A 116587-nucleotide genomic window follows, 5' to 3' on the forward strand; every position below is an offset into this window, starting at 1 on the left:
ACCACAACATTCATGTTACATTTTCCAGTAATTCTTAACATGATTTTTTTTTAAATCACAGATTTTATGTAAATAACTTTTGCTCAAATATTCTTAAGTGTGAGGTTTGTATATTGATTTAAAAACAAGTTATATAGAACACCCAAGGTTTGATCTGTTTCAGGTAGTTCAGAGTTTTAAACAATTTACGAACCATTCAATAATAGACTTGTGTGTCTGTAGTTAAAATATCTATTTGACAACTAGTCCTATATCTCTATGAAACTCTGCAGTAAACAGACAATTAATGAGAACTGCTTGAGTTGTCCCAAGCCCGTTATTATTAGATATAAACACTTGCATTAATTATATCACTGTAAAGTATGAGAAAATGAAACAATAATTAGCCATAAAGAAAATGAATAATATACAACTGTGAAATCAGAAAATAACAGTGGCAGCGAGTGGTACCATGGAGTGACGTCACAGCACTGAGTGGTCCGGACCACAGGCCACAGAATGCTACAACCCCTTCTCTCATATCAGCTGCTGGAAATACTAAGTATAGGCAAAAATCCACCACAGCAACAGCAGTGGAGGCAAGAGGGGGTGTATGAAAGGACACCGATTCTGAAAAGGTATGGCAACAAGAAATACAACATATTTAATTATGTTAAACATAAACCATTAAGTCTTACATTTTTTGTGAATAGCAGGAGTAATAATTTGTTTATTTAACAGACGCCTTTATCCAAGGCAACTTACAGAGACTAGGGTGTGTGAACTATGCATCAGCTGCAGAGTTACAACTACGTCTCACCCTAAAGACGGAGCACAAGGAGGTTAAGTGACTTGCTCAGGGTCACACAATGAGTCAGTGGATGAGGTGGGATTTGAACTGGGGACCTCCTGGTTACAAGCCCATTTTTTTAACCACTGGACCACACAACCTTCTGAATGTAAAACAAACAAAAAAAAACTTCTGGAACTGCCTATCTTTAAACATTTAAATTGTTGATTTGTGGTATATAACCACTTCCTGGGCTGTATAAAGGATAACTGTAACAGGAAACTGTAACAGAAAATTACATAGCCCAAAAACATCGAAAGAACAACAGAAGTATGGGGGAAGTGATAATGATGATTATGCCATGTAACTCTCATTATCTCTCCTTTTACTGGGAAAATAATTGCAGCAAGACATTGGAAGTATAATGTGTCAGCAAAATCGTGTGTTAGGGCTATGGTATTCAATGCCCATCACTGCTAGAGGCTTAGTTAATTAACAGACATTTCTTATTTACAAATTCAGTTCCCTTTCAAGTAGGGAATTATCAAATGGGTATTTACCTCTTAAAGACGTAAAACCTGAATAAGATATATCAAAGCTGCTCAACAAGCCTATGACGCAATCATGGTCTGCCTCCGAGGACATATAAACACCGTGGTCACAGACTTCAACAGCATTTTTCCTTTCAAGAACTGACCTGCATTACAGCGTGTTGTTTGTTACGTCCCACTGTGGCTTGTGCCCCGCATTGAAGCCGGCGCCTTGAGTCACCTCTTCCCAGGGATAAAGCAGCGTAAGTTGGCTGACTTTGTGTTCTCTCCCCAGACTGCACTAGCTCCGGCTGGAGTTATTTTATTCTCGTTTTGGCTTCGGCCAAAATTACGAGACAGTTTGTATAATTAAAGTAATTGTTATTACTGTATTTTGTATACGTGTAGTGAGAGCAGCTGCTGGGTTCAGCAGCGCTGCACAGGACCAAGAGGCTGCTTCAGTTGTGGTTGCTTGCAATCCCTCCCACAGCACCTTGATGCCATTTTGGTGACAGCTCTGCATCACCATTATGAGGAGTGTGAGTACTGACTGAGTGGCTTTGCCAGTAGCCAGTAGCTTGCACAGGTGGGCATCCCTGTAAAGTACTACCTGTGGTAACTGTGAACTGGTGGACCCGTACTGTGCCGGTTCCGAGGTCACTGATCCACTCCGTTCCCAACCCGGTACCTTACCATACCGAACCGGGACCGAGGTTATTGAACCAGTACTGACCCGGTACCGTTCTGGTACCGTCTCCATTCCAACAAGGCTGTTAGTTCAGTCTAACAAGCAGGCTTCCCTCAGTCTCGTGTGAGTATTATTATTATTATTATTTATTATTATTTATTTCTTAGCAGACGCCCTTATCCAGGGCGACTTACAATCGTAGGCAAAAACATTTCAAGCGTTACAATACAAGTAATACAATAAGAGCAAGAAATACAATAACTTTTGTTCAAGTAAAGTACAAGTTTGACAAACCACAATTCAATAATACAGCAGGTAATAGTGATAGTTACATCAGGATATGATTAAATAGTGATAGTTACATCAGGATGTGATTAAACACAAAGTACTACAGGTTAAAAACTTGGCAGATTACAGTATTCTGAAGTACAGGATTAAATGCAGTAAAATAGGGGCTGATAAGAGCAAAATAAAGCACATTTACATGAAGGGTGATAGTGTCCCAGGATACAAACAGAGGAGTTCTACAGGTGCTCTTTGAAGAGGTGAGTCTTAAGGAGGCGCCGGAATGTGGTCAGGGACTGGGCAGTCCTGACATCTGTAGGAAGGTCATTCCACCACTGCGGAGCAAGGGTGGAGAAGGAGCGGGCTTTGGAGGCAGGGGAGCGTAGCGGTGGTAGAGCTAGTCTTCTAGTGCAGGCGGAGCGGAGAGGTCGAGTGGGGGTGTAGGGAGAGATGAGGGTCTGGAGGTAGCTGGGTGCAGACTGGTGAGTACTGAGTGACTTTGTGAGTAGCTCGCACAGGTAGGCATCCCTGTACAGTGTTGTCCGTGGTAACTGCAAACTGGTGGATCCGTTCTGGTACCAAGGTCACTGAACCGCTCCGTTGCTGTCTTTAAGGAGCTGAGGCAGCACCTGTACAGTGTTAATGTACACTGCATTGCTACTTGCATAATGCCTGGGTTTTATCCCTGCGAGACATATAAGGCCAGTCTGCCTGTTGAGGACAAGCAGATGCTCGTCCTGCCTGGTGCCAGAGCATGCAAAGGAGGCACCGCAGTGAACCGCAGTTTCTGCAAATTTTGTGCACATTTCTCCAAGCGCATACTGGAGAAACATCTCTCCCGCAGCTCTACAGAGCGCTCTGCGTACCTCACTCCTGCACACCGCTCTTCCCCATTACCCTCTGTTAGAGAGGTGGCTGTATCCTCCCCCCAGGGCTCTGTGCCAAGGGAGCGCGGACGACACACCTGGGAAAGTAACCCATGCAGGAAGCGGTCCTCACAGTCTTCCTCATCCTCCTCTGCCTCTTCTTCTCCGAGGAAGAGGAAGAAGTCGCCATTCCAAGTGATCAGCGGACTCGGAGCAGATGAAGCTCTGGGCAGCAGTTTCCCACCAAGGTATGGTGTTCGCAGAACGTTCAGCGCTGCCTGCCCCACCTGTCCGCTTGGGGTCCCGGGGGCCTATGAGCAGAGATTGGCAGCAGGATGACATGCTGTCCATTGCCGCCTCTAAGGAGGTGGGTGAACGGGAGCTGGCGTTCCTGTCTGAGGACGTGAAGTCAGACAGTACATACCCTGCGGTTAAGCTCTCCCTGTTGGCAGAGCTTCTACCACTGATCAAAAGAGCCACTGCAGTCTTCCAAGTGCCCTGGCCTACAGAAGGTGAGACAAGACAGTCCATCTTTGATGACGAGCCTACCACCTCTCCCATGTCCCCTCCAGTGCACCCAGACTTTCTTTTTGAGATCCAGTCATCTTGGGGTCACCAGGATACAGCTCTTGCTGTTTCCCTGTCTATGGACACCCTGTATAGGGTTGTGACAGGTTGGCTCGAGTAGTGATGTCCCAAACCAGGAAGTTGACACAGATGCAGATACTTGCAGGGTTGAAAATGCTGGTGCATGGTGTTTATTACAACAGAAATAAATCAAAAGGTTTAATAAAAACACTGATCATAGAGCAAAATAAGAGTAAACAAAAACAAATCTCGAACACAAAACTGACACCCAAATAAATACCGTGCTGGTCTGCCCAGCACGAGTAACAATTGCTTTCTTTACTTTCAATTTCACACACATTCCTCCTCTTTGAACACCCCCCCCCCCAAACACAAAACACACATGTTTATACATGTGGCCATCTCTGAATTAACAACAAATAAATCAATTCGGAGACGGACACATTCTGCATGAGTTTGCAGAGATGGGGCTTTAACCCCATCCACGCCGCCAAACAATAACACAACAAACCACCAGCTTCAAATCACTGAATCCATCTTTACAAACCATTCATTAAATACATCCATTTTAAAACCAAAACAATACAGTATTTACAATACATTCACCAATGCTAAATAAACACAACACAATACATTATTCACAAGCAGGGCTTTGCTTGCCTTGCCCCCTAATTATGTGCAGGGCTCTGTTCTACCCTGCTACAAGGGTGCACGATGCAGAGAAGCTGGGCCTGGCTCATTTTCCATTGGTAGAGGCTTCAATTACCGCTGTGGTACAGGCCTAATTTAATGCTCCTGTCCCAGGACGCTATCTGCCCCAATTCAGCCAGTGCGTTTGCTGCACGGCTGGGCAACTTTAATAGTATTCTGGTAGCCTACCTGTCCTATTTGCTCCCCAAGCAACCACCCCCAGTGCACAAACCAGTGGCAAACTGGTGCCCTAGGCCCCAGCAGCCTCCAAGACCGGCACAGCCAGCTGCGTCTGCTGCCAGAGGTGGTGTTCAGAACCGGCCTGTGACTGCTTGCCGTGGAGGCTACAATAGGTTCTAGCACCTGGTGCAGAGGCAGAAGCCTCAGGCCAAGCCACAAGCCAGGCAGCAGCACTAGGGGCTTGCTGCCACTGGCCCAGGGCCCCTTTTCAGGGAGCCATCTGGAGTATTGGTGTCAATGCACCACAGACATCTGGGTGCTTACTACCATTCAGACCAGCTTCTCACTGCAGTTCAAGCACGGTCCACGTCCCTTTCGGCACATGACTGTAACTTCAGTCACAGACACACAGGATGCCATAGTGGTGTCTTAGGAGGTAGCAGCTCTGCTGTAAAAATTGGCTATTTGCATGATAGACCCCCTCCAGTTGGAGGAAGGGTTCTGCTCCAGGTACTTCCTCGTGCCCAAGTGGGATGATGGCCACAGACCGATCCTTGACCTCAGTCAGGTCAACCTGTATCTGAGCTGAAGGAGGTTAAAAATGTTGACAATGCAACAGCTGCTGCAGTCAATCAAGCCAGGTGAATGGTTCACCATGGTGAACCTCAAAGATGCCTATTCCACATACCCATAAAACCAGCGCACAGGAAGTACCTGCGGTTCCCCTTTCAGGGAACAGTGTACAATTTCTGAGTCTTTCCATTTGGTATCTCTCTAGCTCCTTGTGCCTTTTGAAGTGCATGGAAGCTATCATGGCCCCATTGAGTCTCAAGGCTTCAGAGTACTCAATTATTTAGACGACTGGCTCATTTGTGTCCAGTTTCCAGCACAGGCAGAGGCCCACACGGAACTTGTCATCGGCCACCTTCAACGTTTGGGCCTTACTGTGAATCATGTGAAGAGCCAGCTCACGTCTTCTCAGTCAGCCTCCTATCTGGGAGTGTGCTTGGACTCCGGGTCCATGCTGTGCACTCTGTCGGATGGCAGAATGTAGAGAACAGAGTTATTTAGCTCAACAGAGTGCTCATGGTAGTGATGTTCCAGGAACTTCTGGGCTTGATGGCAGCAGCTTCTCAGACCCTACCTTTGGGTCTCCTGTGCATGCGTCCTCTGTAGGCCTTGTTCAACAGCAGGGTTTTTCAGCCTGCGTTGAACCGCAACCGTCTATTGACAGTGTCTCACCACAGTCTAAAGGCATGCTCTTGGTGGAAACAGCCTGCCCATCTACACCTTGACGTAGCGCTGGGCAGTGTCACCAGAAGGGAGGTTGTCACCACAGATGGGTCCAGCCTGGGCAGGGTCTCCACATAAATGTTTTGGAGCTGCAGGCAGTTTACCTAACTTTGCAGCATTTCTTTCAGAAGGTTTGAGGGAGGCATATCTTGTTTGTACAGACAACACAACAGTGGTGGCTTACATCAACCACCAGGGCGGCTTCAGGTCGCCCAGTCTCCATCGCATGGCCTGTAAGCTTTTACTCTGGGCACATGAGAACCTCCTCTTACTGCGGGCAGTACATCTGCCAGGGGTGATAAACTGGGCGGTGGACCTCCTCTCAAGGAGGGTCCCAGCGCCTCAGAGTGGAGGGTAACCCCAAGGTGGTGAGCCTCATTTGAGAGAAGTTCTGGAGAACAGAGATAGATATCTTGCCTCCCAGTAATTAACCCACTGTCCCCTCTGGTTCTCCATAATAGGAGGTGGGGACGTGTTGGCAGTAGATGCCTTGGCACACCAGTGGCCGAGGCAAGTGTTATATGCCTTCCCACAGCTCGCCTTACTCCTGCTGTGTCTGGAGAAAATCAGGCAGGACCGGGCCAAGGTGCTCCTAGTAGCCTCTTAGTGGCCCAGGAGACTGGTTTTAAACCCTGATGCAGCTCCTGAGTGGCCAGCCGTGGGGACTGCCCAAACGCCATGACCTGCTCAGTCAGGCACGGGGAACCTTATGGCATACCGACCTATCGAGCTTGTAGCTTTGGGTCTGGCCACTGAATGGCTGCATTTGAGTTGTCTGGGTCTGTCCAGTGGGGTTATTAACATCTTACAAAATGCCAGAACAGTGTCCACACATTCCCAGTACAGGTACATGTGGAGATCTTTTAGACGTGGTGTCTGCCTCGTGGGTTCGACCCCACAACTTGTCCCATGGCAGTAACACTGCAATTTTTGCAGGACCTGTTTGATGAGGGGAATCCCCCTACATTAATGGTCTATCTGGCAGCCATTCAGCTTGCCATGTCAAAATTGAGCTCAGCTTCATGGCGGGTCAATTTTTGAAAGGGGTTCTGCGGCTCAGGCCGCCTATGAAGGACATTGTTCCTCGCTGGAGGTTAAATGTGGTGCTCAGTGCACTCTTGAAGCCTCAGTTTGATCCCATGCATTCAGCTGAGCTGAAATATTTATCACTCAAGTGATTGTTTGCTTGCTGTCCCCTCTGCAAAGTGGGTGAGCGAGATGCAGGCATTCTCCATAGCAAAAGTCTGTTTAACTTTTACAGAGGCCAGGACAAAAGTTACGCTCTGTACCAATCCTGCCTTTTGCTGAAGACAATCTCGGCAGCTTGGCAGGGTGAAAGCCCTGCCGGTGCACAGGTGTGAGGAATATTAGGTGGCAGGGAAGGGGTTAAATTCCTCCCTGCAAAAGCAGGTGTATAAAAAGGGTGATCATGGGTGTTAGTTTAGAATAGCGATGGTGATGGTACAGTGCTTTATTTGTGACAATGCTGACAGTGGAAATGCAGGCAGCAGTGTAGGGCCCTCCAGCATCAGCAATGCTGACAGTGCCAATGCTAGCAGCGGAAATGCTCGCAGAGGAAATGCTGGCAGCCACAATGCTGGCAGCAATGCTGGCCCCTCCTAACGTGCAGCTGACAGGGGTGCGGGGTACTCTACCAGTGGTGGTGGCACTGAGTATTCTGGAAGTGACAACACTGGGGGGGGCAGTGCTGACAGCAGCACAGGGCCTGTGGCGCTGGGCACTCCTCTTCTTGGATGTTAACATATTGAATTACATACCGCTTTGTGGTTTTACATACACTTAACAAAAAACTGACAAAAACTGAAAAATGTGACATTTTGAAATCTAACATGAAATACTGTACTACTATTATGATGTTAAATAAAACATCAAATTATGTTCATATAGTTGTTTTTTTTTAAATTATATCTCAATCCTAAAATTCTAGGTATAGCTATAGCTGTATACTATACTTTAATAGATACAATTAACCAGTAAAGCTAATTTTAATGTGATGTCATTGCCATCTGATTCAAGCCATCTGATACAGAATATCCTGTACAAAGAACTTTCGGATGGGTGTATCACATCAATATATGTATGTATCTTATATCAAATCTGTAAGCGTTGGTTGTGGGTCATTAGAAAAGCTGGGTTTTTTGGTTATCTTTGACATCTTTTTACTTTATCCTGTATGCATGTGCTGTCTACAGTTAGTTGTCTGGAGGTGATGTGCACATGGTGGGTACAGTCCATCATATTCGCCTGACAGCTCCTTGTACTGTAATTGGGTGTAACTCATTAAACTGGAGGGATGAACTTTTAAATTAAAATACAAAGGGTCAGTGGTAGCTTGAGTTGAACCTAAGATCCACATACAGAAAAGGGGGGCAGACTGTCACATGAAACTGGCATGAGAAGTATTTATAAATATTACGATTTCAGCAGTTTCACAGACAATTTTTATTTTAGCTTGTGCCTGAGATTTCAACAATTTCCTCAATGATCTTTTGAAAAAAAGCTTTTATTTTTACAAAAACAGTGGTAAAGAAAGTGCAATATTAAACAGTACAGAAAAAACAAAACAAAATAAATCATTGACACTGATTAATGAAATAAGTAATTGTTACATACATCAAAGCAATTTGTGTAAATATGGAACCAATATTGATGTTTCCTTACAGGCCTTTTTTAAAATCAACAACAAATTAATCAACATGTCTATCAAAGGAAAACAAAATGAACCAGATTGTTTAAAGTATTTTGCAGCAAAGTAAAATTTGAATATTTTTTTCTGAAAATGACAAATGCTAATGTTACAAAACTAGTAATCATTAAAAACTATAAAACATTCCATGGTAAACTATGTAGTAATACTAAAGGCACACACATAGCTAAGGTTGCATTCTTATACCACAGGTTTTGCTGTTGTATTTACCCCCAGGTGGGAAGATGTAAAACAAATCTATTAATCCATTGGTCCCATTTTCTCTACTCTATGTAGTTTACATGGCGAGGCAGCAGAAAGACTTTTCCGAACAATTTAGAAATAACTTATTTAGTTATTTTTTTTGTTTTTCTACTAAACTAGATAGATGTCCGGAGCTGAAGGCAAGGTCAGTTATCAACAGGAAATAACAGTTGTGGAGAATATTAATGCTATTATAAACCATTTTGGTCATGACCTTTATTACCTGTGTTTTTAGGTTGTTTTTTGGACTGGATCACTTAAGCTGTGTGGAATTGATGAGGCTGTCGAGATTGTGAAGTCCTGTGAGATTTTACAGGATGATAAACGATTTGCTCAGAACTTGAATGGATGAGATGATCTGAGAGGTTTATAATTACCCGGAACATTCATTTGACGTGAACTTATTCTGTTGCGGCAGGGAAAACACTTATTGTACATGGGCCCTGATGAGAGATGTTAATGAGAGGTATAATTTGGTTATCACACTTTTTAAGACAATGGCATAAAAAGACATCACTTTCAACAGGACTTTTGACATGTTGATTTCATTATTATTATTATTATTATTATTATTATTATTATTATTATTATTATTATTATTATTATTTATTTATTTATTTATTAGCAGATGCCCTTATCCAGGGTGACTTACAATTGTTACAAAATATCACAGTACAGAGTATCACATTATAAAATATCACAAAACATCACAGAATATCATAATACAGATAAAAGCACTTATGAAAGTACAATAAGATCAAAATCAAGTAAGAGCAACATAAGGAATACAATAAATTATAACAGCGAGTGTGACTAGGAGCAGTTAAAACTTATAGTAAATATTTGCTTCTATGAGTAAAGTCCAGTAAGAACACCTAGTAAGTATGAGAATGATTTCAAATAAGAGTAATTACAAAAACCTGAGTATGGTTACCTATAAGTGTAAAATCAAATACAAGGTACAGTAAATAGTTATAGTTAGGAGCAGTAGTAGAGTGTGGCAGGGTATGGAGCAGTTCAGTGCAAGTGCAAGCTGATGCAAGTACTGGTACAATTGGGTGCCATGTAGTCCAGTATGATCGAGAGTTGTGAGGTTTACAGATGCTGTCTGAACAGGTGTGTCTTGAGGAGGCACTTGAAGGTGGTCAGGGACTGAGCAGTCCTGATATCTGTGGGTAGGTCGTTACACCACTGAGAGGCAAGGGTGGAGAAGTAGCGGGCTCTGGAGGCAGGGGAGTGGAGGGGGGGGGGGGCATACAGCTAGCCTGCTGGAGGACCGGAGGGGCGAGAAGTGGTGTAGGGAGAAATGAGGGAGCAGAAAGGTCGAGACAGCGATAAACAAGTACAAGGGTTGTGAATTGGATGTGAGCAGCGATAGGGATCCAGTGCAGAGAGCGGATCAGCGGTGTAGCGTGGGAGAAATGAGGAAGGGAAAAGACAAGGCGAGCAGCAGAGTTTTGGATGAGCTGGAGCGGACGGGTAGCAGAATATTTCATAGAACATATTTAAAAATATAGCACCCCTTGACCCATCTCTATGAATTGGGCCCTTCTGTTCAGGACAATGGCTACGGGTCTGTAAAAAAGGAAGTGATGTCAATACTTTGGAATCGTATTAAGTGATTTAATTTAGTACAGGTATGGGCAACTCTGGCCCTAAAATCTGGTGTAGACTGGCCCAATAAAAAGGAGTTGCCCTTCTCTGATTCATGCTTTTGTTAAATCACACCTTCACAAAAAATTTGATCCATCAACAAAGTTCAGAACTGTAGGATTTTCAAAATCACATTCTCCGGACCTGGTTGATTTCTTATGATTTTCACCACAGGTTTCAACATACTTGTGTAACTTGCTATAGTAATGATCTTTAGTACTAAATTTGTACAGGGCTGAGATTTTATCCCATGCTTTGTTGTCAGGTGTCTTCATTGCAGGAGCTTCTGTTGATTCAAAAAAGCTCTTGATGTTTCGTTGGGCAAGGTTCTTCGCATGTTCTGTGGCAAGGCTTTCGAACAGCTCGTTCTCCTGATGCATGTAAGCCATCCAGAATTTGAGCTGAAGAAAACTGACGGGGGAGCGGCACCGGGTGACACAGGTAAAGGCCAGGGCAATGACTGTGATGGTCGCTATCAGCACCCATCCCAGCACCTATATCAATTAAAACACATTTAGCTGAAGGATAACATTATTCCAGGGTATATCACCTAATACATATTACTGTCACTTCGTACGTCTCACATTTTTGTATTTGAAAGACGCACACAATATGGTAAATGTGTCTTTCATGGTACCATTATGAACCAACAACTGCCATACGCTCTTGTAGATTTTTCTGATAAAGTTTGCATGATGAATACAGACACACTGAAAAAATATGTCACAGGAAAAGCAGCAATTGGTTACTGAGAGAAAGCATGGCTTTTGAAGTCCTTATGCCTTGGCTTTCCTTCTCACTCAGTAACCAATCGCTGCAAGATTCTTATGACTTGTTTTCAATTCATCATGTGACTTTTATTGGAAAAATTACAAGAGTTCAGCATATTGCTAACTTAAAAATACAACTCAAAAAATTTAATACATCTTTACCATAATGTGTATTTCTTGTATAAGAAAACGTGCTAATTCCTATTAGGTTTTATTGTAGTTATTTTGTTAGCTCTATATATTTTAAGTATGTTATGATAAAACTGCTGCTATCACTTTTTTAAACACTCTATAATGTGTAATAGTTAGTTTCAACCTTTAATACTTCAATATATCAACAATACAATCCCAGCCTCTTTGACAAATGGTCAAAGCAAAAAAAAAAGCAAAAACTAAAATCTTAAAAATAGTAATGAGCAATTAAGGCACACTTGAGTCTAATTTATTTATTTATTTATTTATTTATTTATTTATTTACAGACTTAATTTCTTGAATCTTTTAACTTTACAATAAAAGAAACCTATATGACTTAACACAGTGAGAATCTTAGTAACCAATCAGAAATGCTGTTGTGAGAAGCCTTGATGTGTAACTTTTAATTATGAATTACAACAACATGTATTTGTATGGATTTCTTATTTTAAATTAGAGCAATAAATATTGAATAAAAAAATGTAGAACTTCTATGTTTAACCAAAATTGTTAGATACAGTGCCTAAAGTAAGTATTCACCCCCCTTGGACGTTTTCAGTTTGTTGTGTTACAACCTGAAATCTTGATGCATTTAAATGGGATTTTTTTTTTCCTTTGATTTACACAACCTACTCAACACTTTGAAGAGGCAAGATCATTTTTATTGTGAAACAACAGTTAATGAAAAATAAAAAACTGAAATGTCTTGGTTAGATAAGTATTCACCCCCCTAAGTCAATACTTGATAGAACCACCTTTGGCAGCAATTACAGCTGTGAGTCTTTTGGGGTAAGTCTCTACCAGGTTTGCACATCTGGATCGTGCAATATTCGCCCATTCTTCTTGGCAAAATTGTTCAAGCTCTGTCAAGTTGGATGGGGATCATTGGTGGACAGCAATTTTCAAGTCTTGCCACAGATTCTCAGTCGGATTCAAGTCCAGGCTTTGACTGGGCCACTCTCCGTGAATCTCCATCCCACTTAGGTCTTTTGCAGACTGATGCAGGTTTTCCTCAAGAATTTGTCTGTATTTAGCTCCATCCATTTTGCCCTCTACCCTGACAAGCTTCCCAGTCCCTGCCGATGAAAAGCATCCCCATAGCATGATGCTGCCACCACCATGCTTCACAGTAGGGATGGTGTTACCTGGGTGATGTGCTGTGTTGGGTTTGCATCAGACATAACGCTTTGAATTTAGGCCAAATAGCTCAATTTTTGTTTCATTGGACCACAGAATCTTTTGCCACATCTTTTCAGAGTCTCCCACATGCCTTTTTGCAAATTCCAAGCGGGATTTTACATGGGCTTATATCAGAAATGGCTTCCTTCTTGCCACTCTTCCATACATTTGTTGACACATGGACAGTTTCTCCCATCTCAGCCATGTAACGCTGTAAGTCTTTCAGAGTTGTCATTGGCCTCTTGCTGGCTTCTCTGACCAATGCCCTTCTTACCTGGCTGCCTGCTCTAAGCAGATTCTGGGTGGTGCCGTATACAGTGCCTTGCGAAAGTATTCGGCCCCCTTGAACTTTGCGACCTTTTGCCACATTTCAGGCTTCAAACATAAAGATATGAAACTGTAATTTTTTGTGAAGAATCAACAACAAGTGGGACACAATCATGAAGTGGAACGAAATTTATTGGATATTTCAAACTTTTTTAACAAATAAAAAACTGAAAAATTGGGCGTGCAAAATTATTCAGCCCCCTTAAGTTAATACTTTGTAGCGCCACCTTTTGCTGCGATTACAGCTGTAAGTCGCTTGGGGTATGTCTCTATCAGTTTTGCACATCGAGAGACTGAAATTTTTGCCCATTCCTCCTTGCAAAACAGCTCGAGCTCAGTGAGGTTGGATGGAGAGCATTTGTGAACAGCAGTTTTCAGTTCTTTCCACAGATTCTCGATTGGATTCAGGTCTGGACTTTGTCTTGGCCATTCTAACACCTGGATATGTTTATTTGTGAACCATTCCATTGTAGATTTTGCTTTATGTTTTGGATCATTGTCTTGTTGGAAGACAAATCTCCGTCCCAGTCTCAGGTCTTTTGCAGACTCCATCAGGTTTTCTTCCAGAATGGTCCTGTATTTGGCTCCATCCATCTTCCCATCAATTTTAACCATCTTCCCTGTCCTTGCTGAAGAAAAGCAGGCCCAAACCATGATGCTGCCACCACAATGTTTGACAGTGGGGATGGTGTGTTCAGGGTGATGAGCTGTGTTGCTTTTACGCCAAACATAACGTTTTGCATTGTTGCCAAAAAGTTCGATTTTGGTTTCATCTGACCAGAGCACCTTCTTCCACATGTTTGGTGTGTCTCCCAGGTGGCTTGTGGCAAACTGTAAACGACACTTTTTATGGATATCTTTAAGAAATGGCTTTCTTCTTGCCACTCTTCCATAAAGGCCAGATTTGTGCAGTATACGACTGATTGTTGTCCTATGGACAGAGTCTCCCACCTCAGCTGTAGATCTCTGCAGTTCATCCAGAGTGATCATGGGCCTCTTGGCTGCATCTCTGATCAGTCTTCTCCTTGTATGAGCTGAAAGTTTAGAGGGACGGCCAGGTCTTGGTAGATTTGCAGTGGTCTGATACTCCTTCCATTTCAATATTATCGCTTGCACAGTGCTCCTTGGGATGTTTAAAGCTTGGGAAATCTTTTTGTATCCAAATCCGGCTTTAAACTTCTCCACAACAGTATCTCGGACCTGCCTGGTGTGTTCCTTGTTCTTCATGATGCTCTCTGCGCTTTAAACGGACCTCTGAGACTATCACAGTGCAGGTGCATTTATACGGAGACTTGATTACACACAGGTGGATTCTATTTATCATCATTAGTCATTTAGGTCAACATTGGATCATTCAGAGATCCTCACTGAACTTCTGGAGAGAGTTTGCTGCACTGAAAGTAAAGGGGCTGAATAATTTTGCACGCCCAATTTTTCAGTTTTTTATTTGTTAAAAAAGTTTGAAATATCCAATAAATTTCGTTCCACTTCATGATTGTGTCCCACTTGTTGTTGATTCTTCACAAAAAATTACAGTTTCATATCTTTATGTTTGAAGCCTGAAATGTGGCAAAAGGTCGCAAAGTTCAAGGGGGCCGAATACTTTCGCAAGGCACTGTACCTTCCACTTCTTAATGATCGACTTGACTGTGCTCCAAGGGATATTTAATGCCTTTGAAATCTTTTTATACCCTTCCCCTGATCTGTGCCTTTCCACAACTTTATTCCGGAGTAGTTTTGAAAGCTCCTTGATCTTCATGGTAGTATCATTTTGAATGCACTACCCAGCTGTGGGACCGTACAGAGACAGGTGTATTTAATCTGAAATCATGTGAACCACTTTTATTGCTCACAGATGGACTCCATTTAACTTACTGTGTGAATTCTGAAGGCAATTGGTTGCACCTGAGCTTATTTAGGAGTGTCATAGCAAAGGGGGTAAATACTTATCTAATGAAGACTTTTTAGTTTTTTATTTTTAATTGATTTCTTTTTTCACCCCCCCCCCCCCCCCACCACCCACCACCCCCCATTTTTTCACACATTGAAAGTGTTGTGTAGGTTGTGTAAATCAAAGGGGAAAAAAAATCCCATGTAAATGCATTACGATTTCAGTTTGTAAAACAACAAACTGTGAAAACGTCCAAGGGGGGTGAATACTTACCATAGGCACTGTACCTACTGTACACAGAGTCTATACACATTGAGTAACTTGCTACTAACATCTGTTCACAAAATAATGTAATTCTTTTATTTTTGCAACAATGGGAATAAATAAACAATATGTATGAATGGCAATTGACAAAAAACTACTTGAAAAGTCTACAAAAGCTGTGTCTTCAGTGTACACGTTTTCAGTGACTGAAATTTAACCTAAATAAATGCAACCTATAGGCCACAGGAAATTGAGTCATATTATGAAACAGGAGAACTTGAACCTCGCCTATTTACTGCTGGCTTTTTGAAATGTGAGATCTCTTGTATAGATCTTACTATTGTTTTTTTAAAAAAAAGGGACGGGTAAGAATACGTTTTTGTGTTGTTTTAAATGTTGTTCTGTATTTTATTTTCTCATTTTATTATATTTTCAGTCACCTTTAAATTGTAAAAAAAAACAACCAAAAAACAGTTAAGTATTCACGTACTATATTAAATAGTATTGTTGTTTTCAAGAGAACGGCGTCTACTAATAATTCAAGAATGACAATGCATTTTCAGTTCCTGTTACAGTGGTAAATTTGAATTTAATATCAAATTGAAAACACAATTACTTAATACATTTATTCAAATATTAAATACCTGAACACACCTTTTTTTTAAATATACTGTTGAAACGGTGTACAAAAATAAATGTAATGTGAAAGTATAATACAAATAATAACAACAACAAAAACAACAACAACAATAATAATAATAATAATAATAATAATAATAAAACGACAGACCTAGCAAAAACAAAACAAAACAAAACAAAACAAAACAAACAAACAAACAAACAAACAAACAAACAAACAAACAAACAAACATCCTGGTTATATTTTTAAAGTTTCTTACTTGTGACTGCGCTCGTATCTCCTGTAAAACATCTTCCCTGTCAGATGCCGACAATGAAGACTTACCGGCGCAAGGCAGTCTGTGAAAGTCTTGAAAACATGATTTGGACTTGCCGTCGCATACCTTCTCAATGTAGGCTGTATTGTTACAACCAGTCATGGCACATTCATAATAGCTGCCGTGCAGCAGTGCTACCGCAACCCAGGTAAGCGGCGCAACCGATGCATTTACAGTAACCTGTACGAGCACTTTGATAATGCCACAAATATTATTCATCTTGAAAATCTTTGATGTATTCATACAGCAGCCAGTTAAAAGCCTCCAGGTTTTACTGCTGAGTAGGTAACCCAGCAACAGCAGCACGAGAGAAGGTACCAAGAGAAAAACGCAGCCGTAGAGAAAGTTCCAGGAACTGCAAGGACATCTGAAGACAGCGGTTGAAAATATTTGTTCTCCCCCAGCTGTGAACAAAGCAACGAACCCGAAGCTTAAGCTCGTCTGCTGCTTCTGAGCCAAAGTGAGAACTGTTTTAAACTTTTCCATCTGTGCTTTGTTTATACACCGCCTGCTCTGAACAAGTTTCCGCTACTTACTGTACTGGTCCGGTCTGGTCTGGTCTGGGAGTTCCTTGATTTGATGCTGCAATATTAACGTGCTAGTAGTTAGCAGTAGCGTACTACTACGTGGTTTCACTTTCTAGAAGTAGAAAGCTCGTTATTATTCAAATGTAGCTTCCTTATAGTAACAGATTTACGTTTATTAGTCCAAATGCGTGTTTGTTTTCCTGTGAAAAGGAAAACTTAATTTGTAGGGGTTTTTTTTAAAAACAGTTAGAAAACATCAATCGGATACGTTTCATCGGTACTAGAATAAGAACAGGTGTAAAAAAATACGTCTGTAATTTGCGTAAGCAAACTTGACGCTAGTCGCGTCCTGTTTTTCTGATGGACTTTTTGCTTTAATTAATTGAATTCAACTCGATTTCAGGCTAAGGCATTTGTAGTTTTAATTTAGTGTTCAGACAGTATGAGTGACGTTCTAGTGTTGTCTTTGGGAAACTGTGATCTCAGGGGTCCCATTAACCCGGGAAGTGGAAGACTCTACATGTGACGCCATGATTTTGTGATAATAATATGTACATGTGTCACGGGTGACAAAAGTGTATGTGATTTATTGAATTATATTGTTGTGATTTTTAGAATGTTTTATTTATTTTTCCTTTTTTTTCACAATGTGTTGTTGGAATGATTTAATTTAAGCACGTTATTGATGTATTGATTTATTTTGTTTTTACGTTTTCGTACACACGCTGTGTTACCTGTTCCTATGGCAACGTCACCGGTGTCTACCGCTTGAAATCACTGTTTGGATCGCAGGTGTGGACAATAATTTAATCAGCTGTGCACTATAAAGAGGGAGGAAAAAAGAGGATATAGAGAGAGACGCAGTTCAGAAAATGAGGTCAGAAAACAAAGTGAGGAAACGAAGTTAGAACAAGGCGGAACGAAAAGAAAGAGGAAGAAACAAGATAGGGAGAAAGCAGAATGCGGGGATAGAGAAAAGAACAACACGAATATAAGACTAAAGAAAGCAAGGAGATCGGAGTGTTGCAGGTAGCGGCACGGGACCAGGATGTGAGGAATTTGGGGTGTTGTTGGCAGTAGTACGGGACACTTGGTGTACTGGGAACGAGACTAAAGAGAAATCGGGACGTGAGGAGTTGAAGACGACCAGCTGAGCGGCGTTGGTTGGAGAGAAGTGAAAAGCACGAGCACTTTGAGAGAGAGAGCTGCCCGAGACGCTGGATTGGGAGTTGTGCTGTGGGTCGTCATCCATCAGCTAAGTGTTTTGTTGTGGTGCATTATGCTTGAACTGCAGTAGTCACACACCTTCTCATTGAGCTATTGTTACTTTTTATTATAACTTATCAGCGGAGTCTTTTCCCTGTTCCCTGCCTTACATTACAGCCAGAATTAAACTGATGCAGGGCTGTATTTTAATGCTACAAATGCTGGTAGATTATACTTGGCTGCTACACTAGACAATGCTGCTAAATTGTATCTGTTGCTAAAATTATATAACGCTGTTAGACTATCTGTTGCTAAACTACATAAAGCTGCTAGGTTGGATATGCTGTTAGGTTATATCTGTTACTAGATTATACTGTCTGTTTATATATAGATCTAGCTATATGTGTATTGATATATGGTTAGATATGTGTTTGTGATTAATTTTAATTAGTAATTTGCTTAATAGTAATCTTTCTGGTTTTATTATATTTTAATTTGTTGTATAAAGTAGCAGATGAATTGAAATGTCTTGAAGTGCATTGATCCTTTGCTTTATTTTTATCAGGAAACCTGTGTCTTGTGCAATATCTTATTTTAGATCGAGACTGGAGGCCCTGCTCTGTTGCAGATTGAAACGTTCTTTCTCCACTCAATTGACTCTGGGGAAGGCTTGGTGTTATTAGTCTGTTGGCTTGGACTCAGTGGTGGAGTGGCGCCCCCTGTTGGGGAAGGGATAATTGAGCAGTTTTGAAATTTGGGGTGACAGGAGATTGGAACCACGTCCCCTACCGACAATCCAGCCAGGGCAAGTGCAATATTGAATAAGGACTGGTCATGCACATTATTTTGCTGTACCACTTTGACTTTTCTTGTTAGTGATGAGGTGTGCTATACTAATGCCAAGTTTTGAATATTATCTGTTTTTAATAAAGAATTGCATATTGCTTCTTGTCTGTTCTTTGATGTGGGCTAGTTGCTGTCCCCCGTTGTTGATAATTCGAACCTGTCAATGAAAGTAGAAGGTAATTATAATAGAACAGAATTCCTTATTTTCTTTAAACATAAGGTGGCGTAGTCTGGCTATATTTATTTCGGGGGCGCGACACATGAAAACACTATTTTAAAAAGCCATAGTCTATGTAATAAACATACATTTTGTCATCAAACACAATTATACAGTGGGCCTGCTGGTACTGTATACCTTGTGCAATAACAACACAGGCACCTTTTTAATTTGATTTAGCCAAGCAGAAAAGGATACCCAGACAGTTAGACGTCTTATTCATTATTCAGTTTTTATAATTGGTTTAACTGTGAAACTAGGCGTTTATTTCTTATAAATACGGTATAAGAATAGTTTAACAATAAAGATCACTAGGCAGAGCAGTGCTTTCTTAAGCAAAACATGGCTAGTACCAGAAAGAATGTATTGCTTCTGGCCCCAGCGGCGCCACTGAAATATTTGTTTTTGTAAAATAATGCTATTCCAATTCCTTTCTTAGGAAACGAGCCGCGGTGTCACTTAACCACTACTACCATATGAAAGTACACACTGTACATAACCCTTGCCCCGGGAAGAGGGTATTTCTTCATAAAATAATGATATTCTAATGCCTTAGGTAAACAAGCTGCTGTGTTCCTTAACCACTACTGCCGTAAAAAAGTACACACAGGAGGCTTCAGAAGAAACTTTGCAAGAATGAGTAGAATAGTTTGTATCAAAACTTTTAATACAATATGGTGAGTTTTCATGTTAAAATATTAGACACACAATTGGATTTTGTAACAAACTCTTTTTTTTGTGTTATTGTTTTCTGTCCCATGCTAAAGTTGTGTGTTTTTTTTAACCAATTGAAAACCTGTTTATCTGTGCTCTAAATTTAGTTACTAATCAGATGGACAAGCCATAGACAAATCAAGGTTAGGATGTGGGCCATAATTGGATAAGTGGGTAAAAAAATATGTTCTGTAAAGTTAATTAATGGCTTTTAGGAATTTTTTCTTTATTTATTTTATTAAAATATATATTTTTTGTATTAAACGTTTCAAACGTTTTCAGTGTGTAGACTGCCTCCAAGTGGTTGTAGTAAGAATGTGGAGTAGTGGTTAGGGCTCTGGACTCTTGACCAGAGTGTCGTGAGTTCAATCCCAGGTGGCGGACACTGCTGCTGTACCCTTGAGCGAGGTACTTTACCTAGATTGCTCCAGTAAAATCCAAACTGTATAAATGGGTAATTGTATGTAAAAATAATGTGATATCTTGTAGCAATTGTAAGTTGCCCTGGATAAGGGTGTCTGCTAAGAAATTAATAATAATAAATTAATATGTCAAAATCCTGTTGTAGATGAGCCATCCGATGACCAAGGAATTCTTAAGGAGCCATTAAAAAAAAAAAAAAAAAAGATTTTTTACCAGACTAGTGTGAGAATAAAACAATCGCACACTATTTCCAGTTGAATAATATTTTTTTTTAATATCATTTTGACAGCATCGTGTTTGTCAAAGGAATTCTCACAGAAGTCTAAAAAGGTCTTGCTTTATATAATGACAGTAGATAGCAACAAAAGAAAACTAACATTCAGGTGAGATCAGTTAACAACGAATCCACAAACATCACCTCTGACAGCAGTAGCACTGGAACAATTTTTAAAGTGGTGGTGCTGAAAGCCATTGAACAAAACTGTAACCCCTGTAGGATATATGATGGAAGCCATGCAAAGCCAGGGGTGCTACTGCACCCTCAGCACCCCTAGTTCCTGCGCCCCTGTCTGACAGAGTCGAATACTCATGATGATCAGATGGTGTCAAAATAACATTATTATTCTCAAAATAAATATATTACACACCAGAGATGAATAACTTAACATAAAACATAAATGCATTATTCTCCCAATTTTTTTCCCATTAAACCTTAAAGTAGAACTGGAATGTTATTGACGTGGAAACAAACGAAAACGTTTCCATCAACAAACAATTAAGTACTCAAAATAGTCAGATAACAAAGATAAGCAATATATTATACATTAAATAAGCAACACACTAGATCGCATTAAATATGCTACATGTTTAACACCTCAGTTTTTATTTTATTTATTTATTTATTTAGCATTTGGATTCTTCTAACAAAAACTACAGATTGTCCAGCCGTTACCTTTAAGAAGAGTCTTATTGTGGAGTTCAAGAACCTCCCGTTGGATAATACTTGGGCCATATTTACAAAGAATTTACCAGTACTAAGTTTGCACCCTTTTTAGTATAAAGGAAAATAACAAACTGGTAATGTTACATTGAAGAAAAAAAACTAAAATGTAAGTTTGAGTGCTTAAAGGAACCTCCTGAGTTACTTTTTAACCTTTACTTTTCTGTTTTGAAAACAAAATTGTTAAATGCGTTGTGAATGTATCATGATTTGTCATACTTATTCCTACCACTGGAGGTCTCTAATGTGTCCCAAACAGTGTTACAGTACAGTACTAGTACATTGAGTGTTTTTAACATAGTGTACTGTATAAAATGCATGTAGTTGTTCTTTCAACTTGGGTGTAGCTTAGTGAACAGACTGCAGACTGATAACTGAAATGCAGGTTAACTAAAGCAGGTTTAGTATATCTGACCAAAATAATTTACATGTACAAAAAGATTAAAATAAAGGTATTGGCTCATAAATGAGGGAAAGAAAAAAGGACCAAGTTACAAAAATATATCAGCTGTATAGTGATGTAACATCTACAGAAAGGGCCAAGTTATAAATAAGAATCAATTGTATGCAAATGTTGGTTTGTTTGCTGCATATTTTTATTGGAATACAGTTTTAATATGAATGAGTATAATCATTCATAATTTATTACTGTTTCTGTATTTACGGATATTTGGCATGTTTAATAAAGTCACCAGCATATTTTAACTCTGAGAAAGCCTAAGCAAGATGGGATTTGTGTAATGAGGCCAGTATAAACGCAGTCATGTTTTCAGCAGAGAAGGCACGACCAGTGCATACCCCTAGAAGCCATTTCTATACTCGCCTCATTACATACATTCTGCCTTGTACCGGTGACTTTACTAAACATGGCATATATCTATGGGTGTTGAAACAGTAATGAATTATGATGAAGAACACATATCATGGGGTAACAAACAGACAAAAAATGGAAACATTATGCAAATTCAGCAGGTATTAGGTAACAAGTAAGTTGAATTATTATTGTGGAAGAGTAAAGGACAGACACCACCCTAGTGTGTCTTCAGGTGTGTAAGCAACCATTGAATATTCAGGTGATGACAACACTATGAAGGCAAATTAATTCCCATTAGATTTTGATCCACGTTGATAATTGTCCCCTTCCATGGCTACAACAAATGCAACTATGACAACAGCCTGGCAATGTGAAGACATTAATACTGTACTAATCATTTCTGTCTAAATTACTCTGTGGATTTCAATGAATGTATTTGTTATTGCAGAGTTCAAGTGATTGGGGGCCCAATTAAAGCTGTGACAAAGGTTATTTTAAGCACATACACTGTCTGGCCACTTTATTAGGACATGTTTACCGGATTAGGTTTGGCATCGCTCTGGCGTGAGGCATTATCTCCTTGCGTACCCCGAGTGCCCGGATACCCTGGATTATATAGTTTACATAAGCATTGTTGTGGATCAATCCAACAATGCAGCACTTGTACCCTGATGGCAATGGCTACTTTAAAAGACAATATTGCACCCATCCACCATGCCATAATTGTGCGCTAATTAACGGTTTGAGGAGCATGATTTATATTTAGAAGTTTGCCAATGGTAAGGAGGCACCAGTCTCACTTGGTTATTACCTTGGTAAACATTTATATTTGATTTGCAACAGAAATTAAATATAGTTTGAAGGATAACACCCAGGGTCCTTTACTAGCTATTAAGTACCTCAGGGACTAGGGAATTTCTAAATACAATTTATGCAGTGCCTGTGAAAAGTTTGGTTGAATTTCATCACAGAATAGAGAAATAATGCAGAATGATGCAGGGAATTCCTACTCTGTTTTAACAGTATCTGGACTGCGTTTCACTGGGTTTGTCTTGTGTGGAAGGATGGTATTCTGGGGAGACGTAGAGTTTGCAGTGCAAGCAACTCAAGAGTCTCAGAGTATGTGAAAAAGGGAAAAGTTTAGAATGGATTTTCTTTTTGTTTGTCAGACGAGTTTTAGTAAAAGATCCCTTTCTTGTGCAGCATTCACAGATACAGTCCCGGGGGTGGGGGACTGTATCTGTTTTAGCATAGGCAAGCATTGTAAATCACAGAGAAGTATGGTAAAGCATAGATGGCCCATAGTAAATTCATAGTATAATGTGAAAAGCTGTTTATTACTGCACACATTTTAAAATGGCTTGGACAACCAGGGATTTCAGTTCTCTTTCAGTACTCACTTTAGTATTGAACAGAATCGACTCGACAACACAACCTCAGACACCATCATTTCCATCCAAATACCATTACATTAAACCATGATTATCAAAACTTTGGTAACCTTACATGCTGTGTGCAGTGCTCCTCTGCTTTGTTATCACAGTAAATGCTTTTAACTAGCCCTTAATCTCACACTTACAGTACAGTGTAATACTGTAGGATCCAGATAGGGGGTACAGAATTAGAACAGGCTCACCAAGAGAAAGACCTTGGTGTTGTAATAGACTCATCGCTGACAGAAACCAGAACGTGTGTGGAAGCAGTCAAAAAGGCAAACAGAATGCTTGGGTATATAGCCAAAGGTCTAGAGTACAAGTCCAGAGAGGTTATGATGAGATTGTATAATGCATTGGTGAAATTGCACTTAAGAGTACTGTGTCAAATTCTGATCACCACAGTACCAAAGAGACACTGTGGCCCTAGAGATATACCAACGAAAAGCAACCAGACTAATCCCAGGGCTTAAAGGAATGTGCTACAAAAGCTGAAAGAACTGAATCTATGCGGACTAGGGAGAGCCCTATCGCTGGTTCATGTGCAAATGTGTGATTGAGCAGTTAGGCTTGCTTGGTGATGAGCTGATCGGGAGGTCTGGATTTTCTGGGGGGCATGCCTGGGGATGCTGCGCAGAGCTCAAAAGGCATCTGCGCCACAGCTCGAGGCTACGGCATGACCATTGCGACCATTGAGGAGAACATCCACTCCACAGGATTAACCACTGCGGAACCCTTCAACTGCAAGATGGTGCTTGTGAAGGCATTGCCCAGCCAAGGCCGTTTGAAGAGGCAGGAGTTGCTGTGAGGATGCCAGGACCCTGGGAACCCAGAAGTAGGTTAGTAAGTTTTTAGCTTTGTTTTGTTTTCTTTATTAAATCTGACACTAGGGCTACCATTGCTGGTACCCTAGTGGCAGCACTTGTGTTGAAACAAATCTGTGTGCCTGTGCGGCATGTCAACACCCACTGCTCGCTCTGTGCATTAGTATTATTCAGTGACAACCCACAAGCATAACACTTCCCCTGTTACAGGGGACAAGATTGAAGTCTTTAAAATCTTAAAAGGGGTTGACATAATTAACCCTAACCAATACTTTAAGTGCAGTACTGAAACCAGGACACCATTGGAAATGAAGTGAAGATATGAGATGTTACTGCATTTTAAAGTTAAGGGGTTGTATGATAACTTTTTACATTTCTTGATAGGATAAGTCATATTTTCTTGCAGTTGTCAATTTAATTATCTGAATAAATAATTTTACAAACACTAAAATTATTTGGATAATAGAAGCTTCACTGTAAAATGATGCTAATTTCTGTAGGTTGTAATGCTTCTGCACCATCTTGTATTTCAGTTCCTCGAGTTTATAGCGTTTTTTATATAGGTATTTATTCATTTGTATATATAAATGAAACACTGCTATAAAATAAATAAAACTAGAATTGGCTCAAACTTTTTGCCAAAGGTAAGTAGCTGAAAGGCCATCAATGAAACCCTAGATTCCAGTTACTTATGCAGCTGGACATTGAGCACCAGGACCTGAATCAGTGGATAGGAAATGAGTCTACATTAACTGCTACAAATATTGATTGTTTATAATGAGGTCAGTTACCACAAAACTCTGTCCTCCAACCACAAACTGTATTCATAGCAGGGCATGAGCACACACATAGGATATGTGCAACCTTTAATAGGATGAATGATCTTTCCGTGTACACCATGCAAATGTCACAGGGGTGACTAGTGGCTGCGTGTCTGATTTATTATTATTATTATTATTATTATTATTATTAATAATAATAATAATAATAATAATAATAATAATAATAATAATAATAATAATAATAATAAAGTGATAGTGCCCGTCGATGATGGCTCCACTGTGAGGGAGTTATGCGTCCCGAGCTGAAGGCGAGGGCACTAACGCAAGTCAAGGTCAACTATCACACAGTAGAGCCAGAGGGCAATATCGCTATTAGAAAATTATTTTTACTGTTGAAAAAACAAACAAACAAAAATAACACCTCAAAACCTAGATTTACCTTGAACTTGTAGTGATTCATCGGGTACCTTTCAGCTGAGTAAAGAAAGACGTTCTAAGAAAATATTCCCGAACATTTTTTAAATAAAAAACAAGGATGACATACATATAAAGAGAAAAACAATTAGTTTTTAATTAGTAAATAGATTTTTTATTTGTTTTTACCTTGTTATGGTTTTAACCCCCTATTTATAATCTGAACATTGCCTTAGAAATGAACGGATCAATTACTGAACAGACTGTGTACGATGGAGTCTCAAAACTGCTTTACTGGAGCGTCATTTGAGCTGACAGGGAGTGGATTGGCTGGTGTGGGAGTGACAGGAACAGGATTCACTGCTTGATTTGGTTGGTTTTGAGTCTTGTTTGGAGGATCCAGCTGAACATTTGCTGTCCAATAGCTGCGAATTGATCTTTCATTACGGTGTCCTGTTACAGACATGATTTCTCTTGTCTCCAGACCAGCGTCAGTTTCAAATTCAGTATCAAAATACTTTTCAGCTTACTAATTCTTAACAACAGATACTGACCATTTGGTTTGTGCCTTGTTCTTAGTTAATTTCTTTGCAGTTCTAGGTTTTCAAGCTCATTCTCCGATACGTTTATATGCCTTGCTGTATTATTATTGTAGTACTAGGGTTTTTTTTGTTTTTTTTTTAAGCCTTTTTTCAACAGCAGTAGCTGGATCGGGTGTTAGGTGAGGATGGCAAATGTTCCTACTCCGGTATTGATACGTGCCCAGATAAATAAAAATGTACATAAATAGAGTTTAGGTAATTTGCCATGTTTAGCTGTAAGCAGGAATGTATTTTTTAAAACAGTCAGTATACACGCGGATTGATTTTTAAATTTGATTCACAGCTGATGCTGAGACGTTCCAGCGGGCATCTACCAATTAGAGCCTGCTAGAGCTGGAAGCTGATTGGCTGACGGTACATTTTTCTAATATGAGTTTGTTTATTTCACTTATTCTGTTTGACTGTTCACTTATTTTACTTTTTTCATGCACTTTATGATTGATTGCATGATTGTTTGATTTATGTTATCAGAGACAGTGTGCAAATCAAATCCTAAACCCCACGACAAGCTGAGAAAACCACAGCTGACGGGCAAAAGGAAGTGGAGTAACTATGACTATGGGCTTCAGCCAACAGTTAAGTGGCTTTGTTTGTCTGGTGTATATGCACGTATGCAGGCCAGGAGAGGTACTGTGGGTACAATTTTTTTATTTTTTATTTTTGAGAAGAAAGCAACCTGCAGAGGTGGTGGCGTGTGAAGAGAGAGGGGGCTTTGTAGTGCAAAGTTTGTAGAGTGTATGGGCACGTCAGGGACAGGTGCCTATACGAAGACCCTCTCTTCTTGGAGGCTCACGGTTGGGGTGAGGCTCGCATGGCAGAGGACTAGTTCCTCTGGGAAGAAATGCAACCCCAGCCACCTGCCCAAAAGAAGGAGAGGAGCAGTCGTCCCTGGAGCTGAGTCAAAAAGCCAGTGGGCACTTCTTTTTCAACTGCCCCCTCCCGGATGCGGAACAGCGGATGAAGTTCTTGAAGTCATTGTCAGACTGCCCTGCGCTGCTATCAGCATTTCCGCTGCCAGCGCCACTGCCACCGCCACGTCCGGAGTGCTCAGGCCCGCTGTCTCCAGCACACAAGAGGGGGGAGCCTGAGCGTCCAGCACCACTGGGAGAAGCCTTGCTGTCTCCAGTGTCAAAGGGAGAGCTGCATCAGTCTCCAGTGTCAAAGGGAGAGCCGCACCAGTCTCCAGTGTTAAAGGGAGAGCTGCACCAGTCTCCAGCATCAGAGGGAGAGCCGCACCAGTCTCCAGCATCAGAGGGAGAGCCGCACCAGTCTCCAGTGTTAGAGGGAGAGCCGCACCAGTCTCCAGTGTTAGAGGGAGAGCCGCACCAGTCTCCAGCGTCAGAGGGAGAGCCGCACCAGTCTCCAGCATCAGAGGGAGAGCCGCACCAGTCTCCAGCATCAGAGGGAGAGCCGCACCAGTCTCCAGCATCAGAGGGAGAGCCGCACCAGTCTCCAGCGTCAGAGGGAGAGCCGCACCAGTCTCCAGTGTTAGAGGGAGAGCCGCACCAGTCTCCAGCATCAGAGGGAGAGCCGCACCAGTCTCCAGTGTTAGAGGGAGAGCCGCACCAGTCTCCAGTGTTAGAGGGAGAGCCGCACCAGTCTCCAGTGTTAGAGGGAGAGCCGCACCAGTCTCCAGTGTTAGAGGGAGAGCCGCACCAGTCTCCAGTGTTAGAGGGAGAGCGGCACCAGTCTCTAGCATCAGAGGGAGAGCCGCACCAGTCTCCAGTGTTAAAGGGAGAGCTGCACCAGTCTCCAGCATCAGAGGGAGAGCCGCACCAGTCTCCAGCATCAGAGGGAGAGCCGCACCAGTCTCCAGCATCAGAGGGAGAGCCGCACCAGTCTCCAGCATCAGAGGGAGAGCTGCACCAGTCTCCAGCATCAGAGGGAGAGCCGCACCAGTCTCCAGCATCAGAGGGAGAGCTGCACCAGTCTCCAGTGTTAGAGGGAGTGCCGCACCAGTCTCCAGTGTTAGAGGGAGAGCCGCACCAGTCTCCAGTGTTAGAGGGAGAGCCGCACCAGTCTCCAGTGTTAGAGGGAGAGCCGCACCAGTCTCCAGTGTTAGAGGGAGAGCGGCACCAGTCTCTAGCATCAGAGGGAGAGCCGCACCAGTCTCCAGCATCAGAGGGAGAGCCGCACCAATCTCCAGTGTTAGAGGGAGACTACCCGCTGCTCCCGCCTCAAGTGCCAGAGGGAGACTACAAGCTTCTCCCGCCTCCACCACCAGAGGGAGACTACCTGCTGCTCCCGGCTCCCCCACCAGGGCAGCTTGAACTCCACCACTAGAGGGAGATGAGGAGCTCCTGCCGTCGCCTCCTGAGGGACCGCTCCTGCCCTATCCCACACCGCCGGGGATATCAGGCTCGCACAGCCTGGGGTTGCCTGTCCCGCACTGCCCAGGGTTGCCTGTCCAGCACTGCCCAGTGTTGCCTGTCCCACACTGCCCGGGGTTGCTTGTCCCGCACCGCTCGGGGATGCCTGTTCATCATCGCCCGGGGTTGCTTGTCCCGCACCGCTTGGGGATGCCTGTTCATCATCGCCTGGGGTTGCTTGTCCCGCACCGCTTGGGGATGCCTGTTCATCATCGCCTGGGGTTGCTTGTCCCGCACCGCTCGGGGATGCCTGTTCATCATCGCCCGGGGTTGCTTGTCCCGCACCGCTCGGGGATGCCTGTTCATCATCGCCCGGGGTTGCTTGTCCCGCACCGCTCGGGGATGCCTGTTCATTAGCCTGGGGATCTGTTCGTCATCTCCTGGGGGTCCTTTGCTGCTGACCGCCAGGGAATTTGTTATTGCTGCTGCTAGCGTGGCCACTGGAGGAGGGCCTTGCACCGCTGTCAGCCTTTCCGTTATTTTTGTATTATTATTGCTATTATTTAAATGTATTTTATGTTAAAACGCTGCTTTATTATTATTATTGTTAATGTGGGTTTTGGGTTGGCAGGGAAGCAGACAATTATCTTCCCTGCCAACAATAACACTTAATTGTTAATTGTTTGCCAGTTTGAGGATGGCCATATGTATAAAAAGTATGGCAGCTAAGTGCTGTGGGAGAGTGAAAGAGAGAGAGAGAGTACAAACCAAAAGAAACAAAGCAAAAACAACAGCTATCCGTCTTGCTGCAGAATCGTGGAGACTTGGGAGCTGTCGCCACTGAGCCAGCACACACACCTGGAGCACCACTAGCCCTGCGCACCACTCACCACTGGGAGCCTGTTGCCGTGCACTCCAGCTGATATATGTATTGTTTTGACATTTGTTTGTTTGGCCCTCATGTCGTTTTGTTTATTATTTAAAGTTTATATTGTTTAATAAAGAAACAAGCGCATTTGTGTCTCCCCGCAGTCCTTGTGTTTGCCTGTACTTCCTGGTCTGTGACGTCACCACCCAGCCATCCGTGACAGCATATTTGTATATCAGTTTACTGGTTTGCAATTTGGAGGGGAGCATTCTTTCCTATACCTATGGAGGGAGATCACTGTCAAAAATATTCATATGCGTAAAAAGAATTGGTACTTGTAATTACAGGTACAAATCAAAAATACATGTACAAATCAAAATTACGAGAACAACTCAAGAAAAACTATGGGTACAAATCACAAAGTTACAACTAGGACTCGCAAAATTACGAGTTGGATAGAGCATGAAATCACTGTCAAAAATATGTCACAGAGGTCACGGGACAGGCTGTTGATTAGGGCAGGGGTTCCCAAACTTTTTTACCTGAGGCCCACCTGTTCAGCTGCATTAGGCACTGCTGCCCACTATTAGCACTCCTTGGGGAAAATGTGAAATTAAAAACATTTTATATGTTTAAACCTGTAACATTATAAACAAACCTAATCTAAACTGTCATTTATTCATTTGAATAAATATTGTGAAAGATGGAAATCACATAGAATATGCACTGAGTGAATTTTTTTTTTAAAACACTTTACTTTTAGTGAATAAAATAAATTGCAAAAACTAAACAGGCGTTTTTATCAAACTTTTAAATTAGGTACCTTTTGTATGATTGAAAATTCTAGAAATGCTGTTATTTTTCTTGGTCATCAAACAAGAAAGTGCATGTCTCTTCTTATTCCCATTCATACCTGAACAGGAATCACTTTTGAGTAAAACCAGTACAAGGTGCACAAGAACATAACTCTTAAATCCTAATTTCTGAACACTGCACTAAAACAACCAGCCGTCACCTCAATACGATAACTGTCATGCACACAAATTCATCTGCGGCGAAATTTGAATCAGTCAAAAAACTATTATTATTATTATTATTATTATTATTATTATTATTATTATTATTATTATTTTCCAACAAAACATATTCTAGCGTTATTTTAAGACGACTGTGAACGAGCCAGTAATCAATAAAATAGCAGTATAGCCATCATTTTAATAAATCAATTACCGGTATGTAACAAGATTTATCAGTTTGATTCATAACTTGATTTAGTTGATAATGAAACATACATCAAAGTACTTTTATTTTAAATGGTATATTTTAAATGTTAATAGCTACTTTAGTGACAAAAACGTGTTATTAAAAATGTTAGTATGAAAACGTTTCTACAAAAGAAAAAAAAAACATTCTCGCACCTCAAATGCATTCAAACTCCTGTAGCTGCCTTTTTTTTTTGTTCTTTATACTTTGCAAAACCTATTCTTTGGTAGCGGATTCGATATTGTAATTTTAATAATACTGAACACACTTTTTACATCTCCCAGCAGAGCGATCACATGACCTTAACACTGTCCTATTGTCAGAGTTCTCGCTTTACATCCCGTTTACAGGTAGGCAATCTGTCAGCTCTGATTTGTGACTTTCTGCTTTGATTGACAGTCCGCCAATACTCCCTTGTTACACTTTATTTTTCTAGTTACAGCTGTCGCCGACGCCTGCTTCTTGCTATTAATAGAAAAAAATTCATAGAATGTCATTGCTCCCACGGCCACCCGGGACGGTGTCGGGGACCACCTTTGGGCCGCGGACCAGTTTGGGAGCCCCTGGATTAGGGGAACAATCGATGAGTATTTAACAGCGCATGCGTTAATCTCTGTCATCAGTCCTTGGTGTTTTAAAAACCCAGTGATTGATTTGTATTTATTAAAACTTAAAGAAATGGAGGAAAGAGGGGTTTTCTGTGAACTGGCGGGGAAATTGGTAAACCGTGTATGGGAAATTACTGTATGATTTTTACAGATGGGTCTAAAAATACAGATAATGGTAGGGATGGAGCAGTTTATTACATTCCAGAATTTGAGGTAGAAAAATGTGTACGTATTACAGATAACGTGTATCTGAGGGAATAGACAGGAGGAAGTTAACCTAATAAGGCTTTAGGACATTCAACTTTAAATGAACATTTGTATAGAATTGGAGCGCATGAGAATGGGTTATGTATGAGATGTGGGGTTATGGAAACTGTGGAACACCTGATGGTTGAATGTGCTAGATATAGGGAAGTGAGATTAGAGGTAGGGGAAGAGTGGGGGCTTTAAATATTCAGAGTAATTCTTTTAGGGACGGCATAGGGTCTGGTAATAGAATAGATAGGGGCATGGTCATGTATATAGGGAAATTCATTAGGAAAACAGGGAGATTTAACCAGTCTAAAAAAAAAGTAATCAGTGTTGGGCTCACAATAACTATAATCCAAACAAACAGTAGGTGGCGACAATAAGCCTCGGCAGAAGCTTGGTGGCCATTAACCAAAAAGAAGCACCTTGCATTGCTGATAGAAGGGAAGGAGTGGCTGATATGTTGGTGAAATTTGTAGGAGGAATTTTCAAAGTGGGAATATGGCACAGTCGCCCAACAGATGGACAGTCTCAGTCTCAGCAAAGACCTTCTTTATACACAAGATAGTATCATGGGAATCCAAAGAGTTCAGGTGGCAACTTTTCTCCTATCTCTATAATGTAGTCTGCTTCATTTCCTATTCAACGCTTTCTCTTTTGAAAACGATTGTATTTTTTAGCAAGATCCACCTGGGTTTGTTTAGAGACACCCCTCCTTAACACATACGTGTTATTATTTCTACGATCGATGTATTCACTTGGCCTGACAAGAGCGCTCTATCGTTGAAGTGCTGTACGAAATTGCCGGCTCTCGTGAATATTCATGAGTAGACAAGACAGGGCGTGGTTTGGCTGTCAAGGGGTTGGGAGCTATATCGAGATGCTATATATCCTTGATATCATTGCAGTAATGTTTGATGATTTGAATGGGAAGAAATATTATTTTTTTAAAAAAATGATTTAATTCTACATTGACATCCACAGATCAAATAAAAAGTTTAAGAGAATAATAAGTAAAAGTGACGTTGTGTGTGACTTTAACAAAGGGGATTTTCAGCAAGATCAAGGAGAGGTCAACATGATAGTCATATTTTTATTTTTACATGATATGTAATAGCAGAAATGTAATTATGAATAACGTATAGCAGCAGTGTGATTATGATAATATGTTAACTGTGTTTATTTAGTTTTATTCGTATATTTTATATATTGTATAAGAGAATCAGCAACTTAAAACCCATGCTTTATAATAGCGACTGTAGTTTTGTTGAAATACTTATTGAATTGAATCTAAACCGACCGTAACGTACATGGCCTTGGATCACCATCCATGGATGCAGTGAGATAATGCTTGTGTACCTTTTTGGATATGCAGTAAGGAGCTGGCGGTCCACCAGGCTCCGACTGTCCCGCCCCGGTTCATCACAATCCGTACAATACCTTAATAACTACTATTGCTCTATAATTAAGTGAAATATATATTTTTTTTCTGTGTACTTTTAGAGTATTTAAAAATGTTCAGTCATAATTAGCTACCGTGCAACTGAAAACTGAGCTAAATACAAGCTTAAGTTTTTTTTTAAGACGTAAATTTGTAACTTTTTAAAATGAAACAGTTGTTATTAATTTACATACATACCATTTTTTTTTTAAATAAGACACTATTTTAAATAATTAAGGCATAAACAATGGATCATACATAGAAACCTAATTAATAGTAGACCTAAGCCTAATAATTGTAGTGATTGAAATAATATTAATGATGATAATAATCAATAAGAAATATACGTAACTAACCTAGTAAACATACCTAATTAACCCGCTATCAAAAAAGTTGAAGAATTGAGTTTCCGCCAGTCTCGTTCACTCGATCGCTCTCTATCCGGGATAGTATCCTATCCCTAGCAACCAAGCCAAAGATCAAACCACGCCCCGTCCTGTCTGCTCATGAATATTCATGAGAACCGGCAATTTCGGACAGCACTTCAGCAATACATCGATCGTAGAAATAATAACACGTACAGATCCAGGTGAATCCTGCTAAAAATGCAATCGTTTTCAAAAGAGAAAGCGTTGAATAGGAAATGAAGCAGACTTTACATTATAGAGATAGGAGAAAAGTCGCCACCGGATTCTTTGGATTCCCATGATGCATCGCATCGGCGGGGACGGAAAAAAGGGAGTTGACTATCTATCTTGTGTATAAAAAATATATTTCCTGAGACTGTCCATCTGTTGGGCGACTTTGTTCCGTATTTGAAAATTACTCCTACAAATTTCACCAACATGCAGCCACTCCTTGCCTTCCATCAGCAATGCAACGTGCTGGGTGCACGCGCTGTTACACACGCAACGATTGTTCCCCTGTCCCGTGACCTCTGTGACGTATTTTTGACAGTGATTTCACGCGCTATCCAACTCGTAATTTTGTGAGCTGTACTGGTAACTTAGTCGTAACGTTGTGATTTGTACCCGCAGCTTTTCTTGAGTCGTACGCGTATTTTTATTTGTACTCGTAATTTTTTTTAGTTGTACTTGTATACCCGGTTCAATGTTTACAAATCACGCACAAAAACACATTCTCAGTCAGATTTCATTTTGAATTTATCGACTTTTGTTGATGAAAAGTAATCCACGTATGGGTGGTTACTAGACGTCTTCTGCTTCTGACAAACTGAGGACACCTGGATTTTAGACCCGTGCGAATCATGCTTTACAGTCTTGTTCATTTATACTTCATATCCAAGGCAAATTTAGCACTACCTCTATTGTCCACAAGAGGGCACTGTGACTACATATTTGAAATTGTATATCACCAATATCCTAGGTGGTGCATGTCTGTCTACCAGAACCACTTTCAACGGTCAGCATTGGAATTTGAATGGAAATCTGCTTGCTTTATCATGTTTGCATTGTTCTAGGTGTAAATAAAAAGACTTTAAGGGGAATAATTCATGAAAATGTGAATTGTCACTCAAAGTACTTTGCCATATACTTTAGTTATCTATTGTATAATAGAGATACCAGACGTTGTATAATAGGAATTATTCCCCAAGACAAAACATAACGGGACACTTCGTCCTATTAAAGTAAGGTGAAATATTTTAGGGGGACTTGCTTTAATATGGTAATAGCTAAATAATAATTTAGATAGTCTTCAGGCACATTTTAAAGAATCCATAATATGAAAGACAATATGAAGACATAATTGTTATTATTTTTATTCTCCGTCGTTCCCCACCGTTCCGGGTTTAGCACTAAGAAATATCCGGAACGATACATTCTGCACGAGTGCAGTATAGGGGTGAGCTGGCTTATTTTAATTATTGGATACAGGTGTGTAAATCGCATTGCCCCAAACCTTTAACGTTTTTTTCCTTAGAGATATTAGTCAGTATTCTATTATACAGTTGGCATTATGCTCGGGCAAGGTGCTCTTCATATGTAAATGACAGCCTTACTGAACCACTATATACAGCTGCAGGTAAAGTCATTTCACTGGTCAATACAAGTATGTGCCCCAAACTTTTGACTATTCTTTCTAATAGATTGTAGTTATCACTATTTGGAAAATATGAAATTATCTTGGGGCAATGCGTTGTTCACATAGAAACGACAGCTCTAATGGTTATAGCTGTGAGTGACGTCATTTCAATGATTAATAAAAGTATGTAAAATGTATTGGCCCAAACTTGGAACTAGTTCCCCTGATATATTAGTTCATACTATACGATGCACTTGGCAGTTGGGCCAAAGCGTTTTTCCTATAGAAAAAATACCCTTAATGGAGCACTACATAGAGCTATCAGTGTTAAACGCAGTGCCCCAAAACGTCAACTATTTTTTCTAATACAAATTGATCCACTCTATCTAGGAAATGTGAAATTATTGTTGGGCAATATGTTATAGATGTGAATGACACCATTAAAAAGCCGTGTCTGTGACTCAGTGAGAGGGTGCAGTGCTAGCTTACTAAGTACCACAAAGTACCACAAAGTTTCAGTGCAGTACTTCACAAGAAGAAAAGTGTTTGTTTTAACACGTTTATATAAACGAGGATAACTAAACGTAACTTCATTCATGGATTTTTTTAATACAACACAGGTAATGGAAATAAGCATTGATAACAGTGAAAACCCTACTGCTGATGATACAGAAATATCTGTCTCATTTATAGTAAACAGTGTTTGAGTCTTGTAGTACATTACCTGATGTTGTGAAGTTCTCTGTGTTTATAAAGTTACCTTTAGTTTTCCTCATTGATGTAAACATGTTTAAAAAACAAGTTTTGTTGTTGTACTTCACCGCATGACAAAGTATATCGCCTCAAATTCTCTCTCTCTCTCTCTCTCTCTCTCTCTCTCTCTCTCTCTCTCTCTCTCTCTCTCTCTCTCTCTCTCTATATATATATATATATATATATATATATATATATATAAATATGAAATAATGCTTCATTCCTCCTGAAAAGTGATGAAATTAAAAGCTATTTTATCATGTATACTTGCATGCCTTTGGTATGTCATAGAATAAAGCAAAGAAGCTGTGAAAAGAGATGAATTATTGCTTATTCTACAAAGATATTCTAAAATGGCCTGGACACATTTGTTGGTACCCCTTAGAAAAGATAATGAATAATTGGATAATAGTGATATTTCAAACGAATTAGTTTCTTTAATTAGTATCACACATGTACGTCAGTTTCTGATCGCATCATCCGTCGCTTTTTGAGCGAAAGTGGGCTCCATGGAAGAAGACCCAGGAGGACTCCACTTTTGACAGAAAAACATAAAAAAGCCAGACTGGAATTTGCTAAAATGCATATTGACAAGCCACAATCCTTCTGGGAGAATGTCCTTTGGACAGATGATGCAAAACTGGAGCTTTTTGGCAAGTCACATCAGCTCTATGTTCACAGACGAAAAAATGAAGCTTTCAAAGAAAAGAACACCATACCTACAGTGAAACATGGAGGAGGCTCGGTTATGTTTTGGGGCTGCTTTGCTGCGCCTGGCACAGGGTGCCTTGAATCTGTGCAGGGCACAATGAAATCTCAAGACTATCAAGGCATTCTGGAGCGAAACGTACTGCCCAGTGTCAGAAAGCTCTGTCTCAGTCGCAGGTCATGGGTCCTCCAACAGGATAATGACCCAAAACACATAGCTAAAAGCACCCAAGAATGGATAAGAACAAAACATTGGACTATTCTGAAGTGGCCTTCTATGTCCTGATCTGAATCCTATCGAACATCTATGGAAAGAGCTGAAACTTGCAGTCTGGAGAAGGCACCCATCAAACCTGAGACAGCTGGAGCAGTTTGCTCAGGAAGAGTGGGCCAAACTACCTGTTAACAGGTGCAGAAGTCTCATTGAGAGCTACAGAAAATGTTTGATTGCAGTGATTGCCTCTAAAGGTTGTGCAACAAAATATTAGGTTAGCGGTCCCATCATTTTTGTCCATGCCATTTTCATTTGATTTATTATTTACAATATTATGTTGAATAAAAAATCAAAAGCAAAGTCTGATTTCTATTAAATATGGAATAAACAATGGTGGATGCCAATTACTTTTGTCAGTTTCAAGTTATTTCAGAGAAAATTGTGCATTCTTCGTTTTTTGTGGAGTGGTACCAACAAATTTGAGCATGTCTGTATATATATATATATATATATATATATATATATATATATATGTGTGTGTGTGTGTGTGTGTGTGTTTTGTGTCTGTTATATTTATTTAGCATGCATGATTTTCTAAGAGTAAAATGCATTGTTTAGGTTATTTAAGGATTGTTTATGGTAACTGTGGGGTAACTGGGGTTCTTTGTGGTAACTGGGGTACTTTGTGGTAATTTGTGGTAATTAGGACTCCTCTGGGCTACTATTGTGGTTTACCACTGTCCATAAGAGTACTTAACATGTACTCTTATATTACACGTAGTTGAATGCGTGACCTATTTCGTGGTTTATTATGAAATGTTATTAGGAGTTTGCCTGGCTCTTTAGAAGTTGTTGCATGAAATTCTAATTTTGTAATTCCAGAAAACAATGGAATCGGATTCAATGAACTACCAACGATAGGTGGAGCTGTGTCTTCCCGTTTGATTTGTATGTGACCGAGACGAAGGAGAAGGCGGTGTTTGGGTATGACACTATCAATAAAATGTAGCGGCACACTGAATCAGAAACAATTGTTAGAGAAGTCACTGTCTTATTTATTTTCCTTTACCTTGAACTGAACAGTTCGGCATCTGGACAAATGCGGTAGAAGAAATATAAAGGCAACTTGAACACAGATTCGTGAGGTACGTACATCTTCCGTGGTGCACCTTGCACGAATAAGATGAAGACGAACAAGAGGTACCGGTAGTCCTGGTGCTCCTATATATATATATATGTATAGTAAGTCAACAGCAGTAGCTGTCCTCATTTGATCTAAAAAAAAAAAAAAAAAAAGTATTTAGCGTGAGTGTTTTAATTGTGACAGCTGCCCTGTTGCCAGGATACATTTATTCTCAGGTTCAAAAGTACGGTCATCATGCAGGTAATTAATCAGAGGCTGCGTGTGACTTCATGTAAGATTTGCTAGTAGCATTGTGTAAAATGAATTAAAGAAAATAAAAATGAAACGTTCAACCTTTCTGTGTTTAGCTGGTTAAGACAGGCTAGTTGGCGATTCATAATTCTGTCACCAGGTTATTGGTAAATACAGTACTAAACAGAGATGGTATATAGTGAATTATTTGCAGTAAAGTCAGTAATACAGTTAAGGAGTGATGGATATATTTTAAAATGATGTTTTCTTACTTCCTGTTAGTATTATCAGCACCATCACTGCTATCTAATTGTGTTCAGGTCATCAGACCTTTAGAGCATGATATAAACAGATAACATGTCGCAACAGTATAATTATAAATAATATGTTTAGATCTGTAAAGCTTTACAATGTGTGTCTTGAATTAAAGTCAAACAAAGCAAGCCAATAACCCAACAGGTTTTCATCCCCCAAAAAGGTTGCTAGTGCTATTATGACATTAAAGAAACGATTTTAAAAACGGTTGCTAGCGCTATTGTGACATGAAAGAAAACATTTTAAAAACGGTTGCTGGTGCTATTATGACATGAAAGAATATATTTTAAAAACAGTTGCTAGTGGTATTATGACATTTAAAGAAACGATTTTAAAAACGGTTGCTCGTGCTATTATGACATTAATGAAACGATTTTAAAAACGGTTGCTCGTGCTATTATGACATTTAAATAAATTATTTTAAAGCCTTGGTTAGTTCTGCTTTAAAGGAATGTAAACAAACAGGACAGTCAACACAGTTGCACAGAGATATACGTGACTAAGGGAATTGTTTCTTTTGAATATAAAATCAACACAATTGTGGGTCACTGCAGCTTCAGGCTCCTACTTTAAGTAATCATGTACAATATAGATTATTTTATGCACAGGGCTTCTGCTTATTTTTAGAAAAAAAAAGTTTGGTGTTTATCTGGGTTTATTTATTTATTTATTTATATATATTGTCATTTACTAAACCATATTTAACAGCATTTTTTTCAGACTCCTATTCACCTACCCATCCCCCTTAAGAACCTGTTTAACCTTAGCTGGCATTACAAAAATAATGAACTAAAACATAAGTATTCAATTAAGCATTACGGCGTACATTTCCTGTCCTGCTCTAATTCGTGTTATAAACTTTTTTTAAATTTATTTTTTTAACTTTCCTTAAATATCACATTGAGCTTTATATAAAATTGGTCACCTAATATGTGAAAATATATCATTTCTAATTGGCCAATTGGTTAAATATTTTAATGTATGGACAGATTGTTTTACTGTGTAGGGACAGATTGGGGCTCTTGAAAGTGACCCAGTTTCACCCCAGCTTTATTGAACACAGGTAACCAGTGCATGTACATACAGAGGGTTCTCATAACTGAAAGGTTAATGGTATTTTTTAATCGGATTACAACCAGATGTATATGAATTTGGATTGTTTGAAACATTTAACACTTTTCATTTCACAATAAAAAGGTGCAAATTGCATTTTGGTGTGGAGCCCTTCTTAAATAAGGACCATTGAACCCTATTTTCCACAGTGCAGTAATTTAGTCAGATACCAATATGGTGCTATAATCACTGTCTGAAATTACAATTGTTATTCTTTTACTCTTAAGAAACATTCATTTTCATATTGCATGCCCCTTAAACTGGTATGTGTGACTGAAGCGAAGAGATATGTACAACACAGCTTAATAAGGGGATGTGGAATATCCAGGCCATTATTCTTTATAATTGAGTTAAAAAGAAAAGTAACATTTAATGTAATGTATAATATGGTCTCATTCATTTCAACTGAGATAATTAACATGTTGACAGGTTTCCAACTTGATTGGGCCTCGTTTCTTGTGTGACTTTATAGAATTCTTGGCTTAACTTTGTTGCCAACTAATGATTTGGGATGACATCACAGCTACTGTGTGACCGTTCTTCTACAGGAGCATTCTCAAATTATGTAGAAGTACATTTTTTTCTACAGAGAATGTTCTAGAACAACCTTTTCATAGGCTGTCGAGGACAAATCTTGAGGAAATGATATCTACAGCTCTATAATCTAGTACAATGTCATCATAACAAATCCTTTTGTACTTAATTATAGAATAGTCTTGAATCTGTTATGTATATGAAATACAATTATTTTTTAACATAAATCCACTGACTATCAACAAAATGAAGACAAAGTTTAATAATGCATTACCACAAGCATTATTTCATAAATATGTGCAAGACTTAATAAATGGATGAAAAAATTCAATTGGCCTTTCCAGGGCTTGTAAAAGCATGCTCTGCTCTGTTCAATCTAGTTCGTCTTACACAGCTTTATTGAATCTAATCAAGATATGCTAATTGCTTTTTTTTTTTAACCACATGCCATATTCAGGGTTTGGACAAAACATTAGAAACGTGCAGAATGTAACACACATATTTATGTCTATATTGGCTGTCCCTGAAAAGACTGATTGATCTGAAAACTGTATATTTGAAAATGACCTCACTGACATGTATTCCGTAATATACAAAAGCTGCAAGTCTATTTCAGTCAGAATGAAAGTGACAGCAGATCACTCTCTTGGCAGGTGCTTCCATATCCATGTCGTAAAGCATTGACTCCATTGGACAGAGTCCCATCCCCAGTTTCGCTGGAGGAGAAAGGAGGCAGTAATTAGAGGTGCAATCAGAAAGCTATTTTCTAATCGAATATCCAACAGGTAATAATCAACAATAATCAATGCGTTGAGAACACTTGTTAAACAATATGACATCACAAAAGCCTTCTGACATAGCAGAATACATGCAGGTTCTTATATAGTATATGCATTGAGAATTATATTATTAAAAAGGAATAAGCAAAAAAAGAAGCAGTCTTTTCACAAAAGCCTTCCAATATAACTAAAAACATGCATGTGCCAGTAAGACATGTAAGGCTCCGCAAAAGCCACGCAGATCAATAACAGGTTCATTTTTGCGGACAATTAATTGTGCAATGGTCACGAATCCTTCCAGGACAATTCAAACGCCCTGCAGACTGTGCTGCCTGGCTGACCACTGCAACCCTTCACCCTATTGACAGTGTTATGGCAGATCAAATGTAGTGCTGTGGGAAGTCCCACCATCTTGGCAATATTGATTCCTTCTTATGACCCAATTCAGTTATCATTTGAGGGAAAAGTTTGACCTTTGGACAAAGATCACAATATTTCTTCAGGAGTTTTTAGAAATAAAAACTGCCTCGTTTTTTATGGCCTCAAGGATGAACCGAACAGAGAGATCAAGTGAAATGAAATACTTAAGAAATGCAGCTCCTCACAAGACTGAGACCCTAAGGCATTCAAACACAAGACGTCTTTCAGGCAATTGTTTCTTGCTTTTGGTGAACATGGGGAAACGTCGCCTAAAATGTGTTGCTTGAAGACGTGTTTCATTGCCTCAATAGCCACCATTGTCTGTGAGTTTTGATGAAAAAGATTATGTATTGCACTACAATAAGCTAACAGAAAGATGCTTGCACTACTTTGGATGTCTTTAATAGAAATAGTTTAAATCATTTTGCTTTGCTTCATGTTATTAATCGTTAAAACTTGAAGCATACACCATGTAGATAATCGACCTTGTCATTCGTCAAAGAGCTTGTAACTTCAAATGACATTATACCAGGTTTGTATTACTTTCTCTTACCTTTTTATGGAGTTTGCAGTTCTGAGTAATTCTGAGTGCTACAGTATGCAATTACTTTAAACTGTTTTGAAAAGCCAAGCTCCTTATTGAAGATGAGGAAACTTCACATTTTTCTTGGCGTTCCTAGTTTCCTTACATATTACATTGATCTGTAAGTGTAAAAGGCATTATTTCATTGTTAACATCTTGACAACTTTTTACACTTATAACTTTAAAGTTTGTTTCAAATCTCTTTTCAAAATGTCCACTCTAGTGCACTAGGTTTTGAGATCTGTCCTCTAAATCACTGCAGAAAGAGCGATTTAAGAAAAAAACATACCAACAAGTGCTCTGCTTTTTCTTTTCCATACCAAATCATGGATGATTATTGCTGTGTTACCTGTTTGACAATTCGGGCAATAATCCTTACACTATCAGTGCACTAGAGTGGACATTTTGAAAAGTGCTTTGAAACAGACTTTAACGTTACAAGTGTAAAAAGTTGTCAGGATGTTAACAATGAAAAGAAAAATGACAGGTACGTTATTTAAACAGTTGTAGCAACACGTGGGAATGTGCAACGCAATATTTTTCGGAACCCGCTACTGACTGTTTAAGGGCACACTAAGGATCAAGATTTCTTTAAATGCATGCTCAAGGGTAACAACGCCATTGTTTCTTTTGCCAGTTAACTAGCAGGCTTATGTTGAAAAGTCACCTAGATTCGTATCAGCCAGGCTAAAACAAGCAATATTATACAAAGATACTGAAGGATAGCCTGAAAGCCAGGTGGATATAACTTTTCCCACACTGGACACTTTAGCAGAATTTAGATTATGGTGGCCAGTTTGAAACCTCTACTGACACCCTGTGCTTTTTCCAATAATCTCTCTGATTGGGTACAGCTTGTGAGTGCATCCAATCACATTGTGAGGATTTTCCATGTGGATGCCTATGGCAGCATCGTTGATGTGTGCTCACTTACAATCCAGTCATATTGATGCTTACTTCACTTAAAACACAGCAGTCCGATACAATGATGACCTGGGATTTTAATCTGTGATCAGTTTGACCTGTTTTAAAATAAAAGACCCCAAACAAATTCAACTGGTAAAAAGAGACAATCTTGTTGTTACCCCTAAGCATGCATTTAAAAAAAATTAAATGATAAAACGAGAGCAAAACAGGGTTGCCCCTCATCTCCTCTCCTTCTCTGTGTTCCTTAGTGTGCCCTTAAGCAGTTCATTCATTTTGCATCAGTTTTGCTTGTTATTTTGTTTATCTTTTCTATCGATTCAAAAAGGAACATATTTGAGGGGAACAGTAGTACTTATTCTTAATTAAGCATCTCTCAATCCATATGCAATTTGGTAGGTGATCAGTAGCTCTTGAAAAGCAAACTGATAATATTTGGATGCATTCAAGTACTGTATAGTTTACTACTTTCTAGGACCCTTACGCGTTGATTTTGCTTCATTAAACTTTTATCATACGCTCCTAGCCTATCGACATTTCGGATTGCACTTGGCTATAATCTGCACTCACCAAACACTAGAAATGATGCTTTCATATTTTATTTACAAAATTGTATTTCATTAGAAAGTTCAAAACAAGAGCTGAATGTAAAAAAAGAGACAATTCCAGCTATTAGCCAGCAATAAATCTTAATGTCCTGGCAGTAAATGAAAGTCTTCTACAATATTAATATGCAATATACAGAATAAACAAAGAACAGTATAGGAATAATGAATCACTCCTTTTTGTGATGTGGTCCATTCTGACACTTTATTTACCGTAATCTTCTCTATCAAAGTGTTTTAGAAAAGATGGCAAGCGCACAGTTAGTTTAATGAAAAGTGTGCCAGCTCCAATGGGGGACTTGCTGGGATGCACAGGCTTGTCTCTGCACATTGCGGATGATATCCCTATTGTTGTCCTCATTAACCAACAGCCTAGAGACACTTGAGCGCTAGCCTGTTTATTCAGGGTAACTTTACCAGCTTTTATATGGCTGATTTTATTTATTTTATTAATATTCAGTGGTTGTTGTTTTTGTTGTTTTCTTTTAACAGTAATTACTGGAGCATATTTAAACCGACTCTTACAGCTAATTGCTTAAATATTGATTTCCGAATCAAAGCCTTCGTCATCACCCAGTGACGTTGGTAGCTTTGCCATGGTGATTTTGTCATTGCTGTTGAGTCAGATTAACATCACAGATGATGCAGGATCTTCATGGATTACTGTTTGAATGATTTAATCCCATCACTCTGTGGCATTGTACATATATCTAAGAACATCATTATAAACAGTTCTGTAAATAGTAGATTTGTTTATTAAGCATGAATAACATTTCTTATTAAAAATAATTAGGCAAGTGTGAACAGGCTGGCTGTAGGGGTGACGTCAGGCCAGAAAGAAACACAGACAGGCAGTACTGGCAGGTGAAACTTAGACCCTGTGCCACTCAGTGCATTTAATAACACACAGAAAATAAAATGTTGAACATAACAGAACACGGCACTTGAGGCCAAAATAAAATAGACAAACAAAAATTAACGGACACTAACAAACAGTGACGAACACTAAACACAAAACAAGTACGGTGCTGGTGCTTCCAGCACTCATAGCAGTTGTTACTTATTTTTATTATTATTGTTTTTACCTCCTCACTCTCTCCCGTTCTTTCGCCCTGAACACACCAAACCCCAAGTGAGTACTTCGTGCCTCTATATATACAGCTGTGCCGAGATTCAATTACTAATTAATCATTCACTTGAATCCCGGCACGTGAACTAATTTGTGCAATCCCGTGCTCACATACTGTTACATATATTATCTGCACGTGAAGTGATTGTGCAATCCATGTGCCTAAATACAACTATATATTTTAAATCGTGTCACACAGATTCATTTATATCCCGTGCACCAACATCTATACACCAACATTAACACACCACATGCAACACAGAACACATATCACACACATGGGCGGGGCACACTGCCACAGTAAGAAACAGTTATTGTATGTGCACACATTATAGTGTGTATTTTTGTGATTTTCCCTTTTATTTGAGAGCAGTTTAGAGCTCTTTTAGTTTGTTATATTTTAGTAAAGCACCCTGGTGTGGTATGATATGGTGTACCCTGGTCAGGGTAGCTGTTCCTTATTACTGATGTTGGCCCTCGGTACAGCACAGACAAGCATTTGGCTGTACTTCTCTGCTGCACAGGACACTCCTTCCTTTTCTTCATAGTTTACATGTAGCTCAAAGCCTACTCACTGTGCTCCCTGCTGCAAGTCCTTTTTATATGACCCTGCCCAATGCCACTCACCCTAAGGGTACCTTTAAAATGACCCAAGGACCACATAAAAGCAGTGATTTAGCTAAGCCGATTACCATATTTCTAAAGTAGCTAGCCTAGGAAATTATAGTATCAGACTTTTATTATTTGTTTTTTACTATGTAGTTTGCTTTCCACAAATAACACCATTGTTGTTTAAAGCTGGAACCATTTTCTGAATATCAATCTGGATTCATAAAACGTTCTTTGAATAACTGATGAGTTAAGGCTTTGTGAATATATATTTTCGTTTATTTATTTAAAGTCCAAAATAGCCCCTATGAGATTCAAGACCTTGTTTACAAGGGGTCTTAGAACAGTAGCCATAACACACTCACACACACATTACATCAACACATCATACAGACAACAACATAATCTACATAATCCATATCAATACATCCTCTAGTTACTGTATAACAGCAGAGTTCAACAGGTACATTGTGAAAATAGGTTGACTTTAACCACACTCTAAATCTTGTTATTGTTGTAGCTGTTTGTTAAAACAACAAATACTGTAGGTACTGAAACAGCGAATGACCATTTGGTACTCATAGGTTATTTCTGTCATATGGTCTGTGTGCACCATCTCAGATATTTATTAGGAGTGTTCAACAGGGTGGAAGGTGACCTTTCCTACCTTTATAAATGAATAGGGCCCTGTAGCAGGGCGGTAGAGAGCCCTGCTGTGTAACTGTATTTTGTTTATTTTTAGAACGGGGTTTCCCCCTCCGCCCCTGTGCAGTTTATTTTGTATTTGCGGTTTATTATTATGATTTAGTTATTGTATTTAAATGACGGCTTGCGCCGTGTTTGTTATTGTTATTTTTAAAACGTGTTCTAGCAGAGGCAAGATTGGTGCTCGTCCTCTGCCAGGAATAATTTAAAAACCTTGTGCAGAAGGTGGCCATCTCCTGAGTTAATTGAGTGATTGATTTGTTGCTAATCGGGAGATGGTCACCTCCATAAAAGCCTGCAGCTCACTGCACTCAAGGTGGGTGTATGAGGAGCGAGAGTGGAGAGAGCGAGGAGAGAAAAACCGAAACTAAAAAAAGATACAGGAACAGTGAAGGCTACAGCCCAGCCTGACCTGTATGGTTTATTTATACTTTGTGTTCGTGACATGTGTTTGTTTACCTGTTTTATTTTTGGCTCTGTGAACAAGTGTTTCATTTTGTTTAAACCTTTGATTTATTTTAGTTCTTTAAAAATAAAATGGCGCGCCACTTCATTTACTTTGATCTGCAGTACTGGTGTGTTTCCTTCCTGCTTCTGACCTGACGTCACCGCCCAGGCATCCTGTCACAGGCCCATAACTGCTAAATGATGACAGAATATGAGAGCTTCCAATTTTAAAAGACCCAAGTGTGAAGTTTCTGGGACAACGGGGCAGGCTGACATAGAGTAGTTCTGCCATTTAGTCCCTCTAGATAATGCAGAGCTATCACAAATGTTTCACCCTACTCTCCTGTGCAACTGTTTTTTGACCAGCCAATTTTTTTCATTCATTGCCATGTTTCACAAATAAAACCGAAAAAGCTGCAATCATTCATGCACTGTTAGCTTCCGGATCAGTCAAGGGCATTTGCTAAAGAAGGAGTTGAATTGATACCATCTGCCTTTTCCTCAGCTACCCTGTACCAGCTGCCGAAGACAACCATTTCTTATACAATGATGAAAACAAGTAAAGTTATACATCTATTAAAATCAGAACCCCTATTCAAGAACTACAGAATGGAAGGCAGAGAACATACTGTGACAAAGTATTGACCGGCAAAGGTGAACTTAAGCACAAATCGGTCAGAGAACAGAGACAACACACAGTGATATCACAGTTAATCAGGACAGTGCCTGTTTGTTTATTATCTCCCTGGTCCCAGGCAGATGGGTTGTTGGGTAGTAAAGTTCGGTACACAAATAAGGTTTTCATACAAACGGTCTTACAGCCGGCAGAGTAGTCCAAACAATCCAAGTCATGCACAGGTATTCATTAATTCTCAGTTCAGTCATTCTTCTCCTTCTCCTTCTCCTTCTCCTTCTCCTTCTCTCCCCACACTGATCCAGCAAAGCTGTCTCACCTCCAAACACACACACACCTTAATGAGGTTTTAGCTGTCCCTTAAATACAGGTGGCTGGGGGTTTGATTGCCCCATCAACAACCTATTAACAACCCATTAGCACCCCATCACATCCTCCCAAGGCACCTGTGTCCGGGCAGCTTCCCTGTCGGCCATTTTGTGCGAGGACACAACCCCGACAAAATTCCCGCCCGCACATTCCTCCAATTGATTACCTCACCCCTGGGTCTGCCACAATACATAATAGGGCATTAAACAGGTAAGAAGATACATATATATATATATTAGCACAGGTGTGGCTCATGCGTTAATTAAGCAAATAACATCCCAGCATGCTTAGGGTCATGTATAAAAATGCTGGACAGGCCTGGTTGCCTATAATTATGGCTAGCATGGCTGCAAAAGGAGACTTCAGTGACTTTGAAAGAGGGGTGATTGTTGGGGCACGTTTGGCAGGAGCTTCAGTGACCAAGACAGCTCAACTTGCTGATGTTTCACGAGCAATGATGTCTAAGGTGATGTTGGCATGGAACTCCGAGGAAGAGACATCATCAGCAAAGGGCAACAGTGGGTGGAAGCGCATACCCCAGGATTGTGATATCCGTGCATTAATTCGAAGTGCAAGGCAAAACAGGCGAGCAACTGCATATGGTTGATTTCCATTACACAAGAGTAGATGTTAAAACTAGCCCACAATACCTCAAGAGGACTCGACGGTGATTCTGGCGTCCCAGCATCACCCCCTTCCATCCCCCACTCAACTCAGCCCAGCTTACTTACCCGTACATCAGCGTTTCTTTCTTTCTATTGTTGCTGCTCCTCTCTGCTGCTTCAGATAAGTTCTCCACTGTGTGACGCAACTCTTGGCCACTGAATCTGACGTCTTTGAGAAACCAGGTTGTAGAGTGTGCCACAAATCCTCGACAACCCACCTCCACTGGAGAAACCCGGACTCTCCATCCTCGCTGTTGCGCATACTGCAGTTTCTTCCTCTCATATGCCTCATCTACAGCATCCTCCCATGGCACTGTTAACTCTACCAGGTGAACAAGGCGTGCTGATCCAGACCACAAGACAATATCTGGTCGAAGGTTAGTGGTGGCAGGTGGGGCCGCCTTGTGCCATGTAGGAGGAGACGAACTGAGACCAAGACCCCCTCTTCCATGCTGAACTTGCCCTATGATATCACCAATTCGAAGGGCAGCCTTTGCATCCTTACAAGAAATAGATGTCTGTAATTATTTATTTCAATATTATTTTTTTGCAAAACTCAAAAAATGCTAATTCAAAGGTTTTCATACTAGGGCTGTCAAGCGATTAAAAGAATGAATCGCGATTAATCTCATGATTAAAAAAATTAATCTTAGTTAATCTTGGTTTTAATCGCATATTAAATTGTTACAATTACTACATCCATCTAATTTTAATTTGTTTATTTACTGATGCTATTGTTTTTATTATCCTTAACTGTAAATAAAATTGTTTAAAATGTATTTATTTAACCAGGAAATTTACCCATTGAGACCACCACCAAAATGTACATGGGGCAATAATTTAGAAATTACAAATACAACCAACACAATAAAATGTGTGGTTCAAGCTTGATCAGCAGCATACAGAGATCAGAAAACATAGTACATAGGATATCTATTTTCAAATGTGATTGTGAACTGAAATAAATTAGTTTTTTTAAATAAAATTATAAATATGCAGCTATAGTAAGCACTTCGAGGAAATTAACTGTTAATTCTGAAGAGAACATAAAAAAATAAAATAAACCTGTCATCATATCCAAAAACTGCAAACTAACAACTGTTAGGCTTTACATACTACGCGCAAAAATAAATAAAAGTATTATCATACTTAGCTTGATATGGGCTTGCAGCGATCCTGCATTTCTGTCGAAACTGGTGGGTTTAATTTGTTGTTGTTATTGTTTGTAGCAGAAGAGCTGCTAGTGTATTTTGAGACATGAAGGCATGTTCAGCACGCAGGAGACTAGATGTACTCGTGTGTGATACTGGAACTCACTTTGACAGTGAGCCGTCAAAAAAAAAAAAAAAAATCCCATTGATTTTTAGTGCTTTGCTCCATTAGAAAGAACTAACTCTGGGGTTTATATGCCCCAGAGAAACAGGTATAGGCAGCTGGCAGAATCTGACCAATTTAGCCAATGGGCGTCTTCACGGAGATCATTCTTAGAAGATCATTGACTAAATTGGCACAGAATCTGCCTTTCTCACCCCATTTAAATTATATGAGAATATTAACTTTTAACCCTGCCAGCCATGGCTCTCCATCTCAGCTCAAAGCAAACTCCAAGCCAGTAAAGGGAGAAAAAGAATGATCCATGGTAACTCAGTTTCAAAACAAAAGAACACAGAACCACGTGATTTCAAACATTCTGGGATCAATAAGCTACTAACAACCAAACGAGCAAGATGGGTTGAATGGCCTCCTCTTGTTTGTAAACTTTCTTATGTTCTTATGTTCTAAACATTTTCTTTAATAATAATGATCTTAAGCTATTATCCAGCAACTACAGGCCTTTAGAACATCAATTACCGGGGCTTTTGTTCTCTTGTTTTATAAAACCTCTCTTTTCTTGCTGTGTGAATCTCACCGTGAAAAGGGGTCTTAAAAGATTAGCAAATGGGTTAATACTGATAATTCAATGCAGTATTAAAACCCCTTTGATTTGAGCAGGTCTTGTGTGCCTTGGAGTGTAGCCCTGAAAAGACATTGTAATGCTGATCCCTGAACTCATATTTCAAGCTATTATATTTCAAGTTATTTCTTTCCACTTAATTAATAAGAAAAATGCACCGGTGGGTGGCTTGGTTTAATCCATCCAGGTCACGGCCGTTGGATATTTGAAGGTAATTTTGTAATCAGATCAATGCTGCTCTGGGATGTGCACCAAACTGCAAGTCATGAAATTAAAACCCAACCTGTTTGAGGCTAAAGTGAACATTATTTTAGAATAGTAGCCATTTATCATCTGTACATCACAGACCAGGACACAACTTAAAATGGGCATTCTAAAGCTCTAGACGTGTTACAAACAAGGGTAACATGTATGTGTTTTCCTATGTGGCTGACTGTTACAATACACTGTGTTAGAGGCCTTTTTTGGCCAACGACTTGAAAAATGAAGAAAAAAACATAACAGGCTGAAACAATCATCTATGGAGGCCATCTTTCAAGTACAATGCAGCAGAATAGAGCTGCAGACATGCATACATGTGTTTTGTTTTGTTGACACAATTTATTTTATTATGTTTTTAAATTAGAGCATTCCAGAAATACAATTTTTCAAGCTAGTCATAAGCTAAGAGGAGGCCTTACTGAATAAACATTGAACAGGTAACTCCCTGTTAGATAACAAAAACACAAACTCAGTAAGATACAGTAGGGTGAGTGGTCCAGTGTGCAGATAGAAACATGGAGCAGAAAATCAACTTTAACCAATGACCTCATATGAGCCATACACACAAACAAGAACCATTTGTTTTTTAACATAGCCCATTTTATTTAGTTTCGGCTACTGTTCTGTGAATTAAGTGAAGTGAAGCCTAAAAATCTGTGTTCATTGTGGCTTAAAAAAAAGTCCAGAAAGGGAACCTAGATTTTTACTGTACTGTTCTGCACTTTTGATGCACTAAAATAACACTGAAGAGAATGATGGTGTGCAGTATAGAGAATGTTCCTATCACATTTCCTCTATGCACTCCAAGGTGTGTAGTTGTACACCCAATTTCTTGCTTGTATTTGTTTTCAGAGTTTATATGCTTACTAGTAACTACCTCAATACATTTAGGGCAGCAGTGTGGAGTAGTGGTTAGGGCTCTGGACTCTTGACCAGAGGGTCATGGGTTCAATCCCAGGTGGGGGACATTGCTGCTGTACCCTTGAGCAAGGTACTTTACCTAGATTGCTCCAGTAAAAACCCAACTGTATAAATGGGTAATTGTATGTAAAAATAATGTATAAAAAATAATGTAATTGTATGTAAAAATAATGTGATATCTTGTAACAATTGTAAGTTGCCCTGAATAAGGGCGTCTGCTAAGAAATAAATAATAATAATTTATCATTAGATTTTAAGATATCAGATGTCTGATTATATATCCATGGAGAAGAAAAAATATATATTTTCTTTTAATCCTAAATAGAGCCCTAAGCAGGATGATAGCGTGCCCTGCATAATTGTGCTGTGAGCACATTCATCTTCTGTGGCAGAGCTCTGCCTTGTCAGTGCTGTTATTTGTTTGTATGTTGATTTAGATACTTGGCTTTGATTTTTTCCCTCTTAATCCTATCTGTTCTAGTTGCAGTATTCTGAGAGGTGCATGCAGTATATTTAGGCAACATTTTAAATATTTAGGCAACATTTTAAATGTTTAATACTTGGCTTAACTCCAAACTATTAACAACCCTAACAGCAATTGTGTTTTTACAAATGTCTCTTACCTTTATTTTAAATAAAATTGGCACCTCCTGTGGATAAAAATTAATGACCAAAATTAAAGACCAGAATTTAAAATGTTTTTCCCTCTAAATTGTATTAGAACTTTTTTTTTCTGAAAGAATTACAACTATGCAAGCCTCTAAATTTTTATTTTTATTTTTTGGTAACTTTATGGAGTCATTTTCCTTCTTTTCAAACACAATTTGTTAAATGTATAGGTATAATTAATGCTGTTCTATAATTATTGTGTAATGCCGGTATATTGTAGACTACAACATTGATGTGATACAGCCATCTGAAATGTCTTTGTATTAGATTAGTTTATATCAGATGGAAATTGTGTCACATAAAAGTTAGGTTTACTGTTTAATTATTCTTGTTCAACTACATACAATATTATATAAAAAAGTGTAGTATCTGCTGTAAAATCCCTTCTACTATAGTGAAAGCATAGTAAAGTGTAATAAAGCATAGATAAGCATTATAAAGCCCATAGAGGTATGGTAATGCATATACAAAAACATGTCAACCATGATAATCTATGATAAATGCATAGTGTAACCATGTTAAAGCAGGGGAAAGCTAGAAAATGACAGCGCATAAATCCTGTGGTAAGTTTATAAAGGACACAAGCTAATGTGCACCCCATTCAAGGTCAGCCCTACAACATCCTGTTTGTGTGCAGCATTATAGTAACAAATATGGACGCATACGCCAAAAATAGACATTTCAAGTGACCTCACTAAAGGTCTTTATAATTAATCCCCCCTCCTCCCTATTAAACTGAATTGCATGAAAGAATCTTAAATAAACTCCTGCTTTGTTACATTTGATTAAAGAAAGCCTCTAGATTGTAAAAAGAAAACGTATATTAAAACAATAGAAAGAAAAATAAAAAGTTCATGTTTGTAATCGGAGCAGTACCTCGGTAAGTAGGACAAGTGTTTAGTCTCAGTGGAATTGAAGCCTGTAGTGCTCCTGCATTTCAAGGTCTGTACAGTGTTCACTCCCTGCTTTTCCTATTCAGCTGGACTCCCATGTGATTTAGCAGAGAACAGTAAGTTATTTAAGCATTTTGGTTTTCATTTTCAAGCATGTATTTAATGTATTTAATGACTTGGCAGCAACTTTCAGTCTAAACCTGCCGATGTTCACTACTGTATGCAGCTACATTCATATGGATACCATGGCATTTGCGAATGCTTTTACAGGATGTATTTTTAAGAGAGGAGGCTCATGTTTGGAGCAGCTTTAGGTAGGCTATGAGCTAGAATGAGAGCTTCTTAATTGCACCAGCTTGTCCTAAAGGCTATACATCAATACTGAAGCATAAATATGTATTGCAATTTAGACTTGATACTGCAATAAAAGAACACAAATGAAAGACTCTTAACAACCACTAGTTTACAGACAACACTGCTGCTAAAATACATGCAGTACTAATAGGAATCAGTCTGTGTACAGCATCCCACTTTTCACCGCCTGTTCAAGCACAGTGTTCCCTTACCGTTTGTCTTTAAAGCAGGCTATTTAAGGAGCTTCACAGCAGTTTGCCGCTGTGCTATAATGTATTCGTTCAGCTTGCTTGAGTTTACTGTCAAGCGCACAGCACATGCAACTACTGCTGCTGTCCTTAGAGCACTCCTTCCCTTTTTTTCACCTCATTCAAAAGGATTAACCCAGCTGCATGTGGCGAAGAGATTTCCCATCCAGGCTTTGTTCCTAATCCATCATAGCGCCTTTTTTCTACCAGGTGGTTGTTAATGCTCATTCGAATGCACACATCACGGAAAGCATGGACGCATGGTTTCTTTGCCTTTGCCTCACCCTTACCTGCAGCTAACTAGTGTTTCTGTTCCATCCAGCATTCAAGAAATGCTCACAGGTGAAAGGCTTTGCCAGTCCAAGTCTCACAAGGATGCTGTCCTCACAGCCCTGAACCAGCAGAGACATGATGGGATTCTCTGTGATGTCACCCTGGTTGCTGAGGAACAGAAATTCCATGCCCACAAGGCAGTCCTGGCAGCATGCAGCGACTATTTCAGGGTAAGTTCCTCTGAATTTCTCCTCATGAAAAGCCATGAAAGCTATTTTTTTTTTCACTCTTCATGGCTTGAAACTATCTGTAGCCTTGCACCCTGTCGTGGGTTTCAATTAAGTATCAGATCAGGAGCCAGGAGTTTGATATTAATTAAATTGTTCCACCATTACACTTTTACAAACACCTCCTATTAGAAATCATGCATGTTTATCAGAGGCCTAGTTGTTCAAACTACTGTCTCTAGTCATTTCAATAATATATCCAAACAAACAAATTCTGAAACTCAGTACTGGGTGCAGGGTTAATGCAAGGTTCAAACCCTGACTCTTCAATCGATGTGCTTGAAAGCTCTGTCCTCATTTACAAGAGCATTTCGATCATGTCTGCGTAATTGCATGTTTAATTGGTTTGGGGCTAGGGCAGTGTGCAAACCTCCAGTAATTTTATGGTGTATGTTCCCTTGTGTTCCATTCTTGTGATATATTTTCAAAAGCATTTTGTTGGTATGTTGTTTAATGATAGCTTGTACTGCATTGCTATTAGATGCTGTATGGTGATTTTAGTGTTTACTTCTAATTGTTAAAGGCAGAGACACATGGATGGTCAGATGTGGCATTTCATGTAACTCTTTTTACTTCCGGTTTTGCAGTCTTTTTAGTAGCACTTGGACGTATTCTCAGATATACTCAGTTCAGTTGATTTTGTTGCTTGCACTTGAAACTTGGACTCCAAAGTTCTCATTTTCATTTATTCTGAAATGGGAAAGCACCTGTTACCTGATTGCCTATGCTTTACCATGTTCACTATGCTGTATTTCATTTTGCAATGCTTTTACTATGGTAAGCCTTTTACAAGGGCTAGGCAACTATGAAGGGATTACCACTCTTAGACTCTTTGATTCTTGGTACTCAATAGGCAGTCTGTGGACACAATGTGCAAGAAAGCAGCACCCCTGGCGTATGATCAAGATGTGTAAGAAACAAATTGCTAATTGACTTTCAAAAATGTCATTTCCTGTGGTGCCTGTCTCAATGGTAACATAGCGAGGGACTCACATAGATTAATTATTCATTCATCTTGTAACTAACTCTTCTAAGCAAGGGTGGTCTGATTCATTACAATATTCACAGGGGGACAACATGTGCTGATGCGCAATATGCAAACCCAATAGCTGCAGAAAGAACCGGGAATCCACACACAATGCAGATTTGGACTTGATATAAAAAATATTGTCACAGCAGTTGATGAAGTCTATTCAGTGGACTTGGCTGGTAAACTGTGGCTGGTCTGAAAACCAACATCATTTAAATCATTAAGAGAAGCAGCCTTCATGGAAACTGACTTCTATGCCAGTGTGTACTGTATCTATGGAAGTGTATTTTAGTCTTTGTATGGAAAGTGCCAGATTTGGTCCTTTTTGTATTTAAACTGTGACAGTGTTAACATTTTCCACAGTTTAGATCAATTGAATATTGCCTATATATAATTATCTTGCTTATAATTTATTTGTATTACATTTTACACAATATATGTATAGTGGTGGAGCATACCCCCTATGCCAATTTTGATTTGAATATTTGTGAATGAAAGGTCTACCTATTTCTTCATGCTCAAACTCATAGTTACATCTCATGGATCTCTGCTGACTGGCTGCAGTCGGGGCCTGTAATTGCCCATTTATCTGTCATTTCTCACAATGGTGTGAAGCTGGACAACTTCCCTTTCTGCTCTCCAAGATGAAGTCCCACTCCTGCACGGCACAGACCATAACCCCTGCTTCACAGGATCAAAAGCTGGCAGTGTGACCCTCCGCACAATGTCAGCACCTGCTGGACCGCACGGGTGAAATGTCATACTTATTGTCAGGCTTAAAAGGAAAGCTAATGTAAAAGCATGGGTGCAGATTATTCCTCTCTGGTTCATTTTTTAAAAAGTCGACTTTCATGTAAGTACCATACATGATTAAAATTTGGAGAGTGTAAGGGACCATTTAATGGACTATAAAGAATAACTCTAAACAGTCATGCATTCCATTCGCTGTGCACAACTCGTATGTGCAGTTTTGGAAGAGGCATATAAGAACATAAGAACATAAGAAAGTTTACAAACGAGAGGCCATTCAGCCCATCTTGCTCGTTTGGTTGTTAGTAGCTTATTGATCTCAGAATCTCATCAATCAGCTTCTTGAAGGATCCCAGGGTGTCATCTTCAACAACATTACTGGGGAGTTGGTTCCAGACCCTCACAATTCTCTGTGTAAAAAAGTGCCTCCTATTTTGTGTTCTGACTGCCCCTTTATCTAATATCCGTTTGTGACCCCTGGTCCTTGTTTCTTTTTTCAGGTAGAAAAAGTCCCCTGGGTGGCCATTGTCAATACCTTTTAGAATTTTGAATGCGTGAAACAGATCACTGAAAACATGTGTTTTAAAAACATTTTTACATAAAAAAAAATCTATTTTAATTTGTTAACTGCATAACAGGAGCAACAAAGTAGCAGTCAAATTAAAATGACAGACAGACTCTATATTGTTGCTATAGTTGCATGGCACTCCAAAAAATAGACTAAATATAAACCATATTTTTATGACAGAAAAAATGGTCAAAGTGAAAATAAAAAACAGGAAAATGGGTCTTGTGTATCTCATCAGTGTTTAATCCATATTTTGCATGACAACTTGAACGATGTAATTGTTGCAATAAGCAAAAAGTGACGTAAAAAGTGTAACAGCACATTCCAATTTGCTGATTTGCATAGTTCAATAGCTTGTCAAACACATTCATCTCTGTTGCATTTAACAAAAATCAGGGAAGCTGAATCATTATACCATTACGTTTATTATATGGTCAAAAAGCGATCTTTATTTTAACAGGACTGACTGAGTGATTGAAATAGACTGAAATAGATTAATCGTTTCTTCAATAAAAAATCATATTAAACTGTACTCTGAAGTGATTATGATTTTGTTAAAAGCAATGACTATGTCCAAGTGTAGCCCAAAAGGTCTATTGGTAAGGAGCCTTTGATAAAAGTTTGGAGAAGATAGGAGAAGATTCAAGGCATCGTGCTCACACTGCAGAGACGTGGTCAGTGCACAAGGGTCCATATTAGAGTACATCAATTGTAGTTGTTGGACCACTGCTTCTTTTTTTTTTTTTGTAGCTTGCACACCGTTACATATTGATGATTAAGAGTATATTTTATGCGTCAGTGGAGCCAGTAAATGACAAGACCACTTGTGTAAAAATGCACTGAAAAAGCACATTTACTGTAAAAGAAAAGGATTATAGCATACGAAAACAAATATGCTTTCTGCGTCTGACTGGCACCTTTCATACTGAACTGTTTGCTTACGTAATCCCAGTAAGGACAGTTTTAAAATAACCTCCAGTGGCAGATGCTGGAGCTGGTGCCCTCTCTCTCTCTCCTTGGTTTTATTAGGTGAGTCTATAACTTCATCTTCATGTTTGTCACATCACATCATTTATCAAACGTCAAGATGAAGTCGCAGGATCCTCTGCAATGTGACACACTTTCTACTGGTTTAATTTAGTTTGGAACAGAATGTAAGCTGCAGACCTGATCAATGAAGAGTCAGGGCAGCATTTAAATGTTTCAGACATTAGCCTAGCCTAAGTGTTAAACGTTTAGAATTTTGCTTAAACGTTCAACTGTTGCCGAACATAAGCAGGTCAAATATGCTGCAGGTGTCAGCACTAGGGTTTACATAGTAATTTATTTAATATTCAATATTTCTTCACAGCCTATTCCATATGCAATTAAATGCTGTACACATATATACATCTACATGTTGCAGTAATTTATAAAATAGTGATGTGGGGATTTTCATGATGGCTCTTCTGACTGTTTACAAATCCAACTATGTTAAAGTTTAAATGTGCTTAATATTAAAGTTTTAAAATTTAGGAAATCTAAAATCCATAATGCAGAGCTTCTTCAGATGATATGCCAGTTGAAAGACAGGAAATCATTCAGGTTTGGGTGGCATTACTGATAATGTAACTTCCTAATTGGCTGGCTTGCCTGGGTTTAGTTTCTTACGAGCACTATTATGCGTTTTCTTTAGGTGAAGGCTCTTTGAGTCCATTTTATAATTCACAGAGCATGTACTTTTGCTGAGACAATCCAGGAGGTTTATAACAGCGGTGTAAATTACTCGAAGCAGTGGTAAAGGGCAGAGAATCAGCTTTTAGGAACGTTTGTCATTTTCAGATAAAAATTTATTTTCTCTGAGTGGTCTTCTTAGAGCTATTAGCCAGTCCTTCTGATTCATCTTCATATTCATTAAAAACCCCAAACAATGTTTTATTTATGTGAATTAGAATCTCCCAAACATTTCAATTGAAATTCAACTATTTCTTAAGTATCTATTAGCATTCCAAGTGCCACTGTTTCCATGCATGACAGACAATTGATGAAACAATTTGAATACAACAATTCCCCCTCTGCCACCCCCCCCCCCCCCCCCCCCAAACAAAAACAGTTTATTTGCAGGAAGAGAAGCATAAAATGCATGGTATGAATGCATTGATAGCTTTACATTAATAAGGGTGTACAGTGGAATATCATATTCATATGAGTTTTTGGATTTCTGTGTAACAAGCTGTAGTCAAATCTAACTATTCCCCTAACTTGGTGGAGTAATCTGAATTCTTCATGTTGTTGTCATAAGATGTACAGTATCTGGCTTTAGCTGCTTACTCACCTCCGAGATGGAGATTCACTGAATTAATTTCTATTTAGCCTGCTGAAAAACTGATAACCAAGGCTTTAACAATGTGTAGTTTCCCAGAGTGGCTCACCTGGTAAATGACATCACCACATAGAGAGCATGCTGAGTCATGCATCTGTGAGCTTGTTATGTTCAAATTAGTTCACTTGACTGGGGAGCATTTTGGCTGAATACGACTGTCTTTGAACTATAAAATATTAATATAGTATCAGGCAAACGTATTAGAAATGCAAGAAAGGTGTAGGGGTAGGAGTTTAATAAAGGCAAGTTCAGTTTCATCCAATTGATGTCGGCCTGCTGTCCGAGGTGTAATATACGCGTTGCTTCACAGGGCAAGATTGCATTATACTACTGTGTGAGAATACATACTGAGAAAATGTTTAGCAGGTTTAATGTTTTTTTATACCCCTCTCTAATGGCCTCTGTATTGCATTGGAACACTTTATATTTTTCTTGCTCTGAGTTCACAGCCGTGGCAGGGATGAATGTTGTGGATTTTTTATTTTAAATGTATTGGATTTTATGCTGCTTGCTTTTGTCATTCATGTGGAGACTTTCTAATCTATGTATTCTCAGAAGCAAATGGTTTTGGCTTCTTTTATCTCTCTCTAAAGAATCTCTAGCAATGATAATACAACCAGTTACAAAGACACTGGTGGAAATAACTAGAATATGTGCTTTTTCTGCATGGTACCTATGTCAAGGTTCCTGGGGTCATGACATATTGCTCCAGGCTATGTTTGGCCAGTAGGGTCTTCTGTAGCATGGTGAGGAGAAACAGTCACTGATGATTTTGCCTCTTGCCACCATGCTGTTAGACAGAAGTATGGTTCTTGATATTCTCTTGCCATTCACTTCCTGTGTTACAGGTAATATGACCCCATCCTGACACCATAACGTTTGCAGCATAAAACTCAGATGGAATCCTATAACCTGCAACATGTGTTTCATCTGGGCTATAGTAATTACATTGTAATTATGCCACAGCTATTGTTAAAAAAAAAAACATACAAGCAACTGCTAATAATAACAGTTGGGCTGGGGGATTTTTTTTATTTCAGTGTTGACATTAAATAATTGCACTCTTAGCTTTGTTATTGGGAACTTTTTAAAAGCGGATTGGTTTGATTAAAAATGTAATCTCAGGGTGAGTCTGGAAAGCAAAGAGATCAGAGTAATCGATTAGCGAGGATGCTGTTATGCTAATGAGAGGTAAGACTATGTTAAAGCCTTGTTAATTGCATGTTCTAAGCCCTGATTAGTGCACCTTGGCTTGAAGCCACCAGTATAAGATAAATAACAGTTGAATATGTAGGTACAGTATGCTTTGGGAAGAAGGCACTCATTTAATAAGAGCCTGGTTCTTAGAGGTCAGTTCAATGTTTCAACAAGGCTGTTCATGGAGGAAAAACAAACCAGTTTTGAAAAAATCAAATCCCTTTGTGCAATTTTTGATCATAAGTCGAGCTTGAAAAGTATGTTGGTCGGTTTCACAGAAGAAGCCTTCCAAGTAAGCTGTTATCATCCTTATACAAATGTGATATCTACAAAAATAACCAAGATCCATGGCGCCTGATAATAATCTTATATCTAAAAGATTTGAGACACCTTTTGACTTGTGAGTGTCCACATCTGTACAGAACCTGTGTAGACTTACAATAATTGGAATAGGTGGGGGGAGCCACATCACCATGAATCACTGGCAAATAAAGCAGTACAGGCGTGTTTGGTACTTTTCCCATATTGGCTAAACATTGAGACAAATGGATGCAGTAATAGTAAAATAATTAAAGACACTGAGAAAGAGTTCCATTCAAGCGTTCTACACTGAGTGTTTCATAAATGGGTTAAAAGGATAAAGTTGTGGTTTGCACTTTCCACTGGGAATATTGTAGAGGTGATTCCTACACATGCATTATTGCAACTCCTTTATCTCTAGCACTTAGTACATCTAATTAAAAGTAGAATTGGGTTTACATAATGTTAAAGATCACAGCAATGTGTTCAGAGGTTATTAGCCTCACAAGCTTGCATAGGAACAAACATTCAAACCATAAAAAGTGTAAAAACAGTATTGTGTGTTTTTCATGTTACCCAGTGATGTTACAGCCAAGTTATGTTTCTTACAGTAAAAGAAATTGAGAAGTGAGCTGTTTCAGTGGACACAATTGACCTATTAGACTAATACAAAACCCTTATATAAGGTGTACATTTATTCCATGCTTGACTTGTTTTTTTTTTGATATGTGTCATACCATGAATCGAACCACAGGGGATTGAACATTGTCAAATGTAATTATTTTAAAACCACTTGCCATGTGACTGAACTTTTGCTTTTGTTCCACTGACCCCTATTCTCCTGACCACAGTAACTTCACTACAGTGTTGGGTTGTGCCAGGTTATTCAACCATCTGTTAATAAAACTGAAGTGAATGACAGACTGGAAATGATTTTGTAACTCCAAAGTTCGCCATCTTGACGTGTTATTTGAATGGTTGTCATGGATTAAACGGAGTGCTGAATTTTCCCAAGGAGTTTTGCATATGCTGTTAGCTGGTGTTTTTTGGGGGCAGCTTTCAGGCTGCGTTTGACATTTACTGTTTGTTTCGCAAAAATGACCATTTACGGGGTTATTTTTTGCAAAGCTTGGTAACATAATGTAATAGGGATAGCCTTTGTGCAGTGTGGAAAGCAACACAATGAACACAGGTAGGCAGTGTGGTCCAGTGGTTAAAGTCCAGGGCTTGTAACCAGAAGGTCACCGGTTCCCACCTCTGCCACTGACTGACTCACTGTGTGACCCTGAGCAAGTCACTTAACCTCCTTGTGCTCCATCCTGCGGATGAGCTGTTAAGTCAATGTCCTCTTGTAAGTTAATCTGCATATAATGCACAGTTCACAGCCTACCTCTGGTCCACTATGAAAGGTGCTGTATAATAATAAAGATATTTTATATTTTAGCACGCTTATTTCCCTGCACGCTGTCCCTTTAAGGGGGAGGGGCACCACTTCTAATCAACACAGGTTTAAATCCTGTACAGTTCTAGCACTCTCCAGCAGGGAATTACAGCCCAACCTTACTGAACAGTACCAAGCTGATGCAGACAGACAGCGGAAAACAAAAACAAGAAAAGAAAATACAATTAGAAAAAAGAACTACGAACAAAAAGCATCCAAACTGCCCTTGTGCACTAACTGCTACCGATCAGAGTCCTGTCTGATTAGGCCTTCCTTTACCTATTATATACAGTGTTCAAGTAACTACCTGGTTAGTAGTTTCTCCTTATCAGTATACTTCCCTCACAAGGAGCCCCAAACTCCCAGCACTTGCTGCTTAATGGCAGTTAGCCTTTAACAGAAGTTTACTGGGGCCTGATACCTTGGTTAATTGATGCATGGTTATCTGAAACCTTCATAACACCTGTGCTGCCTCTACAATAATGAGTCAGTTTACAATTTCACAGTTCACCTTGCTTGCACTAAAACCCAATTTGGACACGCACAACAGACTCTGTCATACTTATGTTTCGTTAATATCTGCATATAGAGCACTGGAGCTAATTACATTTTAGCGTTTTTATTTTATCAACATCACATGACTCTGCAAAAGTTAAGCATAAATGTAAGTTGAAATACAAAAAAGAAAATGTCAAATTTAATATTGAGTACATTTTTGTCAGAATTTGTTTTGAAATGTTGAACGCTTGGCAAATGTTAAACATTTAACTTTTTTTTCATAATCTTTTAAACATTGTCAGAAATATGCATGTCACAAACCCTGGTTTATACATGGGATGTGTATAGTGTAAGGTTATTAATTCAATTGTTAAGTCTTTTCCATGTACACATAAATGTTATGCACATATTACATCCACATTAAAGTAATGGAGGGCTTCTATGATGGCTTTTTTGATTGATTACAAAAATTCCCAGTATGTTAAAGTTTAAACATATTTAATCCTAATAGCAAAAAAGGGAAGGATACAGAAAGCATAATACAAGTGAAAGCTCAGCGTCAGTATGTACTATAATATCTCACTCATGTCATAATTAAACATACCTGTGAAGGGAGTTTATACGCAATTGTCACTAACCTGCTTGGAGCTTCAATTGGACAGTGTTCAAGGAAACTGCTTTGAGATCCCTGTGGATGAAAGGCATTATAAAGGTTCTGAGTCCAAGTCAGCCAGCCAAGTGGTATAAGGGGCGCTGCTGTTTTTTTGTGTAAAGGGTTTGACATGTGAACATATGCCCTTCCAAAAGCAGAATTTCATTGGACACTTGACTGGCACTCGCAAGTCTGTTAGAACTGCAGCAGCACCCCAATCTGCTCTATTTTACACCCCTGAAATAAGCTGCACAAAAGGTATCAGAATACATTTTCAGCTGCTTCCTTTTTTTTGGTATTGGGCATTAGCATAACTTAAGCTTGTCATTAATATATTTTTGCTATAAATAATCTGTGAACCAACTTTACTAAATTATTCAGGTAAACCCACCACCCCTGTTATGTTTCATATAGATACATTTAGTTCTTTGAATAGAACAAAAAAATAATAATAATCTGGAATTCAAGCTTCATCTTGTGAGAGTACTCCTATCGTTCCAAGGTCCAGTGCTATGAACATTGCCGCACAATTAACAAGCATTTGAAAAATTCAGTGCAGTATATTCCATGTCCTTCTTAATCCAGACCCCAGCAGCTAAAGGGCAGCTTCATTGTATTGATCATGTTCAAGTTATAGCAAACAACTTTACCAGGTACATATTGTGAAAACAAAAAAAATGCCTGTTTTTAAATAGTTTTAAATTGGTAAAATGGTCAATTGTGACATGAATCCTTTTTTCATTGCTTCTTGTTTTTTTGTTGGGTTTCTAGGCCATGTTTAGTCTGTGCATGGTGGAAAGCGGAGCTGATGAAGTGAGTTTACACGGTGTCACCAGCGTGGGATTGAAGCAGGCTCTAGACTTTGCATACACAGGGCAGGTGAGTGCTAATCAACAAAAACAACTGCGTTTCACAGTGTAATGGATAATATTAGTGGGGGGTTGCAGTTTTTTTCCCCCAGACCACATGCTGTTGCTGATTTTTATATTGAAGGTTGCAAACCTATAAATGCTTCTCCGCAGTGTAGCCACAGTACATGCTACAGAATTCAGTTGGCTTCCATTAGAGTACAGACCAAACTATATATTAATGACTTTCTTTAATCCCAAAATAAATTACAACAAAAAAAAACCCCAAAAAACATTCTTCCCCTTTGGGGACCTACAGTATAGTCATGGCATGTGTATTTAGAATCTATGACTGTCACTGGTCTATAATACAACATTCAAACTGATTTAGATTATTGTAAATCTGCAATGTTACTCTATTTGTTGTAGATCGATGTTTGATATGCCACCATTAGTTCAACTTGCTTTTTAACTGATCACTGACATGTTTTTGTTATTCTAATCTTTAGGAAGGCATTCATGTTGGGTCTTGTGTTTAGTCTTTCCTTTTTTTTTATTTACAGTCTGTCCAAGGTTTGGAGAGGTACTCACATTGTTTTTAGCTTTGTGGGTGGGGGAGTGGGTGGGATGTATTCTCTCTTTGCAACATGTGCAGCTTTTCAAGTAAATGATGGGGTCCCAAGATAACGTTTCCTGGCCTTGTCTGCCCTGAATATTGAATAGAAAAATATATTTTGATAAAGGATGTTTGGCTTGGCTGACAGAATTGTACATAATCTATAACTGTAGCGCTGGTGATGGACAATAAACTTATGCTTTGAAGTCTGGCTAAAATGTATGTCGTTTTGATTATGTGCTGGGACTCTTCTGACCTCTAGTGGTAGACTTTTTGCACTGCAGCAAGAGGACACCTTTTTTCACATTTTACATACCCGTTAACAAGACTGGAACCAAAACAACTATGACATAAGCACAATTTTTTGGTTCTATGTCTATTAGTATCCACAAATCTGAAATATCACTGCGATAATAAAACAATTAAACCCTTAATTAGATACTGTCCATGTCCCATTCCGCACCCTGGGCCCATTAAAATCACTGTACTGTATTAACCGATGCAAACCAAACTGTGCAAAGCTTGGTGTAGTAAACACTTTGCTGATCGATGTGTGGTGCGCTTCTGGACAGCCCACTCTGTCAAAAAGGCTTGGAGGTTAAGGGCTAAATCTTCTGCTGCTGTCGGCACTATCCGGTGTCATCCCTGTCACGTCCCCTGGCGTTCAGCATGGCAGGCCGTGTGTGAGATAACAAATACTTTTAACCTTTGACACTGCAGGCACACCACGGGGCTTATTTAAGACAAGGCTGAAGAGCAGTGTGAGCGAAAACCAGATTAATGAGTGCTTAAAACGTCTGAAGACTTAAATATAACCAGATTATATTAACTGTTTGCTAAAACTCAAAGTTGGTGTTTGTACGACTCCTTTACTTGCCTGCCCTTCGACCGTCCCCTCACAACTCCTTAATATGTCTGCATGTCTTTTACTTCTGGGTGTACAGTATTTTCTTTGACCTGATTTTGTCTGATTTCTGAGGTGGTGCATGTAGATCTTCAGACTTGAATCTTGGTCTCGGTTGTCTATTGTAATGAGTTTTGCATAAAATATTTATAAAATATAGCAAAGCTGTCCAAGAGATGGCTACAATGGCATTTGTATTTGAATTGCCCCATACTACTCTTTTTTGGTTGCTCTTTTGCAAGATTAAGATTTTAAAAAACCCAGACAGCCAGTGAGTGTGAAATGGTGACCTCTCAGTAATAAAACAGAATACTATTCAGCTAATACAAAACCTAATGAACTGTATTGGACCAACATTAATCTGTTATTGTGATTGTAAATCAGAATGTCATAAACTCCCATAATTCTGACATAAATGGTGTTTAGCAGCCGTATAGTCAGATTTTACCGGCCACTAAAAGTGCGGCGTATGTAAAGAATAGTGATCCTCTATCAAATTTGCACTTTGCCATCATTAATCCATTACAATTATATTGAAATGCATTCAAATGAAGAAAAGATCATGGAATTGGGCAGGATCTGGATACTAACCGGGCACAAACATTATAATGTGATGTAAGGATTTTGCCTTGCACTTAAGCAATTGCTGACCCTCCAAAAACTTTACACCTCTTCTTACAAGGTGCAAACCATTGTAGAAGCGAGTAATTAAGAGCTGTATAAAAGCACACACCTGCAGAGACCTGTCAGTGGCTGCTGTGGTACACTTCCTGATGCAGCGACACTTGGCTTTTGTTGAGGAGAGACAGGAACACACTCGTAGGAGAAGGGCAAGATGAAGAAGACCCTGCATATTCAATCCCAGGGTTACTTTTTTTTTTTTTGGGATGCCGGAGGATGTGCTTCTAAAGTGTTATCGTCTCACTCCGCAGGTCACCCTAGACCTAATAGCTGAATTGAGGGATGAGCTAGACCCCAGCGTCAATCTAGGGACCGCTATCCCTGCACATGTGAAAGTGCTGTGTTCTCTGCACTACTTAGCCTCTAGTTGCTTTCAGACCACAGTTGGAATGTCTGGAGGGATAACCCAATCCACCTTTTCCAGAGTGCTAGGCAAATTTATGGATGTCATGCTGAAAAGGGCAGGCCAATACATATCATTTTCTAAGGATACTCACATAACTGATGTTGGCTGAGGCTTTTCCAAACAACTAAGTTTCATGTGGCGTGACCTCAGCTGTAAGGACTCTCAGCTCCTTCTCAGAAAACTTTTCCTTTCTTTTCCTGCACCAAGAGGACTTTGCTGCCCTTTCTCTGACACTTTATTTGGTTTATAATTTCGTGCTCCACAAATGTCATACAGTGACTACTCCTATCTGTACTCCTAACTCTGCAAGTGCGGCCGCTAAATAGACTGATGCGCTCATTGAGACCCTCATTATCATAATTGCGGATCATTATTTGTGCATGTTGAGTAATTTGCATTGCTGTTAAGCTTACATAGGGCGCGGTGCAAAATAATTGCCTGGCTGCAACGCAATTTGAGTTTTGCATCCGCAATTATTTGCACTGCACCTATACTTACATCACCCCCAAAATGTGCACCTTAATGCAGTGTTATTTAATTTCTGAATAATACTAAGTTAGATATTGCATTTAAACTTAGATTCGATACAATTGGGCACTAGTGGTATGAATTATTTGAAACATGACATAGGCTGCCACTCCCTCTGTATTTTGTATCAAACTTAAATGTATTTTGAAGTTACAACTGTAACACTCAAGCCCTAATTTAAATTACTCTTCCTAATATGGGCACATTAACTACCGTACATGTAGAAACCGTTTACTAATACTCACAACATGTACTGTAGCTCCCAATTCTATGATTGCAAGAATGGAACTCTAAATATAGCTAAGCGATTTTCCCAATCATATAACTAGTCTTAACATACATGTATTAGTGTGACAAAAGTGCAAGGACAGTGTAGCTGCACTGCAGTTAATGAGCCTGAATTTTGAAGTGTATCCCGTACCCTTTATTTGTTTTTGCCTCATTAGATCTTGTTGGATCCCAGTGTGATACAGGACGTGTTGGCTGCAGGGAGTCATCTTCAATTGCTGGAGCTCCTGAGCTTGTGCTCCCACTATCTCATCCAGGTGAGTGACTCTGCCAGCGCAGCCCTCAAACTAATTGGTGTTGTTTTCGTGGTAGTGCTGTCATCATACAGTAGCAGTATTTTATAAACCGCAGGGGTTCACAGCCTTATCATTTACAGCTGGTGCGCAGCACATGCTGGATAATAAGACTGCCCTTGCCACCTGTAGTTAATAAAGGAATGTATTAAGCATGTAGAGAACCCTGATAAACCAGTGCAGCTGTGCCATCCTGCTGTACTAAAACTATTAGGACTGGTAAATATTTACTGTAATGCTGATCGTACCTCCAGAAATGTTTCAGAGTTACAGTAAGCACTTCACAATGTCCAACATGGAAAACTCCCCTCAGGTGCTATAGTGATGGACGCTGTCCATTGTTTAAGCAGTAGTGCCCGTCAATGAAGGCTCTACCCTGGGGTAGCTGAGCACTAATGGAAGTCAAGATCAACTACCACACAGTAGAGCCTTCATCGAGAGGGCACTATCACTATTAGAAAATTATTTTTCTCATTATTTTCTTTAAAAAAACCTACATTTAACTTGTAATGATTCGTTGGGTACCCTTCCTCTGAGAAAAGTTATAATAAATAGTCCCACAAATGTTCATAAAGGATCAAACACATAATTAGAGGAAAAAAAATACATTATTAAACAAATAACTTTTTTTATTTGTCAGACCTTCTGATCTGAACAGTGCCAGATCTCTGAATGGAGCAATATTACTGAACTGGTTGGGTCAATTGCAGCATACCAGTGCTTTACTCCACATCAAGTGGACTAAAATACAGACTAGAAAATCCTGCAAATCTGTACTAACTTAATCCTGATTGCATCGTACCAAACAGATGATCCTAGTAAATGGTTTAACTGATTGGAACAAGTGGAACACGTTGGACTGATAATGGAGACTAACCTACAGCTATGGCCAAGAGTTTTGCATCACCCTATAGAATTATCACATTTTGCTTCACAAAGTCGAATGAAACCTGCTGAATAATGTTACGTTAACATATTGAATTACATACCATTTTTAACTTTCCATATACTTAACAAAAAACTGACACATTGAAAAATGTGACATTTTGAAATCTAACATGAAATACTGCTGTTATGGCTTCTGGTAGACTTTTTCAATATCATTTTGTAGTTTCTTGATTACATTATTTTTAATAAAAAAAATGTAATTCTAGGTGATGCAAAACATTTGGCCACAGCTGTATAAACCCTTCTTTACTAATCTGATAAAATTCATTGTCAGATAAATATTTAAAGGGATCCCTGTACAAAAAGAAAGACATATTTTTATTACATCAAACATATTTAAGTAAAAATAAATTACATGTCTTTTTCGTGCACATTTCAATCAAACTGCAGACTGCTGCATAGGCACAGAAATGTTTAATTGTGTGATAATTGACCATTAGTTGTTTATAGTTAAAGCATATTAACTGAAATTGTATTCCATTAAACTGAAAACGGTATCAAAGGTACATGATTAAAAAGTTTATTTTACATGTAGGGCCTACAAAAAGTTTTGCTTTTGTGGATGAGGAAAAAAAGTTACAAGAAATAGATGTCTACAATTATTTATTTCAGCAATTTTTTTGCAAACTCTAAAAATGCTAATTCAAAAGTATTCACACCCTGGAAAATAAAAAATGAAATTAATATATAGTTGAGGCACCTTTAGCAATAATAACCTCTTTTAAACGATTAGGATATTTGTCAGCGAGCTTTTGGTATAATTGTTTAGTGATTTTTGACCATTCTTCAACGCAAAATTGTCCTAGTTCATTCAGATTCTAAGGACTTCTCTTGTGCACAGCCTTCTTAAACTCTTACCAAAGATTCTCAATTGGATTTAGATCGGGACTTTGACTAGGCCATTTCAGAACCTTGATTTTATTGTTCTTTAACCATTCTGAAGTATAATTTGATGTGTGCTTTGGATTGTTGTCATGTTGGAAAGTCCAGTTGCGCTTTAAACCAGGTTTTGTAGCAGAGGGTTTCAGATTATTGGCCAATATCTTTTAGTATGCTATGGAATCAGTTTTACCATGTATTGGAACTAAATTTCCTGTGCCATTAGAGGAAAAACAGCCCCATAGAAAGATATTACCACCTCCATGCCTCACCAGACTTTCTCCAAACGTAACGACTATCAGCATGACCAAATAGCTCGATTTTTGTTTCATCACTCCACAAAACTTTTGACCAAAACTCATATCCATCATTCACATGCCGTTTTGCAAACTTTAACCAATTGTCCTTGTGACGTTTTCCTAAGAGTGGCATTTTCCTTGGCCTGCGACCATTGAGACCTTCACCATGCAATACTTGACCTATAGTTGAAATGGAAACCCCAGTCCCACTTTGACAGTCAATCTCGGATTGTTATTAACCTTCCTCACAATTCTTCTACTTATTCTTGGTGAAAGAACCTTCTTTCTTCCAGACCGAGGTAGCGTTGTGACAATACCATGAGTCTTGTAGTTCTTCATAATAGAAACAATAGTTGAAATTGGGATACTCATATGCTTGGAAATCTTCTTGTATCCTTCTCCAGCTTTATGACAATAAATAATTTTCTGCCTAAGGTCTTCAGATAGCTCTTTACTTTTTCCCATATTGACTTATTGGTAGTGACAGCAATCATCCAATGCCTAACCCTTTTATACTCTCTAAGAATGTTCACCTACAATCCAGCATTTTCTAGACTTTTCTAGAATTGGGTTCTGCATTATCATATTGAAATTTCCAGCACCTTGTAGACAATACTCTCATAACATCGAAGGATATGAATACTTTTGAATTAGCATTTTTGGAGTTTTGCAAAAAACATTGCTGAAATAAATAATTGTAGACATAGATGTCCAATTATTTATTTCAGCAGTGATTTTAACTAAATTCGGTACGCTGCAATTGACCCTCTGTGTCTCTGTTGCAGGTACAGGATTGGTTGCTTTCGTCAGTGCAAAGTAGTGATTGGCTGGTTTTGGTGGATAATAAAATACATTTGGACCAATTGTGTCTTTGTTTAGTATTTACTGTCCAATAGATGTGAACTAAGCTTTCAATGCAGCAAGTCAAAATAAAAAAGCCACTACTTACGCAGATTGATTTTTAATTTGATTCACAGGTGAAGCGATGATGTTCCATCGGGCATCTACTGTGTATTAATGCCTGCTAAAGCTAGAAGCTGATTGGCTGATGATACTGAATCGTTTTCTAAGAATTACATGAATACAGTGTGGCTTGTTTAGCACAGCACATAGCAAGACCTGGCTTCAAACCTTTGTCAATAGTCTTGGTCCTTTATTCATCTCATGATGAAGCACCAGGCATGTCTTTATTCCTGTACTATGGGTGTCAGAGCAGAATTTACTTTGGGGTTAAGGTTCAGATGGACAAGGCTTGTTGAAGCTAGGAGGCTAATGTGTGTAAATGGGTTTACCAACGCCATCAATTTATAGTCCAGATTTTTTTTCCAGATAGGGCCTGGATTAAATATAAATTATGGCACCACCATGCTCATTATAAAGTATAGCTATTGCACCTTCATAAACTTTGATTTAGTGTAGGCCCAGGCCTAATTTAGGAGTAGATCGGCACAAAGCCCTGGACTGGACTTATAAAAAAAAGGCTGACTCCTACTTGCCTAATCTTCGGCTGTCCACTCAAAACTCCTTACTATGTCTGCGTGTATTTGATTTCTCGGTGTACAACATTCTTAAATATACATGGTGCAATGGATTGATCTGAACAGCAGATGGCACCATCCTGCTAGCTTTGTAAAGATTGCTGAGATTCCAAATTCTCACAGTACAGGATTATTCCTTTTGTTTAATAATAGAGACAACAAGAATAATCAGCTGCAAATTAACTTTATTTGCCCAACACTATTTAATAAATGTTGTAATTTTAAAGCAGATAAAAAAGCATTTCCTTAGTTGCTAAATCCAGCATTGCTTATTGAGGGAATGGCCATTTATCACTCTGCATTGTGAAATCGCTCATTTGTTCTTATTTGGATGTAAATTACACTAAGATTTTTACAAATAAGTTGACAGGCTTCAATGAAAATAATTACAGGGCTGATCTCCATTCCTTTATGTATCAGTCATTAGGTTATGAATTCAACACAGCTTATTAAACACGGTGCATGTCCAATAATGATATTGTCATGGCAAATTATTTTCTCACTAACCGTGGCTATATTTTATTCATGTCCATTAATTTATCTTTAAACCGCATTAGTTTGGCACTTGTGTGAGAGGGATGTGACCTGAAAGATGACATTTAAACTCACATCCCATGAATAGGACCAAGCTAACAATGTTAATTTCTTTATTGACAGCGTATCGACACTGTCAACCAGGTTCTCTTAATGGATTTTATAAACTCTTTAATGAATCTGTGTTTCAGTTTGTGTGTGTGTTTTTTTAATACTGTCTCCCCTGGGATTGAGATCAAGGTAATTCAGTCAAATGCTATTTATTGGAGAGCACCTACATATGCATAGTTAAGAGCCTATATTATAATACACCTAAAATCAGCTTTGGGAGGGGTTCATTTGCAGTCTTAGCAGTGGATTTCATATTCATCCCTTTATTATGTTTATTTAGCAGACGCCTTTATCCAAGGCGACTTACAGAGACTAGCATGTGTGAACTATGCATCAGCTGCAGAGTCACTTACAACTACATCTCACCCGAAAGACGGAGCACAAGGAGGTTAAGTGACTTGCTCAGGGTCACACAATGAGTCAGTGGTTGAGGGGAGATTTGAACCGGGGACCTCCTGGTTACAAGCCCTTTTCTTTAACCACTGGACCACACAGCCTCCTTTAATAATCCTTAGATCATTAAAATAGACCCACATGCCTCATTCATAAGAGTTCATGCTAAAATGGATCCCACTTAATGCAATCTTTGGCTATACTGTGCTGGCTGTTTCATATAAATATTGATATATAGATTAATGAGAATGGCCAGTAGGGGATTTATATTGAGGTGTATTGTGGAGCATTGTGTAGCAGTTGTATTATATTTAAAATGTTGTCATTATAGCAAGGGCGTAGGATTTTTTAGGGGGGCGGAGTCGCGGTCACTTGGGGGGTTCGGAAGAATGCCCCCCCCCCTCGGGAAGAAATTTTTTAGGAGGCAGCTGTTAAATGGTCACTTCTGGTGGCTTGAAATGAATGCTGGACATGAATCGAGGACAATCTGATTGACATGAAGTTGGCTGGTATACACTTAAAACACTATGATAAAGTGGCCCTCCTGGAAGCTGGTTTGACATCCCTGCTATAGAATTACTAATAACCTGAATTATAACCTATCCCAGCCTTACTGTAAGCTACCAATACCCCTGCCGCTACAAGCATGAGCACATGCACGCTCACATGCTCTGCCTGCCTCTCCTGTGTCTGTGCTGCTGCTCGAACCTGGGTGCATTGCTTCATTCACCTGATAAAATAATAAACTGATGCATGTCATATAGAGAGAAAATATATGGCTATGCTAACTTTATTTGCTGAGTATTACTATACAGCATTGGCCTACTATCAATCACAATGTGCCTCAAACAATAATATATCTCAAAACTGAGTCTAACACTTTCACTGTTATAATCATTAAGCCATTACAGACTCCACCTGCCTCTGTACTGCTTTTACCAGGTTGCACTGCTTCACTAGCCTGATAAAATGATAAATTGATGCATGCTGTTTAGAGAGAAAGTACAACTCTGCTAACTTCATTTGTAAATTAATTTTTCATTTGCTATGCGAATCATTATCAATTGTGTTTATTACTTTAACGACATCTTCCTACTTACACTTTGACTTTTTGTAAAAAAAAAAGTCCTTATGTCCATCTTTCTTTTTTTGGCTGCCATTCTGCTTTAGTCACCTAAAGCCAAATTTGAGTGATTAGCTAACGTTAGCTGGTTGACGATATCAAAACATGCTCACGCACACACACACATAATGATTAGCTGTGAAACAAGCTAGCTAGCCACCAAGGACGTGGGGTTAGCAGCTAGCAATGGGTCGCTAACGTAATAAACCTACTTACCTACCCATTAGGTAGGTCGGTAGGTTTATTCACTGACGAGCTGACAATACCTTCAGCCCCGGCACCTGGCTTTCATTCAGTCAGTGGCTCACACTCATACTGACCGGCAAGCGGCAACATCAGATGAGCGTCTTTCCAGAGTCCAGCCTAAGCCAGCGGGCCTCAACCTTTTTTTACTCACGCCCCACTGAGATTTATTTGTATATCTGTCCCCCACCCCCGTTTAATTTGACTTTTTAATATGTATTTTTTTTTATTACTGCCTATATAATATAGAGCGTTTATTTAGCCGCCTGGATAGTCACACTGTCCATTCAATCAAATACATATGTTCGTGTTCGCTTTTTACACGCACGATACAAAAATATCAAGCAAGGAGTAAGTTAGTTACAAAGGGAGGAAGGAGGAGGATTGAAATAATGAGACAACGCATTAACCAACAAACACAAAATAAATATCGAATTTAACTGATTATATTTGTTCTTATTTTTTAAAATAAATGTGAAAAATGTGGCACAATATACACTGTTTAAGATTGACTAGAATTTTCCTTATTTTAAACCCGGAGAATCACCTTTCACTCCCGAGTCCTTGTGCACTTTCGCGCCGCAATGAAAACAGCACACTCTGCTTGGTCCCTGACGTCAGCCGCGCACTGAGTCCGTGTTACAGTGATGCATTATGGAACTTGTAGTTTTCTTGTCTGCTGATTACACCCCAAAACCCCACCAAACACCTACAAATCCAAAGGTGCCATTATTTTTAAAGCTATCTCTTTTTCTCTCTTTAATAACTCGCTGCACTCAAAGGGCGAAATCGGGAGTATCGTTTGGCACGTCACTGTTATTATTACTAGTACGTTATTATTCAAACGTTCAGATTTATCAACATTATTGGTAGGGACAATTCAACGGTCCCTTGACATTGGTAGTGACATGTCCCTACCGTCCCTAGCTAAATCTACGCTGGTGCATTATAGAGATGGTGCCACATACTGTGCAGTAATATTAAACAATGTTTAGAAAGGGTTCTTTGGTAGTTCAGGATTACTTTCAAAATTTTCCTGCTTGCCTACAAAGCCCTTCGTGCAGCTCCCACAATCGCTCGCTTCAAATCAACTCTCAAGACCCACTTGATCTCTCTTGCTTTCAATGCTCTTTAAGCTTGATATCTGTTATTAGCTGTTGTCTAAATTGATATTTCATCTTATTCGTATGATTCTGAATGACACACGCATCCATAATGTTTAGAATTCACATCCTAGCACTGTATTTAATGTACAATGCCTGTAGTTCATGTATTTGCATTGTAATATGCCTGTATTTAATGTATTTGCATTGATTTTTACTGTTTGTATTTAATGTACAATGCCCTGTATTTCATTGTACTTAATGTATTATGCATTGTTTCTCACTATTTTGTAAAGCGCTTTGTGATGGTGGTCCATTATGAATGATGCTATATAAAATGAAGATTGATTGATTGATTTTTTTGGCATAGATTATGATTGACTTTCAATAATGCTGTACAATGCAGTTTGGCACTGTTGTGCTTTTCACGCATACATTATAGTTATTGGTTTGTCCTGCAAAATAATTTTAGTTTTTAAAATTGTTCTTGCTGTACAAAATCCATGTTCATTTTTTTAATACTGACCCCCATATTTACTATATATATATATATATATATATATATATATATATATATATAATATATAATGCGAATGAGTTTTGAGACCGCCACACCTATTTATTTCAGTGGTGAGCTGGATTTTAACACAGGCCTCTAGAGGTGAAACATGGGAAAAACCTGCAATCTAGTCCCCTACACCACCTAGACCTCCTTATCGTTTATTCTGATGTGATTTTAATTAGCATGCAGGGGGATCTTTAATCAGTGCACAGGATCAATCTGAATGAAAAGCTATACTGTCTCTGTCTAGTTACCTTATTCTGTCTATCTTTTTCTACCTTCCTTCATTACTGCCATCCAGCTACACTCATCTTTGTTTTCCTGTCAATTAACATCAAGTTAAAGAGAAACAGATAGATGGGTAGTTGCATCAGCTGGGATAGATGGCCTTCATGCTCTGTTTTCTGGTTAGTTATTCTTTCAGATAGTTCAGTGGGCTGGGGAAACTAAGTAGATTATTATTATTATTATTATTATTATTATTATTATTATTATTATGGTGACAGTTCTACTGTGCTGTAATGAAAATGCATGACTTATTTCATTTAGTGAATTAAAAAAATCGATAAAAAATGTGCTATAATCAAAACTGTCTGTAATAAGCCTGCTTTTCGTATTTAAGTTTTACTCTTACATTACATTTATTCTCACATGCTTCTTCAGTGAAATGAATGGAGATCATTTTCATTTTAGCATTGCTCAGTGTGAGTTTTGTGTTTCGCTGCAGGAGCTGAACAGCTTCAATTACCTCGACCTGTACAAGCTGGCGGACCTGTTTAACCTGCCGCTGCTGGAGGAGGCTGTGGTGAGCTTCCTGGTGAAGCACCTGTCCGAGCTGCTCAGCAGTCGCCAGGAGGAGGTGCTGGTGCTTCCCTACCGTCTCCTCCGGGAGGTGCTCAAGAGCGACCGGCTCACATCGCTCAGCGAGGAGCAGATCTGGCAGGTAGGCAGCAACCTGCTCAGCATTACAGCAAGAGCTGGGAACTAGGAGAGGTTTCACACCAGACACCCAGCCGCTCTATAAAAAGAGTCACAGTTTTACAGCACTTTGTTTAGGAGCAAAGACAGCAAACAATCAGCAGCTTGGTTAAATCTGATGTTTGGGTTGGACGGGTGAAAAGAATTGTCCGTTGATCCACAGTGCTCCTGATCAGTCAGAGGGTTGCATCGGCAATAGAAACAGGCATTTGAAATTGGTGCAAAAATGAGGGTTAAATTCATTGTAAAAAATTAATCTGACAAAAAAATAGGTTGTGTGACCTATAGTATGTGCTTCTTTTAATAAGTCAGAGGGTTGCAGTGTGGAGTAGTGGTTAGGGCTCTGGACTCTGGACTCTGGACTGGAGGGTTGTGGGTTCAATCCCCAGTGGGGGACACTGCTGTTGTACCCTTGAGCAAGGTACTTTACCTAGATTGCTCCAGTAAAAAAAAAAATCAACTGTATAAATGGGTAATTGTATGTAAAATAATGTGATATCTGTATAATGTGATATCTTGTAACAATTGTAAGTCGCCCTGGATAAGGGCGTCTGCTAAGAAATAAAAAATAATAAAAAATAATAATAATAATAATATTAAATTAACAAAACGAATGTTTGGTATATTAACTGGTCCATAGTTTGTATTCAGAAGCCATAGTAATACATCATTAGGTCATAGTTCACTTAAACCGACCATGAATTGACAAGCGGAGTCTGGACTGGGAGGAGAATGGGCTGCACTTAGCAATGGTAAGGTTAGTATTGGTGGGAAAGGAATTTGTGGTGTTCTGTCATAAACAAGGTATACTGTACAGCAGGGGTGCACAGATCTGGTCCTTCAGGTTTTATCAATATCATTAAACAATAACTTGACTAAGGCCTGGAAGGAGGTTAAATTAGTTGTGTTAAGTCATTTATGGTACAGGTAGAACCTAGAGGGACAAACGGGGTATATGGGTCTTGAGGACCAGAGTTGTGCACCCATTTTGGTGAATAAAAAACAGAAACCTAAGGTAGATTTCTAATACATTTTTGTAAAGATGAATTGCCTTAATATTTAATGAGCAGTCTTGCTATTTGAAAATGGTATATTTAAACTGATGGGCCATCGACTGATGGCATTTAAAAAAAATTAAAGTTTTTGGAACTGTACCCCTGTGTGTTAAGCTGGTCTTTAGCCCTCACCTCCTGTTTTTGCAGTTGAATTTGTTATTTTCCAAACATCTCTGTTCCCCGTTGATGGTGCGCTCATTAACATATGAAACAAAACATGGAACAAAGGCTGGAGCAGCGATTCAACACACTCGATGATTGAATGTGCTGACCTTGTGCTTCAGATTTTAAGGCCTTCCAATAGCAGTAGGGAACCAGAATCGGTCATGGTGAGCTTTCACATATACCAATAATGGGGGGGGGTCCCAGATCACTGACCCACGAGGGAGGTATGCAAGCGCCCCAACAGAGAAGGCATTGTAGGCAACAGTGTAGGCAACATCTACTGAAGAGATTCTTTGAACTTGCAGTGAGCACAAGATAAAAGTTTGTAAATACATGTGGAGCAGCACAGAAGACTTCCGAACAGATGAGAAACTTTGACACTATTGATGTGCTAATAGAGTGCGGCATTTTGAAACAGGGTGCCCAGGTTAACCTTACTAAAAGGCTGCTGCTTATTTTTGTTGAGGTGGGGGGCTACTGTCATAAGGTTTTATAGCTGTTGTGGTGTGAATAAAGTACAAGAAAGAGAGTGAACCTTACTACAGATGATGGAGTGGAGAACCTCAAAACTCTCTTTATAAACAGTAGGCTGTTAGAGTTCCTAATTGACAGGCGTTTTCTTTTTTTTTTTTGATTGCCCCCATACAGGATTACCAGGCTGTTAAATTCTCACACGCGTTCAAGATAGCATCTGAGCCGCCTTGTTCATTACTAATTACTTATCGATTGGTCCTTTCAGGTCAATACGTTTTCTTCAAAGTGTTAATGCTTCAGCTGCTATTCAGTAGATGGCATTTCAAGACTGTCTTTTTTTTTTGTAAGGGTCAGTTGTGATCAGTCAGGTGAGAAATAAGCCAATATCTTTTAGGGGGTCATGGTGGCTTTAAGCAAGTGATCACCTGACAAGGTGAAAAGAAGGTGGTGTAAAGGAGTTGGAGGGTTTTTGTGTATGCACTCTGAGGTTTTGTGAACTTAGTCAGCTTCAAATACCTTTTTATTATGTTTCAATCTCACTGAGTGGGTCTTTTTCTAGTCTGCGTTAATGCATTTCCCTGAGTTTAGGAGTTGCTCTTAACTTCAAGTTGCCTGCCATAGACATACGTAACCAAGGCTAGATCAAACCAAATATCTTTATGGAAGTAAGAGCCTGCGCCATCTAGTGATCTTCTGTTTTGGATGATGTTTACTATTGTTTTGCTGGTGTACACAGCTGAGCACTAGATGGCGATGAAGCTAAAGATATAAAGACACTGGCTGATCTAGCCCACATATCAGGGACTATGGCAGGAAACTGGAACTGAAGTGCAGCTCTTGAACTCAGATAAAAGCACCGGAACACAAACTGAATGGAATGGCAGGATTCTGTTGTTTTAATGACAGTCAGGAAGGCACATGTGATTGCAGCACATCTTTCAGAAACTTCTTAAATGCATCAAATCAATAATATGTTGGGGCAACAGGGGGGCGATGCGTTTTTTAAATTCAGGATGGCTCCCATTCCACTAATATTTCTTTAATTAAAGTTCATCAGTTCAGGAGATTTATAGTCTGGAGTTTTAGTGAGGTCCTCCCACGTTTGTCACAATTCTTACATCATTAATAGTATGTTATAGCAATAATAGAAAAATAAAGATTCGTCTAGCATACGTGTCAGCAGAAAATACTCCAATGTGTACTTTTAAAAGATGTATTTATTTACTTATTTATTTATTTTTTACATTGCCTGCCACTCTTCTCACTTACATGAATAGCTGGGTCTTTTATCTTCCATCACAACCACCTGCTGCAGTTCATCCCCGACCCCTGGAGAGATCATCATTAAATGCATTTTGTGCTCCAGCAGGAACAGGCCTGGGTTGAATCCTCAGTGGAGCACATTAATTAATTCAGGGAGATGTACCCCTCTGAGGAAAACCTAAGACTATGAAACATATATATGTGTGTGTATATGTGTATCTTAGCATACATGTGTTTATACAGTTACACTAGCTACAATAGTAATGTGAACACCATCTTTTTCAAAGATAATTTTCCATGGAATATGCACAACTAATTTAATATAAGGGTGATTAGAAAGTAAGTTTACCACATCAATGCATGAAAGTAAGTTTACTCTAGATTGCTCCAGTAAAAACCCAACTGTATAAATGGGTAATTGTATGTAAAAATAATGTGTAAAAAATAATGTAATTGTATGTAAAAATAATGTGATCTTGTAACAATTGTAAGTCACCCTGGATAAGGGCGTCTGCTAAGAAATAAATAATAATAATAATATTCTCTAGTAAAATCGCCAAACCAGAAAAAGGGACAAGCATGCATTGAAAAAAGGGTGTGACCTTTAACCTAGCCCTCCCACAGAGTATTAGCCACATTTTTTTCATTGTAAAAGCTTATGATCCTTTTTTGTGGTAGCGGTTTTCTCTTGGAAATAAACAGATTTAAAAGGCACATATAAATGATGCCCAATTAGGTGTTCAGTGGGCCGTAAGGAGTTGTTTGAGTACATGGGTAATTCCTTTATACTCGTAGTGCAGTGTAAAAAAAATCTAATCATGCTGTCCTTAATGTCTCAAGTGCAGTTAAGTTGCTTGGATTTCTGCTGAGGTTATACTGTTAATGCAATATATACCATGAAAGAATCTAATATCCCGCTCCAGATGAAGATTGGGCGGGATAGAGGATTAGTGTCAGGGCGCTTTACACAACAGAAACTTGATGGACAGGTTGGAGACAGATCTACACAATCTCATTAAAGTGCTGAATTGCTCATTCACCAAGCCTGCCTCGCTTTAATAAAGTGTTCATTGACTCAGTCATCCCAGTTAAAAAAAAAAAAAAAAAAAAAAAAAAAGCCACAATAAGAATTTCAGAAAAAAAAGAGAAGTGGTGGGACTGGGGCAGGGGATGGGGGACCAGGGGAGGGTTCTAGAATCATATGCCAGTACCTATGAAACTTGTAGCTAGGTACAGTAGCAAACCTTATGATCATTTTTTAATGTGTGTTTCTTGTAGAGGAAGGGATTCAGCTTCTTGAGGTCATGGGACTAGATATTCTTCAAGTGCAAGTAGCTTCAAAGTACATTATATTCATTGTTCACCTTTCCCTTGGCTTTTCATGACATTTGCAGTTGTTTTGAGTTTTTATTTCTCTATATCCGTCTTCACCTGTCCCTCATCTAAATGCACAGGACTGAACAAACTTCCTCATTACATTCAAATCATGTGACAAAATCACTTTTCAAATAGGTTGGTCCCACCCTCTATACTGTATATGTAGAGTTGGTTGGGCAAAAGGTCACATTGTCACGTGGTTTGAATGGAATGAAGAAGGCTTTCAGTGCTAGGCTGTTAGAGTTCCCCAGAGCGATTTCAAAAACATGTAAGCTCAAAGCAGGTTTAAAGACAGATATAGAGAACAATTATAATAATTCAATACTGGAGGATGAGAACCCAGATCTAGCCTCAGTGATTGCAAACGGGAAACATGGTACAAGTGCATGACTTTTGAAGCTACTTTCTCTTTAAGTCTTACAATGTAATATTCTGGATCAGGCTGTTTGTCCCTTGAAGGACAGCTTAAAAAATACCATTGGCATATAATTGTAATACCAGTGTATTAATCTAAAGACTTCTGCTTCAGTGCAGTCTCTCTACATCTTGGGAGCAGCATCAGGGCAGTACAGCTCAGATGCAAACTCAAAATATATAGACTAGAGAATTGCTTAGTGGATGAGCACAGTTCTACAGTTATAAGAAAACAATGTGATTGACAAAGATTTTCAAGAGAGGACTATGATCTCCTAAAGGCCATTGAGCTTAAATGTCCTCAAGTATACCAATGCCTTATATACTTTAGGTCAGGAGTTTTCAAACTGGGGGACGTGACCCTCACTGGGAGGGGGTGGGGGTCACAGAATGTATCCTGGGGTGCGTGAGATCTTACTGGCGTGTAAGATGGCGCTGTGCGTCTGACGGAAGCCTTTTAAGCTTGCATATTATTATTGGTGATACACATTGTTTATCAGCTTACTACATGGTGTGCACATTAGTAAGCGTAGTTAAAACTGTAAGAAAGTCAAGTAACAAGCGTTAACATTGACAGAGGCATTAGTCAAAAACATTTATATGCTTGTAGTTTTTTACCCTTTTACACCCAGAAAAAAATTAAGTTTATCAATATACTGTAATTCCATTTTTACATGTTGGGAAGTGACAGAGTGCAAGTTTGAGCGTGGTTAAACTTCCTTCTGTATACAGTAATTTGCATAATGAAAGCGCCCTTCAGGTAATGAACTGTTTGTTTAACTATATTGATGGTAAAGCATGTGTTCAAAAGGATAATGTTTAGAAATCAGCTGAAATCAATCCCTGTGTATTTGTTTGAACTATGTACCTGTTTGAACAAGCAGTCAGCTGTACTAGAGAATATATTTAAGTCATTGTAAGTACATAAAAACACCCTCCTTCATGCTTGGATTCAGGATGTAATGAAGGTTCTCTCACTGGGTGGAATACACCTGATGATAATAGGAAAATAGGACCCCACAGGAACCTTACCCTCTATGCATTGTATTTTGCACATATGAAACTATATGGGATCAGGTGGTGCCAGCCTGAGTATGTTGTTAGAAAAGCCTTGGTTTATTACAAACACTGAAACTTATTTAAAGAGTGAGGAGTCCACCTTTTGGCTCAGTGGTATCCATTCAGTACCCATTCAGTCTACTTACTTTCCCTCACCTGGTTTGAGACATAAACAGGGGGAAATAAATATCAGAAGAGTTATGGTAATTGCACACTCAGCTGCAGCATAGCGAATGGAGGCCCTGCAATATTAATTGGTTTGGTGACCCAGCATGTAGATACAAGCTAATGCATTCACACATTAAACAAGACTCATTGTGGATTACCCAACTTTTATTCAAATACCCTGCATTAATTAGAAAGTAAAGTAGACTTGCGCCTGGTGGTATAATATGTGACACTGGATAGCTTTAAAATTAGACTTTAACAGCAAATTATTAGTGCTTTCAATAGTAAAGAGCTGTGATTATTTTGTTAAGTAGCATGAACGAATACCGTATTCCTTCGACGTTAAGACACAGCCCAGAATTTCCAACCCTCAATTTGAGGAAATAAATAAAACATCAAATAAAGCTGCATTGACAAAGACAACCTCAATTACGCATATAAGAAAACGACGTTTGGAGGCAGTTTGCGGCCGTCTGCTGTCACACAGAGCATTACAGTTATGAGCTGCTTCTCATTTCCAGTCGTGATTACTCACACCTGTTTTTTTTCCCTTTTTGTGAACTGTGGTATTGCTTGGCATGTCAAAAAATACGGGGGTCTGATCAACATTTCCGATCTGTCCAAGTTGGTACTGTTTGTTAGAACAGAGCTTAATAACGAAACATTGAAATTGTAAAAGCATCCTCAGGAAGCTAATGACTATTCTTTGAAAACGTCTGCCTGTATGTCATGGATGATTCGAGACGTATTTGTTTGTCTTTTCTCAAATTTTTGTGAACCTAAAGCATTACCTACCCTTCACATCATTACAATGTAAAAATTAGACTAGGGAATTGCATACTGAAACTCCATACTATCTTTCAGTTCTGGATACTCATGGAACACCCCAAACCTCCTGTACCCTGTATAACAGGCAGGTTTTGAGCTATCTGCAGTATTTGTTCAGGCAGTAGATGGAGCATTGTGCTGCTGACCACACGCAAACCAGCATCACAATAAACACCCGAGGGAAGCTGAAATTGTTTTGTGGTGTGTTGGTGCAGAATCATCAGGGACTGCTTCTCCTAATCGAGTTCCTAATGGTTGGTAGATCGTCAACACCCGCTTTTGAGCTCCTGAGTGTAAAGACAATGAATACTTCATCACATTCTCTTTTACTTTTGTGAAAACATTACTTTTGAATGTTCACACAATGAATGCTCTCTTCCATAATTCTGGAAAGTCGTTCTAAGAACACACTATCTCCCATGCCTGTGCTTAAGATGTAAAAAGCCCTGTATGCTGTGTACTGTCTCCATCTTTATTGTCTTAAAGTTAATCCAAGCCTATGCCTCCTGTGTGTTAAGCATTCTTTATTTCTCTTCTTTTACATGAGTTCTTGATTAATTTGCATTTCACTGGGGATGTTTTGGCAATCAAGCAATGGCGTACCCTTATTTTGTTCTGTTTTGTGGAAGGTTAAGTGAATATAACCTTTTGTAATATTGTGCTTTTCTGTAATTTGTTGTTGTATGCGTGTGTATGTATTTTTATTTTTTTTATTTTGATGGCCACACTAAATCCTTCCTCCCCGTGTTTGCTAAACACAGTGCTGTCATAACTCATAACAAATCAAACCTTCTCTCCATTGGCACTCACAGAGGAAGAAAGCCAAATTTAAGGGTAATTTCAGATTGTTGGAGAAGAGGAGAGGCACGACTGTTCATTTGCACCAATCATGCCTCCCTTTCATCTCCCCTGATTAAGCCTAGTGTGGTTTCATCAAACTGTTCAATCACCAAGCTGTCACTCTGGCTGTCTGTTGATTGAAAACAATCAGAGCTCTGATGACACAATTATTCTGACCCTTTAACTAGATGCTGCTGTGATAATGAAAGGTTGATTATGATAGTTTGTGCCTCCTTCAGTTTGCAGAGAAGGTTAATTTGGGCATCAGACGGATGTTTAATGGGCGCTCACTGGCAATGCTGAGGTAAATGAGAACGTGCAGTCTGTGATATTGCACGGATATAGTTTAGCTGTCAATCATTGTCATTTAGAGACTCTCTGAAAATCGTTTTCTTTTTCTTTTTTCTTCTCTTTTTTCTTTGAGATTTAATTTATTCTTGGCCCTTAGTGAGTTCCTTTATGTTATGTGACCTTTACAGCCAGCTAACAAAGTAGCATTCACAGGCGTTGGCTCCTTAGTCATACTGTATCCTGGGAGAGTTGGTTTTTTTTTTGGGGGGGGGGGGGGGGGCAGTGGGTACCCCAATTCTGCTTTTGTGCACAAGACATCAAACCATAAATTGATACATCTAGAAATACTGAAATAAACTCTTGACTTTTTTCTTATTTCTCTTTCATTATTTCTCGTTTAACGTTCTTCTCTTTTCTCTACTGTCTACCTTTTCTTACAGAGATTTTTTTTACTTTATTCCTTGCCTACATGACCTACTGTATTTAGTGCAATTTAGACCTGTGCAAGGTTAATGTCTAATGCATGCAAAATCAGAATATGCACATTCATCCTAAAGGGACCATTAAGAGATCCTTCACACTTTACCACATGGAGGTGGAGTCCACATCACACAGTGATACAACTCATTTCAACACTGAAGTTTAATTTAGTATTTCTAAATGTATATCTGTAGTTATGCATAAATAGATACAGTAAGAAACAATAACATCAGACCAAATAGGAAATCTTCAAAAACACAAAGTGGACAGCTGAACTGAACTGCATGCACATCTATAGAACTTCTACTTTAATGTGTTAGTGCTGTTAGTGATGTTCACCAGCTTTCATTATTCCATAAGTGCTGGAGTATTAATACGCAGCAGAACATTGCTCAATTCAAATAGCAGAATGATGACACAGCTGTTTTATTAATTCTTATTATTTTTTTCCTGGTGTGGTGCTGCTTGGGCGATTTGTTGGGTGCCATTGCCTTTGATCTTCTCTTCATAACGGCTGCTTGATTACGATAACTTCAAAACTGCTGTACTTATAAAGGTCTACTGATTACATTGGATAAAAATCCACATACAAATCTTCAAGCTTATATACTGTTTTGAATAGCTGTTCTTACTACACTTGGGACCCAAAATGTGACTTTTAGTCTAATATTTTACATTTCTAATCTGTGAACTGTCGGTGCCAAACAACCTTTAGTTTGCCTTTCGGTGCTCTTAAATTAACGATGATTGCATCGCAAGCTTATGTGTCTATATATGCTACAAGGTTGAGTGAATACACATTGTTGTGACATGGGGATGCTTTGTTTTTGTTCAGAGTCATAGATGTCCAGTGGAATACTCACTAATACCAGAGCTAGTTGCTCATAAGTATAGATGCATGGTCACTGCAGAGGGGAATACAGAAATGAACTCACACACAGAGCTTCCACTAAGCCCGTGCATTTATGTCAAATTCTAGCACTTGGATAGCTATTTGAGATCTCCATTTCATACTGCTTGGCTATGTGTTCATCCTTTTTCATCCTAAAATGTTTACTGATGCAATTATTTAAAGATACATATGATATCACTGGATGTTCAAACCGCACGAAATGCCACTGAAGGGAATTTATCTTCCCCTAGTTTTGTAAGTTCATCACAGCCCATCTGCCTGTACTTGAGGATCTGTTTGTTTTGAAATGCACTTTGTTTCTCAGAATAATAGAATAATTTATTTCCAGCCATGTTCGCACAGATTCCTCATTCTTAGGTACAGGTCTTTCTTCCAACGAAACAACCTGAAATTGCTCTCAAGTCCAATTAATTCCCCTTTATTCCACTCTCCTTTGTCAGTTTAACTGATCCATTGAAAGTTCCTCTTGGATCTGGCTCAAGGAGAAACACTCGAAGGCAGAGATTTCTATCACAACCTGGAAAAGAAGCGTTGATCCTAATTGGATCAGACACCAGTACCTCCTGATGCCTCCTGTTATACAAAAACTTTTCCATTTCTGTTTTTAAACATATTTATATTAATAATAAAAACAGAACCTCAAAATACTGATTTCCAATTCACTGCCTGGTATACCTGGACTGAAGTCCCAGATATAATTTTAAGCTACCAAAACCTTCTTCATAACCATATTAACAATATATATTTATTTTTTAATTGTATTTTTTAGATGTTTTTTTGTATTCTGTGGTCAACATAATAACTACTTTACCAGCAATGCCTAACACTGTTATACACATTTTTCATTTGGCTAATGTTACTGTGTTCAGATCAGAATTTTACCGTGGGGTAAATAAGAGCCACCTCACCACTTCAGGTATTATAAACTGATTTAACTGGTGCTCAATTACTCAAGTAGGTAGCTTACCCAAGATGACTTCACAAAACTGATTAAGAAAAGAGAGAGCGTCATTCATCTCTTCCTTCTGTAAGTAATTCTATATGACTGAGTAGGTGGCTTGAAGTTAAAACAAATGCAGTCACAAAAGGAGGGTGCTTAAAATCGTGTACAGTAAATATCTGTAAAATCTTTATAAAATCAATAGCTTATCAGATTGTACCCACGTTATCTGAAAGGTCTTTTGGAGTCTAGGAGTATGATAACAGTTTGGAGAAGATGCAGTTATCATCATGCAGAAAGACAGATGGATACACACAATGCATAAAGGAGTCCATATCCAAGTTTTTTTTTTTTCTCTTTGTTCAATCATTTATCTACTTCTATCTACTATTTCTGTTTTGACGTGACAGTTTGTAAGCAGCCAGGGCAATATTCACAAAGCACTTACCACTGTTCTATGTTAACACCATCTTTTCTAAAAGGAAAACAAAACAATGTGTGGCAAAGTCATAGATGGGCGCTATATAAATTATAGGAGATAGGAGGTTAGGGTTCAGAACCTCCAGTCTAGAATAAATTATATAGTATTGTGTGCAGTATATGGGGATTTTAAGTTTTGTTGTTAATTTGGTCTATCCACCACTAGTGGCCGTTAATCTTGGAAAGACAAGCATTGAGTGGGTTCTAGAAGCTTCTGAGAAAGTCTCTCATGATTGGTGTGGGGAACAGGAAGTTCCACCTCCTGGGGAGTCAAAAGGAAGCTGTCATGACCCAGGAAGAGGGAAGTAACTAGGAAGGATGCTCTGTGGAGAGCATGTGCTGAGAGAGCTGGAGACTTCTCTGAGAGACCAAACTAAACTAAAAGGAAATAGTGAATTGGTTTGTTATTTTTGAAAAGCTTTTGAATATGTTTCTTTAGCTTTAGATTATTAGTAAAACATCAGGTTTGTCGAACTGTACTGGAACCATGGAGCCTCTCGGAGGAACTGCAATACGCTGCTGCCCAGAAGAGGAAGCACTAGCTCGGTTCATTACCAGGAACACCAATGTGAGAACCACTCTGAACCTCGATATTAAGATTGTCATTGTTGGTAACCCAGCAGTGGTTTAAAGTGTTTTAAGGGCAGCGTAAAATTAGCTATCATAGGAAGATAGTGAATGTGTTGAACTTTTGGACAAAGAGAGGCAAAACACAAGGACAAGTCAGTGACTGTGTTATTCTCGCTGGAACCGAGGGGGTGGTATCTGTGGAAGGAAACAAGAGGACAATTACCAGGGAAACCACAAGGGGCGACTGGGGGGCCTTCACTGCCACCTCGTGGCTCTCTGGAAAAACTTCACCAGGACCTTCAGGAGGACCCAACTGTTCTACCACTCACCTCTAGAGGCTGCTATAAAGAGTACTTTGATAACCAGTGAGACTGAAACAGAAAAACACCTGCTGGAGGGATTGTGTGTGTGTGTGACAGAATTTTAACAAGACTCACCTGTAAACAATAAACACGCCTGGTGGCTAACAGTGAAACTGCATACAATCTGGCATTATTTCAGTTGACAAACAAGCACTTTGTCACAAATGTTATTTAACCCTTTGCGGTCCATTGTCGGACTGGGTCCGACATTGCAATTATTCCTCACAGGTCCTTTGTCGGACTGGGTCCGACATCATTATAGCAACGCAATAAACGGGTGTTTAGTCGTTTTTTCTCCGGAAAAAGCCGAGAAAACCATTCAATTGCCGAGTGGGAGCGACAGGAGCCGAGACAAGTCGGGGAAAAAAAAAAAAAAAAAAAAGGCGTATTTCATGAATAGTCATCCATGGTATCAGGTATCAGATAATGGGCGTCCATAGTAAACAAGCTGGCTAAGTGCGTCAGCGCACTGAGACTATCATGGACATTTGCAGAGCTTTTTTCAGATGTTATAATAATAAAATAATGACACTGATCGCATTATTGAGGAATATGGTGATAAAACGAGTGATCCGGAGATGATCGATCGGTATGTACGACTATTATTATTATTATTATTTATTTCTTACATAGCTGAACGCTATAGCAAACAAAAGGCTGGGGCGGGGCTGGAGATGCCTAGTGTGTGCTTTGTTGATATGCAGGGCCATTTAAACCCGTTTGACTGTGAAAAAAATACTTTTAAACAGCACGTATAAAATTAACTGCGCGTGTGAAAATTAATTAGACCTGGTGTGCCTGACGCGCGATTAATAAATGGACCGCAAAGGGTTAATGCGTTCTTACAACCTTAGTTGTTTCTTACTAGTTCTGTATGTATCAGCTGTTTGATTTCCACAGTGTTAAATGCTTTATAAATATGGCCCCCATTATGCTACCTCACCCTTCTACACTATAACTGATAATGAAAATCTCTAAACTCTTGTGCTTGTGTTCTCCTCTGCAGCTGGCGGTGAGATGGCTAGAGCATGACTGCCGCTACCAGTATATGGAGGAGCTCCTGCAGTATGTGCGTTATGGCCTCATGGACGTGAATGCCCTCCACACTGTAGCCCAGGTGCACCCTCTGGTACAGGCCAGTGAAACTGCCACAGCCTTGGTCAAGGAGGCCTTAGAATACCACCGCAGCCCCTACGCACAGCCCATCTGGCAGACCCTTCAGACCAAGCCTCGCTACCAGTCTGAAACGCTTTACATTGTGGGGGGGAAGAAGAGGGAGGTCTGTAAGGTGAAAGAGCTGAGGTTTTTCAACCCCAGGGACCGGGAGCACGTCCACATTGCTGGAGTATCGAACTGGAGCGAGCTAGCCCCCATGTCCGTGGGGAGGAGCCACCACTGTGTGGCCATCATGGGGGACTTCCTCTTTGTGGCAGGGGGTGAGGTGGAGCATGCCACGGGCCGCACGTGCGCTGTCAGGACTGCCTGCCGGTACGACCTGCGTGGCAACAAATGGACCGAGATTGCTCCCATGAAAAACTGCAGGGAACACTTTGTGCTGGGGGCTCTGGATGAATACCTGTATGCAGTGGGGGGCAGGAACGAGCTCCGCCAAGTCCTGCCTACCGTCGAGAGGTACTGTCCAAAGAAAAACAAGTGGACCTTTGTGCAGTCGTTTGACAGGTCACTGTCGTGTCATGCTGGGTGTGTGGCTGATGGTCTGCTCTGGATATCAGGTAAAAAAAAAAAAACACAAAGACAATAATAATCTAGGCTTAGTACTTGGTCTTTCGTCAACTAGCCCACGACACCTTAAGTAAGCTGGGCTTAGCCGTCCCCCACTCGGCTAAACCCAGCTTACTTACCTTCCTTTACATCATTTTGTTTTTCTACTGTGCTTGAGGCCCCAAACCAGAATCTTTTTGTCTCAACCAGAGCCAGTTGCTGCTTCATATAAGTTCCTCACTATGCGTCGCAACTCTTGACCACTGAATCCGGTGTCTGAGAAACCGGGTTGTGGAGTTGCCACAAATCTGACAACCCACCTCCACTGGGCAAACCCGGACTCTCCAGGTTGCTGTTCCGCTTCAGCAGCCAGTTGAGCGTACCAAAGTTTCTTCCTTCCATACACCTCATCCACAGCATCCTCCCATGGCACTGTTAACTCTATCAGGTGAACAAGGCTTGTTGATCCAGAGCACAAGATAATATCAGGTCGAAGGTTAGTGGTGGCAATCTCATGTGGAAAAATAAGCCGTTGTCCAACATCTGCCAACATTTTCCAGTCTCTAGCAGCTTCCAGTTGTCCTAGACGAGTTTTGGTTTTAATATATTTAATTGGAGGTTGCTCCCCATGATAGAGTAATGTTCTTCATGTGGCATATTGCTGGCATTGGTGACAACCTGTTGGTCATGTTGCACTTGTCTTCCAATGCTAAGGCCAAACCTCGCAGCACCTGGTCATGATGCCAAGTAAAGCGTCCTTGGCTAAGACCAACCTTACTCCTGTCAAAATATGTCTTAATGTAGCTGGTGATGAACACAAAGGACATCATGTATCCTCTCCTACCCATAGATTCAAGTTCTGTAGTGATGGGAGAACATCATACGTTGACCTGATGAGGAAACTGATCCTCTCCCTGTCCATTCTCCCTGCTTGGCCTGGGAAACTGCCTTTATGCACCTCATCCTCTCCTCCTGCTTTTGCAGTGCATTGACTACCAGCTTCCTCCGTTGAGCTGGGGCTGCTTCATGCCATGTAAGAGAAGCTGAACTGAGACCAAGGCCTCCTCTTCCATGCTGTACTTGCCCCATGATATCACTGATAAGAAGGGCAGCCTTTGCATCTTCCACAGCTTCCTTTGATGCCCACTTTCTTCCAGTTTTCAATACGGGTGCTGCCTCCCTCACAAATTTGTCGTGTGACTCTACCAATGTCATTTCCAATCAAACCTTGCTGCACTTAAACTCATTGGTTAGAGCTGAGACTGGCAGCTGCAGTTTCCCTTTACCATAGAGCCCCACTCTGCTGAGGCAGTGTGGAACTCCTAGCCATTTCTTGATGTATGAACTGATTGACGCTTCCAGCTTCTCTACTGTTGTCAAGGAAACCTCATACATAATGAGTGGAACATTATCTCAGTACTCACGACGGAGGTGTTCATGGCAGTACAGAAACAGAAATATCTGATGCCTGTGGGCATTGTAGAAAATCTACCTTATGAAGTAGTTTTGGGGCAGGATATACCAGTGCTAGCGGAGCTAGTGAGTGTCTCTTGTAATGTTGTGGTTACTTGAGGCCAAGCTAAGAAGCAACACGAGGCAGATAGCACAGCATTGCAGCAATTACCATTTGCGGGTGCAGAGTTAGATGTTCAGCCTGGGAAGTCCCGCAAACCAAAGAAGCAGCGCAGGCAGAAGAAAATTAGCGGTACTTTGAGAAAACTAGAGCCTGTGTAGAGTGTAGAGTCTGATGGCCAACTGCCAAGCAATGTGGGAGAATGAATTGGTGTATCAGGAGAATGTAGTCGGAAAAGGTAGTCCCAAAGGTTTTAAGAGTGCAGGTTTTGGAACTAGGACATTCAATCCCTATGTCAGGTCAGTTAGGTCATACTAAAACTTTGGCTATGATCGCTAAAAGATTTTGTTGGTCAGGGCTTTACACAGATGTAGTAGATTATTGCAAAAGTTGCCGGCAATGTCAATTAACTTCCCATGGCAGTATCAGATCGGAGCCCTTTACACACCTTGCCCATTATTGATAAACCATTTCATCTCATAGCGATGGACATTGTTGGTCCATAGGAAAGGAGTAGCACTGGTAATCTGTTTATTGTAGTGTTTAATACCCTGAAGCATTTCCTTTGCGTTCCATAAAAGCTAAGCAAGGCGTTAGGGTTGTTTTGTTTCCAGAGTAGGGATACCTGCAGAGATAATCACCGATCAGGGCACTAAATTCATGTCCACCCTGCTACAGCGCATATATAAAGTGTTAGGAATTAAAGGTGTTCGCACTACCCCTTACCATCCTCAAACTGATGGGCTCGTGGAACGTTTCTACCAGATGCTGAAAACAATGCTGAGGCACTTTGTAAGTGAGGCAAGGATTGTGACTTTTGGCTTCCCTATTTTGCTTTTTGCTTATATAAAAGTCCTGCAAGCATCCACTGGATTTTCACCGTTTGAGCTTCTCTATGGCAGGACGGTGAGAGGGCCCATCAATGTCTTAAAGAGACTTGGGAAGAACCGACAATTGGAACAGACCAAAATATAATCAGCTACATTTTGAAGATGTGCAATAAGCTGGAGGAGTACACCTTGCTTGTGAAGCAAAACCTGAGAGAGGCTTGAAATACTCAGAAGCTATGGTATGATCAACATGCTCGAGAACGAGAGTACAAGCCAGGGCAGGTGTTACTACTACTCCCCACATCTGAACAAAAATTGTTCGCAAAGTGGCAGGGACCATATGAGATTGGCACACCTGATAAGAACAGGAAGAAACCGGTTTTTCATATTAATTTCCTGAAAGAATGGAGAGAGAGATCTACCACCACTCAGACTTTGCTGATAAGGCAAGCACATGACGAGGACAAACCAGAGGAATCTTTTCCTTCTGGAGAGGCCAAGAGACCACCGGATTTTATGCAGCTGAACCCACTGCAGCAGCGATAGATGGCACAACTGGTTGAATCCATGACAGGTTTATTCACTGAAACCTGGACATACCACGGAGATTCAGCATGCCATACAGCTTCTAAAGACTACAGATATTCGACAATGGATGTATCGAATGGGTCTCCTAAACACCTTGAAGGAAGAAATCAATACGATGCTGCGCTTACAAGTCATAGAGCCCTTGTCAAGTTCTTGGAGCAGTCCTGTTGTGCTGTTGCCAAAGAAGGACAATTCCATTAGATTTTTATACACTTCCGTGAATTGAACACCATATCCAAATTTGACAGCTGCCCAATGCCCCGGGTTGATGAACTGCTGGAACGTTTGGGCAGTGCCACCTTTGTTTCCACACTTGGCCTTAAGAAGGGATACTGGCAGGTGCCCTTAATGCCCAAAGCTAAAGAATTGACAGACTTTCGAACTCCATTTGGCTTGTTTCAATTCTGTGTGATGCCGTTTGGTCTGCACTTTACACTTTGCTGGAGCCACTAATCAAGTAGCGGACTTCCTATCCCAACATCCTACCAGGACCGAGGACGATGGTGAAGGGAAACCTAACGATCCGAACCCCTGTCCTGATCTGCTTGAAGGGGGGATAATGTGATGGGGAACATCACACGGCCTCCCTCACTGATGTTTCGGCAGGCCTGTGGCTTTCCCTGAGACATAATAAAACATTGCTGACAACCAAAAATAAAGAGAAATCAGTAACCGTTAACTTACCTTCCATTCTTTGAGTCTGCTGCTGGTGTCTTCATCACCTCCTGCCGTCATTTCCCCGGGGTGGGAATGGACAGGATGAAACACAGACGTTTTTTTTGAGCGTTTTGTTTGATGTTTGGAGGATGGCTGTTTGTATTGTATTGTGGTGTATCACACACACTCACCCATGGTTATACACAATCAGAGCAACAAGGAAGAGAGTATTATAAAGACAGGGGACTGGGCGGCCACCAGCCCTGTAAAATAACGTCACAGCGCCATCTGCAGGATATTATAAAAGGAGGGAGCTGGTTTCTTTCTATTTAAATGCTAGTACCTACCTTCCTTGTGTTTATTTATATTATATGTTGGTGATTGACTGATCGAATAGATGTTAGAGTACTACTTATTCAATGTGTATTGGTGAGGGTTAAAAACGGTGTGTATTGTAAGTTGAATCCCCTTGTAAACATAAAATGGATGCACCTGTACTATGGGCAGGGTTAACAGGCTTACAAAGGGGCTGCTGTCTCACCTTTCTCTCCACATACATTAATCCAGGTACGATGGTATGATTTCTTCTGCTGTGCCCTGCATTGTTATAAATTGTTTCTTAACACGGGCCCAGTAGTTCTCCACGTTGTCCAGCCATAAACTGTAGTTTGATAAGTAAGTGGGTAGCATAATGAAAATATGTCTTTCTTGCCACTGTGAAGTGGTGAGGAAAGGTCTCTGTAATTTAAAGGCAGGCTTATTTTTCCTATGTCATGCTGAAAATGGCCAACAATGTTTTACTTTAAAATCTAATGAATAAACCAAGAATTACAAGTAGTATAAGAAAAAAATGCACTTTCATTGGCAATGTTCAATATAAATCTATAAATCCTTAACTATTTTCTTAGCTCAGTTTTAGGCAGAAGGATATTTAATAAATGCCTTTTGTTAATATTAAACTTTTTTTTTCAATTTAGTTAGTTAACCCATTTTATAAGAGCAATAAGGCACTTCAGAGTGTGTGATATACTCTAATATCACCACGCCCTGAGCTGTTGACACCCACTGTCGTGCCTTATTGCTTGTCTCTGTATACAATATATTTACATTGTAAATAATTGAGCATCAATTTAAAAATAAAAAATAATAGAGTTTCCCCCAAAATATGCATTTCTTTTAGTATTAATGGATATTGTAATTCATTTTGGGGAAAATTATCAAAACAATATTTTCCGATAAGGTTTCAAATATGTCGTATAACTAGAGCCCTGTGTTTTTTGCAAATACGAAATAAAACGAAATGCAACATATAAAGTGAAATGCAACTTTTAAAAAGAAATACAAATATAAAATGATAAATCATTATAAAGCAAACATAGAGTTACATTTTTAAATTGGGAGGTTTATACAACAAATACTTGCTCAGCCGTTACCATAGACACGGTCTGAAGGGAAACGGAAGCTCTGGCTAGCACTTGCGCAGATATATAATTTATATCAAGTCGTTTGGGAATTCAAATTGTGATGGAAGAGAAGAGATGTTTGTTTCTAACATGCCTAAACCGCAGGGCAGTGTAAATATATATTTATTTTATCTTATTGAATTTTTATAGAGAGCATGGGCTGTAACTACTGTAAATAGGCAGTTAAAGAGTGGGGGACTGTACGTCGCCGTTACTGCTGCTAATGAGAAATTATGGTAACAAAATTATTGTTCTACACAATGTCTGTTTGTCAATGTAAAAAAAAAAAGCGGATGTTTTAATAAATGTTTGTAGTTATGATGTATACTATACTATTGATATACATCTATTTGAGTAATTTAATGCGCATCTGTAATAAAACGAATTAAAACAAAATTTGAAAAATAAAACAAAATTTGTGAAATAAATAAAATGAAAAGTTAAAAAAATTCATGGGGCTCTGCGTATAACTTGTTTAATTCACAGACAAACACGTACAGTACACTCACTTATTACATTATTAATGGTAAGCCGAGTTCTGTCATTATAAGTCTGTGTTCATAAGACCATAGCGTTCAGGTTATGCACAGGACTCCAATGCTTTTACTAGGGTGCTAATCCTTTGTGAATACGGCCCGTAGACTCCATTATTATTGAATTACTTGTGTAGAACATCATTGAATATTCAAGGGCTTTTCAAAATATAACAGTTATCAGCAGGGATTCTGTGTTGTCTTTCTGGTTATTTTTCTGACCTGCACTTGGTTAACCTATTAATACGTATACATATTTAACATCATAGTTCCCAAGGTTGTGCACCTAATTAGTTTAAGTTGTACATTGAACTCTGTATATTGAATCTCAGGGGCCTGAAATATGAAAACCTTTCAGTGAATTTGAGTGCCCCAAGGTTTAATATTTGAAGCTTTTTATTTTATTTATTGTTTATTAAGGATATCCACCATGTGTGTGCTTTACTAAAGTAGTGCTTTATGCAGATCATACTGGTATCCTCTGTAGTGAGAAATCATTGTCTATATTAAGATTTTCATGATGTATGTGCTCAAATAACAATTTTGGGGTGTGTTTAGTGTATGGGAACCCTGATTCTACTTTTACATAGAACTAGAGTGACCTTGCGTCTGTCAGGGTTCCGCTGTAGCTATGCTGGAATTGCAGCAGTCAAGATTATTAACCAGTCCTTTTAAAGATTTTAATTCTGTAATTTTTTCAGTTCCTTTTTAACCGAGCACACTGGCTGCCTCAAAAGGATCTCAACCCATGCCTTTATTTTGAATGATATTTTATTAAAATAATACACTAAAAGGCGTATACTTGTACTGAGGTAACCACAGCTGTTAAAACAGCAGAATTAAAAATATTGATGTGGTTTGGATCACCAAGGTACATATTTGTGATACCATTTTATAATAAACCTGGTTTCCTTAGACATCTATTCCATATATATATATATATATATGGGAAAACCATATTCAGAGTAATAAAACAAGTAATAAAACATTTTCTAAAAAAGATAGGTGTCAGAATTATTGGCACCCCTAAAGATTCTTATAAATAAAATCAAACAAAATGAAATCTGCATTAACATTCTACTTCTTTAAGTTCATCTCAGTCTTAAGGAACTGTATTGTGACCTTCCATGGCTTCCTGTTTCACTGGGGTATAAAAATGAGGTAACACGCATATGAAATCCATTTGTCATCCATCACCATGGGGAAAGGCAAAGAACTCACAAATGAAAAGAGACAAATGGTTGATGACCTTCATAAATCAGACAATGGGTACAAAACAATAGCTGAAAAACCAAATATACCACTTACCACAATTAGGGCAATAATTAAGAAGTTCAAAACCACTGCAACAGTGGTAAACTTGCCTGGTAGAGGACGCAAGTGTATCTTGCCCCCACGCACAGTGAGGCAGATGGTTCAGGAGGCAAAGGGAAATCCAAGAGCCACAGTTGGATTTTGGATGCATCTGGGGGTCACCAAGTCTACCAATCTACAATTAGACACCACATCCATGCCAATAGGCTACTTGGAAGGGTTGCCAGAAAAAGGCTTTATTGAGAGCAACCAACAAACGTAAGCACCTGGAGTTTGCTAAATAGCATTGGCACTTCGATTGGAACCGGGTGCTATGGTCAGATGAGACGAAAATAGAGGTCTTTGGCCACGCACACCAGCGGTGGGTTTGGCGTCGAAAGAAGGATGGGTGTGCAGAAAAGAACCTCATACCTACTGTAAAATATGCTGGTGGATCTTTGATATTATGGGGCTGTTTTGCTTCCACTGGTCCTGGGGCCCTTGTTAAGGTCAACAGCATCATAAACTCTACCCAGTACCAGGACATTTTAGCCAAAAACCTGATTGCCTCTGCCAGGAGGCTGAAACTTGGCCGCAAGTGGATCTTTCAGCAAGACAATGACCCCAAGCACACATCAAAATCCACAAAGAAATGGTTAATTGACCACAAAATCAATATTTTGCAATGGCCATCTCAGTCTCCGGACTTGAACCCCATTGAAAACCTGTGGTTTCAATTGAAGAGGGCAGTCCATAAGCGCAGACCGAAGGATATCAAGGATCTGGAAAGATACTGTATGGAGGAATGGTCTAAGATCCCTCCCAATGTGTTCTCCAATCTCATTAAACATTATAGAAAAGACTCAGCGCCGTTATCCTTGCAAGGGGAGGGTGCACAAAGTACTGAAAACAAGGGTGCCAATAATTGTGACACTTCATTTTTTTTGGAAATAAATGTATAATTTGAGAAATGTGTAATTTTGGTTGATTCCATTGAATCATTAATAAAATCAAATATATTACAATACAATATAGCTCAGTTCTGGTATTATTTATTTTATACAGTTGTTTTTGCTCATCTTTATCAAGGGTGCCAATAATTTTGGAGGTGACTGTATATATATATATATATATATATATGTAGAGGGCAGCACGGTGGCGTAGTAGTTAGCGCTGCTGCCTCACAGCTCCAGAGTCCTAGGTTCGAATCTGGCCTAGGGTACTGTCTCTGGAGTTTGCATATTCTCTCTGTGTTCGCGTGGGTTTTCTCCGGGTACTCCGGTTTCCTCCTACAGTCCAAAGACATGCTGTCCAGGTTGATTGGTCACTCTAAATTGCCCTCTGTGTGAGTGTGTGTGTGTGGTGCCCTTCGGTGGACTGGCATCCCGTCCAGGGTGTAGTCTCGCCTTGTGCCCTGTGTATGCGGGGTTAGGCTCCGGCTCACCATGACCCTGTAAAGGAGTAAGCAGTTAATGATAATGGATGGATGGATGTATATATATAAATGATTTTGGTTGGAATCCATTTTACACAAGCTTTTATTCTTCAATTTGAGTCGATCATGTGGTCTCACTCTTTCATGTCATGGTGACCTCTCATATTTGAATATCATTTTTACTGGCTGTTTGAAGGATACAGGTTTAGCAAGTTTAAATAATAAATCACTGGCAAAGGGAATCAACAAGGAAGCCTGAGGCACTCATATCAGCCCAGAAATTGGACCATTTTAAAGTTGAAAAAAAAACTGTGTCTAGTGAAGTGAAACTGGTGAAGGATTACGCACGTTAATGACAGTGGCTTGGGTTGAAAGCTCTTAAAATGCAGATTAGCTCCCCGGGGTGGGGAATCAAAATTGTCAATCTATATAATATACTTGTTAGAGCAGCCACCAAATCTAAGCAGTCGCTTTGATTGCAAGGGACAGTGGTGCCAGCATGTGGTATCATAACCTAAACTCTGACAAATCAGACTGATGACTTTCAAAGCTATGAGAAGAGCTACAGGCAAGGAGACTCTCATCGGTCTTGCAGAAATTAAAGAAACACAGTAATCAATTTTAATATGGTATCCACTTTGGGATAGTCAAGGCTGTATGCAAATTTACAGGATCTCGTTCTAGTGGATTGATATTAAAAAAAAAAAAAAAAAGGTGAGGTAAAGTGAATTGAAGCACACATTCTGCATCGGATATTATTATTATTATTATTATTATTATTATTATTATTATTATTATTATTATTATTATTATTATTATTATTATTATTATTATTGTTGTTGTTGTTTTTAGTATTATACATATTTAATTAAATTTGTTCACAATACCATGCTCCTTATTTTATTAGATTCAATAATTCATGAACGTGAGTAATTCATGAATCAACCCTTTGCTTACTCACTACTGATATATTTATGTGTTATGTTGTATTTAATGACATTAAAAGATGTTCCCTACGGTATCGATGATGCACTGTACTCAGACGGAGGCAATTGTAGCCAGAGCGTTATAAATATGTAAACTGGGTATCCTGGTCTGCAGACTGAGAACATCACAATGCAAAGTCATGTCCATTGATGTAGGAGTTTTAAAAATACAGATGAGATTGAATTATATTTTCTGTGTTTTTCATGTTGCAGGTGGTGTAACGAACACTGCACAGTATCAGAACAGATTAATGGTGTATGACCCAAGTCAGGTGCGTATCGTTCTCCAGTAAGTTACTGCACATACATGCCAACAGTCAGGATTCCCCACCAAATGTCCCGGTGCATGGGAACAAATCCTGGAAATTCATTCTCATTCTCTCTCTCTCTCTCTCTCTCTCTCTCTCTCTCTCTCTCTCTCTCTCTCTCTCTCTCTCTCTCTCTCTCTCTCTCTCTCTCTCTCTCTCTCTCTCTCTCTCTCTCTCTCTCTCATGATGTTTCTCCTTAGATCAGCTGCAGAAAAGCACACTAGATTGCACCTGTTTGCAGAACCAGTCCTCATGTCAGTGACAAACATCGATCCAATCCAGTCGATTTGGAGAATGATTGTTTTGCCTCAGCTGCTCCAGTATGTTTTGATGTGTAGATTGTCAATAAATGCGAAGGAGCCAGTAATAAGTGCAGGAATGTACCCACCATTGATCTTGCACACAGCTGTGCTTAGAAAGCAAGTTGAGCGTGCTGGAGTGAATTTACATCAAAAGTAACACGACAGCCCTTAAAAGCAATGAATACACTTTTCACACCTAATTGCAGCTTGAGTTATAATGTGTAACCCTAGTCTTTTAAAGTTATATTGTTTGAGTGTGTGTTGATGTTTTACATGGAAAGGAAATTGGTAGATGAGGGCTAATATCACAAGTTATAGAAGCGTTTTAATTAAATAAAATTCTTGTATAAATCATGTAAGAGAAAAACGACCAATCATAATTCCAGTACATAAATATCATCTAGGTTTTATGATCTATAATAAGCTAGTACATTGTGCATACAGTCGTCAACTGCACAAGATGACATCTCCTATACAGCAAGCATTGTATGTTATAGTACATAATATTACAAAAAAAATCAAACACCATTTTTCTAAAGGATATTTAAAACATTCTTTTGTATCGGGTGACCAGTGTTACAAGGTTCCGTGGGGTTGGGGTTTTGGTAAAGGGTTAATTCAGATAGGAAAAGGCACGTGTCAGGATTTTCTTTTCTCTGTCAGCTCTGGGCACACTGCAGTCCCTATATTGTTTAGACAAAGAAGCAGGCAAATATTCCATCTGCCTGTGATTGCCTGTGCAGAATCCCAATCACTATATTTGCTGGTGGGGAGGATGGTTGTGTTGCTCAGTTTTTTTTTTTTCTTCTGTTTTTGTGTGTGTGTGTGTGCGTGGGGAACCGATAATGCTTGCCATCTGCCGCAGAGCACACCAGCTACCTGCTAACAAGCAGACAGCGGTGACCTCCGCTTCCCCACCACTGATTAGTATTCAAACAGTGGTTTATTAGGAGTGACCCCTCCAGGCCCCTGAGCTTCATTGTCGACGCTGCGCTTGATGGCTCACCTGCCAGTCCTTGCAGAGGAAGGGAGGGGGGGAGCAGAGATGCAGTCAGGGGACCCATCTCAGCCTCACACAGCCAGATGGTGTCTACAGGCTCCTGTCAGGGGACCTAGCAGCTAACCCAGAAATTAATTCCGACTACACAAACATTGCAAAGCTTAATATGGTAATATAAATAATTTAATAGCTTTGGAAGAGACTATCATGGATTTAGTATAAGTATATATATATATAAAGCATAAGTACCTCGGCTGTTTTTTTTCCCCCAAACACGCTTCCCCGAAATGCTGGTAAGCTGGCTGTGGTGGTGTGTGTGTGTGTGTGTGTGTGTGTGTGTGTGTGTGTGTGTGTGTGTGTGTGTGTGTGTGTGTGTGTGTGTGTGTGTGTTATGCAATCATTAACAAGGAATAGAAAGCTAATGTAATTGGATTTTTTTATTGTTACTATTGATTGACTTAACATTTGTTGTTTTTTTCATAATTAATCTTCATGGAAGGTAAGGGACTAATACTGATGCCAGTGTCACAAGTACAACTACTCTCCACTGGATATTAAGTAACAGAAATTAAAAAAAACTCATTTCACAAGTGACTTAAGATGGAATTGAAGCCAGGCCAGCAAAAGTGAAATCCCATTGGTTTAACCCTGGACTCTGCTAAAGCTGCTAGATTACAGAATATTAAAGCATTGACAAAATATTGTTTGCCCAACAAATGCAGTTAACCTACTGATCATGTCACACTGTATAAAATCAGAAGGACCTTTGACTTATATAAGCTGCATACTATTAAAATATTATGGTGTTAGTTATCAATGCTTTCAGATTCATTTTTTTACTACTTATTAGCTTCTTATCACTGGTCCTTTTCTTGTATTGAAAATATTTTGATTTGGCTTGCCTTAGGGATATACAGAAGTACCACACTACATCTTGGTACCTGTGCTGTATGCCCCTTTGTCTGTATACAGCTAGACCATTAGAGTGTATTTGAACTGCTGTCCAGGAAATGATTATGTACCAGGAAACAGCAACACATTTTCTGCTATAATGTTGCATTTGAAATCTGCAGGTCCTAACTATAAAAAAACAAGCAAAGAACAAAAAGATCTTAAACACGTGATAGGTGATAATGTTGCTAGGTAATAAAATGCATTAAAAATCCATGCTTAGCACTCATTCAATGTCTAGAAATGGTAAGGCTTGCCAAAAGATATGTACAGTCAACGTAATGGTAGGATGTATCATGTTTACAAATCCAGGGTATCACAATGAAACACTGGTAAGGCATTGCAGCACCTCTAATATGAGTAGCAAGGTGTCACCATATCAGGACCACTGGCTGTATTGTCATTGTTGTTATTGCTGGGATCTGCTATGATGATTCTGCAGAAGCTTCCTCTGGGTAGTACACTGCTACTATAATGATATCTCAATGGCATTCACTTTTTTAACTTTTCTGAAAGGGTAGTCACACATGGCTAGGGACAGATAGTATCTTTGCTTTCCAACAAATCTCTGTCAGTGTGCCTCAAGTAATTGTCATCTGTGGGATAAGAGTTTCTACTATGTGCATGGATTAAGAGCACTAAAAGTTTTTGGATTGTTTTTAGCTCCCTGGATGTGATAAGTTTTCTTTTGTGAATGAGATAGTCAACAGCATACCACTGCAGAAGACCCATTCCCCAAACTGAAGAAATGCCTGATGGTTGAATCATTTTACATCATAACTTGAAATGCTATTATAAAAATGCTATTATAAAACTAGCTTTTTGTTTCTTACGCTGTTCTTTACTGCTTAGTCCAATGAAACTGACTGACTAACATAAGGGGCCCAAGTAACAACCTTCTCATAAAGATCAGAAACATTACAGACTTCACTGTGTAATGCATTTCTTATTCTAATAAACATATATAAAGTGTCACAGTCTGGGGGTAGATGGGTCTGTCCATCAGTGTGTATGACATTGTATGAATTTTATTTCTTAGATACAGGTCATGGTGTTCTATGAAAAAAGAAAACGCAGCTGAAAAATAGTTTGATTTCAACGTATGTACTGGAACCTGCTGCTGAAACTTGTGTAATTTGTGCTACTGTGTAGTAACTTCTCCCGACACCCCCCTCTACTGCAGAACAAGTGGATTAGCCGCAGTCCAATGCTGCAGAGGAGAGTGTACCATGTAATGGCACCGGTCCGCAGAAAGCTTTATGTCCTCGGGGGAAACGATCTAGACTGCAACAACGATCGGATCCTGGTGCGGCACATAGACTCCTACGACATTGACATGGATCAGTGGACGCGGTGCAGCTTCAGTTTGCTTACAGGTAGGTTCACAGCTGTACCTGCCTCAAGGTCCTAGGATTCCCAGAGAATATGGGAGCTCCACCATTCAGCAGCTCATTAGAAAATAAATGAGTACTTGGAGAAGCAGTTTTAACACAAGTATGTCATTGAAATGTAGATGCTTAGACTGTGGTAAAGAGATTATATATATCTATCTATATAAGTTGTATCTGGGGTTTAGGCTGTATCCTCCATTACTTTTTCAGATTCACAGTAAATTGGGCATTTTGTATCGTAATATAGCATGCATGACCCAGACAGTTAGAATGAAGGCTGTTACACAGTCAGTATTAACTCTTATTGATTATTGTGTCATTGTACATTCATGGGCCTCACAATCATGAATGAAAGTCGAGTTGCTGTTTTTAATTCATTGTGTCATTTTGTTTTGCTTGATCAGACACATCACTGCTTGATTCCCCTGTCTCTGAGCTTACATTGAGCTTACTATACAGGCAAAACACAACTGCCAGCACTCAACAGTCTTCCTCCATTCCATTCAAGTCATGTGACAATGGCACCTGCTCTATATTGAGAGAGAGTGGTGGGGTCAGCAGAGTTGAAGGGTCAATTGTCACATGACTGGAATGGAATCAGGAAGTCTGTTCAACACCAGGCAACCTGAGGGCAAGTCACAAGCCAGGTAAAGACAGAGCTGGAGAAAAATGAGTAGAACTCAATATTGGAGAAAAATATCCCAGAACTATTTGAAATGATTTCAAATAAGGAAAAGGAAATCTAAAGAATCCATTAAATGACATTTGAAGCTCCTGATCAGTCAGTTTTTTTTCCCCAGGGCAAAACGAGTCAGGAGTAGCTGTCCACAGTGGAAGAATATATCTTGTAGGAGGATATTCTATATGGACCAATGAGCCATTGGCTTGCATCCAGGTGAGTGAACCTTGAGAAGGAAGGTCTGTTACACATGGCCAGTGAACATGCGCCTCTGAAATGACACTTGCTTAGCCCCTGTTGGCACTGTGTGTGTGTGTGTGTGTTTGTATGTGCTTCTGAGGTGGAGGTAGCAAGTGGCATAAGGGCAATTTTGAGACAAAGACAAGACCGTGGTAATTTATCAAGTTGCTTGTTGCAACTTACTGTAGCTTTCACAAACAGGAAATGGACTGTGGGGGTTGTTAATAGGTATGTGAGAGTAAATAGCCTTAGGTTTTTAGTAGATTGAAAATAAATATAAATAAGACTTCCAAAAAAAAGTTAACTTCCAGTACTCGGCTGGCAGTTCCTTTCCTTTAAATATATTGAATAAAGTCATATTATAATGGCAGTACAGTAACCTTCCTGAACATTTTATCCTTATTTTCTTATTAATTTTTATTCTCATTTGATTTTCTATATTTATTTGTCTTTCTGTCTTATTGTAATTACTGTTTCATATTCCTGTGTAACACGCATGATTCAGCAGCCTTTTATTATGAAACACTGTACTGTATACTATATAGAATACTTTAATCTACATGTACATACCACACACATCAATTGTATGTGCCTTACACTTTCAGTTACAGTACAATATTTTCTTTTATGTATTAATCTTTTGCTATCACGTTTTTTAAAAAAAAATGACAGTAAACATGCTCAGTTAAATGGTCATTTCCTGAAATAAGAACATCTGTTGACAAAAAAATAAAAAAAATAATCTTTTTCTACTACATGTAACTGTCCTGCTGATATCATCTGCTGACCAATTCCTTCTTTATTAGCTTTATTATATTTATTCCATTTAATTTACTGAGGTCTATTGCAGAATAAAGGGATTCAGGTGTTTTTTGTTTCTGAGTTTACAATCCTGTGTTATTTAATCCAGGTGCTGGATGTTAGTGCAGAAGGCAAAGAGGAGGTGTTCTATGGCCCGATGCTCCCATTTGCTTCCAACGGCATAGCAACCTGCTTCCTCCCAGCTCCATACTTCACATGCCCCAACCTCCAGACCCTGCAAGTGCCTCATCACAGAATCGGTGCTGTGTAATAAAAAAAAAAAGCATTGAACACATCTGCAGCCTCAAGATCCAATGTGACAGGCCAGCAGAAACATCCTCTAAACAAACCAAATGTCTCTCATTTGCAGTGTAACTTTCTGCAGCATAAAAGCCGAAAAGACTGTGGGTCTCGCTCCCCAGAAGTGAATGTTGGAAATGGATGATGCAGCCTCGGCAGAAACACAGACATATACGTACGGAGCCTCAGTGTAAGAGTGTAGAATGGGCCCTATTAAAACAAAAGCCATATTTAAAGAGTTTCAGCAATAGTACAAATGTATTAAATGTATGTAACGGGTAGAAAATGAATCATTCCACCACCCACAAAAAACAGCAAACCTGTGAAATTTGCAGATCTGCAATACAGGTTAACATATGTATTTTATTTCAGTTATCATTGATACAAAACTGGATTTGGTGAATAACCTGACAAACTTTATTTAATGCCAAAAACAAGCAACTTTAACCTGCTCACTCAGACTTTCATTGTAAGCAACTGTGACAAGGTAGCCGAGTAGATGACATCCCCAGACCAGATAGCTGACAGAGACACACACACAGGTACTACAGGTGAAAAGCGCACAGCAGCGCCGTTTTTATTAAACAAAAATAAATATTTTAACAAAAACAACGCACAGAGCAAAATAAAAGTCTAAACAAAAACTGGTCATGAACACGGACACCAAATAAACTAGTACTGTGCTGGTCTCCCCAGGACGAGCAGCAATTGCTTGCTTTTTACTTTTGGTTTTGTTTTTGCTTTTGTTTTTCTCTGCTCGTTCTCGTTCTCTCCTCTGAACACCCACCAGGAACAACAAAAGTTGCGAGGTTTTTTGCTTGTGACCATCTCCAAATTAACAGTAAATTAATCAATTTCAGAGATGGTGACATTCTACACGAGTTTTGTTTTGCATGGTCGACAGTCAATCACACACTGCCGACCACGCATTCACACGAGCTGTCTGGCAGAGACAAGCTGCTAACACCACCTCTGCCAGACCACATTCAAACCAAACACAATAACAAAGAAAGCACTCGTTTTAAATACACCATACATTTTTTTAACTGTGTTTTAACTAAACACAAAATACATTTAAATCACATTCACCCATTCTAAAATCAACAATACATATATTTACAAGCAGGCTTTGCCCTGCCCCCTCTAATTATGTGCAGGGCTTTTCCTCTGCCCTGCCACAGCGACACACATGGAATTTCCCTCAAGGAGTTAAGCACTGTTTTTGTCTGAGGGGGCTGCTGTAGTTTGGGGTTGTGTTATTTGATTTAAATCTTTAAAGTACAGTATGGGAGAAAGTTGAGTGTGAATTGAAATCTTAGAGTTAACTGTATTAAATTCCCAGGTTTTGACTCCCTGCTTTATGTCTTCACACATTTCAAGGTACAAAAAGTCCCAATCAAGCCAAAGAAAGCAAGCCCCTGCATAAATTAACAGTTTTACGACGTGAGTTTGATGTGCTTAACACATTTTAATGGCCGTACATTTTAAAACATACTTTCAGTGGGCGTTTATAAGTCAAACAAACTGAGGCGTTGTGAGTGCTTGATGATGGTGCAAGCTGTTTTAAAATGTAATAAGACCAGAATAAGTGATACCAAGATTTAAATTACCAATATCATAAGTAAGAAATTTAGATTTTATAAAGTGAGTTTTTTGTTTTAATGTTAACTGCATTTCGTATACCAACATTATTTTCTTGTATCTTCAATTGAAAAATTGATGTCATCAAAATGATTACTGAAATGAACATTACAGTAAAGCCTGTCTAATCCAGTATTTCATGGAACCGGGAAATTTTGCCAGATTAGGCAGTGTGCTGGTTTCCAGAACTACTTTAAAATGTATTACAGTACTGTGGCAATGTGCCCAGCCCCTGTGTGCATTTCTGTGTTGTATGTTGCGTGTATAGATATGGCTGCACGGGATATAAATGGGTGTGTGCAGCACGAGTTATTTAAAATGTATAATTGTATTTAGGCACGGGATTGCACATCACTTCACGTGCATTTTAAGTATACAATATGCGAGCACGAGGTTGCACATAATTAATTCACGTGCTGGGATTCAAGTGATAATTAATTAGTAATTGAATCCCGGCACAACAGTATATATATGTGCACGTTTCATTCACTCGGGGTTGTGTGTTCGGTGAGTGGAGAACGGGAGAGAGAGAAGGAGAAATAAATTAATAACAATTGCTATCGCGTGCTGGTAGGACCAGCACGATACTTGTTTGTTTATTTTTACTCACCGTGTTTGTGTGTCTGTCCGTCCACCGTTTGTTTAAGTGTTAGTCCGTTTTGTTTGTCTGTTTTATTTGGCCTCAAGTGCCGTGTCCTGTTTTGTTCAACCGTTTATTTATTTGTTTATTAAAATACTGTGCGCTGCCATTTGCGTTTTCAGTTTCAACCCCAGTACTGTCTGTCTCTGTGTGTTTCTTTCTGGCCTGAAGTCCTCCCTGCAGCTAGCCTGTCACAATTACACAGTAAAGTAAAGGTATAACAACTATTTGAACAATTAAAAAAAAAAATAGATTCCAGGTATAGAATCATGGATTGTATTAATTTTAATGTCACTTTATGTAAACAAGGATTTGACTGTAGATGTACTGTACCATGCCTGGTGTATTTATGCAACATAGTTGATTATAAATGTAGAAAAGAAAAATCAGAAGACTAGGTGCCAAACTGCACAGTCAGATTTTAGGCAGACAAGACTTACAAATTATTGAGAGCATCACACCATTAATTTCAATAGGGATTTGGTTGGAACCCAAAAATGATGCTGAATTATACAGCATCCTGATATGTAGAGGGGCTGGATTAGACAGAATTTACTGTAATGAAATTCTGGATATTGAAGGCAGTATGCAGCCCAGCTTTTACTTTGTGACTCCATGAGCCTTAGACACTAGTTTGCCCTCCACACAGTAGTTCTTAAATGCTTTTGGGTTCAACTTCCTTGTTAATTGATTGTGTACCTGAAACCAACATTATTGCTGGAGGCTCCTAATTGTCTGTTTTTTTGAATAACATTTTGAGCACATTTCTGTTGAGTTTCATATCACTACATTAAAAAAAAAGAAAACTTCAATGTGTGAATTTTAAGAAAGTTATGATAGATATGCATCAGGTTATGCGACTGCTTAACTACTGATGTAAGAAGTGTATCATTACATGGAAATGGACTGTACAAATCTGTTACTGTGTAATTACAGCAGGTATTAAGATATTGTTCACAAGAGCAGTTCCATGTAATTACACATTAGTTACCAAGTAAGAGCATGCGTTGGTAACATGGTTATTACAATACAATTGCTGTTCAAGCCCTGTACCAAAAATACTGCACATGTAGGAATAAATCTACTGCAACTTGGTTGGTTTTATGTTTATTGCTGCTTAAAAACCAGTTCAGAAAAGTCCAGTGATCTGACTGAATTGGACAAGTTGAATGTGTTTTAATAACTACCCCTATATTTCTATTATAAACCACACATAAGCATTATGGTTGTGCCAGATTGACTGGATGGAAGATGATACATAAATGAACCCACTACCATGTGTTGTTATTTACATAATGAAAAAAACAACATTTGAATGCAAATACATAAATTGTCATTACTAGTTTGTGTCATCTGTAGCAGTGTTGGGCAGGAAATGAACACATTACATTCAAGCAACCAATGAGACAAATCATGGAAAAAGGGTATACTCAGTGCAGAATCATTCATATGAAAGGCTTATATGTGGAAATAAAATATACTGTATGGTGCATATTTGTATAATGCATATGAAATATATTTGCCTTGTATTAACTCATATGAAAGCGTTCCCTTTCAGACAGGTATGTAAGGAGTGTTTTATATAATGGTACGATATGCTGTATGTATGCTGTATAGCATATTAAGTGTCTCTCATGTATGAGTCACATACATAATGTTCAATATATGCTACTATAAATCAATGCTGACCACAAACATTAAGCAGAAGAGAACGTTTAATATCTACAAAGTAAAAACAAAATTGTCTACCTCTTTTGTGTGTCTTTTCTCTCCGCCTTCTGGCTTAATTTCATATCCAGGTTTATCGGAAATGTGGGCATCTCATAATCCCAGGACTCACCATAGGCAGGGATGCTATAGGATTACATCTGGTGCACAACAATTGTGAAAAATATAGATTTTCTATCTTGTCAGAGAGTTTGAATTTTTATTATTATTTTTTTTTTAAAACAAAATCAATCCAATTAACACAAGTTAGCACTACGTTTAAAATTATATACTTGTACATAAGTTCATAAACCAGACCTTCCTGTCGAAAAAGGTGGGTGTATAAATAAATACAGACTGTGTTCGTTGTCATTTCAGCTTATTTATTACTTATCTATACTGGAGCTTGGGGGAATTTCATTTTAGCATTTTATTTTAGTCATGGATAAACAAAGATAAGATTTTTATTTTTATTTTGAAAAACTAACATCTGTGCACATAGGAGAGAGTAAATAGTTACAAAAATATACTTCAAAAATCAATTACCTTTTTCCCTTAAAGTGGGTTATTCCATAACCATGAATTTGAGGCATTAGTGAATTCCACTGTGCTGAAGATAAGATGTACTAAATTAATTCATACGCTTTCGCCTCTTTCAGGGTATGCTATGAAAGGATTAGTCACACATCTATAAATGTGCTAGGAAGGAAACTATCGCTGCAGCTTTCAAAAATGAAAATCTCACTTGTTGATTTCATTCCTACACGTTTTCCCATTCCAATGGTGTATAGTGCTGTTAGTTCTAAAAAAATAAGAAACCTTATACATTAAAATCATAAAATTGTGTATTTTTTAAGTTGCTAAATGCCCAGCCTTGATGTCTTATATGCTCAATAAATCAAAAGCAGAATCCCTCCTTCCCAACAACTGAACAGCACTCCAATAGGGGCAATAGGTGTGTTATCTACAAAAAATAAATAAATAACCAGACATAGAAAAATGGACAAGTTACACAAGAGGGACTGACCTGACCTTCCTTTTGGACTGCATGTATATAATAAATACAGTATGTACTCAATACAGTAAACAGGTTTAGTTTGGTGCATCACAGCTTTGCAATACATTATTTTAGAATAGGTCTCCATTCAATGTGTCTTAGGATTCATGTTGTAGGTGTTTGTGTCTCCCTGGCATTGTGCATGGTAAGCACATTCAAATTAATTACATGTAGCACTAATGGACAATATTGCACGTGCAACATGTTTCTGTCTTGACCTCCTTGAGCACTGCTATGCAGTTTTGTTATAATTGTTCTGCTCTTTCAAAGCCCAAGCAAGTAAAGAAGTGCACTAGTCAGACTCTTTTCTTGAACTCTCTTTTTATTGGCAGGAGAAAGCAGTGTAGTTTGGGATTACTGAGGACTGACAGTAAACAGAAAAAGCGATCATGCTTAGCAAAGTCATCTTTAGGTACGAAGGAAGGCCAATTTATTCTGCAGCATGAGTGCTCACACTTTTATTTATCTAGGTAGAACCTCAATCCTTCAAGACGGATAACTTACCATATCTGTAGTAAACAGTACTTACTTGTTATTTTTGATTTGCATATAAAAAAAAAAATAATAATAATAATACAAAAAAAATCCCAAAACATATTCAGGGCAGTGAATTAGTCAATGATCCTTACACAGTAAAGTATAGCATAGTTTATGTACAGTTTATTGTCAACATAACCAAACAGCGAAGTAACTGAAGAAGACAACACAGGTCATGAATCAGTTTCAGAATTTTTCCTTGTGCATGTTAGCATTCTTATATCTCTATTTTACCCTTTTTCTTTCTAACCAATTTGCAACCTCCATTCCTGCAAACCTTCCCTTTTCTCCTGCTAAACCTGATCTACAGATGTTACCAAACTACTGAACTCCTGAGGCAAGGATCCCAGCTTGGGAAGCTTCTGCCTGGAATCGTCTGATAAACTAGCCCCAGCTGGCCTTCTTCCCAGACCCTGCAAAGTGCAACAGTTCTCCTTGTGTGTCCCCAGCCAAGACCAGCCCCTTGGTGCGAGTGGGATTTACACACTCCAACCCTGCACTCCAGTTATAAAACTACCCTAACCTGTTTTTTTTCTTATCCAGTTATCTATTTATAACAGTTTAACAGACAATTTTGCTGGAATTGTCATCTTGCTGCCTTTAAATATTTGCTGGTTTATAATGAGTTTTCATATAGTTACCAATCCCCAACCTTAAAATTCAAATGCAAAGAGCACCCAAAGGGTAACATACCATACACCCAACATCAGCCATGCTTGAAATTTCTGAGCGTACAAAATATAACTGCACACAATTGCCGCAATTTTTTGACTTGAGACAGACAGAAACCTGACTGTGATCTGGCCTGTACCACCCATAAGGACACAATGCGCGCATATATATATATATATATATATATATATATATATATATATATATATATATAGTAACACAGCAGGGAGGGGGTTAATCCTCCCTGCATGAAAAACATGTGCAAATGCACATTGGTTTGATTTAATTGTTTTGTTTTATTGTTTAATTATTTCTGTTAATTGTTTTATTGCTAATTGTTTGGTGATTATCCCCTGCACCTGGTGATTATTATTAAATTAGAGCCAGGTGCAGGGTATAAAAGAAAGGCAGCCAGTCTGGGCGGGGCTGCTGTGTGTATAGCCCGCTTGTGAGTGTGTGCAGGCGTACCAAGTGAGTGAAGGTTTATTTGTGGAAAAACTGTGTGTTTTGTTTGGTTACAGGTAAACGGCTCAGCCGTCCTGTTTATAGTTTAGGTTTCTGTGTTGTGTTTCAGTTATTGCTCGAAAAGAGTGAGGTGTATGTTTTTGTTTATTTTGTTTATTAAAAAATAGCGCGTCAGCGCAGTAAAAATCAATTTCCTGTGTTTGGGTCAGTGTTTTAAAGGGGCAACGAACCGCGGAGAGGTGCGATTCTGTTACTATATATATATATATATATATATATTTTTTTTTTAAATGTTGAAATTGAATCTTGATAAAACAAATAACCCCAGACTTGCAACCGCGACCACGGAAGAGACCCATGTTTCCAGTATTATTTTACAAATTGCTGAGTTCCACTTCCAACAGCAAATCATCCTTCTGCACACGATAAGACTAAGAAATGATACACAGACTCAATTGTGCACCTGCTTTTAAAAAACTGATATGGCTTTCCTCTTAGCTGGGACAGGCAAGACTGTAGCTCAGTCTATTTAGGGATGTGATGCAGTCTTTCCTCCGAAATGGTGTTAAAACAGGAGACGGCTTGCTTTGAAATGCCAAATACCAAATTAATGTCAAATATCTGTTGTGATATATATGCACGTACTGTACCTCAAAGAGAGAAGGGAAAAAAGAAGCTATTCATAATGAGTTTAATGTATTATACATTTCCTGAAACTTATTAGAGTGCTTCAGATCACAATCAGTTTAATGACTAAAATGGCAGGAACACAACTTTGGTCTAGTTCATCGGCAATAACTACTGAGAAAATGTGGGACCTCTTCTTTCATGTATTTTTAATTTGGTGTTTGAGACTTTAGTGCTCATCAGGTATGTGCAGTGCAGACTAGAGAACCCAAGAACAGCTTCAATGGTGCAGTGCCTGTTTTTTTTTTTAAGATGACTGTAGTCCATTGAGGATCACCAAAATCTTCTAAAATTATACCTACTGTAGTAGATTGGATTTGAACCCAGGCTTTCAAAGCTCTAATAGGCTGTGTAGCAGTTTTATAACATCATAAAGTGCTTTTTTTTAACGAATGAAATGCGAGGGTGAAACTACTTAACCTGACAAATAAATCAGATTGAAGTATTAACAATTTACCCTTTACTACCCCAGACTAGTTTTATTCTGTTGTAACCTGTAGGGCATTTTAAAGAGGCACAGTGTTACCCATACTGCATGTTAAAAGCATTCCCTTCCTGAAGCAGTCACATACTGTAACACCCAGTCCGACTACAAACCTGGACCATGCGGTAACCTGGGGAACAGCATTCTGCGCAGGAGAGGTGCCACTTGCTGCAGACCCCAGCTCCCACTTCACAATGCAGACCAACCAATTATGTGGAGAGCAAGGATATGTAAAAAATGTTGTTTTTTTTATTTAATAATCAAAGAAATCCAGTGTGTATCTATCTATCTATCTATATATATATATATATATATATATATATATATATATATACATATACATACACATATACATACATACATACACACACACACACACACAGTTGTTGGCAAAAGTTTACATACCCCAATGGACATTTATAATTTCTAGAAATTTCTCAAAAAAAAAAAAAAAAATTAGGAAAAATCTTTTGTAGCAAAAGTTTTGCTTTTGTGGATGAGGAAAAAAAAAAAAAGTTACAAAAGTTACAAGAAATAGACAATTATTTATTTCAGCAATCTATTTTTGCTCCTATGATGAGATTTTAACCAATCACAGGCCAGAATTTCCAAGCACTGACTCATATACAGTTGTAGTCAAAAGTTTACATACCCCAATGGAAATTTATAATTTCTCTAAAATCAATCAATCAATCTTTATTTTATATAGCGCCTTTCATAGTGGACCACCATCACAAAGCGCTTTACAAGATAGTGAGGAACAATGCATAATACATTAAGTACAGTGAAATACAGGTCATAGTACATTAAATACAAACAGTAAAAAAAATGTAAATACATTAAATATATGCATAATACATGCATGGGTGAAGCAGAATCATACAAATAAGATGGAGTGAGAAACCTGAAATAGCAATTTAGACAACAGCTAATAGCAAATACCAGGCTTAGACAGCATTAAAAGCAAGAGAGAACCAACGAGCAATATAGGCCGAATGGCCTACTCTGATTTGTAAATGTTCTAAGAACATAAGAACATAAGAAAGTTTACAAACGAGAGGAGGCCATTCAGCCCATCTTGTTCGTTTGGTTGTTAGCTTATTGATCCCAGAATCTCATCATGCAGCTTCTTGAAGGATCCCAGGGTGTCAGCTTCAACAACATTACTGGGGAGTTGGTTCCAGACCCTCACAATTCTCTGTGTAAAAAAGTGCCTCCTATTTTCTGTTCTGAATGCCCCTTTATCTAATCTCCATTTGTGACCCCTGGTCCTTGTTTCTTTTTTCAGGTCAAAGAAGTCCCCTGGGTCGACATTGTCTATACCTTTTATGTCGTCTTTGTTCAAGACTGAATAGATTCAATTATTTTAGCCTGTCTGCATACGACATGCCTTTTAAGCCTGAGATAATTCTGGTTGCTCTTGTTTGCACTCTTTCTAGAGCAGCAATATCCTTTTTGTAATGAGGTGACCAGAACTGAAGACAATATTCTAGGTGAGGTCTTACTAATGCATTGTAAAGTTTTAACATTACTTCCCTTGATTTAAATTCAACACTTCTCACAATATATCCGAGCATCTTGTTGGCCTTTTTTATAGCTTCCCCACATTGTCTAGATGAAGACATTTCTGAGTCAACATAAACTCCTAGGTCTTTTTCATAGTTCCCTTCTTCAATTTCACTATCTCCCATATGATATTTATAATGCACATTTTTATTGCCTGCATGCAATACTTTACATTTTTCTCTATTAAATTTCATTTGCCATGTGTCTGCCCAGTTCTGAATGCTGTCTAGATCATTTTGAATGACCTTTGCTGCTGCAACAGTGTTTGCCACTCCTCCTATTTTTGTGTCGTCTGCAAATTTAACGAGTTTGCTTACCATACCAGAATCTAAATCATGAATGTAGATTAAGAATAGCAGAGGACCTAATACTGATCCCTGTGGTACACCACTAGTTACCTCGCTCCATTTTGAGGTTTCTCCTCCAATCAGTACTTTCTGTTTTCTACATGTTAACCACTCCCTAATCCATGTGCATGCATTTCCTTAATCTTTTATGCGGGACTTTGTCAAAATGTAGTCTTCTTTCTCAGAGATCAGGCAAAATCAAGTCTTTACAACAAACTATAAGACTATTTCAAGGTGTTTTGACATTCACCATATTGTAGCAAATAAAATCGATAACATTATGGAGTATTTTATCCTCGGCAGCACAACAGTATGCAGTCATATAAGAAAGTATGTATGGGGCTGCTTCGGCCGACTATCTTGGATCTAATTGCCTTTGAAAATGGCCACATCCATTCAAGAAAAGAAAAACCCTGTAGGGTATTCTACTGCTACCCCAGAGTCATCAAAAGTCTGGAATTAAATAGACTTGTCTACCAATCTGGGGCCACTTAAAACAACAGCTTTCAGATAAAGCCTTTCTCTTGAGATATAAAACACACCCCAGGTGCCTGCATTTTACAAGCATTTACAGCACAGGCTCAATAAGCTCAGTTCATAATGAAAAGATTCATAACCTGGGCAAATAAATGGCCTAAAGAGGCTTTTAGTTGCTCCATTAAGTGCAGTAATAATGACCAGATTTATTGAACAGGTACAATTGCACATGATAAAGTGTACAGCAGAATGTAGAGATTAATTGGTAAAAATTACCAGCCAAGGGATGGGGATGTACTCCGGACTAGAGCCAAGCATGCCTGGGATTCATGCCTGGGTTTGTCTTCCTGTGTCCTTTCTTGTATATAAAAAGATAAAGCCAAGTTTAATGACATCCGCAAGCTTGTTTATCACACTGGCTCCTAATACAGGGCTTTATTAAGCCCCATCAGGCAAGAAGTCATGTCGAGTATTGATGTCACTGTGACAAAATATTCTTTATACCACCAGGGGCAGGCATGACTGCATCACAGGCTCGGCAGCAGCTTTGGGATAGGATATTCAGGTTTCGGGGGACTTATTAGGTAATGGTTACATTTCGTACTTGAAAGGGAACTGCCAGTTTACGCAGATAAATAGGTGAATCTGATATTGTGGGATATCAAGTGTTTTTCCCCAAGATAACCCTCAATTATAAACTTCTAGTTTTGTACTATTTTTTGTTTTTTCCTTTAAATATATATACATTTACATATATATACATTTACCATTAAAGAACAAATGTCTAGTTTTACACAGCCTGATTAGCACCAACCATGTATTACATTAGGTATTCCAAAAGAAGTGCTCATGAGGATCTGTGAAACAAACAAATAATACACTAAAGTCTTATGACATCAATGCACCACCAGTTCCTCATCAGCTCATGGTTTTGACCTGAGGAACGGAAACAAACCAATGCAATCCAGAGCGGTACCTGCATCTCCCTCGGGTATGCTTAACCTTAGCAATAAAATCAAAGTAATATATGTGCTCTGTCACCTCCAATTTGCATTTACTTATGCCTGCAAGTTACTAGAGCTGGCTTGTCAGAAACAGTGTATCTGGAAATACACGCTTTTCACAATCCTTAAATCTACACTTCATTATGACTTCATTATCAGGTCCATAAAGTGGATTTTTACTGAAATAGCATCCATAGTTCTGTTTCATTCAACAAGTGCTGTGCAAACCCCAGTACTATGTAGAAGAAAAACTAAGCTTTATGAATAGACTCATCATGGTATATCCCCAGTACCGGTAACATTAGAATAATAACAACGTGAAAAATAGTTCACCTATACAGTAGCGTATGGAAACATAAAACTAACTCAAACCCTCCTATTGAGGCCACTTTATGTCACATTGTCTAGATATGTAGAGTGGGTGTGTATGTAGGTATAAGACATTCCTACACTTAAAACTTACAGCCTTTAAGTTGTACACCAAGTACAGTAGAACATGTTTGCATGAATAAGCTGTCCCTTATGTTACTCATTAATTTCCTTTGCAAACAGAATACCCGCATGAGTGCCATTCTGGTGACCCTACACCCTATTTAACAGTTTCAAAATTTGTATCCAAATCATGTACTGTACATGCAAATTAAAACGATATCTGAAATAGCTGTAGAAGAACAAAATGTTAAAAAATAACGTTATTATCAATAACCCTGGTTCCCTGAAATAGAAATGTAACCGTTACCAAATGGTATTTAACGCCTAAAGGCACTGGAACCTGAATAGAAATATCAAAGCTGCTTGTCAGAGCCTGAGACAGTCATGCCCGCCCTCGAAAGCATATATGCACTGCACACACAGATCACGTCATCATTTTTCTTTCAAGACTGCTGCAATCATGGACGTAGCAACCTTGAAGGTTAATGGTTACATTTCTATTTCAGGGAACCAGGGTCAGGAACAGGGTAGGTCTGTGACCTACAGTTACTGCAGAAGCGGTGCATAGAGATGCCCAGCTATATAGCTTCTGGCAACCTAACAGCCCAAAAACTGAGGGAAGCCTGCTGTTAGAGCCCCAACAGCCTTCT

At 39.1% G+C, this 116587-nt stretch overlaps 2 protein-coding genes across 4 annotated transcripts; one reads left to right on the plus strand and one right to left on the minus strand.

Annotated features, from left to right (window-relative positions):
- Positions 1-8397: 8397 nt before the first annotated feature.
- Positions 8398-16644, minus strand: LOC117410698 (calcium homeostasis modulator protein 6). Its single transcript, XM_034017446.3, has 2 exons — positions 16037-16644; positions 8398-11007 (listed from the first exon to the last, which is right to left on the minus strand). Exons 1-2 carry the CDS (start codon positions 16577-16579, stop codon positions 10591-10593), a joined length of 960 nt encoding a protein of 319 aa, XP_033873337.1. The 5' UTR covers positions 16580-16644; the 3' UTR covers positions 8398-10590.
- A 20600-nt stretch (positions 16645-37244) lies between these two features.
- LOC117410829 (kelch-like protein 32) lies at positions 37245-106635 on the plus strand. Of its 3 annotated transcripts, none has more exons than XM_034017685.3 (10): positions 37245-37496; positions 53180-53360; positions 62987-63094; positions 66645-66743; positions 75240-75455; positions 88176-88902; positions 98463-98521; positions 101994-102186; positions 103002-103096; positions 104031-106635. In XM_034017685.3, the coding sequence occupies exons 2-10, from the start codon at positions 53190-53192 to the stop codon at positions 104190-104192; spliced, it is 1830 nt and encodes a 609-aa protein (XP_033873576.3). In that variant the 5' UTR covers positions 37245-37496; positions 53180-53189; the 3' UTR covers positions 104193-106635. The 3 variants fall into 3 exon arrangements, with proteins under 3 accessions (XP_033873576.3, XP_033873578.3, XP_058881599.1); XM_034017687.3 differs by lacking the exon at positions 37245-37496 and adding an exon at positions 51141-52371; XM_059025616.1 differs by lacking the exon at positions 37245-37496 and having other exon boundaries at positions 52392-53360.
- The last annotated feature ends 9952 nt before the right edge of the window (positions 106636-116587 follow it).

This window comes from Acipenser ruthenus, chromosome 6, assembly GCF_902713425.1.
Source record: "Acipenser ruthenus chromosome 6, fAciRut3.2 maternal haplotype, whole genome shotgun sequence".
Taxonomy (NCBI): Eukaryota; Metazoa; Chordata; class Actinopteri; order Acipenseriformes; family Acipenseridae; genus Acipenser; species Acipenser ruthenus.

Coding starts and splice junctions, on each gene's coding strand:
- LOC117410698 (XM_034017446.3), bottom strand. CDS start 16,579: ATGGAAAAGTTTAAAACAGTTCTCACTTTGGCTCAGAAGCAGCAGACG. Junction 11,008..16,036: donor AGATACGAGCGCAGTCACAA/GTAAGAAACTTT, acceptor TAATTGATATAG/GTGCTGGGATGGGTGCTGAT.
- LOC117410829 (XM_059025616.1), top strand. CDS start 53,118: ATGGTTTCTTTGCCTTTGCCTCACCCTTACCTGCAGCTAACTAGTGTT. Junction 88,903..98,462: donor TGGTCTGCTCTGGATATCAG/GTAAAAAAAAAA, acceptor TTCATGTTGCAG/GTGGTGTAACGAACACTGCA. Junction 102,187..103,001: donor CAGCTTCAGTTTGCTTACAG/GTAGGTTCACAG, acceptor TTTTTTCCCCAG/GGCAAAACGAGTCAGGAGTA.